Source organism: Rhododendron vialii, chromosome 9a (assembly GCF_030253575.1).
Source record: "Rhododendron vialii isolate Sample 1 chromosome 9a, ASM3025357v1".
In the NCBI taxonomy this organism is placed as follows: domain Eukaryota; kingdom Viridiplantae; phylum Streptophyta; class Magnoliopsida; order Ericales; family Ericaceae; genus Rhododendron; species Rhododendron vialii.
The window spans coordinates 38,632,445-38,773,371 of NC_080565.1; the positions used below are offsets into that span (position 1 = coordinate 38,632,445).

General features: G+C 38.2%; 14 protein-coding genes and 1 pseudogene across 20 annotated transcripts; 7 read left to right on the forward strand and 8 right to left on the reverse strand.

Annotated features, from left to right (window-relative positions):
- Positions 1-3,939: 3,939 nt before the first annotated feature.
- LOC131300083 (protein DETOXIFICATION 49-like) lies at positions 3,940-5,843 on the forward strand. The gene has a single exon (XM_058325752.1). The coding sequence runs from the start codon at positions 3,977-3,979 to the stop codon at positions 5,576-5,578; it is 1,602 nt and encodes a 533-aa protein (XP_058181735.1). The 5' UTR covers positions 3,940-3,976; the 3' UTR covers positions 5,579-5,843.
- An 18,336-nt stretch (positions 5,844-24,179) lies between these two features.
- LOC131300996 (BAG family molecular chaperone regulator 2-like) lies at positions 24,180-27,190 on the reverse strand. Its single transcript, XM_058327086.1, has 4 exons — positions 26,317-27,190; positions 25,434-25,690; positions 25,200-25,349; positions 24,180-24,730 (listed from the first exon to the last, which is right to left on the reverse strand). The coding sequence occupies exons 1-4, from the start codon at positions 26,537-26,539 to the stop codon at positions 24,347-24,349; spliced, it is 1,014 nt and encodes a 337-aa protein (XP_058183069.1). The 5' UTR covers positions 26,540-27,190; the 3' UTR covers positions 24,180-24,346.
- An 18,024-nt stretch (positions 27,191-45,214) lies between these two features.
- LOC131300213 (probable transcriptional regulator SLK2) lies at positions 45,215-53,173 on the forward strand. 2 transcript variants are annotated; one of them, XM_058325927.1, is made up of 10 exons: positions 45,215-45,368; positions 45,883-47,071; positions 47,264-47,395; positions 47,897-47,945; positions 48,437-48,651; positions 48,736-48,804; positions 49,481-49,581; positions 50,140-50,233; positions 50,431-50,500; positions 51,960-53,173. In XM_058325927.1, exons 2-10 carry the CDS (start codon positions 46,118-46,120, stop codon positions 52,808-52,810), a joined length of 2,535 nt encoding a protein of 844 aa, XP_058181910.1. In that variant the 5' UTR covers positions 45,215-45,368; positions 45,883-46,117; the 3' UTR covers positions 52,811-53,173. The 2 variants fall into 2 exon arrangements, with proteins under 2 accessions (XP_058181910.1, XP_058181911.1); XM_058325928.1 differs by having other exon boundaries at positions 45,326-47,071.
- Positions 53,174-54,720: 1,547 nt separating this feature from the next.
- Positions 54,721-61,759, reverse strand: LOC131300215 (F-box protein At4g00755-like). The gene is made up of 6 exons (XM_058325931.1): positions 61,676-61,759; positions 61,307-61,441; positions 60,085-60,498; positions 59,805-59,983; positions 58,668-58,786; positions 54,721-55,197 (listed from the first exon to the last, which is right to left on the reverse strand). The coding sequence occupies exons 2-6, from the start codon at positions 61,431-61,433 to the stop codon at positions 54,897-54,899; spliced, it is 1,140 nt and encodes a 379-aa protein (XP_058181914.1). The 5' UTR covers positions 61,434-61,441; positions 61,676-61,759; the 3' UTR covers positions 54,721-54,896.
- LOC131300217 (NADH-ubiquinone oxidoreductase chain 1-like) lies at positions 55,196-58,194 on the forward strand (annotated as a pseudogene).
- A 4,003-nt stretch (positions 61,760-65,762) lies between the features above and the next one.
- LOC131300216 (F-box protein PP2-A13-like) lies at positions 65,763-82,759 on the reverse strand. 2 transcript variants are annotated; one of them, XM_058325933.1, is made up of 3 exons: positions 82,129-82,759; positions 81,801-81,919; positions 65,763-66,236 (listed from the first exon to the last, which is right to left on the reverse strand). In XM_058325933.1, the coding sequence occupies exons 1-3, from the start codon at positions 82,444-82,446 to the stop codon at positions 65,837-65,839; spliced, it is 837 nt and encodes a 278-aa protein (XP_058181916.1). In that variant the 5' UTR covers positions 82,447-82,759; the 3' UTR covers positions 65,763-65,836. The 2 variants fall into 2 exon arrangements, with proteins under 2 accessions (XP_058181916.1, XP_058181915.1); XM_058325932.1 differs by lacking the exon at positions 65,763-66,236 and adding an exon at positions 78,698-79,273 and having other exon boundaries at positions 82,129-82,756.
- LOC131300214 (F-box protein At4g00755-like) lies at positions 69,135-74,942 on the reverse strand. Of its 2 annotated transcripts, XM_058325929.1 has the most exons (6): positions 74,720-74,942; positions 74,348-74,480; positions 73,135-73,548; positions 72,855-73,033; positions 72,053-72,171; positions 69,135-69,650 (listed from the first exon to the last, which is right to left on the reverse strand). In XM_058325929.1, exons 2-6 carry the CDS (start codon positions 74,472-74,474, stop codon positions 69,350-69,352), a joined length of 1,140 nt encoding a protein of 379 aa, XP_058181912.1. In that variant the 5' UTR covers positions 74,475-74,480; positions 74,720-74,942; the 3' UTR covers positions 69,135-69,349. The 2 variants fall into 2 exon arrangements, with proteins under 2 accessions (XP_058181912.1, XP_058181913.1); XM_058325930.1 differs by lacking the exon at positions 74,348-74,480 and having other exon boundaries at positions 74,720-74,861.
- On the forward strand, positions 70,855-71,569 carry LOC131300219 (NADH-ubiquinone oxidoreductase chain 1-like). Its single transcript, XM_058325934.1, has one exon. It carries the CDS (start codon positions 71,060-71,062, stop codon positions 71,528-71,530), a length of 471 nt encoding a protein of 156 aa, XP_058181917.1. The 5' UTR covers positions 70,855-71,059; the 3' UTR covers positions 71,531-71,569.
- Positions 82,760-87,484: 4,725 nt separating the features above from the next.
- Positions 87,485-89,772, reverse strand: LOC131299879 (DNA-directed RNA polymerases II and V subunit 6B-like). The gene is made up of 4 exons (XM_058325452.1): positions 89,714-89,772; positions 89,549-89,582; positions 88,853-89,031; positions 87,485-88,757 (listed from the first exon to the last, which is right to left on the reverse strand). The coding sequence occupies exons 1-4, from the start codon at positions 89,770-89,772 to the stop codon at positions 88,571-88,573; spliced, it is 459 nt and encodes a 152-aa protein (XP_058181435.1). The 3' UTR covers positions 87,485-88,570.
- A 3,100-nt stretch (positions 89,773-92,872) lies between these two features.
- On the forward strand, positions 92,873-100,772 carry LOC131300220 (probable methyltransferase PMT16). The gene is made up of 6 exons (XM_058325935.1): positions 92,873-93,880; positions 96,271-96,481; positions 98,637-98,934; positions 99,389-99,781; positions 100,052-100,129; positions 100,362-100,772. The coding sequence occupies exons 1-6, from the start codon at positions 93,221-93,223 to the stop codon at positions 100,603-100,605; spliced, it is 1,884 nt and encodes a 627-aa protein (XP_058181918.1). The 5' UTR covers positions 92,873-93,220; the 3' UTR covers positions 100,606-100,772.
- Positions 100,773-105,378: 4,606 nt separating this feature from the next.
- On the forward strand, positions 105,379-110,256 carry LOC131300221 (protein FAR1-RELATED SEQUENCE 7-like). 2 transcript variants are annotated; one of them, XM_058325936.1, is made up of 5 exons: positions 105,379-105,655; positions 106,899-109,278; positions 109,572-109,724; positions 109,802-109,858; positions 109,966-110,256. In XM_058325936.1, the coding sequence occupies exons 2-5, from the start codon at positions 106,903-106,905 to the stop codon at positions 110,062-110,064; spliced, it is 2,685 nt and encodes an 894-aa protein (XP_058181919.1). In that variant the 5' UTR covers positions 105,379-105,655; positions 106,899-106,902; the 3' UTR covers positions 110,065-110,256. The 2 variants fall into 2 exon arrangements, with proteins under 2 accessions (XP_058181919.1, XP_058181920.1); XM_058325937.1 differs by having other exon boundaries at positions 105,379-105,650.
- Positions 110,257-111,306: 1,050 nt separating this feature from the next.
- LOC131300222 (RHOMBOID-like protein 2) lies at positions 111,307-114,933 on the reverse strand. The gene is made up of 5 exons (XM_058325939.1): positions 114,426-114,933; positions 113,085-113,248; positions 112,644-112,807; positions 112,235-112,485; positions 111,307-111,663 (listed from the first exon to the last, which is right to left on the reverse strand). Exons 1-5 carry the CDS (start codon positions 114,680-114,682, stop codon positions 111,549-111,551), a joined length of 951 nt encoding a protein of 316 aa, XP_058181922.1. The 5' UTR covers positions 114,683-114,933; the 3' UTR covers positions 111,307-111,548.
- A 3,737-nt stretch (positions 114,934-118,670) lies between these two features.
- On the reverse strand, positions 118,671-121,232 carry LOC131300223 (large ribosomal subunit protein eL24). Its single transcript, XM_058325940.1, has 5 exons — positions 121,150-121,232; positions 119,600-119,675; positions 119,364-119,465; positions 119,105-119,253; positions 118,671-119,011 (listed from the first exon to the last, which is right to left on the reverse strand). Exons 1-5 carry the CDS (start codon positions 121,158-121,160, stop codon positions 118,855-118,857), a joined length of 495 nt encoding a protein of 164 aa, XP_058181923.1. The 5' UTR covers positions 121,161-121,232; the 3' UTR covers positions 118,671-118,854.
- A 1,877-nt stretch (positions 121,233-123,109) lies between these two features.
- On the forward strand, positions 123,110-130,050 carry LOC131300224 (homeobox-leucine zipper protein ANTHOCYANINLESS 2-like). Of its 3 annotated transcripts, XM_058325942.1 has the most exons (10): positions 123,110-123,329; positions 123,533-123,648; positions 124,517-124,734; positions 124,835-124,955; positions 125,058-125,750; positions 126,025-126,123; positions 126,214-126,426; positions 127,842-128,016; positions 128,268-128,632; positions 129,427-130,050. In XM_058325942.1, the coding sequence occupies exons 2-10, from the start codon at positions 123,646-123,648 to the stop codon at positions 129,805-129,807; spliced, it is 2,268 nt and encodes a 755-aa protein (XP_058181925.1). In that variant the 5' UTR covers positions 123,110-123,329; positions 123,533-123,645; the 3' UTR covers positions 129,808-130,050. The 3 variants fall into 3 exon arrangements, with proteins under 3 accessions (XP_058181925.1, XP_058181924.1, XP_058181926.1); XM_058325941.1 differs by lacking the exons at positions 123,110-123,329; positions 123,533-123,648 and adding an exon at positions 123,856-124,240; XM_058325943.1 differs by lacking the exons at positions 123,110-123,329; positions 123,533-123,648 and adding an exon at positions 123,857-124,287.
- A 1,748-nt stretch (positions 130,051-131,798) lies between these two features.
- Positions 131,799-134,850, reverse strand: LOC131300225 (CEN-like protein 1). Its single transcript, XM_058325944.1, has 4 exons — positions 134,564-134,850; positions 134,385-134,446; positions 132,487-132,527; positions 131,799-132,379 (listed from the first exon to the last, which is right to left on the reverse strand). Exons 1-4 carry the CDS (start codon positions 134,762-134,764, stop codon positions 132,159-132,161), a joined length of 525 nt encoding a protein of 174 aa, XP_058181927.1. The 5' UTR covers positions 134,765-134,850; the 3' UTR covers positions 131,799-132,158.
- Positions 134,851-140,927: the final 6,077 nt, after the last annotated feature.

Below are 140,927 nucleotides of genomic sequence, written 5' to 3' on the forward strand. Positions count from 1 at the left end.
CCATTTTCCCATGAATGAATTAAGTACATAAAACCTTATTCTCTTGAGTGAGAGCATGACAAAAACGCAAAAGGCTTATTCTCTCGAATTCCCATGTTTGGCTCTCACCGTCAGCAAAAAATCTTGGAGTCCCTAAAAGTTTGCATGGTAGTAGAGTTCAGGGTATTAGAATAATCGGTCAAGATGGTGCAAGTTGACACAAACGTTCAATATTTTAAAAGAGACTTGGCTCTATGCTAAAACATAGATTTAGAGAAGAGCGTAGACGTACAATAGAAATTAAGTGCTATGATGAAGAGCTTATTTTTGATGATGGGTTAAAACCAGAGATAGTTTAGGTTGAGAATAGAAGATCGATCTCTGTCGTTAATTTATGAAATTAGTGACTTAATTTCATTCTTTCTTTTTTTTCATCTGGAGAAGTAAAAGGATTATCGATGAGAATAGGAGAAATCTCTATGGTGATGATAATCGTACCTATACCCTATGTCACCCGATGGGTCTAGCAGTACATACCATATTTGCTTCAGAAAGACTGAAGGGGTTCAGAAAGACTGAAGGGGTCCCTTTCTGTGGGCTCATAAACAGAAAGTTTATACACATATACAATCTGTACATAGATTGTGCACAAATTTTATTGTAGGGTCCATCATGGGTCCCACACAAATCATCCGAGCCGTTTATTAAATGTAAAACATTTTTTCAAGGGTTCCCGTAAAAAATAATCTCAATCCGATACCTCTAGGTGCTCGATCCAATCATATAACTTTTCATTATCCGAAAATCTGAATGAAAAGTTAGATGGTTAGATGAAGTACCTATAGGTATTGGATTGAGCTTATTTTTTACGGGGACACTTGAAAAAATATTTTACATTTAATGAACGGCTCGGATGATTTATGTGGGACCCGTGGTGGACCCCACAATAAAATCTGTGCACAATCTGTGCACAGATTGTTGTGTGTAGTAGCAGCACTGGCTCATAAAAGGGAGATTGGATCCGTTCAATTTGGCTACCGACTAGTTTGGTGCATTCGGAGTTTTCGGATCATCCAAAACTGTTTTGGACGACCCAAATTTAAAGGTGGAGAAAATGACGGCTTCGATAATTAATACTCGTCAAAGATATTTTCAGCATTAACAAATATTCTTAGCTTGTCATTGGTAAGTATTAATTATCAAAACACGTCTTGAACCGTTATTTTCCCAAGAAGGTGTCCGGTCAATTTGGCACTTTTGGATGGTCCGAATGCATCAAATGGATTGAAGTGGTTGGTAGCCAAATTGACCGGATCCGCGGCATAATGATATTGCCCTAATGATAAAAAACAGGGCTGAGTCTAGACTCTGGACTTTTTGACGTGCTGTACAAAAGAGGATGGAGACCAAACCACTGGCCGACGACTTGTCACTGTACCACCGCTGAATTTGGAATGTTCTTCATTCATCTTCTTCTGGTGTAAAATTAGGACTTCTAATGAAATGCCCTAAGCCACAAACTAGTACAATACTTATCCAAATTTAGAGCAACAGCGTCCAATTCCATGTAAGGACTAAAACAGATTCGATAGTTTGAGCAACATATGGTCCCGCCCTCATCCAGAAGTTTATTTTCAGAATCATAGCACCCGTTACAAGTGCAAACAGGTCGATCTGAGTTTTACAGTGTTTGAGCTTTCAGTTCGTTAACATTCGGTAAGCTCAAGTTTGTCTCAAGCTCGAATCGAGCGCAAATATTCGAGCTCGAGTTTGATTACTATTTGAGAACTCTTGCTCGATCGGTTCGAATTCTAAACGAGCCAATAAAAAGAACCGAACTTGTACATACGAGCCAATCTTATTAGCAAGAGCTGAGCTATAGCCAACTCAAGCTTGGCCTATTTACAAAACGAACCAAAATAATTGTTCGCCAAATTCTTAACGAGTTGAGCCTTCTTTTTTTTTACTAACTGAAAGTTAGTAATGTTAGTTGTAGGCAGTGAGGTTTGAATCTCACACGGGGCTACTACTCCACTTGCAACGAGTCGACCCATACGTTAAATTGTTCTTTACGACAATCACACTTTTTTAATAACAAGGTGTCCGAGTCAGCTTACGACAATCATACTTCGGTCATGTCCTTAGTCACAAATTTTTTCAAAATATCATGCGTGTTACGATTCTAATGTCCCACATCGATTAAGCATGGGCTTTACCAAATGCATATAATTAGCTCTTGGGCACCCTCTCCTTATAAGCCGGTTTTCAATGGTGAGTTCTACCCCAAGATTTGTATCAATGCGCTCCCGTTCTCAATCTTTACGCCGGACGAGTCAAGCTAATCTTGTTCAAGCTTAAAAAATCGATTAAGGTCATGTGAATATTCAGCCGAAAGCCACTCTACGAAATTTGGGTTTATCCGATGAGATCCTCCAATCATCTTTAAAGGGTGTCTACACCGCCCAATTAACTGCTTTTTACTAAAGAGGTTTGAATACATTCTTTTACCATCCACGAGGGAAATATACAAAAGAAGGCACCTAATTATGACGGCCCTTTTTTTCCAACCGACCATGATTTTCTCACAAAACCAAAAAATAAAAATAAAAATAAAATTGGCTGTCAAAACGTTAATCCCCAATTAACTAACAGAAATACTACTGGAAAACAGAGTGAATTTGTTGGATCCCTTCCCGGTGGCATACGCGTTAATCTTCCAAAGCTGTGTTTTTTTTTACTTTTCGGAAAGTCTGTTAGACACATGTGTGGGGCCCATTCCAGATCCTACACAAACGATCCGAGCCGTTCATTAAATGCAAAATATTATTTTAAGGGCTTTTCCGAAAAAAATCAGCTCAATCTGGTACATGTAGATGCTCGATCCAATAATCTAGCTTTTCATTATCCTGAAATCTGTGTAAAAAATTAGATGATTGGATTAAATACCTATAAGCATCGGATTGAGCTAATTATTTGCAAAGGCTCTTGAAAAAAATGTTCTACACTTAATGAACGGCTCAGATTGTTTGTGTGTGACCCGGAGTGAGTGAACTCAACACCTTAATCTATGCACAAATTACTGTTTGCTTTTAGGACCAAACTAGACTATTAAAAACTAAACCAAACTACACCGGCTGATTTAGAACAGATATCAAGATTAACAGTTTTCTCATCCCTAATACCATTCGGACACCTGTGTTATTCGAAGAAAAAAAAAAAAAAAAACCCCTCTCTAGTTCTAGGTTTGTCCAAAAAACGAATTTACTAATAAGTTGGTCATATGTTAACGCAAACATAATATACTACTTCCTCCGTCCCTAAATGTTTGACACTTTCATGCTTTTTATTGTCCCATATAATTTGTCCATTTTGAAAAGTCAAAAGCAAAATATGGTAAACTTTACATGTTACCTTTTTCTTTTGGGCACAAAATTTCAAATTCAAATTTTCAAGTACTTTTCAAAGTACACTAGAAAGGTAAAATTGGACACTTAGTTTTTGTACAACACAATAATATTTCTTCTTTAAAAGTTAGAACTCCCAAAAGTGCCAAACATTTAGCGACGGAGGGAGTATCACTTGTTACATCACGCGGTTCACTTCATATCGATTTAATTAGTGTTTTGTTACTGGTTGATTATGAATTTATGATGTTGTATAAGCATTTTGCTGAACAATTAGTCCGTATGGTCAAGCAGTATTTATTTTAGTAATAGAACTGTAGGAATGCTGGACTCACAGAACCTTCGTTTCATCAAAATACTACCATACAGCTGACGATAACTAATGTGTGGCCACAACGGTGTGGCCCTCTTTCAAAAAAAAAACAAATAACCCAATGTCCTAATAGAGGGAACATGCCTGACAAATCCTACACCAAGCTGGCAAGCTGCCTCAAAACAGCCCTATATAAACCATTACCATCACCCTATTGCTAAACCCCCCCCCCTCCCCCCCCCCCCCCCGCTCTCTCTCTCTCTCTCTACAAAACACAACAATGTGCCAGCGACCTGCCTCTCCTATCGGCTCCAGAGGCGACCTCGCGAATGACCCAGAATCTCACGTGTCTTCACGTTTGATCTCCAAAAGCCCACCACCACCACCGCAACAACTAAAACAAGCCCAATACGTCGAAAAAACTCACCTCCGCCTCTTCATCGAAGAAGCCCGGTCCATAGCCAAAATATCATTCCCCATGATGCTAACGGGGCTACTACTCTACTCCCGGTCCATGATCTCCGTGCTCTTCCTCGGCCGCCTCGGCGAGCTCCCCCTGGCAGGCGGGGCCCTCGCCGTTGGCTTTGCTAACATCACCGGGTACTCGATCTTATCGGGCCTGGCTATGGGCATGGAGCCCATTTGTGGCCAGGCCTTTGGCGCCAAAAAGCTCACCCTCCTTGGCATTTCGTTGCAGAGGACAATCCTTTTGCTTATTTTCACTTCGTTTCCGATAGCTGTTCTCTGGCTTAACATGAGGAGGATTCTACTATTCTGTGGACAAAACGAATCCATAGCCGAACAAGCCCAATTGTACCTCATTTATTCAATTCCTGACCTTTTAGCCCAATCTTTCCTACATCCATTACGGAGTTACCTTAGAACTCAATCAATAACTCTGCCCCTAACACTCTGTGCCGCTCTAACCACAATTCTTCACATACCCATCAATTGTTTCCTTGTTTTTCACCTTCATCTTGAGATCAAAGGGGTTGCCCTTGGTGGGGTTTTGTTCAATTTCAATCTAGTAGCTTCATTGATCATCTACATAGTAATCTCTGGAATTTACAAGGACACCTGGGGAGGCTTATCCTTGGAGTGCATCAGAGGCTGGAAATCTCTGTTGAGTTTGGCAATTCCAAGTTGCATTTCTGTGTGCCTCGAGTGGTGGTGGTACGAGATCATGATTTTTCTATGTGGGTCGTTAACAAACCCCACAGCCTCAGTTGCTTCAATGGCGATTTTGATCCAAATCACTTCCCTTATCTACATATTCCCATCTTCTTTGAGCTTCAGCGTATCGACACGTGTCGGAAACGAACTCGGGGCTGGTCATTCCAAGAAGGCGAAGTGGGCTGCCAAGGTTGGACTCTGTTTTAGCTTCATTTTGGGATTTTCAGCTTTGGTTTTCACACTAGTGGTGAGGAAAATGTGGGCTAAAATGTTCACAAATGATAGAGACATTATTGCTCTAACCTCACTTGTGTTGCCAATAATTGGGTTATGTGAGCTTGGGAATTGCCCACAAACAACTGGGTGTGGGGCTTTGAGGGGGACAGCTAGGCCAAAGGCCGGTGCACATATCAACTTGGGTTGCTTCTACTTGGTTGGGATGCCGGTTGCGATCGGGTTGGGGTTCTGGGCCCGCCTTGACTTTTTGGGATTGTGGCTGGGTCTGCTGGCGGCCCAGGGCTCGTGTGCGGCGACGATGATGGTGGTTTTGGGTCGAACGGACTGGGAGGTTCAGGCACAGAGAGCTAAGATGCTAACCGGAGATGCCGGACTCGTAGATGGTAGGGAAGAAAATGAGAAAGATAATACGGCAGTTGAAGGAGATATCAAGGAGAACTTTTCTTCTTGTCCATATGGAAATTGTGTTTAGGATGATAAACAATTCCGGGGCGAAGTTAAGGAAAATGAAACATGTTTTCTTTTATCCGTTCATTTTTTATATGTTTATATAAGAAAGTCGAATATTAGTACTCGGTAATATATTGTTAACTAATTATGTAGAGACTAGTATAGAAATAAGATCCCCGTTAGATCTTATTTTGTCAGGCAAGTTTTGAGAAAAAACTATCCTTATCATAGTTGAAAAGTTAGAGATAGCGGTCCTACAATTTTCGTATTCACCGAAGACATTAAACATGAGGAAAAATTTGAACATTTTTATTATTTTTCCTTCTTTTCTTGCAACTGAATGGTGGTGTACTTTTGCTACTTATGGAATTCCTCTTTTTCTTTCTTTCTATAATTGGTTTGTGGGATAGAATAACCTCGCACGGATACGTGTGGATGGGGAGATTTTGGTTACTGATCCACCAAACATGGATGTTCAAAAAAAGATCAAACAAAAACCACCAAACATGGTGCAATTTGCACCGTAAAATTGCAGATATTCCGTTTACGCAAGTCAACTAAGGCTGTGGTTCTCGAGAATAAACAAAAAGTAGTACCATAGTTCTGAATACAATTTTGGACAGGGTACCGATTTTTCTACTGGTACGGTACGTACCGGTACCGGTCAAGTACCGGGTACCGTTTCGGATTTACCGCAACTACAATATATATAATAATTATATATAATTATAATTCAAAAAAATCCCCCATATCATACAATTCATCATAAAATATCTCTACTAGAGATTCTCTAGTTCCACATTAGTTAGTTACAAAATTTTTTTTCATTTTAAATGACTTTGCACACTAGTGAACTTGTGAATGAGAACCTAATAAGAGGTCTCGCGCGCTTGGAAAAATGTGCCGTGGCCGAAGGCAATTTGGAAAAACTGATTCGGAAACCAATTAATCGGGTGCGCGTCACATGTTATTCGTGCGCAGGTGGGGGTGCAAATCCGGGATCTCTAAGCCTCGCGCACGTACTATGGTTTTAAGCCCTTGTTTTGCTAAAATTTTTTAAAACGTTTTTTTAGTTTTTTTTGCCTGAAACGTTTTTTTTTTTTTTGGACCAGAAAAAGTAAAAAAAAAAAAAAAACTCTGCAAAATTTCGGCCGGAATTTCCGGTATCCCGATACTGGCCGGTATTTCCCGAAAAGTCCGGTACCGACCGGTATTGAGACCGGAACGAAATTGGGGGGTTAGGGTACCGGTTCTTCGTCAAAACGGTACGTACTGGCCGGTACGGAACGGTATCGATAACTATGAGTAGTACTGTATTATTCTTGTTCCTATTCCTATTCCTATTCCCATTCCTATTCTTATTCTTATTCCTGTCTTTCTTGACAAGCTCTTCTTCGGCTTTTCGTTTGTTAGGTCAATGTTAATCCTGTTAACTCTCTCAAATCGAACTCGAACATATCCACTGAAATGTAGCACAAAATTCTTTCGTATTTTTATACTAGTAATAATTAGTATCAACTTTGAGAAAAGACGAACAAGATATTCATTATTTGAGCAATCACAATTTCTTGAAGACATGCATGAGCCTCCCAAAATAGATATGTATCCAATAAATAATCCTAAACAAGTTATTAGTAGTAGTTAAAGAGAAAGAATAAATCCAGAGCACTCAACCCGGTAAAATAACAGAGTTTCCAAATTTGAAAAAAGGGTTAAAAGGACATAACCTAAAAAACATGAATGACGCTTGAGGTGAACATAAACGATTTATGCGGCGCCTAATAAAACATTGTATATTCAAATCTTTTTTTTTTTGTGTGTCAAAATGGAGAACTATATTCAAATCATCAAGTACTTCTTTTTTTTTTAATAAAACACTTGCGTGAGCTTACTCAAGCCATTATTTTTATAATTTGGGGGCAGTAGTAGGTTTTCAATGGTAATATATAAGCGATAAATTTCTTTTTTTCCTCCTTCAATTTTCTTTTATTTCGGGATTATTCTAAGTTGTTGGTTCTTAGGCGTAACCTTATCAAATTCAATTGTGATTTGGCATTTTGTCAAAATTGAAATAGCTGAGAATGCATTTTAAGTGGAGTATAGCTGCGGAACTTCAAACTGTAGTATTAACTTTCATTTTTCATATATGGCTAAACGAAAAATTCATATTCCATGATATTAAAAAAAAGCTTCTAAAGTTCTAAACTATGATGTTTTTCTTTATTAAGATCATTTTTTCCCCTCAAGTTCGTTCCATTATGTTTCGCGCGTGGACCATATTCATCGATCTTCAGTTTTGACCGATGATTATATTATTAGTTGATCGAGCACGGTTCTGACGTATAATTTGACAAATCAAAGTCGAGGGTACAAATCAATAAGATTTCTATACGTTGATTATTTTCATGATCTAGTAACCTAAAATAAACAAGAAACATTAGCCGTGGAAATTTGATGTAATATGCATGGCTCACCTACTACGACGACTACTAGCTAGTATATGCATATATATGCGGCGCCTACTAAGAAATGCTACTCAAATAAGTAATACATTTACTTGTTTATATATAATTCTGGTTTACGTACGTACGTTTATGAATCAAGCTAGGGCTGTCCTCATTGGTGATTTTAACAAACAATCATGTCTTCGGAAAAATTAAATACGGAGTATATAGCAAATCAAGTTGACGACTTCGTGTAAATGCTACTTATTGAAAAACATTTTGATATTTTTTTAATTAGGAGTACTATTTCATATGTCACCTAGACTTTTAGAGAGATCTAGAGAGAGAGACGATCGAGCTAGGATTTTCCATGAGACTATAGTACTGTAACGTTTTTAAGGAAAATAGATGCGGCCGTCTGAAGCAGTCCGAGTGCGTCATGAATATTGCCGGGATATCGCCAGCAAATACTTTGAAAGTTTGCATTGAAATTGAACCTTTTGTTTTCTCACAATAAAATTGGAAGAGTGATTTCGTGTCACACACGCCAATAATAGACTCTACGAATTTCATTGTCTCACGATCTTGTCTTTCTTTTTCTTTTTTTGTGATAACTCATGTATATATTCTGATTAGCTTACGCACACCTCGATCTTCTCTTTTTGTTCTAGTACATATTTATTTTAAACATAATTTTAAAAATATTTCCTTTATACGTAGCGATTGCATTTTTGGTTTTAAACTCTTGTGGCCAATTTTTTTTTGAAATCTGTCGATTTTATTGAAATATTTGATAACCTCACCCTTAAGATTTTAGGTACCTTCAAAGAATCTAATTAACCCAAGTATCTATATGTTCTTTGATTAATTCTATAGGTTATTCGATATTATCTACGCCATAAAATTTTTTCCTTTGTAATAGTTTCTAGCTTACATCAACATAAATCAATAGTGTGTCTTATACTATGTTGTAGGGAGTAGAATTATAAGCTTCTTTTTAATGTTTACCCATCCAACTTTAAAAAAAAAAAAAAAAATAGCGACTTCAAGGCCAAAAAGAGTTAACATTTATTTATTTATTTGTTTGTTGCCAAAATGGTTCTTCAAGTAATGGTACTAGTGAGTAGTGACAATACCATGCCCATTTCGTGAAAAAAGTGGTTTCTCATCCCTTTTAGGATTTATGAACAAAAAATATGGTGGGCCCTCCTCATAGAATTAAGGATACTTTTATGACATTTTATCAAAACTAAAATTGTAGTCGGCCGAATCAACAAGTTCAAATGGCCCAGCAAATCAAGCCAAAGTGCACTAACACTTCAATAAAATCTGACATGGCGTGGAAAAATTGGCATGCGAAATAAAGTCTAACTTAAGTGTCAAATGTTTCGGATAAAAAAAAAAAAGTGTCAAATGTTTAGGTGTCATTTGATATCTCCTCTCTTATGTTAAATTTGACATGTGTGATGTCAAATTTGGTTGGGATGGACAATGTAGAGATGTCAAATTGCAACGAAAGCCTCCAAATAAATTTGGCATCCTCACTCTTGAAGCCAAGGTTGAAGATGCTCTTAGGCTGGCTGTTTGAGCCAATCACGCGTGATTGCACCTGTTACGCACGACCTGTGTGCCTAATCCCAACCGAACCAAGTATAATGCATACATGCATGAGAGTATATGACGCCTACCAACCAGCTACTACTCCAACTGCAACACAAGGGATCAGCAAGTGCACTCCTTTTGTCTTCATTAAAAACTTAAAATAATGGAAAATGACTTAAAAATTAGTAGTTCTAGCCTTCTTCTTTTTTTTCAAAACGGTAACAGGTGATATTATAAATCCAAGAACCAATACATTAAGAGAAACTCCATCCCTAAATCAGAGATCAAGAAATCAAATAGGAGGGGACTATGTCCAAAGACTACACCCAACTCCAACTAAACCCATTGCTCCAAACAGACGGAGCACTGCAGAAAACATCCAAAAACACTCACACAGGGGTGATATAAGTCCCACAAATGGAAAGAAATCTCACACAGGAGACACCAAAGAAGAAAACCAAAAAAAAAGAAGAAAAACCGGTAATGGAACCGAAGCAGACTTCATCCAGGGGTGATATAAGTCCCACAAATGGAAAGAAATCTCACACAGGAGACACCAAAGAAGAAAACCAAAAAAAAAGAAGAAAAACCGGTAATGGAACCGAAGCAGACTTCATCCACCTATCTAGATCTCCCACTCTGGCGGGGGAGGATGCCTCTGGAGACCACGATCTGCAAGGCACTACCTCCAAAAGCTGTCGGACTATACGGAGGAAGAGGCGGAGGAGGGGTGGGAGATGGTGATTTGGAGAGGAGGAGGATGGGGGTGAAAGGGGAATGAGAGAAAATCTTCGAGATCTAAAATTGGGAGATGAAAAAACCCCACGAGAGGGAGAAATCCCTCCCCTCTCGTCACCCACTGGGGCGTAAAGCCCCGGGGAGAGGGGAGGGAAAGGAGGGAGATGGGGCGGCAGTTTCTTTAAGGTTAGAGAGGGAGAGAGCAGAGAAAAATAAGACCAATAAAATCAGGGTACGAACGTCATGGAACCCCACAATTTAGAACAAGAGACCTTATGAGCACCTACAAGAAGATGGTATTATTATATACAATGCTTGAAATTAATTTTATTCATATACTAAATGGTAACAGAAATGCTAGGGGTACAACAAATTCCGTAAAGCAGTCGCGCACAGATTCATTTTGCGCCCGTCTCAGGTCTTATAAAGATGATCGGAGCCACTCATTTTGTTCAAAATATATTATTTAGGATCCCTATAAAAAATCATCTCAATCCGATATCGGTAAGGGCATTTACAAATCATATAATTTTGCTTCAGAATTTGGCTGCTCCGATCATCTTTATGGGACCCAAGATGAACGCAAAATGAATCTGTATGCAGCTGCTGTACGTGAGTTGCTGTACATGTGACACAACTGAAATGGTAATTGGGATTGATACGAACTAGCATCATTGTCACAACTGTAATCTTCGGAAGAAGGGAATTACGCAAGAAAATGCGTGTTTGTTTAGCTAAGATCGGAATATGCCGATATCAAATGGGATCTACGGATTACGAATGCTGCATAATTGCACTCCAAAAAATGCTATGAACAAAGAAAATTTACCCCGAAACTACCCCGAAAAGATCAACTAATGGTTGAGATTCACTTTGATGTGTGTGATACACACATCAAAGTGAATCTCAACCATTAGTTGATCTTTTCGGGGTAGTTTCGGGGTAAATTTTCTTTGTACCTAGCATTCCCCTTGTACTACAGTAATCAAAGCCTGCGTCCACAGTTCAACGACCATTTCAACACACACACATATAAGGAGATCGAAATTGCTGCAATACACACCCCGATTCATGTGTGCGAAATATTCAGATTATGTTATAGCTACGATGTACTAGTAACAATCCTCGCTGCGTAATCCTTACTCTCGCAAATTTTAACAGGTTGGGATATGTTTGAAAGAAAGGTTTTTGCGCTCTCGCACCCGCTCGCACATCATCTTAAATACTAGTAGTACTTTCGTATAATCTTCTACTACTAGTTTGAAACAATATTCTTGAAAGCATCACATATCTACTTTTCATAAAGTAATTTTTGATATGGTCTTGCAAATAGAATCTAAGATGTAAAGTCAAATTTGGCCCTGATTGATCAGAACGGGATGGAACCCTTGAGAGGAGACAGGAAGGCTTACGTAATAAAAGCCGCAGTTTTCATACAAGTGTAATTATTAATAAAACAAAAAAGTGTTCAAACTTAAATTTCTATGGTTCGATGCGAAGTATGACTGCATAACCTTTCCTCCAATTAAATGCTAATATAATCAGATGACTTTTCTTTAATTTTTAACAATAGCCATCGTGCGTACGTCATGGGTATCTCATCAGAAAATTCTCTGGTCAAAAATTTATTTTGGAGTGGAATTGAATTTGTGAAATTGAATTTTATTCGTCTTTGGTAAATAGCCGAAGTTTTTTTTGAGAGTAGGCCCAAGCCCAGTTGATCAAATTTGAAAAGCTAAAAAAATGAGAGAAAAAGGTGCACATTTAACAGAAGGTGCATTGTACAATGACTTGTACTGTTCCATTTCAAGGTCAAGGAAAAGATGTTTGAGTCCAAGCCAAACTCAACAAATTTGAGCACCCACTGAAATAATAATAATGAAGAAAAAACCTTGTTTGGCTAGCTTTCACTACTAATAATTGATAAAAATAAAATAAAATATTTCGGGATAGCATGTCGTTTTCAATTACATATATCTTTCAACGTGAATGTTAAAAAATAGTAGTATGCTTTTTGGATCTTGTTTAATAGATTTTAATTAGTTCTATTTTAAAAAGTTTTCACAATCACATAGAAAATCTTATAAATCGAAAAATATAAAGAATCTAAAATGACAGGCAACCCCTAGAAGGACAAACATTGTCGGAACTGAGGGAGTATCAAACTAGGTGTTCCAAAAGGTTTGATTTAACAATTAATTTATAACCACACACACAAACTCTTCTCACATGACGAGTGGGCCATAACTTAATTAAATTAACAACTCTTCTACAGCCCATTACTCTTGTGAGAGGAGTTGGTGTGTGTAAGTGTGTGTGGTTATAAATTAATTGTTAAATCAAACCTTTCGAAATTCCTAGTTTGATACTCCTTTAGTTCCCAAAATGTTTGTCCTTCTTGGAATTGCGTGCCATTTTAAATTTTTTATATTTTTCGACTACGGCCCATTACTCATGTGAGAGGAGTTGGTGTGTAAAAGTGTATGGTTATAAAAAAGTTATTGATTTAATTAAGTTGTTCGACCACGTGGACCGCGTTGATTAAAATAATACAGCAAAAATCTATATTGGTTCAAGGTAATATGTGCGTGTGTAATATAGTTCACATCAATTTGAAACTGAAAGAAGGGATGGTAGGAACATTGATAGTAAATCGCTTAACGGGATCCAACTCTTAGCCTATTAGAGCATTCACAGTGGAATAAGTAAAATAAAAATTTGTTAAAATTAATAATGTTGGATCAAAAAAGTGCTCACATTGAAATAACCAAACCTAACAATCTCTTAACAATTCATCAAATTTTGGCTCTTCAATAATCAAAGTTAGCAATATTTTGTCAATAACCAATTTTATCTCTCAATCAAATACATCAACATTACACAAAAACCTTCTCTCTCTCTCTCTCTCTCTCTCAACAATATTTTCAAAAAATAATTTTAAAAAACTGTAACTTTCAAATTTTTTTCTGTTTTTTTCAGAAACTTTTTTTTTACAAAAAACAATTTTTCCAAAATTTTTAAAAACTGTAAGTAAATAAAATGTGTTTTTCAAAAAATTGTTTTTGAAATTTCAAAACTCTTTTATAGAAATTCTTTTTTACACAAAATTTGTTTTTAAAAACCTGTATTTATACTGTAGTTTTTAAAATTTCAAAACTATTTGTGTAAATACAATTATTTCAAAATTGTATTTACAGTTTTTAAGTGAACAAAGTGTGTGTTTTTTGTTTTGAAAAACTGTTTTTTTTAACTATTTCTAACATAAACTGTTTTTTTTTCCTTCAAAAAACGCTTTTTAAAAAAATATGCGTGAAATGAAGGGAAAAAGTTTGGAAGGCCCATTAGTTTTGATTATGAGCAAAAAATAACCAATGTGGGATTTGACATTGCTAATTTTAGCAACCTCTAAATGGATAATCATGATTTGATGTTGCATGTTTTGATTATTCACATTTACTTATTCCACTGCTAATGCTCTTACAGTGTTCTTGTTCGGTCTTCGCGCTCAGAGCCTCCAGTGTCAGCGAGGACTCGCTTCGGGATTTTCTCTTGTGAGAACCCACCTTTGGGAATAAGTCCCACATCGGGAATTTCTGAAAAAATAAAATGATGTATAAAGATTAGCGAGCAACTACTGTATAATTTGAAATTAACCTTTTGAGCCACGTGCTTATTAGACAGTGGTCAAAGCGGGTGGGCTCGCTTCCTTGTCGGATTTCCCTGGCGCTTGTTGATGCCTCTGATAGGGACAATCCGCCATCCTAAGGTGACTCAATGTTTGGCCACCTAAACTCATTTACGTCGGTCTTTGGTCGGTCTGTCTCGGCAATAACGTGTTGGGAGCTTTGTGCTTGCGATTAAGACTTATGACATTAGTTTGCCTCTTTGTATTTATTGTTTATCCTTAGTTTTCCGGATTGACGCGTTTTTCCTTATCTCTGTATTTGAATGGAAATCATTTAAGCTTTTATCGAATGAAGTGTTTCTGCTTCGGATCAACAAAAAAAAAAATTACGCCCAAGGACACCTGAGTTATAAAAAAAAATATTCATAGTTATCTATTTTCTAATAAATTTAACATGAATTTACTCGATCGACTTCAACCTACCCTTTGCTCCCGTTTCCATTTTCATTGGCCAAAAGACTCAAAGTCTTAGCCTTAGGATTTGGACCAAGTTTTACCGCGGTAAAATTCGGTGGCGGCGGTTTCGAATTCTAATTGACTTTTTTCACAGAAACTAAGATGGAGTTATGCTTATCCCTTTTTCTTTTCTTTTTTTCGTTAATCTTTTGTTGGTCATTTTTTGGGTTCTCAAGTTGCATGCATTCAAAAAACGTTAAGCAATAAAGGATTGTCACTTGTCCTCACGTCAAGCAATCTCTCCAATCCACTCATTTGTTTAATATGTAGTATAGATCGTGAATTTGCTTTAATAAAAACGAAATAGCACCATAGTCGTGGTGGAGGTCGTCATTGTTCGGAAGAGATAAGACCGAGAAAGATAAGAGTGAGATATCGAATCATCGATCCTGATCTGATAAAAAAGAAGAAGATATGAAATCATCCCAGAAATAATCAGAGAACGATAGTACGTTGCACCGCAACAAGTCTACAAACACAATCAAAAAATACACACAAATGCACAAAAAAGAACAATGTTAAAGAGAGAGAGAGAGAGAGAGAGCAGGATAATACTATGGGCCATCGGGGAATAAAGGAAACAAGAGATCGATCGTGTGCTGGAATAAGTCCAAAGGAGATCGAGGTAAATTGGTGGTATATATTGAAGCATTGCTTCATACCATTCACAACGTGCCACGTGTAATGTTATTCGTAATCCGATCAAGTTTGATAGCATTAACCAATCACATAACATTTAGAGTAGAGTAGCCGCATAACATTTAGAGTATTATATGACACCAACCCACGGGCACATATTTTTTTCATAATATTTTAGAATACTACGTGACACCACCCCACGAGCACTAAATATTTTTCTCCATAAAGTGACATCCTCTTACCAAACTAGATAGTGGAAGGGTTAATTTTGAGCGACAGTAATTATTTGAAGAGAGAAATTTTGAGACGTTTTTTTTTGTCTAAATGGATTATTCATAACAACAATTGGGTATTTCTTTTGTATTTGGAGGATTTTTCTGAAAATTCTTTTGTCAAAATAATTGGAATTAATCATTCCTCTAACAACAAAAAAAGTACGAAGACATGAAGTAAAGAATCCTTTTTTTGTCTTTACTGCAACATGAATTAATGGTTAAGATAAAGATTATTTACCCCAAAAAAAAAAAAGATTAAGATAAAGATTATTGAGTCTATCTTAAAAAATTCGAGAAAAATCAAGGAACCTTGATTTGACTATAACCATGAATTTAGAATGTAGAAAATTACTAGCTCTCAAACATCGATCTCTGATCACCAAACTCCTGAAATCTCGTCCATTTTTATTTTTGTTTTCCGGGAATTTGCATCTCGTCCCTTGCTGAGAAACAGCAAACACAAGTGGAGTAATGAAGATAAGAACAAGGTGTTGGAATAAGGGAGACAGACAAACGTGTCCTGGACGAAAACCTCAATCGTATCCGCAACTCGACTCTGACACAGTAGTCAAAGCATATCCCCGGAATCCTCGTTGCGTTTATACTGGAAAATAAGGGCTCGGAATTCGAGTGCGCGAACAGGTGCGGGAGCGTACGTAACAGCGTCTTAGATACGCATTTCACTAAAAATTCTTTAAAAGAAAGTATTGGGAAACGATAGCATAGCGCAGTGCGAAAGAGAGGAGAATCCATCGCGGGACATTTTAAAAAATTACGTGACTTGGGGCTCGGGAGCCCATGTATTTTTCACTTATGGCAAGTTACCACTTATGGCAAGTTACTAAACACTCGAGGACCTTCTCGCGATCCCATGCACGAGTAGAGTAGGCAACCCACAGAGGGAACAGAAATGGAATCAAACAAAAGATAAAGATACACTTGTTCTAAAATATTACTACCACTTCACCCAAGCAGATCGTATAAGATCAAGCAAATGATTTTGGTGTATATATAGACTATCTGGAACGGAGTAAATACTCCATCCATCCCAATTTTTTTCTTGTTACGTAAAGTTGTGTTGATCTTACAAAATATCCTTCCGAGAATGGACGTGGGGGCTCTGCTGCCCACCATGGGCAGCAGCCCCTACCCACACTCACACACGGCACCGTTTTATCAAAGAAAAAAAAAACAACTCTTCCGCTTGCAATCTTATGGAGCAGAAACGTGATTATGAGAGCTTTAGAGTTAAAATTTAATTATGTCTCTTTAGAATAATATGATCAGAATAATAAAATCTTCACGTCAATTCAAACGGATTGAAAATTGGAGCACTTAATTTTTTGATCATATTTTTTTAATATATAAACGGTCTAAAAAATTAAGTGTACCACTTTTTAATTCGTTTGAACAAGTACGAATATCTTATTATTCTAATCATATTCTAAAGAGATATAATTAACTTTTGTCTATAGGACTCTCATAATCACGTTTGTGATCTACAGGATCCTAAATAAAGAGCAGATACTTAATTATGAGAGTTCTAGAGATAAAAATTAATTATGATGCTTTAGAATAATATGATTAGAATAATAAGATATTCGTACTTGTTCAAACGAATTAAAAAGTGGCACACTTAATTTTTTAGACCATTTATATATTAAAAAATATGATTAAAAAATTAAGTGTTCCAATTTTTAATCCGTTTGAATTGACGTGAAGATCTTATTATTCTGATCATATTATTCTAAAGAGATATAATTAAATTTTAACTCTAAGGCTCTCATAATTACGTTTCTACTTCATAAGATTGCAAGCGAAAGAGTTGTTTTTTTTTTCTTTGATAAAACGGTGTCGTGTGTGAGTGTGGGTAGGGGCTGCTGCCCATGGTGGGCAGCAGAGCCCCCGCGTCCTCCGAGAATATTTTTTCCGAAACGCCGTTGAAAAGTACTCGTTAAGATCTTTTGAATGGTGCAAAAAATTACTTCGGGAAGTAGTTTATTAATTTAAGTCGAACAAAACCCCAACGGATTCTCGGTCTTACAAAATATCCTCCCGAGAATATCCTTCCGAGAATATTTTTTTCGAAACGCCGTTGAAAAGTACTCGTTAAGATCTTTTAAATGGTGCAAAAAATTACTTCGGGAAGTAGTTTATTAATTTAAGTCAAACAAAACCCCAACGGATCGATTCTCGGTTTTGCGGTGAATGTGTCTGATTTAGAGGTTTGCTTCTTCATAGGGGCGTAAGTTCAACTTCATTTTTCAACAACTCTTGAGCTCATCTCACGTGTGAAATGGCTGTGGGAGGAATTGTAGGTAATTTAGAGCAAGATGCACGTGAGTTGATCCAAGACACCATACATTACCCAATGGAAATGTTAGACTTGTACCACATCGCTTATCTAAGCCATCTAAACTTGGTTAATATATTCTAGAGGCTACGCGACCTATAGCCAATTGGTTTTAGGTTGGAACCCTCCAAGAAATCTAACAGGAAAACGCAAATGATTTGTTTTTATTTTGAATTATTTTCTTAATATGTTTAGGGTGAAAAGTGTCAATTGTCTCGCGCACGAGAAAGTATCCAATTAAAGGACTTATCCCCAAGAGGTTGTAAGGTCGAATCTCATAAAGGCTAAATGTTCTAAACCTTGGGGTCATTGGATGTTTACTTGGTCTTTAACTTAGATCTCAAAATTAATTGAAATGCGCAGTATCTTGAAATTAATCGAGATGCGCACAAATAGGCCAGGACACCCGTTGTCAATGAAAAAAACTCCTTGGGGTCACTTGACCACACTTTATGCCACCTCCTCCCTGCACCCATTGGAGACGGTTAAGTATATGTGAACGAAAATGGATTGCCTTCTGTCTCACACCGTGAACCCGATGAGTTGATCTGGTAAACACATTCTGGAAGATTAACGTTAAAGAATGTCAAAAACTAATCCAACAATTGAAGTCCCGTGATTTCATCAAACTAGTTCAAAAAGTGGAAGTCAATACTTTGATTTTGCAGAGATAGATAATATTTAATGGCGAAAAACATCAGGCTTCAAATATTAAAGTTTACAAGATTAATCTGTTCATCGGAACATGACATAAGATTCATGGTTGCAAAGATAGTAAGTACACAATTTCGAGCACACTGCACTAATTGCATGGAAAACAAATCACAATACATTTTACATACAAACTCTTATAGGTTTTACCCTCTTCTGTGTTTCTCTCCTCCAAGTCACATAAACTGTATTTGCATGCGGGAGCCCAAGCGCGAAAGCGTCTTAGAAACACATCCCAAACTACTAAAATTCGCAAGAGCGAGAAGTGAGAGCACGAGTGTAGTGTAAGAATTAAGAACAAGAGTGCATGACATTTTAAAGAATTATGTGACTAATTCTCTCCCACACATCACTCAGTACATAAGAACACAAAATACTACATGTAACAATGATGCAGCAATCCCACTCGTTATCTTTGGGCTACCAGCCCATGGCACTTTGAAAATGGCCCATGGCCTTAGTTCATTTATGCCATGACCATTAGCTTCATTTATAACACATTAACAGGGTTCATGGAACCTGACCCTGAAAGCCCAAAGCCGATGATCACCTATCTCCCTTCTTGTGCTTTAGGCGTTGGATTTTGCTCCATTTGTTTGGACCGGGCCCTTTTGCAGGTGTTTGTTGGTATCTTACCGGCATTTGGATATTTTTTTCTTTGGTTTCAAAAAAAAAAAGTGAGGTGAGATGTAGTGATAGGTGAGATATTATCGTCTGTGCATGATACTCCATGTTGTATCACTACAGGATATCTATTTTGTATCAATTTTTAATGGTATAGAAACCTTTCTTTGCTAATAAAAAAACAGCTTGCTTCTCGTATCAAGTGGCTTGAATGATACCACAAGCCGTTGAGCAGTAGATTGTTGAAACTTAGATTTACAAGTTCAACGAGTTTCAAAAAATATTGAAGCTCGAGTTATTAAGAATAGAAAAATCTCAAACGAGCTTTTAGCGGGTCGAGCACAAGCTCGAACTCGACTAACTCGATTCATTTATCAGGTGTCATTATCTCATTCTCAGCATGTTCTTGACGGGTATTAATTATCAAAGCACATCATTGACTGTCATTTTCCCCAGTAAAAACCAAATAGACCACTGGGCTCAGCTTAGGACTAATAACGAGATATATTGTCCACGTGGGCCGCCCACTGGATATGGATTTGCCTCACACTCTCCTTATAGCTTCCTGCGAAAATAAGAGGCCCCCACGATTTCGCATATTTACAGTTTCTGTTAAATTTCAAAACTGAAAATCCCAAATTCTCTCAAAAATCAAAATCAGTAGCGCGTAGCGATGTGGAGAGATCAAATTATATGCGCATTCGCTCCGTCACTTCGAAGTTAGGGTTTCCTGAATCCGCTGTCTCAACCAGCCCTTCAACAACTCAATAAAAAAACCAGGTAATCTATTTTCGAACTGTTCTTCGGTTTGTGGTTGTTCGTTACGATTCCTTGTGTGATTGTACTTTCAATTATTTGAGACTGTTGATAAAATTTTATGGTAATTAGAATTTGCTGTGATCCGTTGAATGACCTGTTTCTGTTGGGATTAAGCCCGGTAATCCCACCCGCAACGGAAGCACAACAAATTAACAAAAACGAAATCACACACAACCAAAAATACGTGGTTCCCCAAACTCGGGTACGTCCACGGGAGAAAGAGAAATCTTCCACTATAAGAAAAATAGAGATTACAATGTGAGATGTAAAACCCTCCTCGAGCTCCTAACACACGGCTCTATACAATGTTTTACACTCACCCCACAACTCTATTTTTCCCTCACATCTTTTCTCTCTCTCACACAAAACCTCACGGTGGGGGAGACCCCCCAAAAGGGTTCCCGGACTGACTCTCCTCTCCGCTCAGTCTCTCTTTCTTTCTCCCCACTCTCTCTCACTCACTCACTTAGCCCACATGCACCACTTCACTTAAATAGGGCCAGGAGAAACATCTACACACTTGACTCTTCATATTTCAAGCATCACAAATGCTCTTTGAGATCCAAAACATCACAGCCGCCATTCGGATTGGGAGATGCTGCCAAGCAGAGGTGCTTGGCAGCGGTGCCGAACGCATCTCGGCCGTCCAAAAGTGTTTTGGATGGCCCGGATGTAAAGGTACCGAACGGATTTAAAAAAAAAAAAAAGAAAAGGAAAAAGATGTTTCGATTCGGGCCGTTGATTCCGAGATGAACGGCCGGATTGGCTGCTCGGCACCCGCTCGGCAGGGGTGCCGCTCGGCAGGGTCCCCGGGTCCGCCGGCATTCACTTCCAAAGAGCACAATAACTTAAGCCAATAAATGCACCAGCCAACCAACTCTAATTATTTTCTTTTCTTTTTCTTTTTCACATGGGCAAAATCCAATAGTTTCTGCCTTAACTCGTACGACTTTTGTCTTGCAAGTGCTCTTCAAATTAAGGACTTCGACATTATTATTCGATGAGAATAGGTCAAGTAGATTGGTATAGATTGATTTTGGGAGCTTTATAGGAAGGATTTGAATCAACTATTTTTCCTCATGACTAGTTTGTTTTATGCATTGTGGCCACGTACTAATATTGCAGTCCTCTTGCAAACCATGCGGCCATGTGTTAAAACATTGCGGCCACACATCCAAACATTATATCCACGTACACAGAAACTTCGGCGGCTTCGGCCATGCTCTTCAACCTCGTGGCCGCAAACTCAGTGCAAAATCAGCGATCGTAAATTGGTTTCTACTGTGTCTCGAATCTTGACAGATTACCACATAGGATACTCTTGTAATTGTAACGCTACAGTCCTAATGCATGAAAGTACAGCTGCCGCGGATGCCGATCTTCTGTTGCCGAAGCTTCTGTAGCCCAAACTCTGTACTCACGTATCCAACTACGAATGTAATCGAATGTAACGAAATCGAACGCAATTGTAGGTCGGGTAAATGCGGAGGTTGAGTGTGGGCATGGTTGTCCGTCTAAAGTTTTGAACATAAATTGGCAAATTATTGAAATAACAAGTAATAAGGGTAGAAAGAAAGGATACGAGAGGCTTATATTATACGTCAAGTGACTCAAGTGCCTGAATCTTAACATTGTAATAACTCAACAACATGAAGTCTATGTCATGGGTACCTTAATATGCAATGGGTGAGGATCGCTCGAATCAAGGGGGGGGGGGGGGGGGGGGGGGGGGGGGGAAACATCACTTGACATTTCCTGAGACAACAAACCAGTTGGGGCTGCGGTGGCCATAGGTAATCAGGGAACCACCTCAAATTCCCATATATATAGCACTGTGGCTTCTTCTGTAATGAGGGAATGTTTAAGAAGATGGTGACTCTACATTTCTGATTGGCTATAGAACAAGTATGCTTCATTTCTCCAATAGTTGTATTTTGATCGGACAATATATAGTTTGTTGCCTACTGATTTTGATGACAATCATCAGAGAATCAGCTCCCCTAATGTGTTTGATCCTAGAGAAAAAATGAAAACAACAGATAAAAAGCTCGAGTTTGGTTTCAATTGTTTATTCTTTTCACAGGCAGCCATCAAAGTAAGTTAACGCAGGAGCTTGTGATGGCTCATTTTTTCACGAATTCTATATATTGAGCAAGAGTTGAGATGTGGCATATCTGTGCAAAGATGTTATACTGCAACAACCTTTTTGTTGGTAGATCCTTCAAACTTCACGTAACTTTACTCCCATAAATTGCTCTCGGATTCCGATGAAGCGAGAATAATTCTGTTAAAATGAAGTCGTTGTGGCTATTTTTTGAAATTTATCGTGCTTTTTATCTTGGTATAATAAATTCTCTTTCTGTGGTAGACTGATAGTCCTGTTGACCTCTGAATAGTATCAAACATTGTTACATACTTTCATACTCCTATAGTAGTCTTTGGCATTCCACCCTGATAGTCGTAATACAAACCAATACCCAAGATACAGTTGCTGTATTTTGAAGAGAGATTGCCGAATGAAACATGTGCTTTTATGCATCCTAAGCAACATTTTTCTACGTAAAAATTGCATTGGTGATATTTTTCTCTACATGTATTGAATAGTTTAATCATTGGTCGTACCCAATTATTGCTGTTTTTGTTCCTTGATTGTAATGATGATACTCGCACAGTATTCTTTCTAGGAACTTTTTTCCCCTTGTTTCCATTGGGAAAAAAAGCTTGTCACAATTAACCTTTCCAGGAGTGGGCCTTCCACAATAAATAAATTTCCTATTTCCCAAAGTACTTTGGAATAATTGGTATTTACCTTACGATCTAGTACATCTTCAAAGATGAGGAAATAGATCTTCGCTCCCAAATGCCAACCCTCCCTTCAAACTTTCAAGAGAATAATACCACTTTCTCTTTTCTTAATTACAGTTTAGCAAAAGCTGATCAATTTGGTGTCCGTGCTTTCCAGTAATAAAGTCAAATTAATATCCTCTCACTCATATGCACAAAGCTATCATTAACTTAATAACTGGACTACAAGAAGATTTATTACATCAAAAGCAAGAAAAGAGAGAAGGCGATCGACTTTATTCTTCTTTTTCTTTCCTGGATTACACCTCATTATACCTGCTTTATTAACATAGAGTACGCAGTGAATTTTAACTAATAACATCACATCCCTATCAGAATTGACCCATTATTATGATCCCAATTTTTATCTCTTAAAGAACTAGACGGAATATTGTTGAGAATGCCTTGCAACAGAAGAATAGCTCACTCTTAGATTTGTTGAGAATGACAAATATATGAACTTGAACGATCGAGTATCGTTTTGCCGTCAATGGGAGGTTGCATGAATGCAGCATATTCCTTTCCTCGTTCCTTCTTTTATATGGACTCGACTCGAGTATGGCCTTGGATGTACGCATGTTGTTTCTATATGCATTCTTTTGTTCTCTACGTCAAGGACATGAAGACATTGAAAATTATTCGTTTTCCTTTATAAACTCGAGCGACTACACAAATTTTGTAGGATGTTTCCTCTAAACTTTTTTTTGCACAACTGTGGTCAAAAGTTAAGTTGTTTCTACTAAACTAAAATACCTAACACATTTTCTTCCACTAAACTGAAACACCCAACACATTTTCTACATATTTTTTAGTTTAGTGAAAACAACTTGACTCCAAATAGTTACAAGAAGTTTATTGGAAACACCAACTGTTGGACACATTGCACACCCTTAAATGAGTTTTGTATTATGCAATCAAAGGAGTCAATGTACCATAACTTCATTCTCACTATAATAGCATTAGCTACTCAACTTCTCTAGGAAGAAAACAAGATGCAGGCGTCTGTTTTCCACATAAGGAGGAGTGTTTGTCAAGAATTCATATATCCAAAAGCAATCTTGTTTTAAATGTTTAAATCATCTGTTATCGTCATTTCCTGCATAACACTTCAATCGAACTCGCCATTCTGTCAGTCGGGTGAGTTATTTCTCTGAGTACAAGATCTCCTTCAATCATATTCCCTTCTTTGCCATCTTATAATCCTCCAAAGGAAGCCAAGTGCAAAAGATCACTCATTTTACGTGGATCGCTACTGTTTTGCCCAGACCTAGAGAATGCACTACACCCTTGCGGACACAATTGAAGTATTTTCAATATGAACACCAGATCGAGTCCATAATGCACAGACAATGATTGTCAACATCACCGATTTCGGAAACATAATGTCAATAGACTTAAAGCTGGATAACAAAGTAACGTAAAAATCAAAGAAATTTGGATCCCTATAGAAGTTATTTCATTTATTTCTGAACTGAATGACACATAAGCGGCACTAGCAAAATCTAAATACACAAAAGAATGGAGAGGATACATATCAAACCAACTTGAGACAAATCCAAAACACTCATCCAAACACTAGAACAGATATTTAGTTCACTACTTAAAGCAAATCCCAATTAAATTTAGGATGTACTGAATTTACAGTGGTTGATGCAGTTGAAGATGTTGAAGGGGAGGCTTGCAAAATAGCCGGCCCGTTATCAAACGTCTCCCATTGTGTGGTTATGACGACTGCACCAGAACTAGAATGCCTTGATGGCTGCTGCTGCTGTTGTGGCTGCGTGTCTGTTGGCAAATGCCCAACAGAATGCCTTGCTTGCTGCTGTTGATTGGGTGAGGGTGTCTGCCCATTAGAATACCTCGGCTGTTGATGCTGGTGGATTGGCGATTGCTCCTTTGGAATTTGACTCCCATTGCTTGCAGGTATTGAGTTTTTTATCTTCATCACATCTAACGTCTCGACATACTTCTGCACTCTTCTCACCTTTAACATAATAATGAATGTCAAACTGATGCTCAAATTCTAAGAATGCACGGACATATAACCATGTTTGACATGTACAGATGTACTAGACACGGAGGCATTCAAACACACCCAAATATCCAAATGTTATGGACTTTTTTGTTAATTTTTCTCATTGGACACGTTATAAGGTTAGAATGCGATTATATAAAGCTGGGCAGCGATCAAAATTTCTATCTATTTAGTAACTAAGTTGTTTTTAAATTATCCAGGTCACTATTTCTGTTTGTTAGATCTAACTTATGTAGGAATGATAATTGCCCTTTTAGAAGAATTTGTAATACGCAATTTCTAGCCTCAATGTGTCCCAAGCGTGCCCGTGTTCTAATTTTGTAAAATTATGTGCCCATGTGGTGTTTGTGACATTGTGTCCGGTTCTCACGCTTTCTTATCTGAATTGAAAACTAAAATTCACGAAATAAAACACTACCTGCATTTTCCTCTGCAATTTCACATCCCCGTCAGTTGTTATTATCGCATCCAATTTAAGCAGTTCATTCATCAACAGCTCAATCAGATTCAACACATCCTTCTCGGCAACCTTCCCACCTTTAGAGATTACTGATTCAAGAGCCGACACCTACCCAATTCCAACAAACACTCAAAAATATTATTTACACAAACACAAACTCATCTAAGTTTGCTTAAGATAGTGACTTTTTACCCGCCCTGCGAGCCTATCAATTTCCAAGCTGATTTCTGATATCGATTTCGAAGCCTTCTCCATCTTAGCATTCTTTCTCATCTCAAGGTACCTTTTCTCCTGGCTAATCGGGTCCTCAAGTAGCACAATCTTTGATCTGTCCTTGACTCCAGAAATGTCGAGGAAGGCTTTTGAATCCCTTTCCTTTTTACGGAACAGCAGCTTCTGATCCTCGTGGTGTAGTCCCGTCGGCCCTGAAAGCATTTTCTTCAACTCCCCTGAAATCCCAAATGAATCAAACTTTGGTCAAACAATGATGTGCTCTATGAATAAAAGACTACACACAGTTGAGCATAGGAAGATAAAATCAAGAAATACGCCGGCGAAATTGTTTGTAGAAGATTATGCAAGTATAGCCTACTTCAGAAAATGAACTTGGGGACCATGTTGTCCCAACATAGATGTTGTTCCCATCCGGACCGTCCATATTCGGCAATACACAGTATGAATAGGAGTGATAGGGGGTAAACTTCTCCTCCCTATTAATACCGAACTACGAAGCTTCTTTTTTTGCCGGTACAGGATACAGAGTTGAACAGATTAAATAAAAATTGTTTGTAAAATATCCGACTTTTTTCCCCAACTAGGATAGTCTATTTTGCAACATTTGTAGAATCCGAATCCAAATGATAGGGTGAAAACTTGTCTAGCCAATACCCATCCATCATAGAGCTGAACAAGCAAATAAAAACAGAAAGATTTTCGTTCAAGATTTTATGAAGATACTCGCATTATTTAGGGTCAGTCTAGCCTGATTAGGCAACATTTACAGCGTCCGAAATTGAGAAGACTTCTCTTTGAAGAGCAACAATTAACTGCAAAATGAAAGGAGTCGTTTTCATACCGAAGGAGGATTGAGAGCTGATATTGACTTCGTGGTAGTTCGACCCGTACTTGACCCGAACTCGAATGGTGGGCGGTGGAACCCGGTTCTGATCCGAGTCCGTTCGCTTCTGGACCAGCATTCCTCCGGGCCTCAGCTCCCACTCCCCTTCTCCTCCGCCGCCGCCGCCTGAGCTCCCGTTCATCGGTGACAGCTCCGTAGTTTTAGTCTTCATCTGCATCATCTTTAATTTCTAGTTAGAGTCCGAATCTCCACTGGTCTAGTTCAGATCAAAGGTTTGACTTTTCTCTTCTTCTTCTTTGGAGAAACCAAAGATGCCCATTTCAGACAAACCCAGTTAGACCCATCTCCCCAGACCCCAGTTGTTCACTACACGAGTCAAATCCCAACAGCCACGCGTGTAGAGAGAGAAACTTGCTCTCCTCTCTGTCTCTCTCTCTCTCTCTCTCTCTCTCTCTCTCTCTCTCTGTGAACCAATGGGGTTCAAGTGGAAAAGGAAAAACAAAAACCCAACTGTGAGTCTTGGAAATCTTAATCCTTGTAGAACCGGCGAGGAGATGGCCGGACCGGAGTCGCCGACAGTCTGGAATTCCCGCGATAGAAAGCAGACTTTCTTGGGATGTTTCCTTTGTCAAATGGTAGATCTCTTTTCCAACGGTTAACCCCCCCCAATGTAGCAAATCAATTACTATACACTCCAAACGTAGGCCTATTTCTCCCCTATATCGCTCTTCTGGATGAAGAGAGAGAGAGAGAGAGAGAGAGAGAGAGAATATAAAAACAAATGGGAGGACAGCGAGCAGAGCAAATGAGTAACGAGCAGGGAAAACTAGATATAGATTTTCGTGATGTGGAGTTAATTTCTAATGGAATAAAAGGAAGCTACAAAAGCCACCAAGGCTTGGGGTTGAAGGTGTAAAACAGATACTCTAAGCTGAGAAAAAGTAAAATTAGGGAACTTTACAAATGGAAGACAGTAGCGTGGTGGACTAGCGAAGGGACCACGTACGCCTGTTGGTTGTCCCTTTTGTCTTTCTGGTGCGTTTTTTTTTGGAGAGTATAACTTTAGTTTCTTCGCAATTTAGCTTTTTATTCGTTGGAAACTAAATTCACTAAAGATGGAAAAACACTAACGGCCTGTTTGGAATTTGAGAGGAAAAAAAAAACTTTCAGAAAATTATGTGGGAAAATTAACTGTGTTTGATTCTTTGTTTTATTTTTATTTTTGTATTTTCTCTCAAACAAAATAAAAGAAAATATTTTTCCATCCCTTTTTTTTCCATTCCTACGGTTATGTTCATTTTCTTTCTTGTTTGAAACTTAATAAAAGAGGAGAATTTGAAAAGAAATTATGAATTTTCGCTTTCTCTTCTCTCCTACTTACATTTTCTTTCTTCCCTTTTCCTTTCCTCGACATTTGAAAAGAGCGTAATTCTTTGAGGAATTTCTTTCTACTTTTCTGAGTTTCGATATCAGCAATCAAATATTACAAGCTCGATATCGATAATTGAAATCTTTAGAAGTAAATGAGAATCAACATTTAATCACTGTTATTTTCTTACATTTTGAATGAACTTAGATAAAAATATAGCTTTTGATCATACATCTTATTCGCAATCATGGTATATTGATTGCAAGCTCAATTCTTAAAAATATATTTCTCTTGACACTCACAGAGAAGAGTATGTTTTTACTGACATTTTTCGAACTTACCTCAACATTGAAATCAAATTACCTAAAGTGTTGTGGCGGTAAGGGTGCGTTGGTAATTTCAGTGCCAGGTTGACCCAATCATTACACAGGAGTATAGTTATAAGTTTAATTCTGAAAGTCGGTCGTGGTGGAAAGTGGTTAGAGGGAGATTAGGGTCGATTTCCGGGCCAGCCCACCAGAAGGGGCTGGTGACGGAATATGCAGTCGGGGGGTCGGGTCGGGTCACATGATTGTGTCGCTAATGGTGACACGTCGTTTAAGTAGTTCAATGTACTATTATTGATTGGGTGGTCTACGGCACGAGAAGTTATTCCGTGGTCCTGCGCCACTGCGTATGATACAGTTTGCTCAGATTTCATCCTTTATAGTTTCTGATGCCAGACTCCTGCACTGTTCCATTATTACACCGTACAGTTAAAATTAGAGAAATATTTCACACAACCCAATTTGGCGAATTTTCTAGTTCAGTATTGAGTCTGTCTTTGACCAGATTGGGAAGGAGGTTAGTCGAGATGCGCGTAATCTGATATACTATGACCGTTTTACCTAAAAAATGTGAAAATGCACTCTCTTTTTTGATTTTTCTACGTGGCGTCCTAGTGAATCATTCTGATTACCGGCGTGGTGTGTCTTTGGTAGCGCACTAACGGCTAAAACTCTATGAATCAGGCGGTTGGCTACTGGACAAGAGCTCAATAGAGTGAGTTTTATGGGTTGTGTTTGTCATCTCTATTTAGATACCGAGGAAAAAAAATACTATTTAGAACAAGTCCGCTCATTTGCTATTTAGAATGTCAAAGCGATAATTTGACAAATTTTTGGCGTGATTCAAATCTACTCATTGTCGTTATTGATGGCATTTCTTTCCCAAATTTGCATCAACGACGACAGTTGTTTTAACACCAAGGGGAATTGCTCATTTGGGATTCTAAAGAGTTATTCGCGTCGTGATTAAAAAAATAAAATGAAAGGAAAAGAACAGAGACCGATGTTGCTTTTAATTATAATTTTATGCATCATAAGGTGTTTTTTTTTTTTGGCCACCGTAATAACGTTAATGAATTACTAATAATTAGTACGTTACAACAGCACGATGTTGCTCCATCAACTCCAACAAATATGAGATCTCTCCCATGGGGCAGTACTACTAAAAAATCCCCCTCCTGACCACTTGGGCTAGAGCCTCATAAAGGTTCCAGATTCCTTACGCGGGAAACAGTAATCCCAATCTTTTCACATCCACAAGTTTTGTCTTTTTGGGAATCCCAAAAAGAAATTCATGAATTTTGTTTTTATGGCCTAAAATTTCGTAAATATTTACTCCTAAATTTATTGATATCATACTCTTCTAATTTACCATGAGATAATCAATAATTTGAATTTGTTCAAAAATATTTTCCGGTAGGCGGTAGATGACAAAAGGAATTTCTAAATAAATTCAAATCATTTATTGCAATAATTGATTATCTAGATTAGACTATCTCTTCGGGTAACTGAGGATCCAATTCCTTTACAATTGTCGTAAGATTCTACCGCCAAAACTATTGGTCTCTCTCTCTCTCCTCATGTGTCGTTGTCTAGCACTTTCTCTCTCCTAGTAAACAAGTACAAATCCTCACTCTGAGCTAAAGCCAAGCCACCGACACTTTTAAAAGGCACGATTAACGCACAAATTGCACGTACTAGTCGTCATGCCAGGCGTACGAGATAAGCAAAACGCAAAGCATTGGACCGGCAGGGCGTTTACACTAATGATTAATTTACGTATAATAATTTTTTTGGTTTTGTCTTTGTTTAATTATTTTTTTACATTTATTAGTTTTACATCAAACTTTTATGTGATATGGGTGAGTAAAGGCGAAAAAAATAGAAAAATTATAAAAATTTAACTTTTAAGCAAGTATTTTAGAAAATATCCAAAGAAAAGCTCAAAATGTCAACATTTGAACTTTTTTATTGAATATTTTCTCAAAATACTTGTGTAAAAGTTAAAACATTTTACTTTTTCGATTCATCTCGTCATTACTCACCTGCATCACATAAAAGTTTGACGTAAAACTATCAAAAACAAAAACAAAAAATTTAAATAAAGACAAAATCAAAAAAATTGTGATGCATAAGTTAATAATTGGCGTGAACGGGGATAATCTGTTCAATTATTGGAAAAAAAATCAATTTGCCACATAAAAAATCATCTCAATGAGATAAGTGTAGGTGTTTGATCAAATTTTTAATTCAAAATATAGGATCCTATATTTTAAATAAAAAATTAAAAAATTAGATCAAACACTATACTTGTCCGATTGAGCTGATTTATTACTTAGATACTCCAAAAAATATTTTATAATCATTAAACGGTTCAAATGATCCTTGTGACCGATATAGTCGGATTGCAAGATTAGTGATTTCATTGGTTTTATGTGGTAATTTGACTTCCACCAAAAAATATTTTTCAAGTTAAAGTGTCATATTTAAAATTTATTATTTTAAGTTCAAATATTATAATTTGTTGACCTCTTTAGTTGCAACTTTTAGGGATTTTAAAGCATTCTTACTATTGCAAAAGGAAGGTTGGACATTTTAAAGAACCAAAACGAAGTCTGTCATTTTAGGTGATTGAACTGTGCCACGTTGGATTTGAAACCAAGCATATCCCCTTAGATTTACAAAAGTCTAGAATAACATTCAAAATTGAAAAAACACACACACATAAATGGGCGAGTTCACACATATTAATGTGTAAGTTTATGCGTTAGAGCGTGTACTTTGAATGTAATTGTTGATTTCTTGTCAGATTTTATGGCCAAATTAAGTGGCCATTGTGGGACATTGAAAAGTCTCTCTCTCTCTCGTGTGTTTTTCATATGGTGGAAAGTCGCCTCGTTAGAAATATTTTGCTTAAGTTTGGACTCTGAAAACGAAGACACAACCACCAAGATAGACACATCATGACAACGAAAATCCAACAGCAAAAGGGCTTTTCAATTACTATATACCGGCCCTTCTAGAGGTGGACTGTGGTGCCCCTTGGACCTTTCCTTCTAATCTACCCAAAGGATCTCTGCTCCGTATCATGTGGTACAGTGGAAGAAAGCCGGGTTCTCAAAGCTAAGCGTGAGACTCAGAATCCATCACATTTTGTCCACCATATAATGGAATTAATCATTCCCACTACCCGGCCATCACCATGCAGATCCGCAGATCGAGTAACTATTCACTAGTCTTTGAGGCACCGTCGTGCCACAACATTTCTCTTCACCATGTATACTTGAGGGGTCTATACAAGTAGTACGCAACGCAACCCTTGAGGCACCGTCTATGCAACCTCATAGAAATGTACGTTAACGAAAAAGCATTGCGGCACCGTGCCCCGAGAACAATGAATAATTATTCATGCAAGATGTAAATGCAAAGCGTCTAAATCAATTCGAGCCTCGCCTACTCGTACTTTCCTTTTCATTTTGTAGGTCCCATCCTTTAGATGCAGCTTCTTTTTCCCTTGCCGACCTGAAAATGAGAAAAAAAAAGTGCAGAGCAGTGCACAAAGGCACAAACCCATCAGGTAGCCTACTATAACTAATTTGACACTTGACCTATGAGAAATACTATGCACGTATCCTGAGTGAGGTTAAAGCATTCGCATCAAATTCTTTAAATTTTGGATCAACTTACACCTTAAAAATTCACTTTATTATTTTAGCTACCCATTTTTAAAATGTCTATTGTATCAAATTCTTTATTCTCACTCTCTACTCAATTAAATATTCATACTTTTATATTTCCTTTATTTATTCCCACATTGCTCTACTCAATTAATAGTTAAAAAGGTAAATAATGACTCTTTAAAATAAAAGAGTCACTGTAGCAAAGTTATTTATTTTGCAAAGTAAAGAAGAAGGAAGAGAGGCTGGTGCAGGGCATTTTTTGTCTATTTTCTCATTTTTGTTCTTTACTTTAGTTTAGAGAGTTGTTTAAAAAGTCACGTGCGGATGCTATTATCCCTGAGAAGTGAGTCTAAAGTGACCTCTAGTCATGACAAGGTTCACCATTTAAAACATGAAAAAATAAACTCGTTGCATTTTCGGCTTAATAATGGCATATATGCATATTTATTTATACGTTCGCCAAGCAAAAAAAATCTTTAATTCATACGTTCGTTGAAAGTTATAAATGACTAGATATTTGTCTTGTGTAGAACCCAATTAAGACTGAGTGAAATAGTCTAAGATGATCCAGTGCATGAAATTGCCGCTAGAATATTGTTGGCTTCTAGAGAGAGAATAATGTCGGGTGGAATCAATTTAACCCATTTTCTTGAACAACTCTTTCTGTGATTCGAACCCTCACCACCAAGAGCTGGACCAAGGTCACCAATTAGGTCATGGCAAGAGGTTGGGCAATATTCTACTAGTACACAATTAATTTGGTTTAGAACTACTACCAATTAAGAGGGTTGTTGAGACATACTCCACCTACCTAGCTACCTACCTACCTACTAGAGAATTAATCTGCTAAGTCAACAAATTAATTACCCCTCAATTAGTCCTAATTGCTAATGTCCAATGGTTTTCTTATCCTAAAAAAAGAACTGAGTCAATCCTCAAAGATTACTATAGACATAATCATACTGTGGCTGATGATCTGTCACGTATATGATTGCCTTTTTGTTTTACTAATCCAATGAGAACATTTACGATGTGAAGGCCCTCCATCCATAATGGATGGTGCTCTTAGCTCTAGTGTCCATTAAAATTTGGTTGGATGAAAGGTTGATGTTGATTATTCAGAAGGCTTGAATGGCTCCAGAATGGCAGGGGGTCCAAATCTAGCAATAATCTTTGGTCCATCAAACTCGACCTGTTCTTGACCCCCAAAAAAAAATAAACTTTGTTCTTTTGTTGGAGGGCCAGCATTTTCTTTTCCTTTTTCTTTCTTTCTCAGTGTGTGTGTTGGTTTAGTTTATCTTTTTTCGGCTTTGCTGGTCAGCAATTTTTTAGGGGTTTAGAGGTTTTCGGCAAAGATTTGAGTGCACTTAGCTTTAGAAAGCACAAAAAAGAAAATTAAAGTACTTCCAAAGGCTATTGAAGTTGTTTCCTGGTGTAACTGTTAGTTTGATTGAAGAATACAAATGTCCTATGATCGACAGGCATTCCATGTTCTTTAAACGCTTTAAAATGACAAAAACTAAAACTAAAATTGTCTGTTGGTCCGGATACTGCTTACTCTTGTCGCTGGTGCCAACCTGGCATTTGTTTTCCAAATCCAAAAACGAAGCATCAATGCTGTTACTTGGTAAGAAATTAAGCTGGACTATTGGGTGCTTAGATCCATAGAAACCTTGATCGAGCAGCCAATTTCACTGTGCATAAATGCCAGAGGGATGGAAGTGGTGGTTTGTTCAGTAGATACTTTGTGGGAGAAGACATAGGAATTGTTTTTGATTGTTTCCTTTTTCTATCTTTTCTTTCACTAGCTTCTGATAGCTATAACATGAAGCATAGAGTTCTATTCCCTCTACTTTATGTACTTCTAAAATGGTCTGTAACAACTCAGTTAATGTGTTGATAATTGATATTCATATTACTCTTCACTCTTCAGCTCAAAATCATTCTTTTTAGTTCTTGTTGGGTTCACTGGTCCAGCTGGATGTCTAATACAAGATCTGCCTTTCAAAAAACAAAAAAGGTGCCACAATTACTCTTCACCTCAAAATTATTTTTAGTTCTTTACGGGTTCATTTGTTTCGTGATTCTTAACCGAACTGGTAATTAGAATCCGTTGCAGGCAAAAGCAACAACAGTATCAACAAAATAAAATGTTATAAATGACCGGTCCTACAAGTAATTTTTTATGAGGTGACATAATATGAACTACACAATAGGTGCATATGGTACTATTTACTTGAGTTAATTGACTTAACTCAACTAAATTATTGTTACTAAATTTTCTGGTTTTTGTCCAATCGACAGAGAAATGCTTTGTGATTGTTGGAATGTGGTGAATGGTGAGGTGATGTTTGATTCCTTGTTGTATTTCAGAACTTATTTGGAAACAAACGTAGTAAAAATGGAGTGAATAGGGATGGAAATTGAAGACTAATAAAAGGGACTTTTATTGATTTCCAAGTAGAAGTACGGTTCTCTCTCTAGAATGGGAGCCTCTCTCTCTAGAATGGGAGTTTCTGCCCTAACAGTGGTCCGTTTTCTTTTTTCGCCATAGTCCACCTCCTTACCCTCTTCTCGCCGCCCCTTTCCCTCCTCTCCACCCTCACCTCTCCTTCTCCTCTCACCCCCCTCCACCCCTTCCTCTCATCTTATCTCTTCCCCCTCTCTTTCTTCTCCTTTCAGTTACCTCTGTTCTTTCCCTTCTTTCTCTATTTTCTGGTTCTATGGCTGAGTTTGATATCTTGGACCTCGAAGAGGGGTCCGATGATTCAGGAGTTCCAAATAATCTGTGCTTGGTTGGCAAAGTATTACAGGCAAAAACCCTAAATGCCTCTGTCATCACCAACATTCTCACGGCGGCTTGGAAAACCAGAGCTCCATTTCATGTAAGCGACTGGAACAACAACATCTTTCTTTTCCAGTTCGAGGATCCTGAGGATAAGCGCTTGGTCGCGCAAGATGGGCCGTGGTCCGTGATGAATAGTCTCCTGGTGCTCCGACCACTGGAAAAAGATATGGTGGTCTCAGAAATCCAGTTCCAGCTCTGTTCCTTTTGGGTACAGATTCATGGGTTACCAGTGGAAAAAATGCGTAGGGCCAACGCTGAGATCATTGGTAGGAGATTTGGGAAGCTGATAGCCATTGAAGCAGCCCCGAATACTATGCTTTTGTCTCGCAGCTTCCTTCGTGTGAAGGTTGAAGTCAATATCTCTCAACCGTTACCAAAGGGTTTCTGGCTTAAGGGAAAATCGGGGAAAGATTTATGGATTTCCTATATTTATGAAAGGCTTCCAGATTTCTGCTATGCGTGTGGCCGAATTGGACATGATAATAGGGGCTGTCGTTTTACCCCAAGAGGTGCCGAGGGCCAGTCTGGGTATGGCCCTGAGCTGAGAACTGGAAGAGCTAGGAAAATAGCTGTTCCGATCGAAGAAATCGTCTCCCCGGAGGAGGAAACTGAGGATAGGGCTAGAAATCCCCGCGCACGGCGGTCGGAGTTACAGCTGGAGGATGATTCCGGTGTGAGCGGGAATGGTACGATGGTAGAGCGCGTGGTAACCAACAGTGATGTCCTTCTTGGGACAAATGTCAACATTCCAAGGGATCCAGGTACTAAATTCCACAATAGCCCATCTAATAGTGCCCAAGGTATATCTGATTTTGTCTCGTCTGACTTTGGCGTTTCCTTATCTGGTAACGGGTCGGATCATCTCATTAAGCCCAGTCCTTCTACCACCCTGTGGAAGCCCGGACTAAATGCTTACCCAATCATAAACACCCCAATTAGCCCAACTGATAGCCCTGTTAACCCTGAGAGCCCAACCTACTTTGTAACCGAACCACCCGATAGCCCAAAAAACCTTTATCCCAATTCTGAACTTAACCCCACCCCTTTCAACCTATCTCAACCTTTACCCATGGCCAAAACCTTTACTTTGAACTCCCCCAAAATCAATCTCAAACCAGATAAACCAACATCCCCCAAAAACCTTGACGTTACCCTAGCCACTGTTTTCAAAACCCTAAACCTCAAAAGGAAAGCCCATGATGATTTGCAGGAGATAAGGAACTCAAAAATTCTTCGTCTTTGCTCACCTAATCCCCTTACCCTCTCGGATTCTGCCCCTAAATCACCTATCCGCCCAATCCGAAAACCTTCCAAATCTACCCGTTACCTTAAATCTGCTAAAAAGGGGAATGGTTTCCGTAATGATAATTCTTTGCTTGATGATGGTTTGGTGGAGATACCAATCCAGCAAGATCAGGATAGCTATGGTGATGCTGAATCATTGTCTCCCGTGGTTCCTTCGGAAAAAGTTGAGAATATTATTCAGTTAAACGGAAAGGGGCTTGTGGCTGGCCCGAAACAGCCACCTCCTCAATGCTGATCCTAACCTGGAACTGTCAAGGAATTGGGCGTACCGTGACAAGCCAGGCTTTGGGTGATCTAGTGCACAGAAATCGCCCCTCCATCGTGTTTCTGATGGAGACAAAAAATAATAAGGTCAAGCTTGAGACCATCCGCCGTAAATTAGGTTTTACTAATAGTAGTTATGTTGATCCTGAGGGCTTGGCTGGAGGCTTAGCTTTGTGGTGGAATGTGGAGGTTGAGATTACAGTAGAGGAGGCAAATAAGAATTTCATGCACGTGATTGTTTCTGATAAAGCTGTCCCTTCGTGTTGGGCGTCAACCTTTGTTTATGGTTGCCCATCAAGGGGGGGTAGACAGGAGGTTTGGGATAGTATCAAGTTTTTTGCCCGTTCGGAAGTGCTACCGCGTTTATGTATGGGAGATTTCAATCAAGTTCTGAGTGTGGGTGACAAGATTGGGGGCCATCTGCCCAGTCAGAATGCTTTACAGTCCTTTCATGAGATGATCAGTGATTGTGGTCTAGTAGACTTGGAATTCAAGGGCCCAAAGTTTACCTGGAGGAATAATCGTGAGGAGGATAGTTTCATTATGGAGAGGATCGACATGGCGTTCGCCGATTCTAAGTGGAGAGAACTCCATGAACATGCTATGGTTTTTGTTGAAGCTGCTGTGGGTTCAGATCACAACCCCCTTATTTTGAATACTGAAGTTCCTTTGACTAAAGTGGGCAAACCCTTTAGGTTTGAGTCCTTTTGGGTGACAGATGCTGAATGTTTGTCAGTAGTTACAGATGCTTGGAACAAGCAACAGGTTGGCCCTCCTATGCAAAAAGTTTGCAAAAAATTGAGAGCGTGTAAAGAGGGCCTTAAGGATTGGAGTCGAAGGAAATTTGGGGTGCTTAAGCTCAGGATTGAGGCCACTAAAGAACAGCTACTAGTAGTACAGAAGAAGCTTGAACAGGGTTTCAACCATGAATTGGTAGCTGAGGAAAGAGGTCTTGCTTGTTGCTTAAAGGACTTGTGGCAAAAAGAGGCCATGTATTGGCACCAGCGCTCCAGGATTAAGTGGCTTCAAATGGGGGATAGAAACTCTCGTTTTTTTCACCTCTCAACGATCCAAAGACGTCAACGTAACCAAATTCTGAAGCTTAAGGATAAAGAGGGCAATTGGAAATCAGAGCCTAAAGAAGTCGCTGGAATCATAAAGCTGCACTTTCAAGAGTTATATGAAGGCCCTAGGGATAGGGAGTATGAGGATCTTATCAGCCTTATTGACCCCATTATATCTCCAGAATGTAATGCCAGCCTTGTGAGGAATGTTACTAAGGAGGAGGTGAAAATGGCAGTGTTCCAAATGGGGCCGCTTAAGGCCCCTGGATCAGATGGTTTTCCAGGCCTTTTTTATCAAAATTACTGGGAAACAGTGGGGGATGAAGTGTTCCAAGCTGTTCAACGTTTCTTCCAAGAGGGTGTTCTTTTGAAAGAGGTTAGCCAAACTAATGTCACTCTCATCCCTAAGGTCCCAAATCCTGAGTCTATGAACCAGCTCCGACCTATCAGCTTATGCCGCTTCATTTATAAGGTTGTTTCTAAGGTGTTAACGAACAGACTTCAGCCTTTTATCTCTGGAATTATTTCGGAGCAGCAATCGGCTTTCATACATGGGAGACAGATTCAAGACAACATTATAGTGGCTCATGAAGTTTTTCATTTCCTAAAACATAAGAAGAGTGGTAAAAAGGCCTCGGTGGCAGTGAAGTTGGACCTTAATAAGGCTTATGATAGGGTGTGTTGGGACTTTCTATTCAGAGTAATGGAAAAGATGGGTTTCGATGGGAGATGGATTGAATGGGTAAAACAGTGTGTATGCTCAGTAAAATACTCTATCACAGTGAATGGAGGTCAGGTTTGTAGTGTTTCTCCTTGTAGGGGGCTTCGCCAAGGTGATCCGTTGTCACCTTATTTGTTTCTGATAGTTGCTGACGTGTTCTCAATCCTTATGCAAAAAGCGGTGGCGAACAAATCCATTGGTGGGATTCGTATGAAAAAAAGAGGCCTAGTGGTGTCCCATCTTTTATTTGCAGATGACTCACTTGTCTTCCTTGATGCAGCCCCTCAATCTTGTTTAAATTTCATGGACCTTGTCGCTTGCTTTAGTGAGGCTTCTGGCTTGTCTTTGAATATTCAGAAATCAAGCCTTTTTTTCTCTCCAAATACTGAAGTCAGCCTCAAAGAAGAGATTAAGGGGATTTTGGGCATGGAAGAGATGAAGGAGGCAGTGCAATATTTGGGGCTCCCAGCGTTTTGGGGAAGGTCAAAGAAGAAGGCTTTGGGTTACCTCAGAGATAAAATCATGCGTAAAGCACAAGGATGGGGAAATGATCAGCTCAACCATGCTGGAAAAGAAGTGATTATCAAGTCAGTCTTTCAGCCTATTCCTATGTATACTTTTATGTGTTTCAAAGTGCCTAGCTCCCTCTGTGCTTGCTTGGATTCTATGACTTGTAATTTCTGGTGGGGCAAAGGGGTAAGTGGAAGGAAAATCCATTGGGGAGCATGGCATAAGCTTTCTTCTCCAAAATATATGGGAGGGATGGGCTTTAAGGATTTTGAGTCATTTAATATAGCCCTTCTCGCTAAACAATTCTGGCGTATGATGAACAACCCAAATGCCCTATGGGTTAAGGTGCTTAAGAGCTTGTATTTCCCCAAGAATTCTTGTATGGAGGCTGAAAGGGGGTCACGGCCTTCGTGGATTTGGAGTAGCCTGCTTGAAGGGAGGAAACTTATTCAGGAAGGGACCCAGTGGAATGTGGGAAATGGGGAATTGATTCGGTTCTGGGAAGACAAATGGATTCCAGATATTCTTGGAGGAGTAGTTACTAAACCGGTTGGCATTCTTGTTGATGAGGTGAAGGTATTAGAGTTCATTAATCCTACAACAAAAGTTTGGGATAGGGGAAAGCTTGAAGCTTGCATCCCTATGGAGGAAGTGCAGAAAATTTGTAACATTCCTATCAGTTTAGTCGGGGCCCAAGACAAGCTTATTTGGCGGCACACTAGCTCCGGGAAGTACACGGTGAAGTCAGGCTATACTCAGAAGGTTTCCAAATCTATGAAATGTAATCCAGCCACTCCTTCTTGCTCTTTTACTCCCTCAAAGTCTATGTGGAATCGTTTGTGGAAGGTGAAAGCTATGCCCAAAGTTCGTATGTTTGTTTGGAAAGCGGTGAAAAATTGGGTCTCTTGTCGGGCAAACCTCTTTCGTAGAAAATGCGCTTCATCCCCTCAGTGCCCAATTTGTAAAAGTGCAAGCGAGACTATCGAGCATGTGCTGTTTCATTGTCAGTGGAGTAGGGCAGTGTGGTTTGGCAGCGGTAAGTCGTTTTGGTCCCATTACCAGGAGGTTGTGTCGGTGGATAAATGGTTAGAAGATCTGTTATGTGGAAACCTCGCTAAGGAAACTACAGACGAGAATGTGGGTGCCATCTTTCAGTTGTGCTGGGAAATTTGGAAGGCTAGAAACAACTTTGTCTTTAATGGAAAATTCCCAAAACCTGAAGACGTAATCGAGCAAGCTAGAAGAACCAACTCAGATTATCTACAAGCAGTTTTTGAAGGATCTGTTCATGGCGTTCCTACACCTGTTCGAGAGTCTCGGTGGAAATCTCCCCCTCCGGGAGTGGTAAAATTCAATATAGATGGAGCGTTTAAATCCTCTTGCAGCTTGGCTGCCTTTGGCATTATTGCTAGAGTTAATGGTGGATCAGCTCTTCTGTGGCGGTGTGGTCGTGTGTCGGTTTCTTCTGCTTTGGCTATCGAAGCGTGGGCCTTAAGGATTGCTTGTATTGTGGCCATGGAACAGGATTTCACAGAGGTCATCTTTGAATCTGATTGTCAGAACTTAATTAACTCGATTTGCGACTCCGGGATGCAGTGTTCATGGGAGATCGAGGCAATTGTTAATGATATTAGGGAGTGGGCTATTTCTAAAAAGTGGTCCTTTGTTTGGTGTGGTAGGAAGTGTAACAGTGTTGCGCACTGGATTGCTTCTCATTGTAGGGAGAGGAATCTTTTGAGTCCTTCGGGTTGTATTCCGCCCTCTTTAGTTTCTGTTTTGTCCAAGGATGTCTCTTGAGCTGGGTTTTTTGGAATACAATGACATTTTCAAAAAAAAAAAAAAAAAAAAAGTAGAAGTACAAAATCGACAAGGTATAACCTAATCGACGTAGTACAATTTGCTAAAAGTTATTCCTACTCCTAGAAAAGAAAAGATATTAGCTTGTTGGCGATTTGAGTGTGTGATTAAAACTGCCTCTATCTCTTGCTTAAATAGGCATTCCTTAATTTTGAATTTAAATCTTTCCCTCCATTTCAAAGTGGCGATTTTCCTTCTCTTTATTCCTTTGCGAATAACTTCCACGAAGGAACATGCAAATAACTTCCACATACACGTTGCGTTGCATAACTGCTCCTTTGATCATGGGACAACTAGAAATACCATCTTCTGCCACCTGTAACTCGATCGACAAAGGAAAACATGCTAATTAATCAATTGACAGAGGAGACAAGTTTCATGTTAGTCATTGACAGTTAAATAATTTCGAAAAGTCTTATTATGGCTTTCTCATAATTAATTGGATTATTATCCAAAAGTATCTTGTATTTTCCAATAATACCCTTTTATTGTACCACGTGTCACTCAATCGACAGGAGCAAACGGGTACACACCATTATATTGGGGCATTGAAATTATGGTTTCTACTTTTTCTCCTGGCCTACCCACCAGCATTGGAGGACCATGGGGCCAAAAACGCTGCACACCAAGTGGTTCTAGCACGGTGCCGTATTGGCCATTCGCATCTTTAAATGCTGATAGATATAATCTTGTCCCTGTGCTGAAGTTGGTTTCATTGGACCCATTCCAAAGCTGGATCCAGTCTGGAAGATTTGGTAGAGTCTGAACTGAACCGAGTCTGAACTTGGGTTCGGAAATCGACTGCACTTTCGCCTGATTTCTCTTCCTCTCTATGCATCAGCAACCATGTTCTAGTGGTCCTCCCATAGGCTATAAGCCCCCTTGTATTTGCTCTACATTTTCAGGGGAAAATAAGAGAGCATAGAATATGGAAAGATCCAGCTTTTCTCTGCAGGATATGAAGAAATCTTTAAGCCTTGGAATTTAGTATTTTGTTAGACTATTTCGATGCGCAGCCCATTTTTTCAAAACCATTTCTGTTGAAAGATGAATCAGATATAAAGATGACTTTTTGTTACTCTGTTATGTAAAATAGGACTAAGATGTGGTGGAGAAGGTCCCTGGAGCAACACGTGACAATACTCCATGAACAATTAACAATCTTCATGTCTGAACACCTTCAATAGTGCCCACTCGACTATGTGGGGCTAATCCCTAAATATAGGAGACAGCATGATCATGTGGCTTTTAAGAGAGTTGAACAATGCATATGATATAAGGGTTTGCTTTCTTCTAATGTTTCAAGTTCGAAACCTTCTAGGTGCTATCAACTCTTATGTAGTCAGTCCATGTTTTAATCGGACTCCTCATTAGTAAACGGTGGGATTGGTCTTCCAATATTAGTCGAGATATGCGTAAACTAACCTGGACGCCTAAGTATCATTAAAAAAAAAAAAAGTGGTAGAGCAAATATTAAGGTTTTAGGAAAAGATCGATAGAGTAACATTTCCAGAGCTTTGTTCATGCAGCCTCTCATCCATTATACTTTTCTGGCCTGGAAGAGGTGGGTTTGTTGGGCCTATAAATCCTTCCAGGCCCTAGATTAGTAGAGAGCCCAAGAAGCCCATTTTGAAAGCTGTAAGCTGCAATGCTTTTCCGAGATTTAGGTGGTTTGGGCCTTCGGAAAATAAAATGCAAAAAAATTCTAAGTTTTTTCTTTTGGGAAAGAGGAAAAGACTGAGTGCTTATATCTCCATATTTCATGGTCCTATTTTGCAAGGAAAATAAAAAAAAACACAATCAAGAGAACTCAAATAATTGTTATTCCCTTCACAGACGGCTCTAATTTCTTTAATTTCTGCTCCCTTTTTTTTTTTTTTGAACAACAGACAATCTCATGCTCATATTAAACAAAAAACTGCCAGAGGCTACAAATGCCCAAATCCCTGAGCTCTCCATTGGGTACCAAAACCACAATATTCAGGGTTATCTATGTGGGTTGGGTAGGTACTCACCAAGTACACGAAAAGAATTGGCTATTTCCGTATGCGATTCATGGTCCCAATGGCCCATACATATGGACATAATGCACCGCAGCCCAGTCGTTTAACCCATGCATTGCCAGTATGAACATTCATAAACATCAAGAAACAGTTGTAGAAGGTTCCTCCTAATTTAATAATGGCTAAATGGCTATCATTGATGTTGCCAACTTCACTTTAATAATTCTGGTATTACCTTTTTCAATCTGCGGATCAAAAAAAAAAAACAAAAACCTTTTTAAATCAATACTTAAAGATTAAGGTTTTAAGCACCCACAGAAATGAAAATGAAAATGTCATTTTCTTTCAATCATGCTGAGAATTGTGAATTTCTTTAGTTATTCCCTTCGTGTTAAATTGCTTTACGGAAAATTCAACTTTTTAGAGGGACATTTAATTTTTTGCATTTTTCTTTCAAAAGTTTGATCAACTATATAACCTTACCAATTTAGTTCTGTTTTTAATTATAATGAAGGGTAGTTTGGAGAAATGTACACTTTCTAACTTTTAAAAGAGAATAAAGCATTTCGAACATCCCAATATAGATAGCTGAAGAAACAATATTGGACCCGATGTAATAGAATATATATTCAACTCAACCAGTTGATTCTAATTAAAATAAAATGAATATAAATGGGCAAAACCACATTGGGGCCAGCTAGGACCAACCCAAGTTTTAACATATTCTATAAGTATTTGATGTACTTTTGACTGTTGTTGATATATATAACTAATACAGTATATTGGTTGCTAATTTAATTAGTCACAAAATTAAGTAATTGTACATTGTCATTTAGAAGTTTTTTTTTTTCAACTTTTTACAGAAAACAAATAAGAACATGGGTGTTTTATTACTAGACTAGAGAAAGAACCATATGATTTATTGCTGCATTGGATCAAAGTAATCTCAGTATAAAATACATTATAATACCAAAGTTGTGTGTGTGTGTGTGTTTGTTAGATCTGTCCTCTTTTCATACTAGATCTTGTTTCTGCCCTTGAGAATATTATCTTTCAGCACAAGCTTTTAGTATTCGCTTTTTATCTTAGAGTGTGAAGCCGTGATTCGCCGAGAATAAATATTTTGATCAAGAAACGAGAATTATTATCATCATTTTGGACCCTTTCATACTGATCCCGCAAATGGGTCGCCTTTTTGTTTCATTTAAGCACCGTAACAGGAAAAACAAAAATAGATAAGGAAGTGGGTAATGAAGGCGAATGACTTGTATTCATTAGAAGGAGAGAAAAAAACAAAAAAAATAAATAGCAGTCCTCTATTAGTTTATGATTATGAAGGACAGGCTTAATTTATTCATTTTTACAAAGTTAATGATCCCCATTGCTTCGGCAGTTCGGCTGCACTCTCTCTCTCTCTCTCTCTCTCTCTCTCTCTCTCTTTCTCTCTCTCTCTCTCTCTCTCTCTCTCTCTCTCTCTCTATATATATATATATATATATATATATATATATATATATGTGTGTGTGTGTGTGTACCATTGATCAGAAGGGCCTTTTGTTTTGAAGAGTATGGATAATGGAATGGCATGTAGCTTTGATCCAAAAGGAAAAAAAAAATTGTAGCTCTTGTTAAATATTCCCTCCATCCCCACAATTTAGTCATTCGTTCCATCATAATCGGATAGAAAATTGGTTATATTTTTCAATTGGTAATACCTTTTATATGCAATATAAATCTTGTTTGATAAATTTCAATTAGTACTATTAAACAAAATTTTCAAAAGGGATGTGATTTTGGCACTCCACTTTTAGTTTTATTTTCTCACATGATCAAGACACAAAGTGGAGTGCCAGTGGTTAAAACTGGAGTGCCAAAATCAATTTCCAAACACCTAATACATTATAAAATAAGAGATATAATCAATTGAAAAGTAACACAAACTCTCAAAAAGACTAAAGAATTGGGATGGAGAAAGTATTTATGAGAATGTAAAATGCAATGTCAATAGTTGTATATGTGCTATTTCCTCTGCAATTTAACACCACTTAGACAACTTTTTCTAGTGTACAATTAAATTCACCCGTCTAGAAAGTGGGTAAACATTTCATGTTCTATGTGGAGGGCTCAACGAGCTCTGCTTAGACGATCGGACTTGTTCAATTTTGTAATTTTTAGTTTTGTAACTATGTTTGTTAAGAATTAACTTAATTAGAAATGAGTAATTCTTTTATCCAAGCATTTAATTCTCAGTCTAGATCTCTAAAATCAAAACAAGTGTTCAACCAAATGTTATAATGTGAGATTTAGATTGGCTGCTGATTTTGCCACTCCCTTTTTTGTTAACGTCACTCCCTTGCAAGTGTATTTTTGCACCAAAAATACACTTGCATGGGAGTGGCGTTAACAAAAAAAAAGGAATTACAAAATCATTTCCCTTTAGATTTTGTGCATAGTAAAACAAGGTGTGGTTAATAGAGAGGATGAGATTGTTATTAAGGGCCTCTTCCAAAAATACACTTGCAAGGGAGTGACGTTAACAAAAAAAAAAGAATTACAAAATCATTTCCCTTTAGATTTTGTGCATAGTAAAACAAGGTGTGGTAAATAGAGAGGGAGAGATTGTTGTTAAGGGCCTCTTCCGCCTATTTTTTTTAGAGATTTTTCGGCAAGATCTTTTTTGTTATTTCCTCTTAAACTTTACAATATTCGGCTTAAAGTTACATAATTTTTTTCGTCTCGATGAAAGGAATCAAAAAAGTATCAAGACATAGAACAAAGTTGATACAAGACAAAGAAAAACATGATGTAAAAATTTGACCAAAATCTACTAAAAATTAAGAAAAAATAATTTAAAAAGACTTTTATCAAAAAGTATGGGAAAAGTTTGGCCGGAGTGCCGGAGGGGCCCTAAATTAGAAGTCAAACTGAAAAAAGCACAATTATGGGGAGTAATTCATGACTCGGATCAAGTTATAGGGGTTTTGTTCGTAATTTTTGCAATTTTGTCCGCAAAAAGAATGTATGTAATGTGTATCCAAATTCTACGCAATCTAGGGTTTTCTTTGTAATAATCAGCAACTGCCCAAGTCGTAAATCGAACAGGTATTCTCTCTCTCTCTCTCTCTCTCTCCCCGTCTCTCTCTCTCTGTCTGCTGCTTTTAATTGTGCAATTTAGATGCTTAACACACATCGGCAATTAAAGATCTTATTTTGATCGCTCTCTAGATTGTCAACTTTGGATCATGATGTGGTTAATTGGTGAATTGTTCGAATTTGAGTTGGTTTTGTAGCTATTACGATTCGTGAATGCAGATCAATCATGCTTCTTGCACAGTGCTAAAAATCTTATCTTTATTTGCTAGTTAAATTAGGGTTTTTGAAAACAGAATTGAGGGAATTTATTGATGTTGACAAGTATATGCTGATTTTGCTTTTCTACTTTATTCTTAGTTGATTTATGGTTCTGATCTGGCGTTTAATTTATGGGTTTTAGCTGATAAGGTTTTCCAGTTTGTTTTAAGTTGCTGTAAATTTCCAGCAGATGACTTGAAAGTTATACAGACAATGTATGATCCTTAAAGAACTTCTGATTTTATTGGTTTATTGTGATAATCAGATATTATTTTCTCCCACGACAAGTTGACTCTTTAATTGGTTGGAAGAGGAGGGTAATGATAGGGTATTGCATGGTTGGGGATTTGGCAGCTGTATTTTGGGGGGATTCCTCTTTGACGTTAAATTGCTCTCTGCATAGAGAAATTTTGATCCTTTTATATTAGAATAATAGAGAGCTGTAAGGGCTGGCTTTGGAGAGCTATTTAGAACCCGGTCGCCAGGCGGCGGTGCCACCTATGGCGCCTTCCCGGGTGGCCGGAGGGTTATCGCATTCTTCTTCTAGTTCGGGAATCTTCTTCCAAGGAGATGGAAATTCTCAGACTCTGGGAAATTCTCACTTGGGGTCATCTTTTGGGAACTCATCGAATTCGATTCCAGGAGCTGGACGTTCTAATCTGGTGCCCGTTTCTGGAGATGCGAGCAATACTATCTTAAACAGTGTGGCAAGCTCGGGGCCAAGTGTTGGGGCGAGTTCATTGGTTACTGACGCCAACTCAGGGCTTTCAGGTGGTCCTCACCTACAGAGAAGTGCCAGCATAAATGGAGAATCTTACATGCGCCTTCCAGCATCACCCCTGTCATTCTCATCCAATAATATAACTTCAGGGTCATCGGTTATGGACGGCTCTTCTGTAGTGCAGCAGAGCTCCAACCATGATCCGAACTCCCAACAGATTCCACAAATGCAGCAAGGGAATCCCAGTGCTACGTCCTTGCCCACATCACGAATGGGCCAGGTTTCACTTCCCAGTGGCCCGCGGGTCCACCCTGGGTCTTTCACTCAGGATCCTAATAGCATATCCCAGCTGCAGAAAAAACCACGATTGGATATCAAGCAGGAAGATATTATGCAACAGCACGTTATGCAACATCTGCTGCAGAGACAGGACTCCATGCAGTTGCAGAACCACAATCCTCAGTTGCAAAACCACAATCAGTTGCAAGCTTTTATTCAGCAGCAGAGGCTGCGGCAACAGCAGCAACAGCAACAACAGTTTCTGCAGTCTATGCCCCCAGTGCAGCGAGCCCACCTACTGCAACAGCAGCAGCAGCAACAACAGCTGCAGTTGAGACAACAGCTTCAACAACAGGGAATGCAGCCTATGTCTTCCATGAAGCGGCCCTATGACAATGGCGTTTGTTCACGTCGGCTCATGCAGTACTTGTATCACCAGCGGCAACGCCCTCCTGTGAGTTGATTTCTTGTTGACTCCATCTAGCAGATCTCAATTTCTTCTTGTTTTGTTTTCACACTTTGGACCAGTTCATGATTGTCTTGTCTTTGTCAATAATCATACTCAATCTTGGATAGTTACATTCAGATTTTGTCTCTCGCTGAAGTGGGTTTGTTGTGACTCTTCTTTGGCATGTTTAACTTACAGGCCAATGCTATTGCCTATTGGAGGAAGTTTGTTACAGAGTACTACTCTCCGCGTGCAAAGAAAAGATGGTGCCTGTCACGTTATGATAATGTTGGGCATCATTCCCTAGGTGTTTTTCCCCAGGCAACCATGGTCGGTTTCTTTTTTTCCAATTTGTGATTTGGATGCATAATGAATTAGACTTCACATGGATAACTAACAATATGCATATTTCTTTATAATTGCATTTATAATAACGAGACCCTAGACAATTTTCCCACAGTTTAATCATCATATATGTGTAGGGCTCTGCTACACTAGCATTTAAGTTTCATCAATCCTAAAACAAAACGATTTGCAACAGTTATAGAAAATGCTCAAATGCATTCAATTTTCAAATGCCTGGAGTCATGTTTTCAACAAGGCAATGCTCGCCCCTTTATGTTCACTAGACATTCGGAAACCTATTCATTGAAAAAAAAAAGGTATTGATATTATATGCATGTTAAAGACATTGAAGAATAAAAATGGTAATAGAAGGATCAATGGATCTTACTGTGTTTGCGGTGTATCTCCCTTGTGTGAATTCTTCCCCTTCCATTCTTTTTTGGCATTTCTCACGGGCTAATTGGTGTTTATCCTTTTTCTGTTCAGGATGCTTGGCAGTGTGACATTTGTGGTTCAAAATCTGGACGGGGATTTGGTAAGTCCATCAAGAGTTTTTTTGCTGGTGAATTATTATCTCGAAACAGCTGTTCTGATGATTCATGATTGTGCTGCATGTTTTGCATCTTTCAAGCCATATGTTTTTGGGTGTTTTTTTACTGCATCTCAATTGTAAGTTCATGCAGTAATCATACATGACAAATAATTACATTGAAACTTTGGAGTTATTTGGACCAACTTGGACAATAATGTGTGTTTTAGTCCACTTGTATTGTCGTTGAAAACTTTAATCTGGCACAAACACATAATCCAACTAAGAGTTAGTGACGTTGCCCAAATGTTAGCACGTGGCATCTATTGTGCTTAGGGTTTTGATCTAATGTCATCTTTCGCGGTATAACTTACAACTAATTATTAATTAATTATCGCTTTTATTGATCAGAAGAAATATATCTGCACTAACTCATTTTACTGGTTTTTTTAAGTTTATATTTGACTTATTTTGTGGTGGATCATGGATGTTTACAGAGGCAACTTATGAAGTGCTCCCTAGACTCAATGAAATCAAATTCGGGAGCGGTGTCATTGATGAACTTTTGTTTCTGGACTTGCCAAGTGAATCTAGGTTTCCTTCTGGAATAATGATGTTGGATTATGGGAAAGCAGTTCAAGAGAGTGTGTATGAGCAACTTCGTGTTATTCGTGAGGGTCAGCTTCGTATTATATTCACCGCTGATTTGAAGGTTAATGAAATACTCTCTGGTGTGATTAGTGTTATTCTATTCTCCACAATAACCTGTTAGCACCTTCCAACGTTCCTATTTCAGATATTGTCTTGGGAATTTTGTGCACGTCATCATGAAGAACTGCTTCCTCGTAGGTTGGTCGCACCACAGGTACGAAACGAATCTCTTGCCAAAGCTTGCTTGTTCTTTGATATTTAAAAAAGATGTGAATTTATGGTAAAGTTTAGATATTTTGATATTTAAATCCAGTCAAGTGTTTGCATTTGGGCCTCTTTCATGGAATGGGTGTGACTGTGGAGTAATTGGGAAAGTAGAAACATGTCCAAGTAATTTGATCGATGTCAAGCAATGAACTCATGATCTCTAACACCGAATCGAGGCAGTCCTTAGTTGGCAAGCATGGGGTGGGTGGAGTTTGACACATCACTTGACAGAAGTATAATAGATCATCGTTTAGCCCTTTTGGGCTGGATGCCACCATTTTCTAAGTGGGCTAAATATCTTTTACTGTGGACCAATCATTTCTAGATGTGTCGCGGAGTATTCACAGGAGAACCTGTTTTTCGATGAAATTATGCAGATAATATGTTGGAGATAATGAAGTCCTCCCACTTTGGTTGGAATTTGTGGATTCGTTTAACTTACTTTAAACCAATTGTAGAGGTCTTGAACTGGAGTAGTGGAAAGTGCTATCTGCTCCCTTCGTCAATCTGATTCATGTGAATCAGACCCTTCCCTAAGCAGGATCCTTGTGCAACAGCGTCACATACGACCAAACTAATCGACAGAATAAAGCATGAGCTTTAAAATTCTGTGAACTTTGCAGGTGAATCAGTTGCTGCAGGTTGCACAGAAATGCCAAAATACAATTTCTGAAAGTGGATCTGATGGTGTTTCTCAACAGGATTTGCAATCAAACAGCAATATGTGAGTTAATCAACAAAATGCCCACTATTTCTTTTTATTTTATTTATGCAATTTATCATCTTGTGGTCCAGCCCCTTTGGTTCAGTTCTTCACTTCTTCTGATTGCCAGTACAGTTATCTTATAACATGACCCCAGTGTATTGATTTCCATTTACGGAGCTTGTGTCTGAATCTTCTGATGACTTGTGAACTGATTTTGGCAAAGCCTAGGTGTTCTTCCACTAGTTCTCATTGTAATATTTGCCTTCAGTGGTTTTGTTGAAACTGGAGTAGTGCGCTATAAGAATTTTGCTCCACTAGATTTAGTTTGGATCATTCGATACCAACATTGTCTGGTGTAGGGTATTTGCTATCAATGCTTTGGGCAGAAGAATGTTTTGAGAATGGGAGAACTATCGGCTTTGATAATATTGATTACTTCCATTTGTTCATAATCTATCTGTTGTCCCTGCTAGTTGCATCCAATCTTGTAGGAAAATGAGCACTTAAGCATTAGCATGTATGAAATGTTCCATATGATGGTGTTATGCCAAGAGTTTGAAATGCTTCCTCCCTCAGGGTTGTGACTGCTGGGCGTCAGCTGGCAAGGACATTGGAGTTGCAGTCACTAAATGATTTGGGATTTTCCAAAAGATATGTAAGGTGCTTGCAGGTCAGTATCTTTCTGTTGCCCAACCTATATTTTCAAGTGATTTTTTTTTGGCCTTTCTTCGAGTTCTTTTTAAGCAGGACAGAGTACAGAAGCTTTTCTGGGTCTGGGGTATTTAAATGTATAAGTTGCGGAGTTTCAACTCTTTTTTGTTTTCCTTTTTTCTTCCTTTTTAATGTTGATGCACCAACTTGTCACAGATATCTGAGGTCGTCAATAGTATGAAAGACTTGATGGATTACTGCAGAGACCAGAAAATTGGACCAATTGGTGAGTGCATTTTATTTTTTATTCTGGCATCTTTTGGAATAAAAAGATTATTGTCCGTACTATCCCAAAGAATGAAACTTTTAGTTTCCAAAACTATCCCAAACATAATGCTACAAAAATATTCAATAATCGGAGACTAAAAAATGAACGCCTTGTCGCCTTTACTTCAAAGTTGAATGAATTTATTCATGTCTTCCTAAACAGTCCTAAAAGGGACCTCATGGGCGGAAGGGGCATCTCTACCCAATTGTGAGGTGGTTGGTCTTTGTTTGTTTCTGTATTCTGGGTTCAACATTTTATCCTCAAAAGGTGCAGTTTGGAAGGGTTAGTGAGGGCAAAAAAGGACCATAGAAATCAGATTGGAGGTTTATAGTGCTTCCTTTGGAATGGTGTTTTCATTTACCTATCCATTTTCTTCTCCTTTTTGTACCTGCGTTCATGTTAAACTCTTTATACTCCAGTTCTGTTGTATTGTCATCAAGCAGTTGCCCAATTTTGGATGGCAGGAATGAACAAGAGATAGGAATAGTCAATGCTTTGGGCCCGTTGGGTTTAGTTCTTTGTAAGGAAATAATCTTGTTTCCTTGCTCCCTCCAAAATATCCAAACAAGTTGTAGGGGTTCGATTTAGGAGGAGGGACCTTGGCCTGAACTAGTTCTTCTCTTCCGCTCCTCCGTTCCTCCGCCGCTAATCCTGCAACAAGTCACTAAGGCTGGAATAGCCTAGTGACCCTCCGACGATCAAGTTAGATGTAAGGAGAGATGCTTTTAGGTCTAGGGTTAGGGTAAGATGGCATACCTCTCAAAGATGAGTATCCCTTTGTATTTATAGACCTAGGTTAACTTGGGCTCCAAGCTAGTGCGTGGAGGTCACGCTTAGGTAACCGCCTCGGGTGACGTCATAGATGACGCACCGGATAAGACGGTTACGAAGCACATGGCCAGACTTGGCCCCTCTGATCCTTTCCGCCACGCGTCGCTCTTGGTCCCCTCCTGCTATGCAACATTCTTCCAAGAGGCTTTAACGGAATGCACACTTCGGTATTTATCCGAAGAGTGAATAGGAGACTCGATATCAACCGGGTAAACAGAAGGATATACACAGGCCCGTGTTAATATGAGGCCTCGGTTAATGGTGGTCCGGTTAGATTACCGAGACCATGACCGAAGCCTCCACACAAGTAATTAGCAATAACCACAAAAACTCCGCTAAGTAAGAAATTGATGGCCAAACGATTTTGCGCTTACTCTTTATTTTGCATTATTTTCTATCAAGAAATAAGCAATTAAGGAATGTGAACCTAGCAAGCCTTATTCCGGCATTGTGAGCACGTAGGGTTTGTATATGGAAGAAATGAAAAAATGTTGGATATTGCAAGTCACCCATCCTTTTTCAAATCAGCTATTGCAAGTCCCTGTATATCTTTGTATTGATCTAAAATGCTCACTCAACTTTGCAGAGGGATTGAAAAGCTATCCTCGACATGCTACTGCCACCAAACTACAGATGCAAAAGATGCAAGATATGGAGCAAATAGCAACTATACAGGGTCTTCCAACCGATCGGAACACTCTCAATAAGTTACTATCATTGAATCCTGGTCTAAACAGTCAGATGAGGAATAACCCACATGTGGGGGGCCAAGGAGCAGCTTTAAGTGGTTCTGCACAAGCTGCCTTGGCACTGACTAGCTACCAGAATATGTTGATGAGACAAAACTCGATGAATTCAAACTCCAATTCAGTTCAACAGGAGGCTTCATCTTCCTTCAACAATCCTAACCAGAATCCATCTCCTTCAACTTTTCAAACTATGCAGAATTCACCAGTCAGTGGCATTTCAAATACCCAGGTCCCAGAGCAGCAGCGGCCAATGAATGGCAATGGGTTACTCCAACAGAGCCTCCCACAGACGCCACAAGGGAACCAAAATATACCACAGCACATGATTCAGCAACTACTGCAGGGTATGAGCAATAACAACAGCGGGGGCGCAAATGCTAATGGAAATGTAACAAGAGAGGGATTAGGGTTTGGAAGCAATGCTTCAGCAGGAGGTACTGCAGCGACTGTAAATGCGGTGAAAAGCAGTGCCGGTCCCACACCAAGCAGAAGCAACAGCTTTAAAGCTGCTTCCAACAGTGATTCATCTGCGGCTGGTGGAAACAATGGGTTCAACCAGAAAACAACTAATTTGCCACAGAATCTTCACTTGTCAGAAGAAATGGTTCCGGATATAGGCCACGAGTTCCCAGAAAATGGGTTTTTTAGTACTGATCTTGATGATTATGGGTTTAACTGGAAGGGGTGATATCTGTGTTTGGTGCTGTTTTTTATTTTTATTTAGGTGAGAGCCATGCCACATCCTCCTCCTTGTACAGGCATCTGATCCGATTTCCCCCCACCCCCCCTTTTTTTTTACCCTTCTTTTTCAATTGTGGAGTTTGTTGTGATGTTTATGCACTTGGTACTCCAGTAGGTATTTAGATTTCCTCCCCTTTTTTTTAAATTGTTTCCCGCCCCCCCTCTTTTTCTGTGGGTTTTTAGCTGCCAAAATGGCTTGCAAGTGTAATCTAATGGATACAGAAACTTACGAACAGCTTCAGGTTCGCCGTAGTATGGGATTCATATATTTAATTCCCTTGTGTAGGGGATATCTTCAACCCTATTCAAATGCTGGATGTGCTTTCAACACCTGGGAATCTTGGACAATGGGAGAGGGGGTTGTCCGCGGATTCCATTATCAAGAAGTGTATCCATGGCTTCTTGTACCAATTTCTCCTGGCACATTATGAGCTCTACTGGCGTATATTTATTTGTTAATAGAGTCGTAAGATAGTTGTTACGAAAGATGCTGCTGATACAGGTTCCTCCACCCTGTTCCGGACCTGTAACTGCTGAAACCATTGCTATTGATAAAGGAGCTGGTGCCAATGGTCCTCATTATTGTGTAAAACTCCTGGGTAGGCTGATTGTCTCGATGTGCAGTAGAGAGCTCCTGGAACACCGGATAAGCAACGGCGGCAAGGCTAGTCTTCTTAGAATTGAGATTCAATATAAATTATAAAGAAGAACACAAATCATTTCCCAGGAGCTGATTCGTCCTTGCACTGGTTATTGCCAAAGATGGAGACTCAGCAGGACAGTGGAACTACTTTTGTTTCGAGCTGATTGCACCTCTCAGATTTGTCCACGGGAGGGCTAATTCTTTTGGAACTTCCTATTTTTCTGGAGTCTCATTGATTGGCTATTGACCTTAGAGGGTAATTTAAACCAAAGAAAAAAATGTTAGATTGATTATCAATACTTTTAGGATGAATCACAAATGGTGCAAATCATGTGCGGCGCATGTATGTCTCAGGTTACACAATGAATGGTTTGAATCACATCAATGAGCCTACTGTGCCTACCCAACACCATCGCACATAGGGCTGTAAATGAACTGAGCCATTCGCGAACTGTTCGAGGCTCGGTTCGGTAAAAGCTCGTTCGAGTTCGATTCGTCTGCTAAACGAACTGAACTTGAACCTCAATTCTAGGCTCGTTCCGTAAATGAGCCAAACCTGAGCCTAACGGTATTCGGCTCGGTTAGGTTTGCGAACCTATACTTAAATTTAATTAATAATTCAATAGGGGTCTATTTGTAAATGTAAAAAATTTTAAGATTATATATATCATTCAATACTTATTTTTCTTCCAAATTCTATACGATCAATGAGAGAGTTTGGGTTCGCTTGAGTTTAATAAGCTGAGCCGAATCAAACCTGAGTTTTGACGAGCTCAATTCGAGCTTAGGTTCGGCTCAGCTCGATTCATTTGAGTTTAACGAGCCAAACTCGAGCCAAAATGTTCAAGTTCGAATCGAACCCAAGCCGAATCCGAGCCGAACTCGAGCCAAACTAGTATCTTAACGAACCCAACCAAGCCGAACCCGAGCCTTGAAAAATTTTAACGAGCCGAACTCGAGCCAAGTTGTTCAGGCTCGAATCGAACTCGAGCCGAACTCATACCTTAACGAACCCGAGCCGAACTTAATAGGGTTCGGCTCGATTCGGTTCGTTTACAGCCCTAATTGCACAAGTGCAAAACGCGCACCCCAAACTCTTTTTCCCGGTAGCTTACCGATCAAATAAAAAACTATTTTTCCCGGTGGAGGCCCCATGGATACACACGGTAGTCTTAATACCTAAGAAGAAGGCTGGAGTAAATTAGAGAACACCATTCAAAACAGTCTTATGGGGTTAGGATCAGATTTCAGATCATAAGTTCTACTCTAATCAACATTCCCAGAAAAGAGAGAATATCTCAACTAAAGAAGAGAGACATCCAATTACATGACAGAAGGCTAAATAAGCTGACAAACAACAAAAAAACAACATAAAAATGAAAAAGAAAATTCAAGCAACAAGCTCGTTGTTTGAATCATTGCCTGAATCATCACCTGAATAATGACCATCTATAACCACTCCACCCCCAAGTAATGTGTTAAGAATCATATGTTCCCAAACCCTCACACTTGCCGCCAAAGTCCGGAATCTAGAGGGCTCACTTGCCTCCCCCTCCTCAGGGGCTCTGGTAGGAGAAGAGCAAAGCTCAGCCTTGGGGCAGTACCTCAAGGAGCATCTTCCTGATGGATCAAGAATTTCAACGTCAAACGGCAGGGATAGCGGCCGTCCCTCAACTTGAACATGGGAGATGCTGCAAAAGGCCAACAAGGTTGATATAATTCAGAAACAAATACAGTATATCTGACACTACCAATTCCGGAAACAGTTCATGGATCAGACAATACTAAAATATCTGACCTTTGCTTTCATTCATGGTTTGCTTTCATTCATGGTTATACTGAATCTTGACAGAAACTTAAATGGAAGTTAGCACATCAAATCCTTCCAGAAACTTAATAGGAAATTCTTTTAACATCGCAGGATCGGGACACCTAGTCTTTCGAAATAATATCTAAGGTCCACTTCTTTGAGTAACTGCTGCGTATATGATACTCTAAACACGTAAAAGTTACTTTGTTCCTTTAACAGTAACCTTATGTCTCTCCAAGAAGAACTACAACAAGATCGAGTTACGCATTGATGAACCTTAATACAGGATCTACGGAATGCGAACAAAGAAGATAAATAAATCAAAAGCACAAACAGGCATGACGCAACACCACCCAATGGCTCGGATGTCTGTTGTCTGCCAAGTGTGGGTTACAGTCGTTGCAGTTATTTTCACTCTGATGAACAAAAATACAAGGATGCCTTGTCCCAACTATACCAGAAACAAGCTTCTATGGATGCATACGTGACATGAATGGAATATGGATGATGTACAGTACCATAAGGCTCCGACTATCCATAACAGATTTATCATCATACTGTTAATTCTTCGGAATTATACTTGAATTCAGATTGTTTCCAGCAAAAGAATGAAAAATTCACAATTTAACAAGGGGTATCGTCTATGAAGCATGGATACTCTATTTTGGCCTTCGTATCACGTACCGTACGCATATCGGATACGGATACGCTCCGGATATGTATCCGATACATTTTTTAGAGTATCCTGTTTTTGAAATTATTTTTTGGCATCCGGATACGTTTTGGATACGCGCGGGGGTAAAAATGTTATTAAGTAAAATATATGGGTCAAACTATAATTAGGACAATATATACTCTTTTTTCCTGCTGGTTAAGACGAAAGGGAGAAACGAAGGCAAAAACAGAGAAGACTCAGAAGACATCGATCTCTCACTCGTCTCTCATCTCTCACAACGGCTGTAAGTGTCTCTCTTCTCTCTCATCTCTTTCTCTCTCTCATCTTCTTCTTCCCTCTCGTCTCTCATCTGTGTGTGTGTATAAGTGTACATATCTATACATATACAGGTATATATAAGCGTATATGCAAATATATATCTCTCTCGTCTCCCTCTTCTCTTTCGTCTCTCTCTATCGTCTTCTTCTCTCTCGTCTCTCGTCTCTCTGTGTATGTATCAGTGTATATCTATATATACACAGTATAATATGATTTTAGGGGTTTTTATCTCTCTCTCTCTCTTTATATCTACAGTATATACAGTGTCTCTCATCTATCAGGGTTTTTTTTTAACAGGATAATCAGATTTTATTATTTTTATCAAGATTTTATTGTTATTTTTATTTTTATTTATTTTAATATTCAACGTATCCCCAACGTATCGTATCTTACTTTTTGGAAAAATCACTTATCCACGTATCCGTATCGTATCTCATATCCGTATCCGTGCTTCTTAGGGTTTCGTTAGTCTTCTTTCCTTATGTTACGAACGTCTCGAATAAAAAAATCCTATTCAAAAGCCACTGGCATGCTGGATAAATCGAGTCTTTTCAAATCTCATACTGTGTTTGGTTTGCAGTTTTGAGATTTATGTTTGAGATAAAAAGTTTTCTAGGTTTGCATATTTTTTCGTCTTTAGTAAAAAAAATTAAAATTTTAACAAGCTCTTTTACTTTTTGAATAGAGGTACGCTACGTACATCCAAAAAGTAAAAAATAAGTAAAAAATTTGACAAAAAATCACTAAAGACGAAAAAACACGGATGACAAAACAGTCAAATTTTGGAGAAATTATTTTTGAGAGGAGAACCAAACAAAGGTTTTTTTTTTTTTTTTATCCTCAAAAAAAATTTCCCGGTCAAAAGGGTCTCCTGCTGCAGATATGTGATTGGCTACCTTGAATCAAACAGTAATCACCAAACTCAAAGACCTAAGACTTGATCATTGTCATATGTTGCAGTTCACAACTCATGATGGAAGGCAAAGGTTCATTGGGCAAACCAAGGAGATTTCAACAGTCGGTGCAAAAAGCCAAAGACATGATCATGTCTTTTCCTGCCACAAGCTATATATTCGGAGGAAGATGACATGTTGGTAAGAAACAAGTAAGATGCACAAGAAGCACATGTGCAACATGAACAAACAAGAAATTTGAAAAACTGAATGAGTAGATGAATTTTCATTGAACAGTAAGACGACAATGAGGTAAACTTCTGGAGCCCCTAGAGTAAGGGATGACCCTTGTGTAAAAGCTCTTGTCCTACCAGCCTGATGTAGAGTTAACTCCTCTCAGAGGCCTCGTCTTATTGTTTCATGTCTCACACTGGTAATACCTACTCGAGTCTAGCCTTGGTCTGTGTCACAAAGGCTTTCATGTGGCCTCACATAAGCAGGGCCCCAGCGGAAATACTTGGACTAATTCTACCACTTCTACTAGGAGTAGCTCTTTTAGTGTTAGCGGAACGTAATGTAATGGCTTTTGTGCAACGTCGAAAGGGTCCTGAAGTAGTGGGATTGTTTGGATTGTTACAACCTACAGCAGATGGTTTGAAATTGATTCTAAAAGAACCTATTTCACCAAGTAGTGCTAATTTCTCCCTTTTCAGAATGGGTCCAGTGGCTACATTTATGTTAAGTCTGGTCGCTCGGGCTGTTGTACCTTTTGATTATGGAATTTCAGATCCGACAAGGTCTATTTTATTTGATTGCCATATCTTCGATAGATGATTATTATAGCAGGTTGGTCTAGTAATCAGGGGGCAGCCGTTTGGTTGGCGGTTGCCTATGATGCTAGGACCAATAGGTAAAAAATAGGTTTGTTCCGCAGGTGTTGAACGATCTACTCTACACAAGTGTGTGCTTACAGGGCTAGGGCTCATTGTTTAGTAATGTTCTAAAAGCCGCTAGGTGCTAGTCAAGCGGCCATCTTCGAGCAATTAATCGGATTAATCGGTGCATATTAATTAGGAATCGGCGATTGATCGTTAGTCGGACCTAATCGGATAGGCCCCGCAAGCGATTAATCGCCGATTAATAATTTAATACCTTGTTTTAGAACACTGTTGTTTAGGCATAAGACGCAACTAGTACTTTATAAGTCATACCAGCCCTGGTCTTATATTCATACAGGTCACACATTATGTAGTTTCCTTGAGTTTCTTCTTTAGATGAACCCAAAGGCCAAGCCCCAGCTTGAAAACTAAAATTTACTTAAATTAACACAGCACTGTCATGCACTTGGGATTAATCTAGAATGGTCGTGCAATTAGGAATGTTGCCACTAGCATATAGCACAAGTCATTCCACAAAAAGAACGAGTGACAATTATATAAAGAATCTAAGATTTGACAAACTAACCATATGTAGTATAAATTGTCCGTTTCTTGTGTCTGCACCCTACCCAACAGCTCTACTTGCACAATTCCACCTATGCAAAGAACAGGTTCTGGAAGCTTGAACTTTTGCAGTTGATTCTCCTAATATCCATGAGAAAGCCATCTCAAGCTAATTAGTTTTGAAATAAGGCACTAAATAATAGTAACAGGCACTAGGAATATAGAGGAATAGAACTAAATAACACTGCAGCTCATTCCAAACATAGCATCTTCATGATATTATTTTAAGTTAGCTTGAAGCTAACATATCATCAGTTTCCCAGTGTGATAACATATATTCACCTTTTTAGAATGGTAAGACATGTTAACTTATGCTGCAACAAAGACCACGCCATACAGAATGTACATTAGTGAAGAATATTTATACACGAAGGGAGAAGATAACCATCCAAACCTGCACGCAGATGGCGAAGAAGCCTTTCCTCTACTAATAAGGTTGAGCATAAAGGAGTTAATTCAGTTTTAACATTATCCTTTTCAATAATTGCATGTGGGTATTGTTAAAAGATGAGAAAGTTGAAGGAAAAATAAAAGATAAATCACTTCAAATTTTCCCCAGAGATTTAACACTAATTTTTTCCTTTCTCCTCCTTAGCTTTCCTCAACAGAAAGTCTGTGGACACACAGCAAATCTGTGCACAGATTGCTATGTGGGGCCTACTACGGATCCCACACAAGTGACCCGGGCCGTTCACTATGTTTAAAACATTTTTTCAAGGGCCCCATGTAAAATCAGCTCTATCCGACATCTATAAGTACTTGATCTAATAGTCTAACTCTTCATTTTATTAGAACCTGAATGAAAAGTTAGATGATCAGATTAAGCACTTATAGGTATCGGATTGAGCTAATTTTTCGCGGAGGCCCTTGAAATAAAGTTTTAAACATAATTAACAAATCGGATTATTTGTCTTAGAGGGCCCCACAACGCAATCTGTGCACACAATCTGTGCACAGACTTGCTGTGTCAGTAGCAAGACTCTTTCCTCAAAGAACACCAAGGTGACCTTTCCCTCTTTCTTCTCCCTTTGACTTCCTCCCGGTCTTTTGTCTTACCAAAAGAAATGTAAGCCACTTTGATATGAATTGTTAAACTCACCTGAGCCATTGGGAATTCTGGTGAAGTATATGTCCATATGAAAGCGCTGTCAGTGGACTCATTACCAGCATCAAATTCATCTCCTGAATCACTTCCTATTCCAATAGGAGACCTGGGATGTCCCATTCGAAATCGCACGGCCTTTGCGGAATATATAGGATTTTCATTCTGAAAAAATGCTGATATGGAAACACAGTTCTGTCAGTACAAGAGGAAATTGAAATTCAGAATCCAATACAAGAACAAGAAAACACGAGGATAAAAGGCGTTCCAAACAAACCTTGGAATGGTTGTACATGAATTTCAGTGATCACACATAACTCTGCTATCAACTTATAGACTAATGTCTCAGGAACTGTAGGGTCATCATCACCTTCGCTTGACCAGTAAGAAGCTCTTTGTGCAAACCTGTCTCTTGCTTCCAAAGTGTTTTCAATGCTTTCAAAAGGGTAATTATCAGTGCTGGATGCACTAATGGCCTCCAAAATGCAATCTTTTCTGGTGAAAGAGGTAAGACGTCGTGCTAAAAAGGCATAGACCCTATGAACCCTCTTCATGCACTCCCATTCCGTAGAATTTTCAGGGCAGGCTTCTACAGGTTCTATCATGTTTTTCACTTCAATAGCATGAGCAATACTTGATACTTCAGGAAACATACGTATAAAAAGCTGCCTCCAGAGGCCATTTGCAATCACTACATAAGATTTAAAACCCATATCAGAACTAATCGAAAAAACATATTCAACAACTTCCTTTGATTTTCTATTTTATCAATCAACAATTAAAGCCGTTTTTTTTTTTTCCGGGAACCGGCCCTGGGCTGGATTACATACAAGTTTCTTTATCACTTTTCTGTACATTCATAGCCAGTGCAAGGATAGTATTGAAAAACAACCCCAACCACAACAACAAAAACCTCCGAATGAAAAGATGGACTAGTAATCTGAGACGGGAGGAGTAGAAAAAACCTCCAATTTAGTCTAGGACCATCCGAAGACTGTTTACCTAGAAAGATCCCTCACTGCAAACTTACTATAGAACTGTCTTAAAAATGCCAACAAGATCTTGGACATCACATTGACTACAATTCAGAAATGCCTCAAATAACATAACTCGAGCATGGAGACCAAAATTGTCCAGATTGATGAGATTACAAACAAGGATCCAACTTCTCTAAAATTGGATTGTAGAGAAGAAGCCTCTACAATCTCATCTCGTCCGTTCATCTCAGCAATCAATAATTCAGATTTTAAAAAGACTCTTCGTGGGAAGAAACTATTCTTCTCGCGAAGAGTCTTTCAACAAAATATAACCATTGAAAAAGCTTTCGGACGACTGAGATTACCCGACAGTCTGCAGTCCAAACACAGACTGACTGCAGAGAAGCCATTTCCTACAAACAAAAGCTACGATGTGCACGTTGACTGGCAAAAACTCGGTGGTGTGAGAACTTAACATGATGCTTATCAAGGTAAAGTTGATAACTTTGAAAGCGAGCTTACCAAACTGGCGCCAAGAACTTGAAACTGAACAAACATGGACGAGATCAGACGGATCCTCCAAACACATTAGGATCTTCATAGACATGTCCGGTCCGAGCCGTTGTATGAAATCCCAACATACCTCCATTTAAACCTAATTTTATTTACAATTTCACACAAATTGTTAATTACCACAGCAATCTACCTCCTTTGCAAGTGACAAAACGAACCAACCAATCCTTCAACGATAACACAAAATTGCAATAGCACAACAAAATTGAGTAAAAACTTGGCAGTAAAAAATGAGATTTATGTAATTGGTCAATCGTGTACGATTAGGATCGGATGTAAAGGGGAGAGAGAGAGAGAGAGAGAGAGAGAGAGAGTACCTGATGAGAGAGGAAACGGATCTATCGCGATTGCCGTAGAGAGAGAGAGAGAGGTGATCGGAACCGACAGCCACAGCTTTTTGAGGAGGAAATTTTTGGTATAACGGGTATATAACCCATTTGGTGTCCCTTCTTCGTAAAAACTTGACACGTGGCAAACAAAGTCTAAAACAAAATTTGAGGACTTCAATTGTAATTCCTGTACAAACTACTCCTCTTCCCATATAAAGGCTCGGTTATCTTTAACTTAATTTTTTTTTATTTTGTATGTTTTGTTTGTCTTTTTGAATTATTGTTAGATTCACGTGTTATTTTTGAAATTAATCATCCGTCCAAACGAGAGGGGTCTAAGAAGTACAAAGTTATGACCAAAAAAAATCAATAAAGATAAAAAAAAAGTATCAACAACTATTTTTTAGAGCTTAAGTGTCGTTTTATTTGAAATTTTTCATTGATCCATATTTTTATAGATTGGGTATTTTCTCATTTTTATATCTTTCAATCCATATATAAGGTATTTTTAGCATTATAAATTGAAAGATATAAAAATTTCTTAAAATGTTCGGAATAGTAATATGGACACTCAATATGGAACGAAGGGAGTATTTGTTCAAAACTTATTTTGGTATTTTTTACATTTCGCAACTTTTCGTTTAGCTTTTTGTCGTAATTTTTAGGGTTAATCATTCATCTTAATGAAACGAATCGGTAAAGTATAAAAATATGAACCGATGAAAAATTTCAAATAAAAGGACACTTAAGCTCTAAAAGACAGTTGTTTGATACTCCCTTCGTCCCTTATTTAGAGTCCAATATTCTATTTTGGGCTGTCCCTTAATAAGTGTCCATTTTATAAAGTTAGTAGGTAAAAGTTGGTGTATTGTCTATTTTGTCCCTAAAAGTAGATTCCATTTTAAAAAGTTAATGAGTAAAAGTGTAATGATTATGGGTAAGTAGGAAAAGTAGAGGAAAAAGTTGATGTGAAAGATATAATGATGATGTTTTTTTAATAAGTTGAAGTTACGAAGCAAGACACTTAAAAAGAGACGGAGGGATTACTTTTTTTCATCTTTGTTGATTTTTTTGTTGGTCATAATTTTATATTTCTTAGACTCCTCTCGTCTAGACGAATGATTAATTTTAAAAATATCACGTGAATCTAACAAAAATTTTAAAAAGACGAACAAAGCATACAAAATAAAAAAAACAATTAAGTTAAAGATAACCAAGCCTTTGCACGGGAAGAAGAGTCGTTTGTACGGGAATTACAATTGAAGCCCTCAAATTTTGTTTTAGATTTTGTTTGCCACGTGTCAAGTTTTTTGAGAAGAAGGGATACCAAGTGCGTTATATACCCGTTGTACCAAAAAGCTTATCCTTTTTGAGATGGTTATTGGAGACGATAAAGATGAGAACGACAGTGATGAAGCGAAAAATGAAAAGGGGGGAATTACAGGACAGTGGTAAGTTGGCAAATAATGCACAAGGATCACTTTTTTCTAAATTCATCTAGATATGAAAAGGAAAAAAGAATTGTCAAAACATGAAAACAGCCACCTGAAATGATTTTTACGCCCTTAAGTTTTTGTGGAATTACCCATACATGAAACAGAGAAAACGAAATTTCCCATACATGAAACGGAGAAAAAGAAATTCCCAATACATGGAATCAATTTGTAGTTGATTCTGGGTTTGGACCTAAGTTGTCATTTCTATGAAATTAAGTTGCCCGTTCTATAAACCTATGTTGCCTTTTCTATGGACCTAAGTTGCATCTTGTATGAGATCATGAGTCGATTTGTAGTTGAATTTAGGTTTGGACCTACGTTGCCCCTTCTATAAACCTGTGTTGCCCCTTCTATGGACCTAAGTTGCAACTTGTATAAGATCATGAATCGATTTGTAGTTGAATCTAGGTTTGGTCCTAAGTTGCCACTTCTATGAATCTAAGTTGCCCAATGCCAACCTAAATTGAATCTGGGTTTGGATTTTTTTTTTTTTTGAAACATTTAGTTTTATCCTTCTCTTAGGGCTCTTCAACGATAGCCCTAGAGTTAAAAATTAATTATGATCATTTTTAATAAAATGATCAAAAAAATAAGATCTTTGTATATGTTCAAACGGATTGAAAATTTGAATACTTAATTTTTTCATTTGGTTTTATGATTCTCTTAGAGCTTTTCAACGAGAACCCTGAAGATAAAAATTAATTACGACCATTTAAGAAAAAATTGGATTTATTTTTCTAATAATTTTATCTTAAAGGATTATAATTAATTTTTAACCCTAAGGCTCTCGTTGAAGAGTCCTAAGAGAATCATAAAACCAAATGAAAAAAATTAAGTTTTCCAATTTTTCAATCATTTTGAATTGGTGTAAAATATCTTATTTTTCTTATCATTTTATCTTAAAGAATCATAATTAATTTTTAACTCTAGGGTTTTCATTGAAAAGCCCTAAGAGAACCATAAAACCAAATGAAAAAATTAAGTGTTCGAATTTTCAATCCGTTTAAACCGGTGCAAAGATCTTATTTTTCTGATCATTTTATTCTAAATGATCATAATTAATTTTTAGTTCTAGGGCTCTCGTTGAAGAGTCCTAAGAGAAGAATAAAACCAAATGTTTCAGCACCAAAAAAAAAAAAAAACCAAAACGGTGTCCTGTATAAGGTATCGATGGAAGTTCACAGCTCCTTTAATCACATAATATTGCACCTTCAATTAAATTATATTGCTCTTTCAATCATATAATATTTGCTTCCGGAATGTGTGTACATTGCTCCCTTAGTATGTGTTATAATAGAGAGGGGTATTTTTGCCTTCAACACCATGTATTGGGACTTATTCTTTTCCTTCCCACGTCTGGACAATTCCAAAAAAGTGTCTCATGAATTAGGAATAAAATGCCCCAACCCCACTGAACAGCAATTCCCCCCGAAGAATTTGAATAAGGACAAAACTCAAGAGCCAAAAAAGAGAGAGAGAGCGCTCTTAAACTCCACCTGATTATGCTGCCATAACTTCTATCCTATTAACCACTAAGGCTCCGTTCCGGAACAAAAATAAGTTTACTTTTTAATAAGGCAATTTCAAGCTCAAAAATTATGGGCTTATTGAAATTTAAAAATATGCAATATGGATCTTGTTTGGAAAATTTCGATGAGATCTTTTATATGATGCAAAAAAAATTTAAAAATTATTTTTCATTTACTTTATTTTTGAGTTTGAAAATGTGAAATAAGCTATTTATTTTTTAAGAAAATTTCTGGAACAGAGCCTAAGAATGCAAGAGGAGTGTTTTTTTTTAAATGATTAATTTGAATTCTTATAATAATCACAACCTTCAAGGATTTTGTGTACCGAGTGTATCTTAAATGTTTTGTTAGATTTTTTTTTGAACTGTAATGTTTTGTTAGATTGGTTTAACGTTTTTCCCCTCGTAAAAGTACATAAAAGGTCCTAATTTTGAAGTTCGATTCGAACCTCGACCTCAAAAAATCAGGAATGGCTCTGTATACAGCAGGTGTATCTCTTTTGTGCTAGTAATTTTAAATTGCCGAGTACTATACAAGTGCCAATTAGGTGTGGGTGACACGGGGTGAATTTTTAGACGCGTTAATTAGGAGGGAAAAAGGTTTGAGATTGGTCTTCGAAATCCATTTGGGCTTGTGAGTAGGCATGTAAATGGACCATATGTCCAGATCCAATTCGAATAAGATTCCACACAAGTCGTGTCAGTTCTGCGCTAAAATTCAAGGTGCCGCTTGTTTAGGCCTTTCTAAAATTTAAAATTTTTAGGGGCCTCTTCCATATTGGTATCCATTATAAAAGTTCAAAAAAAACTTGACAACAAATAGCTACTAGCTTATCGAAAACGCCAAGTAATTAAGCCAAAAAAAGTCTTGTAAAGACCAGGGACGGAGCTATATAGAGGGGCGGAGCGGGGCGGGGCGGAACGGAGATCGAGTTAACTAATAATATGTAACAAAATAAGTGGCCTCACATGAAACAACGGCACCTTCCAATCCAAATCGTGGCTGATGAAGATGAAGATGTACAAGTGATGAGAAAGACAAAAACACATTCTCGCTTCGGAACTAGCCCATAACGGTTAACTGCACACAAAAAAAAACTGTCTTCACCTTCGTCTACATAACTTCTCATCCCTTGGGCAATATCAGCATAGCGTCTAAGCACAAACCACCTTTTGTGTGTGTGCAATCATTCTGCATCATTGGAAACTGGATCTTTGTCGGCTCAATCGAGCTCTCAACAGAAAAATCACCAACATGGTGGTTCACCCATTTCCCCGGCCCGCTCAAGTAGCACTGGGAGAGGGCATTTTGGTTGTTTGACGTCGCGACCTGGAACCTGACCGGTTTGACGTTCCATCCATGGACTTGTTCGTGGTCGCGGAGCCTCCGGCTTCCAGGGCTCTTCGTGGGGTTTCTGAGGCGGAGGCGAAAGTAGAGGCTGTAAGTACCCCTGGGGAACTGGAATTCTACGTGTCCATCGACTTCTAGCCACCATATTTGTTGTAGGTATGCAATTTGGTGGAATCTGCACATCAAAGGGAGGCAAATCCCAGATCAGTTGTCGCTCTTCTGCTGCAAACATATTGTGAAATGATTATATGATTTTGTTTCGGATCCATCAAGCATGCTTTAGCCTTTGGATGTTGATCGATCCCTACCATTTTTGTATGGGTTAAGATTACTTGTGTAGAAAATCAAGTTGGTTGGTTCCACGCGTCAAGTTCTATATATAAAAAATTGGTCTATGGTCCATTATAGCATGTTTCTAACCCACTAAATTCACTGATTAAATTTCTAACCCACTAAGTCCACTAATATGTATTTGGTAAGGCATAAAGTCCATTTAAAAAGAGAATTAGTGCCTGACAGAATTACCCTTCCATTCAAATTCCATTCATTTAGCCCATTATCCCTTCTAGTTTTGAAATCACGCCAATCACGGTTATCTCTCTCTCTCTCTCTCTCTCTGAAATCACGCCAATCACGTTGTTGTACTTATATAACGGTATATAACAGTCGAAGATTCTCATTTTCTGATACACTATATCTAACGTTATTGTACATATATAACGTTATATATACTCCTTTTTAAGAGTTAAGCCGCTGCGCGAACCAATTCATATAAGGTTGTGTATGGTTATATATATGGTTATACGTTTATGCATATATATGATCAAGTTTTAACAAGTAACAACTATTGAAACCACTCACCCGCTTTGTTGCTGCACATATAACATTATATGTTTAGGTCTGTTAAGTCGTTACGTGGACCAATTCATATAAGGCTGTTTATGGTTATATATATGGTTATATGTTTGTGCATATATATGTTCAAGTTTTAACAAGTATCAATCATTGAAACCCTTACATCCGCCAATCAAAACATCTGTGTTCAAAATAAATAAAAAATGGATTCAGAGTCTGCTATTGTTTAACTACGTAGTTATAAATTTGATCGATAGATCTACAAAACGGATTCAGAGTCTTCTGAATAGCAATATGAAAACAAGACAAAGAAATTACACCAAAAGACTTTAACCAAATTAAAATTCTAAATCTAATGTTCTTGGCTGTCTTGTCAGGATCAACGTTCCTAATGTGGCTCTTCAACGTCATGAGGTACCTTTGTTAGAAGGATTTGATGTGGAGGGCTCTTCTGAGGTTGGAGCTCATCCTAAATTCCATTATCACGGTGTCATTGTGGTAATACTCCAATTTGCAATAAATTGGATTAGGCACTTCATGAAACCATACTCCTATTTTTTGTGAATTTGTCATTTCTGCACATATAAAAAAAAAGTTAAACAGATGGAAATATATAGTTTTATATGTTAATAAAAGGATTCAAGAATTCGTATATTACCATATATGTTTCATGATATCAGCTGTTAAACAAAAACCTAAACATTATATATCTCATGATATATGGTTATATGTACAAAATAAATTAACATATATTTATACACAAAAACTAATACACTGCTAAATTTATATTATTGAATAGGTCCACGCAGCGGCTTATAGACCTGAATATATAACCATATATGCTTCTCAACAGCAGCAAAAAAAAAGTACAAAAAACATTCCAAAGCCAGCAAAAAAACAGTTTCAGTGCAATTGGACTACCGTTTATAGACCTGAATATATAACTATATATAACCATAAACATCCTTATATGAATTGGTCCACGTAGCGGCCTAACAAATCTGAACATATAACCATATATGTTACCCAACAGCAGCTAATCAAAAGTGCAAAAAACAAAACCCTAATATATCTGAACATATAACCATATATGGTACCCAATAGCAGCTAAACAAACGTATAAAAAACAAAACCTTAACAGATCTGAATATATAACCCTTTACAAAGAAGGATAAAGAAAGGAAAAGAAGGATTCTTATGCTTTTACTGGTGTATAAACCCGTCAAATGCAAAGAACCATTCCGAGGGACACAAGGCGACGAAGATCGAGTTATTTGTTACGATTTGGAAGGGCACCTGATGTTTTGAACAGATATATGATGATGAAAGTGTCGGCGACAGTGGTAGAAGTGATGGAGGGCGGGAACTCGGCCACGGTGGTAATGCCCATGGATGGTGACGAAGGGCAGCGAGGAGGAGGAGGAGTGCACCGCGGCAAGCAGGCGAGGAGGAGGAAGAGTGAACCGAGGGCAGTGAGTAATCGGCAGGGACGGAAAGTGACGGCGACGGGTGGTGGGTGGCGACGGCGACGGCGACAGGAGGCTGCAATGAGATCTCTCTCTCTCTCTCTCTCTCTCCGTTTGAAGAAAATGGAAAAGAAACTACGTATAGTGGGGTATATATAGTGCTACATATAGTGATTAAGGCTACATATATTGGGGTATATTGGTATTTTTGTAAGCTAGTGGTCTTAAGGGGTTATGAAACTTAGAAGTGGACTAGATGAGTTTAGAAATTGCTATAGTGGACTTATGCAAAATTCTCCCCTCTATATACTACGTAGCGAAACGGTTCATATCACAATTTGAGGCTCGGGATGCCCGATTTTTGGGCACAGCCACCGTGCTCTGCCTAAGGCCCCAAGTCCAAAGATACCTAGCCCAAATGAATTGGCTCCAACTAATTCGGGCCAATAGTTTTGACCGGGCTAATTGGATCGTGCTTCAAGCTCTATGGACTTCATATCCATTTAAAATGGCAAAATAAGAGTAATAGTAATTGAAAAGAAAATTTATTAGGATCGTGCTTAGAGAGATGAGTTTGTTTTTTAGAGGCCCGAACCGAACACGGCCTTCGAAGATTTGGTTTTTGGTTCTGTACCCGCCAATCAGCCATCAAGCGTTGGATAGACGTCAGGCAATTAACCGCAAACTCGACGCAGTAACAAAACGTAAATAAATAGCCATACTTTGCGGTTGAGTAAGGGAAAGCTGGGACAGGGACTAAAATAATCTTTTCAAAACAGGGGATTCCATCTACTAGAACAGTCTTACGGGGTTAGGATCAGATTTCAGATCATAAGTTCTACTCTAATCAACATTCCCAGAAAAGAGAGAATATCTCAACTAGAGAAGGGAGACATCCAATTACATGACAGAAGGCTAAATAAGCTGACAAACAACAAAAAAACAACATAAAAATGAAAAAGAAAATTCAAGCAACAAGCTCGTCGTCTGAATCATTGCCTGAATCATCACCTGAATAATGACCATCTATAACCACTCCACCCCCAAGTAATGTGTTAAGAATCATATGTTCCCAACCCCTCACACTTGCCGCCAAAGTCCGGAATCTAGAGGGCTCACTTGCCTCCCCCTCCTCGGGAGCTCTGGTAGGAGAAGAGCAAAGCTCAGCCATGGGGCAGTACCTCAAGGAGCATCTTCCTGATGGATCAAGAATTTCAACGTCAAACGGCAGGGATAGCGGCCGCCCCTCAACTTGAACATGGGAGATGCTGCAAAAGGCCAACAAGGTTGATATAATTCAGAAACAAATACAGTATATCTGACACTACCAATTCCGGAAACAGTTCATGGATCAGACAATACTAAAATATCTGACCTTTGCTTTCATTCATGGTTTGCTTTCATTCATGGTTATACTGAATCTTGACAGAAACTTAAATGGAAGTTAGCACATCAAATCCTTCCAGAAACTTAATAGGAAATTCTTTTAACATCGCAGGATCGGGACACCTAGTCTTTCGAAATAATATCTAAGGTCCACTTCTTTGAGTAACTGCTGCGTATATGATACTCTAAACACCTAAAAGTTACTTTGTTCCTTCAACAGTAACCTTATGCCTCTCCAAGAAGAACTACAAGAAGATCGAGTTAGGCATTGATGAACCTTAATACAGGATCTACAGAATGCAAACACAGAAGATAAATAAATCAAAAGCACAAACAGGCATGACGCACGACCCGATGGCTCGGATGTCTGTTATCTGCCAAGTGTGGGTTACGGACGTTGCAGTTATTTTCACTCTGATGAACAAAAATACAATACAAGGATGCCTTGTCCCAACTATACCAGAAACAAGCATATATGGATGCATACATAACATGAATGCAATATGGATGATGCACAGTACCATAAGGCTCCCACTATCCATAACATATTTATCATCATACTGTTAATTCTTCAGAATTATAATTGAATTCAGATTGTTTCCAGCAAAAGAATGAAAAATTCACAACTTAGCAAGGGGTTTTGTTAGTCTTCTTTCCTTATGTTACGGACGTCTGGAATAAAAAAAATCCTCTGCAAAAGCCACTGGCATATTGGATAAATCGAGTCTTTTCAAATCTCATTGTTGTTGTTGTATCCTCAAAAAAATCTTCCCATTCAAAAGGGTCTCCTGCTGCAGATATGTGATTGGCTACCTTGAATCAAACAGTAATCACCAAACTCATAGACCTAAGACTTGATCATTGTCATGTGTTGCAGTTCACAACTCATGATGGAAGGCAAAGGTTCATTGGGCAACCTAAGGAGATTTCAACAGTCAGTGCAAAAAGCCAAAGACATGATCATGTCTTTTCCTGCTACAAGCTTATAAATTCGGAGGAAGATGACATGTTGGTAAGAAACAAGTAAGATGCACAAGAAGCACATGTGCAACATGAACAAACAAGAAATTTGAAAAACTGAATGAGTTGATGAATTTTCATTGAACAGTAATAAGACAATGAGGAAAACTCCTGGAGCCCCAGAGTGAGGGATGACCCTTGTGTTAAAGATCTCTTGTCCTGCCAGCCTGATGTAGGGTTAACTCCTCTCAGAGGCCTCGTCATATTGTTTTATGTCTCACACTGGAAATACCTACTTGAGTCTAGCCTTGGTCTGTGTCACAAGGCTTTCATGTGGCCTTACATAAGCAGGGCCCCAGTGGAAATACTTGGACTAATTCTACCACTTCTACTAGGAGTAGCTCTTTCAGTGCTAGCGGAACGTAATGTAATGGCTTTTGTGCAACGTCGAAAGGGTCCAGATGTAGTGGGATTGTTTGGATTGTTACAACCTACAGCAGATGGTTTGAAATTGATTCTAAAAGAACCTATTTCACCAAGTAGTGCTAATTTCTCCCTTTTCAGAATGGCTCCAGTGGCTACATTTATGGTAAGTCTGGTCGCTTGGGCCGTTGTACCTTTTGATTATGGTATTGTCAGATCCGAACAAGGTCTAGTTTATTTGTTTGCGATATCTTCGATAGATGTTAATGTAATTATTATAGCAGGTTGGTCTAGTAATCAGGGGGCAGCCTTTTGGTTGGCGGTCGCCCATGATGCTAGGACCAATAGGTCAAAAATAGGTTTGTGCCGCAGGTGTTGAACAATCTACTCTACACAAGTGTGCGCTTACAGGGCTAGGGCTCATTGTTTAGCAATGCTCTAAAAGTCGCTACATGCTAGTCGGGCAGCCACCTTCGAGCAATTAATCGGACTAATTGGTGCATAGTAATTAGGAATCGGTGAATGATCGTTAGTCGGACCTAATCGGATAGGCCCTGCTAGCGATTAATCGCCGATTAATAATTTAATACCTTGTTTTAGAACACTGTTGTTTAGGCGTAAGACGCAACTAGTGCTTTATAAGTCATACCAGCCCTGGTATTATATTCATACAGGTCACACATTATGTAGTTTCCTTGAGTTTCTTCTTTAGATGAACCCAAAGGCCAAGCCCCAGCTTGAAAACTAAAAATTTACTTAAATTAACACAACACTGTCATGCACTTGGGATTAATCTAGCATGGTCGTGCAATTAGGAATGTTGCCACCAGCATAGCACAAGTCATTCCACAAAAAGAACGAGTGACCATTATATAAAGAATCTAAGATTTGACAAACTAACCATATGTAGTATAAATTGTCCATTTCTTGTTTCTGCACCCTACCCAACAGCTCTACTTGCACAATTCCACCTATGCAAAGAACAGGTTCTGGAAGCTTGAACTTTTGCAGTCGATTCTCCTAATATCCATGAGAAAGCCATCTCAAGCTAATTAGTTTTGAAATAAGGCACTAAATAGTAGTAACAGGCACTAGGAATATGGAGGAATAGAACTAAATAACACTGCAGCTCATTCCAAATATAGATCTTCATGATATTATTTTAAGTTTGCTTGAAGCTAACATATCATCAGTTTCCCAACGTGATCACGTATAATCACCTTTTAGAATGGTAAGACATGCTAACTTCTTTTTTTTTTTTCCGGTCAAACGGAAATTCGACATGTTAACTAATGCTGCAACAAAGACCACGCAATACAGAATGTACATTAGTGAAGAATATTTATACACGAGGAGAGAAGATAACTGTCCAAACCTTCACGCAGATGGCGAAGAAGCCTTTCCTCTACTATTAAGGTTGAGCATAAATGAGTTACTTCAGTTTTAACATTATCCTTTTCAATAATTGCATGTGGGTATTGTTTAAAGATGAGAAAGTTGAAGGAAAAATAAAACATAAATCACTTCAATTTTGCCCCAGAGATTTAACCCTAATCTTTTCCTTTCTCCTCCTTTGCTTTCCCCAAAGAACACCAAGGTGAAGCTGTCTTAACTTCCCTCTTTCTTCTCCCTTTGACTTTCTCCCAGTCTTTTGTCTTACCAAAAGAAATGTAAGCCACTCTGATATGAATTGTTAAACTCACCTGAGCCATTGGGAATTCTGGTGACGTATATGTCCATATGAAAGCACTGTCAGTGGACTCATTACCAGTGTCAAATTCATCTCCTGAATCACTTCCTACTCCAATAGGAGACCTGGGATGTCCCATTCGAAATCGCACGGCCTTTGCGGAATATATAGGAAATCCATACTGAAAAAATGCTGATATGGAAACATAGTTCTGTCAGTACAAGAGAAAATTGAAATTCAGAATCCAATACAAGAACAAGAAAACAGGAGGATAAAAGGTGTTCCAAACAAACCTTGGAATGGTTGTACATGGATTTCAGTGATCACACATAACTTTGCAATCAACTTATAGACTAATGTCTCAGGAACTGTAGGGTCATCTTCACCTTCGCTTGACCAGTAAGAAGCTCTTTGTTCAATCCTGTCTCTTGCTTCCAAAGTGTTTTCAATGCTTTCATCAGGGTAATTATCAGTGCTGGATGCACTAATGGCCTCCAAAATGCAATCTTTTCTAGTGAAAGAGGTAAGACCTCGTGCTAAAAAGGCATAGACCCTATGATCCCTTTTCATGCACTCCCATTCCGTAGAATTTTCAGGGCAGGCTTCTACAGGTTCTATCGTGTTTTTCACTTCAATAGCATGAGCAATACTTGATACTTCAGGAAACATACATATAAAAAGCTCCTTCGAGAGGCCATTTGCAATCACTGCATAAGATTTAAAACCCATATAAGAACTAATCGAAAAAACATATTCAACAACTTCCTTTGATTTTCTATTTTATCAATCAACAATTAAAGCCTCTCTTTCTTTTCCGGAACCAGCCCTGGGCTGGATTACATACAAGTTTCTTTATCACTTTTCTGTACATTCATAGCCAGTACAAGGATAGTATTGAAAAACAACCACAACCACAACAACAAAAACCTCTGAATGAAAAGATGGACAAGCAATCTGAGATGGGAGGAGTACAAAAAACCTCCAATTTAGTCTAGGACCATCCGAAGACTGTTTACCTAGAAAGATCCCTCACTGCAAACTTACTATAGAACTGTCTTAAAAATGCCAACAAGATCTTGGAGATCACATCGACTAGGATTCAGAATTGCCTCAAATAATATAACTCGAGCATGGAGACCAAAATTGTCCAGATTGATGAGATTACAAACAAGGATCCAATTCTCTAAAATTGGACCGTAGAGAAGAAGCCTCTACAGTCTCATCTTGTCCGTTCATCTTTGCAATCAATAATTCAGATTTTAAAAAGACTCTTCGCGAGAAGAATATCTCGCGAAGAGTCTTTCAACAAAATATAACCATTGAAAAAGCTTTCGGACGGCTGAGATTACCCGACTGTCTGCAGTCCAAACACAGACTGACTGCAGAGAAGCCATTTCCTACAAACAAAAGCCACGATGTGCAAGTTGACTTGCAAAAACTCGGTGGTGTGAGAACTTAACATGATGATTATCAAGGTAAAGTTGATAACTTTGAAAGCGAGCTCACCAAACTGGCGCCAAGAACTTGAAACTGAACAAACACGGACGAGATCAGACGGGTCCTCCAAACACATTAGGATCTTTATAGCCATGTCCGGTCCGAGCCGTTGTATGAAATCCCAACAAACCTCCATTTAACCCTAATTTTATTTACAATTTCACGAAACAAATTGTTAATTACCCCAGCAATCTACCTCCTTTGCAAGTGACAAAACGAAACCAACCAATCCTTCAACTATAACACAAAATTGCAATAGCACAACAAAATTGAGTAAAAACTTGGCAGCAAAAGATGAGATTTATGTAATAGGTCAATCGTGCACGATTAGAATCGGATGTAAAGGAGAGAGAGAGAGAGAGAGAGAGAGAGAGAGAGTACCTTGATGAGAGAGGAAACGGATCTATCGAGATTGCCGGAGAGAGAGAGAGAGAGAGAGAGAGAGAGAGAGAGAGAGAGAGAGAGGTGATCGGAACCGACAGCCACAGCTTTTTTGAGATGGTTATTGGAGAACCCGACAACGACGAGAAGGACGGTGATGAAGCGAAAATGAAAAATGCTTTCTGTTTTTTTATTTTTGGTTTAATTTCACACGTCGAGACGAAACTCAATTATGATGATTACTGGAGTAGTATAAAACTCATTACAGAAGACCCCACAACAGAAAAAGACATTTTATTATAGTAGTACTACTTCCTGCGGGGCCGCATTATTTTACTCCACGTTTTTACGTAATGAAAATTTGTGAATATTTACGTCATTTTCGAGCTTTCTTTGAACGCCTCTGCTTCATCGCACATTGGAATCCACATACTTTGTCGTATGTCTCGCCTCAACGGGTGGTGAAGAAGGGAGCTTGAAGCACCATACGGCGGTGCCTCAGGAGCATTAATTTTTTTTCCTTTTCGTGAGCTTTTTATAACCGTTGTTGTCTAACAAATGCTTTCGGTTAATGATACATGATTTACGGAATATTCATGTGAGACAAACGATCAAACTTTGGTAGGATTTTATCAACCTTATGTCATGTTTGAAACTTAAGGAAAATGAGAAGGAAAAAGAAAAGAAAAGAAAAAGGAAAATAAACTGGGAGGAAGATGAATTTTTGTAAGTTTTCTTTCTTTTCTTTTTCGTAAGTTCCATAAGGTTTTCTATTTTGACAGTAGAAGGAAAAGGAAAAATTAAAAACTCCAAAATTAATTAAGGAAGTTGGATTACGGAGAAATACGAAGGACTAAAATTAATTTTTCTAAGAAACGGAAAAGAAGAATTGCTTCTTTTTTTTTAATTAAAACAGAAACATAGCATATACAGTATATAAATAAAAAATAAAAGGACACTTGTTTATGAAAGAGTTTGATGCCCTTTTTTGGTGAACAGAAGTTAGATCAGATCGGATAAAGGAGTACTAGAAAAGGATAAAGCAGTAACTAGAAAAGGCATGCGAATTGTTTGACCTTGACTTTGTACTACTAGCACTTTTGGGAAAATTTCTAGCCATAGAAATGTTTGGCAGTTTAAAAGGTTGGAAGTCTAATTGAAATTTAAAGTAAAGATTGAAATGTATTTTGAAATTTTTCCAGTGATTTTGGTTATAGAGTCAGGTCCGCCTCGCAAAGCTTTTAGAGCATCTCTAACTTATCTTTATTTGAGCACCAAAACTCTATTTTGGATAATTCATGCCCTCCAACACATCTCTATTTGGGGTCTCCATTCTGGAAACTCAATTCTCATTCTCCATATTTGGAGAATCATCTCCCAAATGGAGACCCATCTCCATTTCTCTCATTCACTAATATTCTATTTACTTTACTGTTAGAATTTCGTCAATTGCATATAACTTTTACATTACGCATCCATTTTCCAGAAATTTGGTATTATTGGAAAGACAATAATAATACCTTCAAAATGAGTCTAATATTAAGTACATGTAAATACATTTTGAAATAACATCAAATGTAAATTCAAACAATTTGAACTCATAATATTATTTTTTTCATTTACATGCATCTAATGAAAGGAGGGGGAAAAAATAATACTCCATAGTCCATATCAAACAATAAATGGAGGAAGAATTGGGGGGAGTTCTGGAGTTGAAAAATGGAGATTTGGGTTGGAGTTAAATTCTTCAAAATTACCTTTTGAATAGACTATATTCTGGAAATTGAATTCTACACTTCCGTTTTTGACATTTACACTACTTTTTTTGTCTTCTAGTAAAACAATTACATACACTTTCAGCACTAAAATCTAAAAAAGAGAGTGTAAATGTCAAAAAAAAAAGAGTGTAGAATTCATTTTCCTAAAAATAAACCTATTAGGAGTAGGTTTATAGAGTCGCAGGGAATATTGAGGTTGAGTTCCGCTTAAGTTTTAGGTAAAATTTTTGTTCTTATTCAAAAAAAAATTCACGTTCTTTAGTGTTGCGCCGAACTTTTGTGGCATTTTCTAGCTTAAAAGTGGATATTTACCAAAATATTTGGGTATAAGTAAAAAAAATTACTTTTCCAATTCTTTTTATCGAGACGAATCCAATAATCAACAAAATTTTGGCGCAAAACTAACAAACGCGAAAAGAATTTAAATAAGGACAAAACTCAAAAACCCAAAAAGAAAGAGAGAGAGCGCTTAAACTCCACCTGATTATGCTGCCATAACTACAGTCATACTATTAACCACTAAGAATGCAAGAGGAGTGTTTTTTTAAGTGATAAATTTGAGTTCTTATAATAATCACTACCTTCAAGGATTCTGTGTACCGAGTGTATCATAAATGTTTTGTTAGATTTATATATTTTTTTGAACTGTAAATGTTTTGTTAGATTGGTTTAACGTTTTTTTCCTTCGTATAAAAGTACATAAAAGGTCCTAATTTTGAAGTTCGATTCGGAACTCAAAAAATCAGGAATGGCTATGTATACAGCAGGTGCATCTCTTTTGTGCTAGTAATTTTTAAGTTGCCTAGTACTCCGTACTATACAAGTGCCAATTAGGTGTGGGCGACAAGGAGGGAGCGGGGCTGCTGCACCCCATTTTGGGGTCTATTCCTGTCTCGTTCCGATGATTTGAATCGTTCACTTTGTAGAGCTCGTCGAGTAAAACAACTATGCAAAAAATCAGATTAATTGGATATCATTAAGTACCTGATCGGAACCTTTTTATCTTAAAAAGAATGGATCCGAAACACTGGATCAAATCCACTATAACCCATGGAATGAGAGTTATATGGGCTCCGATCAGGTACTTAATGATATCCAATTAAACTGATTTTTTGCATTGTAGTTCTACTCGACGAGCTCTACAAAGTGAACGATTCAGATCATCGGAGTGAGACCGGGGTGGGCCCCAAAATTGGGACAGCAGCCCTTGGGGACAGCAGCCCCCGCGTCCGGGCGACAAGGGCGAATTTTTAGACGCGTTAATTAGGACGGAAAAAGGTTTGAGATTGGTCTTTGAAATCCATTTGGGCTTGTGAGTAGGCTCGTAACTGGACCATATATCCGGATCCAATTCGAATAAGATCCCACACAAGCCGTGTTAGTTTTGCGCTAAAGTTTACGGTGCGGCTTGTTTAGGCCTTTCTAAAATTTGAAAATTTTAGGGGCCTCTTCCTCGAGAGAAACTTGATAACAAATAGCTACAAACGCTCAGTAAGCCAAAAGAAGTCTTGTGAAGGTCAGGAACAGAGCTGTATAGAGGGGCGGAGGGGCCCATGCCGCCTGGTTTTAAGAATATATATTTTTACACTAATGAAAGTCGATTAGGCTCTCATCGATGACCAAACAATTGGATTTTTAATACAAATGGTGAAAAATAGTAGCAATTTAACAAATGAAAGATTCAGATTACAAAAATAATACTATCTCAATGGCTTCAATTTAAAGACCATAACAAAAGTTGAATCAAGCTGTTATTATTTGTTCAACTAATGGTGTGTTTTACTAACTAAAAATAAGTACTCCCTCAATCCCTAAATGTTTGGTACTTTCATACTTTTTGTTGTCCCATATAATTTGTCCATTTTCAAAAGTCAAAAGCAAAATATGGTAAACTTTCCATGTTACCCTTTTCTTTTGGGCACAAAATTTTAAATTCAAATTTTCAAATACTATTCAAAGTACACTAGAAGGGTAAGATTGAACACTTGATTTTTGCACAATACAATAATATTTCTTCCTTAAAAATTAGAACTCCCAAAAGTGTTAAATATTTAGGGATGGAGGGAGCACTACTTATTTTTTGAATTAAAAGTGATGTATTGTGATTTAATGACCTGTTTCGTAAAATAAAAAATAAATATTTCAAAAATAAAAGCCTTAACGGAACGGAGCTTTAAACAAAGTCCCACGTGAAGTTTGATTTTAACTTAACATTTCTCTTCATATATTATTACTAACAATATGTAACAAAATAAGTGGCCTCGCATGAAAGAACGGCACCTCCCAATCCAAATAGTGGCTGGCGAAGATGTACAAGTGATGAGAAAGACAAAAACACATTCTCGCTTCTCAGTTCACCTTCGTCTACATAACTTCTCATCCCTTGGGCAATATCAGCACAGAGTCTAAGCACAAACCACCTTTTGTGTGTGTGCAATCAATCTGCATCATTGAAAACTTGATCTTTGTCGGCTCGATCGAGCTCTCAACAGAAAAATCACCAACATGGTGGTTCACCCATTTCCCAGGCCCGCTCAAGTAGCACTGGGAGAGGGCATTTTGGTTGTTTGAAGTTGCAAACTGGAACCGGACGGGTTTGACGTTCCATCCATGGACTTGTTTGTGGTCGTGGACCCTCCGGCGTTCGGGGCTCTTCGTGGGGTTTCCGAGGCGGAGGCGGAAGTAGAGGCTGTAAGTACCCCTGGGGAACTGGAATTCTACGCGTCCATCGACTTCTAGCCACCATATTTGTTGTAGGAATGCAATTTGGTGGAATCTGCACATCAAAGGGAGGCAAATCCCAGATCAGTTGCTCTTCTGCTGCAAACATATTGTGAAATGATTTATGTGATCTTGTTTCGGATCCATCGAGCATGCTTAGCCGATGGATGTTGATCGACCCCTACCATTTTTGTAGGCGTAAGTTACTTATGTAGAAAATCGAGTCGATTGAATATCGATAGTTCAATGAACAAAACACATGAACAAATTGGTTTTACACGTCAAGATCTATATACTACGTAGTGAACAGTTCATATCACAATTTTGGGCTCGGGATGATGTCCGATTTTTGGGGCACAGCCACCGTGTTGTGCATTAGGCCCCAGGTCTAAAGATGGCCCAAGTAAATTGGCTCCAACTATTCGAGCCAACAGTTTTGACCGGGCTAATTGGATCGTGCTTCAAGCTCTGTGGACTTCATATCCATTTAAAATAGCAATTTATACTGTAGAAAAATATCAAAAGAGACACTTCACCCACTATCATGATTCAAGTTTGTTTGGTTTGAGTTTTCAGAGAGATATTTGGGGTTTTGAGCAAAGAGAGATAGATAGAGAAATAAGAGTAATAATTAAAAAGAAAATCTATTGGGAAAATGACGGCCCAGGACGTGTTTTAATAATTAACACCTGCTTAGGACATGTTAAGAACATTTGTTAATGCCGTCCTTAACGGATATTAATTATCAAAATACGTTATTGGCTTTCATTTTTCCAAATTTATTAGGATTGTGCTAAAAAGAGGGGTTAGTTTTAGAGGCCCGAACCGAACACGGTCTTCGAAAATTTGGATCTGTCCTCGCCAATCAGCCATCAAGCGGTGGATAGACGTAAGGTCAGGCAATAAACAGCAAACTCGATGCAGTAACAAAACGTAAATAAACAGCCATACTTCGCGGTTGAGTAAGGGAAAGCTGGGACGGGGGACTAAAATAATCTTTTCAAAACCGGGGATTCCATCTACTAGAAAATACAGTAGGAATCAGCATCGATTCCAAACGCAATAATTAAAGAGTGAAAAGGCCAATGACATTTTCATGGTAGCAAAAGGAAGGCAAGTTGCGGATCAAAAAAAAAAAAAGGAAGGCAAGTTGATGCCATCATTATTAAACGATAAAAATATCTGGGCAAGTTGATTTGGTTGCTCTAAATCAATCTTTGTTCTTCCTTCTATGGTGATACCGGTCCGGTTTCGACTAGTTTGGGTGTATTTTTCGATCGAAACCGGATATCCGGTTTGAGATTTTTAGAAACCGGAACCGGTTGAGATAAAACCGGTCCAGTTTCGACCGGTTCAACCGGTTTCGGTCCGGTTTATCTGGTTTTCATTCATGGGCCATATTTTTTGCTCAACATATCAAAAAATTCACAATTCAACTCATAAAAAAATCAACCAAAAATCTATAATTCAACCCTTTTTTTTGGGCTCAACAAAAAAGGATCAATTTTGAGCTCAATACATTAAAAAAACCCCATAAAAACATAACTAAGCCCATAAAAATAGTTTTTATATAATAAATATATTTATTAGACCAATATACACCACAAAATATCAACCAAAAACCCATAATTCAAACCCTCCCCTATGTTTATATATATATATATATATATGTATGTATAACCGGTCCGATTTCAACAGATTTTTAAAACACATAAACCAGATCGAAATTATTTTTTCGGTTTATAAAATTTTATAAACCGGAACCGGATTAAAATTATTTAACCGGTTTTAAAAATCAGGTCCGGTCCGATTTTTTCAGTTTCGATCGATTTTCCGATTTCGAGTAATAGCCCTACTTCCTCCGCAAGAAGTTGGTACTTTTTTCCCATATTAAATGGCTATACTTGACATCAACAGGCAACATTGTCATCATGAAAAAGAAATAATAGTGGAAAGGTGAAAAAGAGGGCAATCAATTTTTATTTGACCGCGTGATGCTGATGTGTGACACCGTCTGTGCACATTCTGCTGTCCGTTCTATAATTTAACGGTCCAAATCCATCTTTATTATTATCGTAATTGGGAGATGAAAATGTCCAAAAGATTTCACCTGTTCAAGGAAATTATGAGGGGGGAAATGTTCCCTGTTTCCTTCAATGAATAGATTTTTCATCAACGAAGAAAGGTCTTCTATGTTTATTACTATTTTGTAAGATTTTGTTTTAAGCCTAGCATCTCTATTACTGAATTATTCAAGACAATGAAAGAAATCCCTCCCACTTCGATTTTACCTTGGATGACCAACATGGTCCTTAATATTGTCATCATCCCAACTGATATTACTCATTTTTAATGGACTGGACCAAAAATTGTTTCTTAAATCTTGAAAATACAGGATTCCAATATTGCTGGATGTGGCTTCTGGAAACAAGTTCCCACCAGGCCACCACCAAAATCAAAACCGAAACCATGAAGTATCGATAAATGGCAGAAAATGTTCCTGATTATGTAAGGATAAACTGAAAAGTAGAACACAAAGCAAAAAAGGAAAAAGAAAGAAGGTCCTTGTTATGAGGTCTAACCTGGATTCATCAGATGGGATATGAGTCCAGTATCTCCGATCATCTATTCCGGTTATTTTCATCGCTTTCCAAGAAACCGAAACACAAATCTGTCCTCTACCCTGCTCCATCCACACTTCCTGCCAACATTTGGTTCAAAAACAAACAAACTAACCCAAATCAACAATAATCGATAAACAGAGTAAAACAGAGGCCAAAACTAACCCAAAAAAACAGAGGAAAACAGAGACCAAAACTAGGACCAAGACGGAGGGAAAACAGAGGAGTACAGAAAAAGACCAACCATTATTAAGATAGGTATAAGCAAACAAGAGGGAGAGAGAATTACCTTGTTACCCCCATCGAACCGGTTGGGACGACACAATCTGGCGTAGATCTCTTTCTTGGCCAAATTCCGTGGACATTCACTAAACAGTTTCTTCATAAGAATTTGGTAATTTTCAGGCAATTTCGATTCCCACACCAAATCAGCCGACGAAGCTTCACGGAAAACCCGGTTCAACCGAGCCAACTTACAGATTTCCAGAGGGTCCAGATGAGTCAGGATCACAGCCACACAGCTCTCGGGTATGTCCCCGAGACCCGGGTTCGACGGAGTCGGAGCTCCGATACAATCTGCTACAAGACCAGAAAAACCAGACCCCATATACAGGAGAGGAAGTTGGAAACAAGCCAAGAAACTGAAATCAAGAAGAGAGAGGGCCACAACTCACAAGAAGGAGATGGCAATGGCCATTTTGTTGAGAGAGAGAGAGAGAGAGAGAGAGAGAGAGTGGGCTTCTTGCTTTGTGGTATTCAAAGTGGAAAGGCTAATGGGAATGGGATTTAACTATTGTGAAGGCTTTACACGATTGGATTGGAAAAACGAGCCAAAAAGGAAAACAGTTGAGTGTTTAACCAACTGTATTGTGAGTCATGAATGAGTAGATTTTACGCCGGCCACCTTTGAAGGGAAGGTGCAATGCGCGTATCACGCTATGTGGTGGGTGCTAGTGGAGAATTTGGATATCGCGTCAAATGACTAAGATACCCTTGGTCGTTACATAGGATCGTTTTTGAGATATCCGTCAAACCAACACCGACAAACATATAAAGTAGGATTTAAAAAACAAAAAAAATCATAAAAAGCGCAAAGGAAAAACAAAAAGCAAGGCAGAAAAATTTTAGGTGGTTTTTCAACTGTGTAGTTGAATACATTTACAAATCATACTAATTTTTACTATTTATCGAATGAAGAATGAAGTACCAGTTATATCGGCTACATATAGTATCTATTTGTAAGTTAGGATTTACATCACAAATTATGGTGCCCGAATATTAAACAAAGCGCAACCCTAGTAGAATCAGACTTTAGAAATCCAATAAGCTAGTCAATAGTTTACAAGTGGGTGTCATCTTATTGCTGGAAGCTTACTAACTTAAGAGTTATGTTACGAACATAGATGTCGAGACATAGATTGGTACGAAGTCATCCAATGATTGTGAATTTTGCACGATGCTCACAAAATCCATCCGCATTGATTCTAGTTATATATGTGCTTAGATTTCTCTGTCCGAAGCATTTTTCTTCAACCCAATGAACACTTTCACGTTGAGATAACGTACAACATACCAAAGGTGCCATATATCTGGAAACATAAGTGGCAGTACTATTTGGTTAGTTGAGAAAAAGGGGACAGAGCGGTCTCATTTGCGCTTTATTTAGAAATTTAAATGTTCCTTTTTCATATATTCCCAGTGGATCATTTTTTATTCAATACCAAGAAATTATTAGGGAGATTATAGAAACCATGGGGTGGACATGGCTCTGAGTCACAGAAATGCGCGGTCCACACGTTGCAGCTCATAGACATCCCGAGTACGTGTAATACAGTCATCACACACACAGACAGAGGATTTGTTTTTTCAATCAGAGAGAGAGAGAGAGAGAGAGAAAGAGGGTAGGCATTACAGAAAGTCTAGTAGGGCCAGGGAGATGATACAAGTGGATTTGCCACACGGAATGAATTTTTGAAGTCTTGTTTGTAACTCAACTTGTTTGGATCCGCTTTCTTGTATATCGATTACTTCCTAAGGATCAATTCCATCGCCAGGACTCCAAAGTTAAATGTCAATTCTATCTTTAGAACTCCGAAGTTAAGAGTGAATGGTGTTTATTATAAAGAATTACCTGTAATGTGAGCTTCAATTAGAAAATTTATATTGTGATAGATACGAAAAAGACGGGCAATGATTCGAGTAAATTAGTACGTGACGATCGTCAGGATAAGATGGGAAAGAGTCCTTATAGGTTGGAGAGCTGATCAAGAGATCCAATTCCTATCGTGTGAAGATTCCACGTATAAATTGTAATCAACCACGATAGTTCAGTTTAATGATTCAGGTATATAAGCCATCTACATAAGCACTTGATATATAGGTAGTTTACTAGACAAACTAAAACTAGATATTAGTTTAAACCTACGTGAAAGCATTATTTAAGCCTATACTAATCAAACAATATGCTATCCACTCAGTTTTTTAGAGGGGTTTTCTCGTAATTGCCATCAACAATCTCTGCAAACATGGATTATTAGAATTGATTCTTTTGTTATTGAAGTCCAGAATATGATTCCATTTTGCTTCTCATATCTTTAATGGGGCCTACTAAGATCTCTCTGATGCTTTGATCATTTAACTGTTGGATATAGAACAAGATCAAGAATTGAGAAAGACAGTAAAGAATAAACCGAAAACTAGTTGGCAAATTGCCAATTCGTGTGGAATTGTGGATCAATATTTGTTTAAAGGGTAGTTCTATGGTACACACCCCTTATTAGGGAGTGTACCGTACACAACGTGATTTTAAACCTTTGGATTTCAAAGGGAATAATCAGGACCACCCATTTATTAAATCAATTAATAAATAAAAAAAGGGTTTAGCAGGTGACAGGTTGTCCTCTCCTTCTTGACTTTCTCTCTCTCTCTCTCTCCCTCATATGTAAAGTACTACAAATTATATAATATAACCATAATTGTTATGACAACACAAAAAATTAGCACTTTCTTTCCACAATGTGCCGTACCAAAAGAAATCGATCAAAAGATACTACATATAAGACCAAAATATGTCGTAGCACAATCAATAATTATTATTCCCAAGCAAGATACAAGTCTAAAATATCACAAATTAAATATCATATAGCTTGACATCCTAACAGCCCTGATCGATCGTTCTAAAAATACACTCACTAACGACATTTAGATTGTACATTCAATTTATATATGATATGAAACCTGGTCCTCTATTGTAGTTGAATGTAAGGTAGTCATGCAACCATGACACAATAATGACAATTAAATCCGTTGAATTTTTTTTATGTTTGTTGATTAAGTCATCTACATAAATTTTTTCCTTGATCAGGTTTAGGAAGCTCCATTATCAGCACGCAGATTGAATAATAGAATGATATTTTCCATTCAAGTAAATGTATAGCTATAAGCCATCAACTTCATTCTTGGTACGAATGACCTAATTGATATTATGTAAATTGTAAAAGATAGAAGATTTCGATATAAAAAAAACCTTACGTGGGGCTCAGATGGTGCATTATTAAATTTTGATGTTGTATTGAAATTGAACGACGAGATTTGTTGAAGTATAAAATTTCAATGACTAACTATGTAATTTATCCTAAAAAATAACAACATTCTTTTAAAAAAAAAAAGAAATGAAGGGTGCAAAACTTGAACCCCAAATATTTTAGATTTTAGATAAATGTCCAAACTCCAACACTTTATCACTATGGTACACAATTGACAATTTGTAATTCTAAAAGCTATTAATTATATAATACTTTCTTGTTCGTAGGGGTCCTATTTCCCGATTGAAAATTTGAGAAGACAGTGACCTCAAATGCCTCCGTCTTAGTGTTGGGCTTGCACTTGTAGATTATATTATAGCCTATGTCATTGGTGTAAATCAATATGTTGACTATAATAAATTTTTTTGAAAGAAAATACAATGACAATAAATTTACAAAATTATTTAGATTGTACTTCCACGAGCTAGTTCCAGGGACCACCATTAAATTTGGATTGGTATGCATAGGGTGAAGGTTTGGCATCTATCCACGTGTCAAATATATAGTGCCAATTATTAAGTGCACCGCCCTGAATATTGATAAGATTGGATAGTAATATAATTAATTTCACCAATTACAAAAAGGGGAGTAATTTTCACACTCTATTTTTTTGATATTCACACTTATTTTTTTGTACTCCATTTTAGTGTCGAAAGTGTATGTATTTGAGACAGTTGGATAATTATTATTTTTAGTGACATCTCATTTTTCACGAAGGAATTTTGATTTTTTGAATTAAATTTTGTAGAGAAAAAATCTAATTTAGACTAATATTTTGAGACGAAATTGTAGCTATATTCGAAAATTTGGATATAGTACTTATTTTTTGGTGAATTTCTTGAATGAAAATTTTGTGTGAGACTTTATTTTTAGTTTAAATTATTGAGGTATTGTGTGGGAAAAATTAAAATTTGAAAAAATAGTGTGGAGGGAATTGAAAATTAAGATAATATGGTGGAAATTTTTAAATTTTGAAAAAATTATGTGGTGGGAATTGAAAAAAAATTAGGTTAAGTTTCGTACAACACATTGTGCTAAGGTAACGACAATCTATAGTATTGTTATAATATTTGTGATTATTTTATTCAATATTTGGTATTTAATTTACGTATATATTTTGCTTCGGTATAACTATTGTGGATTTTTTACGACATATTTTTATTTTGTTATGGAATATATCATCACAAAAAAAAAATATACGACAGGTTGTGGTAAGGTAACGCCACTTTATGATTTTATTATAACAATTGTGGTTATATTATTTAATTATGGTATGCTATTTTGCCGATTATAACCATCGTTAACTGAACAAGCTAATTGAATTTTTTTTATACGACACGTTGTGGGTATAAAAACATCAATTTATGGTGTTGTCATAACAAATTTGGTTATATTACTGAATCTGTGGTATTTTAGACATGTCTTATTATATTTAATCGATTTCCTTTGGTACGACACATTGTAGTAAGAAAACGTCAATTTATGGTATTGTCATAACAATTGTGGTTTGTTACATAATTTGTGGTATTTACATATATTTTCTTTTGATACGACACGTTATGGTAAGAAAATGACAATATTAGGTGTTGTCATAACAATTGTGGTTATTTTACAAAATTTGGGGTATTTTACAAATATTTTTGGCTTGGGTGTAACAATTGTTGATTCAGGTATGACAATTTTTGATTTTGTTACGGAATATCATACGAGTCAAAAAAAATTTGGTACGACTCATTGTGGTAAGATAATGCCAATTTATGGTGTTATTATAACATTTATGGGTAGTATTATTTAATTTTTGATATTGTACGCATATATTTGGTTGGGATACAAATATTATGAATTTTGGTACGAATAATTATGGTTACATAATAACAATATTTTTTAATTATGGATAACCTGCTAATGACCTATTCAACAGGTAAATTTTAAAGTACAAGTCATAACTAGCACCATAAATATGCATTAGAAAACCAAAAATCGGCATAATAAAAATCACAAATTGTCGTAATTTAGACATACGGTATACCCTGTGTACCATAGCTTTCTCCCTGTTTAAAAGGCCACACATGGATCACATACCTATCCTTAAAGTTGAAACCATGATTTTTGAAAGTTATTAGGCTGGTGGTTTGTTAGCGATTCCGTCGTCGATGGCGGGGATTACAGAAGAAACTCAAATCTGGTTTCAAAATACTATTTTCTGTGGATAGGAATCAATTTGGCTAAGAAGAACCCCATCACATCAAACAAGCATATGCAGATTAATCACCTCCCAAATGCCTCTTCCAGGATCAGTTCATCGACTCCCCAATCCTCGTAACTGAAAACGCAACGCAACCAAAGTCATTCGCTAGTTAGAGAAGAGGTAGGGGAAGCAGATATCTAGATTTCGAGTTAAGCTCGTTGTCAATCTAGTGACGAGGCAGGCAATGTTCAAGATAAACCAAGAACTTAAGTCCCATCTGGTAGGCAACGGCGAATGGTGAGGGGAATCTTCCGCTCTCGAAGCTCGTTCATTGCAATCTGTAACAAATATTATGAACGAAATGATCGACGTAAAGCTAACGAAGAGAGACGCACCAAAAGAAATGAAACTCGCTGAGCATTACTTTTCCACGGCTGAATAACATACACCAAAGCAATTTTCACTTTTCTCAAAAGAAATTACGTGCCCAAGGCTGGTCAGACCCATGCACAAACTTATAAGAATGATTCAGATTCTTGACTGCTTCAGAAATGGAGAAATACACTGACCTTTCATAATTGGTTTGAAAGATCTAGGGTTGGCTGGGGAGTAGTTTAGAGATGGTAGAGTTAGGTAGAACCGTAAAAGACGACTTGCCCTAAATTTCGTACCACAACACCAAGTGATAATATCCTGTGACAGCATGTTAAAAGTAATAGTAAGGAACCGGAGTCTGTAACTCCGTTCAAACAAAAAAGAGCCCTCTATTCATAGTTCTTCGCTCTACCAGGAAGGCCTACATGGAAAACGCAGACAACCGAGCTTGGGCACAATAGCATGAAAAACATCAAGGTATGCCAGCTACAACACCTTACATAGTACTATAGCCGATCATAATCAGGACGCAATTGTTGTATACATCCAGTGACATACTTAAAGTTCCAATTACATAGAATCCTTTATGACACGAAACAATTGAAGAAGGCCTGCAATAGATTGAAGTTCAATCTCAAAAGTACCAAATCATAAGCAACAAGGAAAGACGGAGAACAAAACAAATTGCGTAATTCACCAATGCTCATAAATAAGCTAAACTCAAGTGGGTCAGTTTCACCTTCCAACGCAACCATCACAGGTGCATCCATGCTGCACAAGTCACAACCAAAGCCAGAGTTAAATCATGAAATCAACTCAGCTATTTCCATTATAACACGGTTACTTATTTGTAAAACTAAAATAACCTGATTTGCAGGGCCTGAATATCCAAAATTCTTGCACGTTCATACTTCGTCATATATTTTGATGTGTTTCGAGCTTGTTCTCCCGGTCCCTGCTCATGCTTTTCATCAGTATCACCAAAAGGAGGGCCAGGAGTGTCCTCCTTCTTGTTATCATTATCCGCTTTCTCTTCTGCCCCTTCCTGTCAATTACCCCCACAAAAGCATAGCAATTCAATTATACACACACAAGCAAAAAACAGTCCATTAAGTCAATACAGGCAGGGACGGAGGGAAGTGTAAGGGTGGAGAGGCCACCCTCAACCTTGCTAGAATCACCTTATATGTAGTGTAAAATACACAATAAATATGCATAATGTACTATATCGTCCCCTCAAAACTTAAAAAAATAAAATAAAAAGTGTTTGTGTAGTGGAAAATAATTACTTTCTTTCATGTGTAGATGTATGTTTTTGCCAAGTATATATAGAAAGTGGCTATATTTTTCTTGTAGAATATTATTCCTTAGATTTCATGCTTGAATTTCAAACGATATGTGAGAATAACTTAAAAATTCAACAACCATGTGGATATGGGGAATTCCAGGTTCTAAGTTTAAGCGTAGATCATAAAAAAAAAAATTCTAAGTTTCAGCCTCCCCTCTATGGAAATCCTAGCTCAGTCCCTGATTACAAGCATATCAAAGGAAGAACTTCTTACATCGGGTTCAGGCTCCGATGGTTCATCTTCGTATCTGGACAAATGAAAATACCATTAACTTTGAATAGTAAGGAAAACAAAAGATCAAGGACATAGAGTTTCATCACCACCAATGAGATTAGCAAAACTACAGTGAAGCATGCCAAGAGACAAACACACAATTACTGCATAGGGTAGCTTTCAGAAATGTTCACGGCATCTATGTGCCAATCAGAATCTCGCATGTTTTAGTGGTGCAAGCATAAGTTCAACTACGACTGCGCCTGCAAATGAGCTGAGCTTTAAAGTGTTCGAGCTCGGCTCGTTCAAAATAGTCTAGCTCGAGCTTGGCTTGTTTAGTATTGAGGTGTTCGAGCTCAGTTAATTTACTAAACGAGCCAGGCTTCTACAAAAGAGCCAAGTTACAACTAACTCATGTACTAAACAACCTTAAAACACGAGCTGGACTCATTCAAATGAGTCGGGCCCATAACGAACCAAGTCTCAAGCTGCTCGAGAACATCAGTTGAATCATTTGCAGCCCAATTCACGACTTAATTATCATCCCAGGAAACCGACATTATCCATAAATCCCACAACTCAGATGCAAACAATAGAACTAAACAATAACGACCCGTGATATTATCTGCATATTGTTTGAAGAATGAGATGTGCATAGGTCACTGGCCACTATTCGTCTAGGAAGCACAGGTTCTGACAAGGGACACAAACACGTCATATTTTAAAAAATTTGGACACGGACATCTTGGGGATACACTGAATTAAAAAAAAATTGTCACAAGCTAAGTCACATAATTCGCATAACCGTGCACATGTAGAGGCGCGAACACATTTTTTTCTTTTGATCCAAAAAGAGAAAATTTTTATTCATAGCTCGAAAGGATACATCGAAAAAAAAGTTGACGCGGAAACATTATTTTAAAACCATCACGAGCTACTAAAATTGGTGACTGCAAGAAGGATTGATGGCGCAAGCGCAGAGTGAAGATTGAGAGCTGGAGCCAAGCCTAATGAAGGATTATCACTAAGATCATAAGTTTCCCGGAAACCCTAAACGATAGTATAAATAAAACCCAGCAAAAGATATAAAAAGTGGTCCAGTTAAGATAGGACATGAAGTAGTACGAATCCTCCGTCCACGTCGTAGTAGTCCTCTCCCGCCATTTTTGGGGGGAACTGAAGTCTGCTGTCTGCCTGGCTCTCTCTCTCTCTCTTCTGACCTTTCCCTCGCTTATACATGGGGCTGGACTTTGGTCTGGCTGTGTAATTGTAGAGACCCGAAATATTGAGGGCCCAGACTAGTCTTCTTCTCTTATGGGCCGCCCAACCCACCAACAATATCTTTCTAATAACCCAATACCCAATGACCACCACGTGTCGTCACGTCGTATTCTCGTATCACACGTTATTTTATATCTGCAAAAAAATCATTCATCGCAAAGATAAAATAAAATAAAATTAGAACAATAAGAAAAGAAAGTAAAACGTCATAGTATTACGTTTTGCTCACATGATAAATTGTATGCAGTAATTCAGCATAATTTATCACCGAAAAAAATTGATAAAACAAAAAATCAAGAACTGAAATGGTGAAATGTAACCCAAAAAAAGGGAACGTAATTTTTTAGAGTTCATAAAACAAAAACGAATCAAGTTAAAGGATGAGAAAAGTCATTTATAAGTTGCATAACAAAGTTGGGAAGCTACCTAGTAACACATAAAAGAGTATTTGTTTACGGCTTAGATCGCGATAAAAATTTATTCTGCTAAAAGCATCCAACTAAAAGTGTGGAATTACCAGTTCTTTTCAACCTTTTAAAGTTATCGGACTCGTGGGATGCTCGAGTGTTTGTTTGCACCTTAAATCATGATAATATTTAATTTTGCTAAAGATATTAAACTACTCGACTATATAAATTATCAATCCTTTGGGTTTTTTTTTGAGAACTGCTATTGGTACCGACGGTACCGTAGGGAAAATGTACCGACAGCCACCGGACGGCCGATCCGAGCCGTCCAAAAATTTTAAAAAACAAAACCGAGTGGGCTCCCATGAGAATCAATGGCATCCGAGGTGTGTAGGGTACTTAATCCGAGCACCCCTTTTTCGTCTATATATGTATATACGTGTATATACACGAAAAAGGGGTGCTCAGATCAAGTATCCTACACACCTCGGATGCCATTGATTCCCGCGTAAGCCCACTCGGTTTTATTTTTTAAAATTTTTGGACGGCTCGGATCGGCCGTCCGGTGGCCGTCGGTACATTTTCCCTATGGTACCGTCGGTACCAATAGGATTTCTGCTTTTTTTTAAAAAGCTTTCTCCCGATAAATATAAGCTCCAACAAACAAGTTGTAAAAGATTAAGATGAGAAAAGACAAGTGTAGGAGTTCGTTTTAAAAAAAAAAAAGCAGTAGCGAACACCATTTTATCTCCTTGGAATAATGATGTTGCTTTCCATTCCATCTTCCTTCCACCAGTCCTCTCACTTTGCCTTTCACCCCGTCCGAAAAACAAAAAATGCTACGCGCACAATTATTGTGTTGGTTATGCACCTAATTTAAACGGTCTAGATTTTACAAAAACTTTTTCAGGAACAAAATTGAACTTTTCCGGAAAAGAGTTTGAGCGAATTTTGACAATATATTATAACAATTAATGGACGAATAGAGATGAATTGTGTGTAGCACTTTTCGTTGGAACGAAAACAAACAACCTTTGCACGCACGAATCGCACCGCCTCTTCGTTCATCCGCTTCCGACATCCAATGAAACAGTTATAGGCAATATGGTAGTATCATTATTGATGTCGAAAAAATATTAAGAAACGAGACTTTCATGAGACACCCGTGATTCTCATCAACAGAAGTGGCACTCATAATTTTTTTTTTTTTGTTATAACTTGGGTGTTTGGAACAATTTACGAGCACATCGATTAATCTTGAGAGATGAATCCTAATGCTTACTTAGAGAGTCCCAAAAAAAACTCTACTATGAAGTAATATGAACTAGCTCCAAAAAAAATTGATAGCATCAGAAATTTTTTAAACTTGAGAACTTAACCCCGGAGAAGTTTTTAAGTGCAAATTGCGTACCATGTGATGGTATTTAGCGTGCATCCGATCCATACAAAATACATTTGGACAGCTTTGAATGCGTGTTTTGTACAGTTTGAATGCGCGCTCAAATACCACGGGAATGATACCTCATTTGCACTAAAAAAAACTTATCTCAACTCGGAACAAACCACTCTAAGCCAACCATTGGGCTGAAGTGACACTCTTTGTACCCACTGTTTAGTCCCACTGGACAAATATTCTAATTTTAATTGCCTCGTCTCTACAACATCCTTCAACGCATCCCCTCTGTCATTTCTCCCTTCTCCCTCTCTCTCTCTCTCTCTCTCTCTCTCTGCACTTTAAAACCCACCCTCACTTCCCCACTTGCCTTTCTGTATAGTAAAACAATCTTCTCGACCTCTGCGAAAGTAATACTACTATTCATTAAACTCACCCCTCACATGACCAACTTGACTCAAAGGTCTCCAAACATCTCTTAAAAAAACCCACATAAAAACACTTCACTCAAACCTCCTCTCCCTTCAACCCCCTTTAACACAAGCCTGTCGCACACTGTCAGCGGCAAACGATCGGATTCTGGTCGGAGCCATGGTGGGTCCCTCCAAACCCACACCGCAAGCCTCTTTCTTGAAACGAGCCACTGTCATCCCCTTACTCCTCATCGCTCTCCTTTGCTCTCTCTCTTACTCCCTCGGCCTCTGGCAGAACCGCCGCGCAGCCGCCGATGCAGGCGGTGGCGCCACCACCAACCTCCAATGCACCCATTACACCCCCACCCAAAAAAACACCACCGCACTGGACTTCTCCTCCCACCACTCCGCCGCCGCCGCCGTCTCCGACGGCGTCAGAACCTACCCACCGTGCGCCGCGAAGTACATGGAGTACACGCCGTGCGAGGACGCGAGGAGGTCGTTGAAGTTCAAGAGGGACAGGCTGATTTACAGGGAGAGGCACTGTCCCGGGAAGGGGGACCTACTGAAGTGCCGTGTGCCCGCGCCGCACGGGTACAAAACCCCGTTGAAGTGGCCCGCGAGCAGGGATCTGGTGTGGTACGCGAATGTTCCCCACAAGGAGCTGACGGTGGAGAAGGCGGAGCAGAACTGGATCAGGTACGAGGGAGACCGGTTTAGATTCCCTGGTGGCGGGACCATGTTCCCCAACGGTGCGGATGCGTATATTGATGATATTGGGAAGTTGATCAATCTGGCAGATGGGTCTATTAGAACTGCCATTGATACTGGGTGTGGGGTAAGCTTTTATTTCTTCCAATTATCACTGCCTTTATATTATATTACTGCATGCATCATTTGCTTTTGGCTGAGACAGAGAGTGGTCTGGTGAAATGGAATCTTTTGCTTCTTTTCTTGGTTATTGATGAATGGACTTCGGTTGCTTTTGGTTTAAGGATTGGATTTTTAAGTTTATGAGTGTTTTGGATTTTGGTTGTTTGTGTTTGGGAGCTGATTAAGCAATGAACACATATGAGCTAAATACTTTAACGGGTTCGCAAACAAAAAGTTGTAGTCTAGTAATACGACTTTAAAACACAGCTCTGTCCTGAGTTGTTGGATGTATGGGGCTTGTAGGCATCCAACCGCTCTGAACCCAGTCCAGTTGTGTCCTGTGTCCGGAGTTGTGTTTAAAGTTGTGTCATGCTCATTTGCAACCCTCTTCAGTTTCATCTCATCCGTCTATATTGACAACCAATGATCCATATTGATTGATTGCCAGATTTTAATAGGATTCTTTCCAAACTCTTCTTGGAACGAATCTTGTAACAAATCTAAACTATTGAAAATATATTTTTTGGACGGATGAGATTACACTGACTGCTTTTCGCAGTCCAACTTCACGCTGCAAATAAACCTGATTTTTTTGTTATAATTAAAAATTCTATGATAATCCATAATTCAAAATTTAAAAATTAATTGGCTCCCCAACAAACCACAGTTATGGTGCATCATATCGTTGTAAATTTTTACACCTTTCTTGGAATTTTGGCTAAAATCTTTGTCAATTTATGACAATTTAGTTTTTGCCTTATTTCTACAAAACGTTTAGTACAAGCTATGTGTGAAATAACTTCATTTTTTAATCCAAAGATTCCAAATGAAAGGAATTTTTGTTACGTTCTCAAAATGAATAAAGTTTTCAAAAAGGATTTTGTTTCATTTCTAGTTAGAAAACGTGGATCTAGCTATTTTTTGGGTAAGTTTTTATGAGGACTTTTGGGTGAGCGTTAGATTGCAGCGATTTTCGGGGAAAGATAGTCTGAATTTTGACCAACAGAGATTATTAGATGGGACAGACTTTCCCAAATAGGTGGTGGTCTAGTCCGAAACAGGACAATTGAGCATCTCCAGACTAGCCCATTTTGTAATGCTAAAACCATTTGGGTATGCTTTCTTTAATGCCAAACCCTTATTTTCATCCAAATCTATTACGTATAATTTTTTAGTATGTTTTTCCTCCAAAATTTGTGCTATAACACATTGGTAAAGAAAGTGAAAAAAGGGTGTTAAAAAGGGGTTTGGATTTGGATCTCCCCTCACCCGGGTCAAAGAATGGGTAAAAATGGAGGGTAATGATTTTCACACTTCATTTTTTCGATAAATGCACTTCATTTTTTGTCTTTCAGTGAAACTTTTGTGCGTAATTTTTTCACTTAAAGACAAGAAGTGTAGGGCATTTACAAAAAAATGGAGTGCGAAAATAATTTCCCAACTGAAATACGGTAGACGAAAAGGCATGCCGTCGGAGATGAACTTTAAGTGTTTTTACTCGAATTTTAAGTTTGGGTGAAGATGCCCTTTTATAATTCTAATCTGGACCAGAATCCTTCCGGATGGGAGCACCAAAAGAGAGTCCCAGACACTCTTTTCTTGGGTAAAGTCGCTTGGATTTTTATGACTTGTCAGCTAGTTTGATGGGTACCCCATTGCGTTGTCATTGTCCAAAATTTAGCCGAGCAGATCACCCTGTTGCACAAGATGCTGTTCTGGATTCCGAGCAGTTTCGTCTAGATAACATATTCTAACGTATGGGGCTGGAAAGTGACAGGAAAGAGACAGGACGAGAAAGTGAGGTGAAAAAGAAAGGGACTTTTTTTTATCTCTTGTTTTATCTGTCTAGAAACTCAGAAGAAAACAATATGGATATTTTGAGGGGACGGTAGAACTGAGGGTTTTAGATCAGCTCACCCAATCAAATTGTGAAAAATGTGTGCAGACATCCATATTTACTGGGTGTGGATATCTGCTAGTTGAATGAAAAGGTTACAGAAAAAAGTAGAAGTTCGGTTTTCTACCCAGTGAGGCTGGGTTTCCCCATTTGTCTAAACGGGCTAAACAGGCTAGAGCCTAAAAAAGCGGATTTCGAGACAGGTCATTCATATGGATTGACTAAAAGTTCATTTAGCGGAAACAACTTGTCTAAGATCCTTAAGTTATAGGCATACTGTTTGGGGAAAACCCAGCCTAATTCGTATTTGCAGAGTGACAGTTTGACACAATTCAATCTGGGTAAGTTCTAAATGGCAAAACTGACAAACTTCCTGGAGCTGCCACTTGGTATTTTTGTCAAAGCAAAGGATGAGACTTTTGTCATTTCTTTCTAAGGTTAACAGTCTAATCATGCAGGTTGCAAGTTGGGGAGCTTATCTTCTGTCTCGAGATATCCTTACAGTGTCATTTGCACCGAGGGACACCCATGAAGCACAGGTGCAATTTGCTCTGGAGCGAGGAGTTCCAGCTCTGATTGGAGTACTCGCCTCCAAGAGGCTTCCTTACCCATCAAGAGCTTTTGACATGGCTCACTGTTCTCGTTGTCTCATTCCATGGGACCAGTATGGTAATCCCACTTACAAACCACACTTCATCTTTCCGATTACGTTAAATGAGTTACATGATGCGGTGTTAGGAATATTGCAGCACACAATATTCTTTCTAACTACATGATTTATTGTCGAAAGCATTTCATAGGTTAGTATATGTCTGGCAGAAGCTTTCACAACAAATTGTCCAATGTATCATTATGTAACCATGTGAGTCATTTGTGGCATCCAATGAGAAGTTAAGAACATAATATGAACATAGACTGGAGAAAGGATGGTCTTCCAAATCTAAAATTGGTCAGGATCAAAAGTAAATTTGGATGACCAAATCTCTAAAAAAATGATGGGTCCCCTCTAAGATTTTTTCAAAAAATACAAAAAATGAAGAAAAGAGGGAGTAAATTATAAAATCTCATGTGTCCCATCCATCCTCCATTTTGGTGGAATAGAGATGAGTTGGTGATGCTCCCAAGAGAACCATCAATGGCTAGCAAGAGCCAATCTGGCATGCACTTTCTCTGCAATGGAAGGACGATCTTTTCCGGTACTTTGCCATAATTGATTGCTCATCTACTTGATTTGATTTAAGCTGTGGAACCAGGTTGTTTGAAATAGAGAGAGCCAGATTGAGGTCCCATTTCGTTTACATTGCTTATTTGTTTAATTTTTATCTTATATTGACTATGTTATTGACACCAATAGGTGTCAGTAACGCAAGAAGAAAATGAAAAATGTAATTTCCAATACACTTTTAACACTTTTTAAGACAGTAGCGAACTTTCTATCTCGATTGGAATTTCCTTTTGAATTTTGATAGTGGCTCAAAACACTAATTGATTCATTAGTGTGTAGTATGTGATCCACTTCTTTGTGGCACAAAAGAGAATTACTTGAGAGAATTACCCATGCCTAAGGGCTAAGGCACTCCCCCGACTAAATTTTTTAGGTAGTTACAAATTGGTTATGGAATATGATCAACAAAAGGTATCAATTTGCTTATGAAATCCAAGTAAATACCAAGTAAAAAATTAATCGGGTACAAAGAACTCAGCTATCAAAACCATCTTTTCCAATTTCAATGGAGAAGACACTAGCAAAGTACAAAACCACCAAATACAACCAGAGAACTCAACTTCAATATTCTAAATTCGTCACTTCCCGCTTTATAGTACTATAATATTTGTTACAAAGCTAACCTGACATTAAACACAATTACATAATTATACTCCAACACCCTTCAACATGAAGAAAAAAAATACCAATCTCCAGGTGAAATCAGAAAATGGAGACCAATGTGGAAAAAGCTACCCTAGACCTACACTAAACCGGTGCCACGGTGTGGTGTTTAGCATTTGCCATAGTAATTTGGAAAGTTATTAAGTACTTTTATTTCTGCATAATTACTCTAATACTCCACTTATTATTTTACGGTTGTATTACTCACGATTCATTGCACGGTGAATAATGCACGTATAATATAAAAAAAAGAGAGAGTAGAATTTCAATGCAATTTTAACAAATATCTATGCATCTTTCACCATTATTGATACTAGTCTTTTTATTTTTCTTTACTTTGGCGGATTGGGCGGATGAAATGGGACCTCAATCTGGCTCTCTATTTCAAACGATGTGGTTCAATTTCAACCAATTGGTTCCACAGCTTAAAACAAATCAAGTAGATGAGCAATCAATTATGGCAAAGTACTGGAAATGATCGTCCTTCCATTGCAGGGAAACTACATGCCAGATTGGCTCTTGCAAGCCATTGATGGTTCTCTTGAGAGCATCACCAACTCATCTCTATTCCTCCAAAATGAAGGATGGATGTGACACATGAAATTTTACAATTTACTCCCTCTTTTCTTCATTTTTTGAAAAATCTTATAGGGACCCATCTTTTTTGTTAGAGATTTGGTCCTCCAAATTCCTGACCAAATTTAGATTTGGAAGACAGCCTTTTATTTTTGTGTTTATTGTTAAATTCGATGTGTTTTTGATGATAGTAATACATTAACCTTAAATACTTGTGGGCTACATTAACCAGAATGTATCATTGCCGACAGTGCATTATCTGTCAGTTGAATATCACAACAGACAACAGTGAAATATTTGATGTTACTCGTTAATATCCGAATTGCCTAATCAATGTTGATATCATTTCCATGGTACTAGATGGGGTTTACTTGATGGAAGTTGACAGAGTTCTCCGGCCCGGTGGATACTGGATCCTTTCTGGTCCTCCAATTCGCTGGAAGAAATATTGGAAAGGATGGCAGAGAACAAGGGAGGATTTGAATGGTGAACAGACTGGAATAGAAAATGTAGGCAAAAGCCTCTGCTGGAAGAAACTGGTGGAGCAAGGGGACATTGCTATATGGCAAAAACCCACCAACCATTTAGAGTGTAAAGCTCATCGCAAAATCACCCAAAACCCGCCATTCTGCCCAGCCCAAGATCCCGACAAAGCCTGGTTTGTGCTCCTCATTCCTGTACAAGTATTCCTTAATTTTCTTTCAAGAAACATAGATAGCACTTAGTTATGTTAGTTAAAATAAAACGCACATTTTTTTCCCATCATTTACAAATGTTATCTTTACATTTATGTCAGAAAGCAGCTTCAAAAAAAATATAAAGAAATTGTTTTGGTGTTTTGTGAGAAGTGGGTTGTTTTTTCGATTCTTTTCCCAAAACAGTTCTTGCAATCCAGCCACTAGGTCATAAAGAATAGATACAGGAGCCATGGTAGTGAATTTTATCAGAGTGAGAAGAGAAATTTCTAGTTTTATCTGTTTATTGAGATCAGAAAACAACGACACAGATAGACCACAAAACCTAGCGTTTGTACTGTATTACTTGGCCTATAGATTTATAATATCGCAATTACAACATCTTTATGCTCAAAGATGAAAATGACCATATTTCAGGTACACAAATATCGAGACTTGTTTAACTCCCTTGCCAGAAGTCTCTGACAATCAAGAAATTGCTGGTGGAAAATTGGCAAAATGGCCACAGAGACTGAATTCAATCCCGCCTAGAATCAGCAGGGGAACTGTGGAAGGAGTCACGGATGAGATTTTCCAGCAAGACAGCCAACTATGGAAGAGGAGAGTGTCTTACTACAGAACTGTAAACAATCAACTTGGCAAAGCTGGAAGATATAGAAACCTTCTCGACATGAATGCGTACCTGGGCGGATTTGCTGCTGCTCTGGTTAAAGACCCTGTTTGGGTGATGAATGTGGTTCCAGCCGAGGCGAAGATCAACACCCTTGGAGCTATTTATGAACGTGGATTGATCGGAACATATCAGAACTGGTAATTAAACTAATCCTCAATCTATGTTTTTGCGTAGATATTTTCCAGTTGGAAAATGATTCACAAACAGAAATTTTAAACCGAAAAGTCTACCAGAATGAGGTGGAAGTCGTATCTTTGAAATAATCAGCTGCGCGATGGGTATTTACTTTGAAATGGAAGCACTACAAAATGTCACATCATTCTGTATCGTAATTTTGGTACATAATTTTTTGTTTATATCATAACCCGTTAAGATTGTGGCTTATATAAAGTTGTTTTGATTTGCAGGTGTGAGGCAATGTCTACTTATCCTAGAACTTATGACCTCATCCATTCCGATTCAGTGTTCACGCTCTACAATTACAGGTACTAAATTTGAAAATTTCAGGGTTAATGGCTCATTAAGAGAAGAGTTCATGTTTCGAGATTCGTTCATTTTGTATTCTCATCATATTTCGCCACTGATATATGGGTTGCAGTTTTTTGGAAACAGGATCCATGACTATCAAAACTAACGCCAACGGTTTTCTACGCCGTAAATTGTGATTAACAGTAGACATGCAGCATCTGATATTTTGTTTTGCATCTTATGTGACAGATGTGAAATGGAAGATATTCTGCTAGAAATGGATAGAATTCTAAGGCCTGAAGGAAGTATAATCATAAGAGATGATGTTGATATTTTGGTTAAAGTTAAGAGGATCACAGATGGGTTGAACTGGGACAGTCAGATTGTTGACCATGAAGATGGACCCCTAAATAGGGAAAAGCTTCTGTTTGCAGTGAAGTTGTACTGGACAGCCCCTGCTTCCTCTGATCAAGGAGGATCCACAACTTTTTAGACCATTTCTCCTTCTTTTACTTCTGTTTTCTTGTTAATTTTCTTGGTTTGTTTTCTTCTTTTACCCCCTTTTTTGTTTTGCTAATTTTTTTTTAATTTTTTTGGTAATTTCCCAACTACTAAGCTAAATGCAGATTCATTCATCAATAGAAATAGAAATTGGAAAAATGGTACCACTGGCAAAATGCGTCATGCAACTTTCAAGTTGAAACAACACAAAAGCTATGAGCTCCAATCTTGGATTAGGTTACTCATGGAATTCTTCTTCATTTACCATCCACTCACCCCTATAAATGAAGCAAAAAACCCAATTCAGTCACGCACAAAAGAAAAAAAAAAAAAAACAAGGTTCAGGTTAGGAAATATTAAGTCATGGCAGCCACCAAATCACTTGTTTCCCTCTCCTCCGGAGCCACATTGGTATTCGCGCTCATTGCACTGGTGGTTCAAACCCAGGTGGCTCAGCCCCAGGCCCAAACCTACTCAGCCCAAACCTGCTCAGCCCAGCTCGGTAACCTCAATGTGTGCGCGCCGTTTGTTTTCCCCGGTGCGACCAACACTAACCCCAGCCCCGACTGCTGCACCGCGCTCCAAGCCGTGGAACAGGACTGCCTTTGCAGCACCATAAGGATTTCCGCTCGTATTCCCACTCAGTGCAACCTCCCTCCTCTCTCTTGTGGTGGTTAGTTACTTACTCTCTTTCTAACTAAGGTTTTTGGTTTGAAAGAAAGGAATCATTACCCAGAAATCCAATCAGTTGTGCAGAAACTGATTCACTGTACAGCATTACTCTATACTAAGTGGGTGACTTTCTATATTTATTTTGCAGTTAATTGAGGCGGACACTTGATCGATGGATCGGATCGATGAATAATGCGCGAGCTTTATCGTTTTTCTCGCTTGTTTTGTATCTTCAAGAAGCCTTTTGATCTACAGCAGAGCAGTGTTTGGGGTCATTTGAAAAGATTGGTGTAATAAAACAAAGAAAAAGATGTTTCTTTTTACGATGGTATCAAAGCACGAGCAGTACTATCATCAAACTATCAATTTTTAAGACATTATCCAAGTGCCTTGGATCTAAACAATAATCTCCATTGGCAGCATCACCAGCATAATCTGAATAGTTAATCAGGAAATCGTTTGACCCCATGAAAAAGTTGGACTAAAAGTTTGCCTAAGGTTTGTCTATCATCAGTAGAGCACATCATTTTTTAGTGTGTGTGTGTGTGAGAGAGAGAGAGAGAGAGAGAGAGAGCATTGTATTGCGGGGCATTCACATGCTACTGCTGACAATAAAAGTAAAATTAGATTATGAAGATCGTTTTTATAAACTAGAGTGAAAAACACCATCGGTAGGATCTTTTACTTTGCTTTTGAGTTGGAAATGGAAAAAACAGAGAGGAGCACTCTATTCGTTTTGCTTTTTAATTCACCAAAAGTGAAAAACTGAGTGGTGGAATTGCTGAAAGGTGGAGGATCCAAGCAGAACCAAAAATAACAGATGGATCCAAGCAGAACCAGAGTGGTGGAATTGCTGAAAGATATGGATCCAAGCACAACCAAAACCTTATTTGATCTGTATTCTCGAATTTCAAAGTTAAAACATGGACTGGAAGTGGATATGGCGCGCCTCCCCTCGACGCCACCTATTCAACACTTCATATGGCTCGCCATTCAACGACGTCTTGGTAACACCTTGGACAATCTTGTCGACCGCGGAATTACGACTATTAATATTTGTCCTGTTTGTAAAACACAAGAGGAATCTACTATATATTCACTGTCTCCGTGATTGCACCGTAGCACAAAATTTCTGGAATCTCCTGCACAGTCCACACTCTCTTAATTCGTCCTTCAACGGAAACATCACCCACTAGCTCAAAAGCAAACTCTTTCCACGTTGTTTACCCACGACTCGGGGGGCACGTTTGAGTGTCATTTTCCTCCTCTCAAACTGGCATATTTGGCTACACAAAAACTCCGTTATTCACTAAACAAACTGTGGGGCTGAAAAAATCCTTCAACCAGTGGCGGATCCAGAAATTGTATATAGATGGGTCACCTCTCAATCATAGCCTTGATCAAACAATAGATAGTGCAGGACATTAAGAAAAAATAAACAGAATACACTCTCCGTCCCAATTTAAATGCTTCCTACAGAAATTCTTGCAATTTTGAACTAAAAAAAACAACACATTTCTGCATATTATTATTTTTATTTTCTTACACTAAATTAAAGTATTCAATAAGTACTTTAATTTGGTGTAATAAAAATAAAAAAAATAATATGTGAATATATATTTTTTGGATTCGAAACTGCAAGGGTTTTTTGTTTTTCAGCCATTTGAGCATCATCAATAAAAAGAAAAGTTGGAGGAAGCTGCCAAGGTTCGAACCAGTGACCCATGACATAAAAGCCAACATTCTTGCCGCTGGTGCAAGGCGCCCGTTTTGCTATAATTTGGGTAATTTTATATATATTACTTATTTTCTCGGTTAAAAAAACATAATTCTAACAATTCTAGGTGGATCACTGTGCTTTACTTAAATCCGCCTCTGCCTTCAACCTCTTCCTCTTTATTGTCGTACGGTGCAAGGATAGAATGTTGAACTAGGTACCTGAAAACCGAAGGAGGATGTACCTCCGAGAAGACGTTTCGACAAGCAAGTTAGTAAAAATCGGAGAGGTAGAGGAAAATATGCTTTTAGTGAAGTTTGTAGGAATGAGAGAGATTAGATCCTTTTACCTTGTGGTATCACCTTTTATTTATAGGCAAGGCTTTTAGTTTTGGATAAATAGATGATGTCACTTTTAGCTATAAGTGGAAAGTTTCTAAATTCGGTCATAAGTAAAAAGCTTCTAGATGACTCTTTAATTCTCACTTGCAAGCACTATTCTTAAGATTTTTTCCCGAATGATAACGTACTTTCCGAACAAAAGTTTTATACTGCCGAACATGCTAAGGTCTTACCAAACGATCATGCGGTAAAACTGAAACATGCCAGAAAGGGAATAAGCTCAGGAGAGCCTCTGGGGGTCGGCACACACTCAGCAAACTGCAAACTGCAGAGTGCCCTATTGGTTCTGGCTACGAAAGAACCCTCTGAACCTTCCGAATCATGGATATTTCAGCCCCTTGCACAAACCACCCTCCGTTGAATGAGCAAACCTTTTCGATCCACCATCCTTTCTGAAGCCCTGGAGTGGGAATTCCTCATCCAACTAACCTTACCCATCACCCGTCCCCTACCCCGAACGACTCGAAATTGGATGGACACCCCCGGTACGTACTAGGAACCCTTAAACTTAACGTCGATGGCAGCATGGGCAGGAGATTTAGTGCGAGATTCCAATGGAAATTGGATTACCGGTTTCTCTTGCAAACTTGATTTTCTAGTATCTAGTTTTTTGAAGTGGAACTTTGGGCTGCCTTCGACGGCCTCAAACAACTTATTAAACGGCAAACAACTCAAAGGAGTGAAAGTTGAAATAGACTACGCCACAACCGTCGTTGAACTCTTAAACATAGCTACTGACCATGAACACCATCTTCTTCATTACTTGGTTGACAATTGCAGGTGCCTCCTGCAAGAGCGACAAATGCGCGGATTTGCTTTGTCACGACGCCAAGTCGCAGTTATTTCCGTTTTTTAGTTTATCTTTCGTCTCCGTAATTGTATTAAGTTCCAACTATTGGATGACAAGAAGGGTACCCGTTACCCTAAAACTTTGTATTCGTAATTTTATCCATGTTTATTTCCCGTTTAACCGAAAAACAAAAATGGATTACAATATGTGTCCGGTTTTGTGTCGTTCTCTCTGTCTAAATCCTTAACAGAAGCACATGCAATTTAACGGTTCGCAATTGTTTGAAGTGGAACTTAAGTCGCACAACGTGCAAGCATGAGCGAGAGTTCGCTCAAAACGCCCTTCAAAAGAATCACAGATTGTTAAACTTTGCAAAAGTGAGAAATGAGAGCAAAAACGCAAAATTAAAATGGAGAGTGGAGGTTGGACACCGGTAGATAATGTGAGGGGGAACCGGATATCATTTCATTGACCAAATCAAATTATGTTTGTTCTTGATTAGTACTAATTATAATAATAGCCCTAAAGTTTTCTTCCATTTTCCCTAAATTCATAATTTTTTGTTTAGCTTTTTGTCATAATTTTTTATATTAATCATTGATCTTGACGAGAGAAAATATAAAAATATAAAATTGTAGACTGAAGTTAAAAAAAAAAGTTTATATAGACAACACTATTTTGATACTTATTTTCTTTGTCTTCTTTGATATTTAAATTTTTAATATTTTTTTATTTTTAAACTCATTCGTCAAGTTGAAATATCATAAAAAAAAGGGCGCCGCTATTCGCAGCCCTTTTATTTTCTCTCATAGCCCACTGCATTTCGGTAAATGGTTGTTGAAAATCATAAATAACATTTCGGTAAATTTCTGTTGAAAACAAGATTATATTTCGGTAACTACATGTCGAAAATATATTTAATTTTCTGTAAATAACTGCCGAACATACATTTTCGGTAAAATATCTGTTGAAAAAAATATTATATTTCGGTAATTGGATGCTGAAAATATATCTCAATTTCGGTAACTAACTGTCGAGTATAATTGAAAATTTTTAACGAACTATGAAAGAAAATAGAGGGCTGCGAATAGCGGCGCCCTAAAAAAATATAACCCGAATAAGAACGGGAATTAAAAACTGTTTCCTAATCATCACCAAATTATGCTCACAGGCACCAATCTTTCTGAAATTTACACTTACCACCCCTTTGAAGTCCCTTCGCCGCTTCACCGGAGTTGGAACATAATTTTGCCAAACAGAGAATCTCTCACTCTAACTCCCGGGTCGGGTGTTAGATTCGTGACGAACCCAAACGTACCGTACAACCCTCTCTCTCTCTCTCTCTCTCTCTCTCTCTCTCTCTCTCTCTCTCCAGCTGACTCGAAACGCTGCTTGAAGAAGAATAGAAGCTTCATTACTGGGAGTTCTCAACTGAAACCCTAGTTTTCTCAGTCGCTGTCAGGTTCTCTCACTCTTGGCTTGTTTTGATTGTGTTACTTGTAAAATTAGGGCAATTTTAAGTGGAGGTTTGAAATTGTGATAAGCTTATAATAACTACACGAGCACTTGTTTGCTTGTCATGAAGCGATTTAAAGAATATCAAGACTGCGATTTAAAATGGCGCAGAAAGTTTGTGAATATGGATGATTAACATCAATTTTTAACTACGGAATTAAACTGCTTATCAATAGCTGGTTGAATTTCTCAAGTTGTTTTCTTTTTCTTTACTGCTGTGTGATACAAAGTAGACAAAGTGATGATAAAAAACAGCATAGGACTTGACTTATTGAGCCGGTATTTACAAAGTTTGAAAAGCGAGCCTTCATTTGTTTCAATGGAAGTCGAAGTAATTGCCATGGTTGTACTGTTGGTAATCTATGTTTGAATAACGAGCCTTCATGGGCTGGTTAAATCAAACTAAAACGTGAGAAGGCGGAAAAAGACGAACTTTTATGTTTGTGAATTGAAACTTGTTGCGGATAGTGTACTACTATAGTGCAACTTATACTATAAGAGAAAGCAAGATAAACCTAACAAGGAGTGTTTGAATCAGCAATTTTTGGGTAATATAATTGATGTAGCTACTAATGTGGCGAAAAAAGAAAGGTTCCTCGAAAGTACCAGGTGAAATCCTTATGTACGGAGTGTTGGTATATAAAGAGCGAGCTTGTTCTGGTTGAGGAAGTTTTATAATTTCCATGATGTAACAAAGAAGTGATTGAGGAGTTTCTATTTTGGTCTCATAGTTATTTGCTTTTGTTATGGAAAAGAATGAACACCTATTAGTAACAAAGAAAGTTGTTGTTGGTGTGGCAATGGTGGGTTCATTGTCCCAAGTGCATTACCCAATAGCCTTTCTTTCCCCTATGCTCATCTAACCATTGGTTTATGTTTTCATTTCTTCATGCGTAAGGCAGAAACAGAATTGATTTGTGATAGTAGTAGTTGGAAATCATTTTCTACCAGTTTTATGTGTTCTTAGTGTCATCTCTTCAATTGAAAATCTTTTTCCTTTAGATATGAAATCTTTTTCGTTATTAGTCTAACGGTTATCCATATTTTTGCAATCCTAGTATCTAGCATATTACTTTGATGCACAGACTGAATGTTCAAGTATTCCATTTAGGATCAATGTGTCAAATTATCTTCTTTGTTCTGCTGTTTATTTTTTGATGTTTCATTCATTTCTTCCCCTTCTATTAAAGGGTAATGGATAGGAACAATGATGACGTCCTGAGTTCTCACAAGGATGACATAGATTTCAGTCTCCAAACACCTAATAACTTGGACTTGAATATTGAGCAAGAATGCCGTAGCCCAAATGTGGCCCATGTTTCCTCAGTGCAATCCAATCTTTCCTCAAAACATGAATCTAATTCAGATGGGGCACTTAAAATTGGTATGGAGTTTGAATCAGACGAGCAAGCGTACAGATTTTACAACAAATATGCTGGATTGGTAGGTTTCAGTGTTCGAAAGGACTGGGTGAATAGGAGTAAGGTACACGGCCGTGTTGTATCCAGAAAATTTACCTGTTCCAGAGAAGGCTACCGGCGGAAAGACAAAAGAGATGTTAATGTGAAGAAACACCGGAAAGAAACAAGAACTGGTTGCTTGGCCCATATGATAGTTACTCGTCAACCTGATGGAAGATATCGAATCACTCACTTTGAAGCAAATCATAATCATGACAATATAAACACTCTGAATGGTCAGAACTTGGTAGAAATGCCATCAATGGGGGCAATGGATGATACTGGAGTAACTGAAGCTGACTCATCAAATGATCTTGGTAAGCAATCAGAAATAGCCTTTCAGTTGTTGGGTAGACGGTTTGGCGCTAGAGAAAACTTTGATTGCCCAGTAATAGATTTTGACAATTTTCTTAAAACTGGACGGGGAAGAGATTGGAAGGAGGGAGAGGCAGGACGTTTGTTGTACTATTTTCAAAGGCAACACTTTGAGAATCCTTCGTTCTTTTACTCCATACAGCTTGATGTTGACGATAAGATAAGCAACATTTTTTGGGCTGATGATAATATGGTTACGGACTACGATCACTTCGGCGATGTGGTTTGTTTGGACACAACATACAGAACAAACAACGAATTTCGACCATTCGTTCAGTTCTTAGGTCTGAATCATCATAGACAAGTGGTGATCTTTGGTGCTGCACTAATGTATGATGAAACTATTGATTCTTTCAAGTGGCTTTTCCGAACATTCATTGAGGCTATGTCTGGGAAGAAGCCAAAAACTATTCTGACCTTTCAAGATGCAGCAATAATTCAAGCAATCGAGTCTGTACTTCCAGAAACTAACCATCGTGTTTGTGCATGGCAAATGTACCGAAATTCTCTTGAACACCTTACCGATGTTACAAAAGATGCAGACTCATTTGCCAAAGATTTGAGGAGTTGTATTTTCGATCATGAGGATGAAGAGGATTTCATCCGTGCCTGGGATGCCATGATTGAAAAGTTCTCCCTTCAAAAAAATGAGTGGTTGCGATGGATGTTTAGGGAAAAAGAGAAGTGGGCTACAGTGTACAGCCAAAATACCTTTTTTGTTGACATGGAAAAAACACATCTAGGGGAGATTTTGTCAAATAATTTGAGCAATTATCTAAACCCAGACATGGATGTCCTACAGTTTTTCATGCATTTTGGAAGCGTGGTAAATGAGCAAAGATACAAAGAATTGGAAGCTAATTATGATATGAGTAGATGTACACCAAGATTGATGGCTAATGTGGTATTGCTAAAGCATGCCAATAGTCTTTATACACCAAGGGCATTTGAAGTATTTCAGAGAGAATATGAGAAGTGTTTAAATGTTGTTGTTAACCTGTGTGGTGAGAATGGTTCGTTGTTTGATTACAAAGCCAACACATATGGGAAATCTGGAGAGTATACAGTTGTATTTAACTCCTCAGATGATGCAGTCAGTTGCAGTTGTATGAAGTTTGAGTTTGTTGGATTTCTTTGTTGCCATGCCCTAAAAGTGCTCGATCATCGGAATATAAAGGTGGTCCCAGCCCATTATATTTTGAAGAGATGGACGAGGGATGCAACTATCGAAGATTTGAAAGAAAGTTGCGGGACCTCCTCCGTAGAAGAAAACCCGAAGTTAATTGCAGCTAGCCGTTACAGAGAATTGTGCCAGCGAATTCTTAAAATCTCTGCTAGGGCTTCTGATTCTGACAAAGCTTTTGTATTTGCTTCGAAACAACTTGATGAAGTGATGCAAGGAGTGGAAAAGATCTTAACGTTAAAACCATCTGATGAAACTCAAGCAGTCACCTCTAGTAGCACGGGGGCATATGCGTCTGAAAGTGACCAAGTGGAGATTTTTCAGGATAGGAATGTGATGGAGGGTCAAGATGACAGCAATACATTTAGGCGAACGAATGAAAGGGAGATCACTGTTTCTATTGAAGACCCACTAAATAATCTCATCGAGAAGATCTCCAATTCCCAAGCGTCTCAGAACGTACAAACACCCCCACCCGACAATGTCACCTCCATTTCATATCAACCAGCTTATGTTTCTTCTGCATCCTCATCTCTAAATCCTGTATCACAGGTACTTTGCTTCGGTTACCATTAAAGTAGTTATCCCATACAACCAAGGATTAAAATTTGATTTTGGTATGTTGTTTCGGCTAACCTAGGAAAGGAAACATTAGAAACATTTCCGAAACATTGGAACTTCATGATTCCCCTAATGTTCGATTCAGTCTCCTACGAAACAGACACAGTTCAGTCATTGTTTCAATGGAAACAAATTGAAGTTTTGTTCCTTGCATATAGTTTACGTTTTTCTTGTCTTAGCTTAGGTCATGTTAGAAAGCTTAGTGATTTTTTTTAAAACGACAGGGCTTCTTCAATTTTGAAGCAACTCAGGTGGTTGAATGCCTATACCAACCTCCTAATCTATCTATGGACCAGCAGTCCAATCCTCACACATATCAACAGCCAAGCCTCTTCTCTAACCAACACGACTCTCCTAACCAAGCTCAGTTGCTTCAGGTATTTAACCCGTACATTGTGACAATGTTTTGACGTTTATGATGCACCATGATTTAACTGTATTGTATGTTTTACAGGATTCTTTGTTTCGTAGTCCATTCCAGGAGTCCACACAGAGAAATCAATGGAGGCAGGTAAGTATTACCTCCATTATTGTCAATAAATTTGGCATTTTTTTTAGACTTCGATAATGACTTCTTGCACTTCGATAATGGATTACTTTGTGGTTTTGGACTTGTAGGCAATGGATCTCGATGTGCAACATCCACATTCGGCTTCGTTCATCCGTTATGATCAAAGATACAGACCACCGAATGGCGAACATTTTGTGTCCAAATAGTGACGGAAAAGATACTCGTTATCATTCTTCACTTCTCACCAAAGTAATTTAGGAATTGTACATTATCTTCCAATGCAATTTTTTTTAATCATAGCAGGGGGAACGATAATGGTTTAACTTGCCCTGGTGTATGTATGTACCACAAGCAATAGTCAATTATAATGATATACGGAGTAATTTATAAACTTCAAATTGTTGTTTTCCGTTGCAAATCCTCTCAAGTTTTTGTTTGGTATTCTGGGAAATCTAGCAGGAAAGGATTCCCATGTAAAATTACCAGTTGCAGTGAGCATTTTGAGAAGCATTTATCTTGTTGAGAGAAATCTATAGTACGTAACCCTGTATCACAATAGACGTTGTGAGGCTTTGTGGTGGTTGTTTCGAACTATTATGGTGTACTAGAATCGGCTATGAAGCTCGTAAGTTTGATGTTTGGTATGAACAATGTGGTTTTTTGTTGCTAGTTTCTGGTGAGCTAAGTTACGAGACTCTGAGGTTCTTGACGCGTCCACGGTTACATCAAGCGCCTTTAGATTGATTTTGCGCTCATGCCTGTAAAGGCAAAAAAGTATCCAATCTAGTTCAAGATGTAATTTCCATCTTTTCCTCTTTCCTATCTGTTGCTTCATGAAACAAACCTTCCTTTCTTTAAATTGTGGTTGTAGAGTTACAAATCTAGAGCACTATCATTCAACTTATCAGCAGCAACAGAGATATTGTGTTCTTTTTCTGGGGTTCTTCCTAGCCGGCCCCCCCTTTTTTATAACTAATGTATTTGGCCCAGCTTATGCTCAAGGGGCCCATCAACTATCCACTTGCGGGAAACCTAATTAAAGCCGGAGTAAAGCTCCATATGGATTGGACCCAAAGGAGTTGATAACACTTAGGAGGTTTTAAATCTGCGACCTTAGGTTTTAAACCTGAGACTTTAGGAAAGAGCAAACCCTAAGTCTCAAACCTTGACAACCAATCAACCCGGGTTTAGAGATAATGAATGCGGAGCCATGATTTCGTCGTTGGGGACCACACCAAAACATGGATGCAAATTTTCACCAATTTAACTTTGTAGCTTGCACCAAAAATACAGTTGACAACTTGCTGCCAGTCTGCTTTGCTGTCATGCTGGCAAAAGCAGGGATTCGATCGGTTTTACCTACTATTGGATTTGAAATGGAAAAATAGCCTCTTAACTTAACCTTTCACATTCTTGTTTACAAAGGAGAAATGAGCAAGGCAACCAGGAACAGAAACGCGATTTTATTAAATTAAAAATAAAGAAACAAAGATGGTAGATATATCAACTGCTAAATTTCTGTTTGATATACAAGAATATACCAATCGTATTACGTGAACTCGTAAAAAGCGATGCTAGAAAACCCGACTCTAATCATTTACACAAACACCAGTTGGAAATCCACAGACCAAATTCTGGAATCGTATGGCCGTTGACCCCAAATGAGAGGGAGGGAGAAGCTCATCGGATCCTATGTTCGGTTGCACTTCCACTTATCGGTGGGGACACAGTCCAGGTAGTGACACCAGTGGCAGTGATTGCTCGCGTTAACTCCTCGGAATAGCATCACCAATCCTACAGTAAATCTGCAATTTTTTTTTTTGCAGAAACAAAGCAATGCAGAGTCAGTGTTTAGGTCAAAGACACAAAATAGTTATATGCAACATTTTGCCCCTAATAATTTTTATCCTCCTTATTTGTTGAGTTGCCTTTCATATTTTTGTTAGGCAGTAGTGTGTTTCTGTAGGTGTATTAGGTGAGTGGAGGTTGCTTCCAGGGGCTAAATGTCTACTTGTTTTCTGCCTTGTGTTGAGGTGGTTCGGTTGCTTTGTTTTGTTTTGTTGTATCTTCCTTCAGTAGGGTAGGTTGTCAGTAATGTCTGGTTTTGTATCTCTTGTTGGCTTGGTTGGCCCTAAGTTGACATGATGTACTTGTTCATGTGAGTTAGGTGCTATAAATTTTAACTTACCCAAAAGCAAACATTTTCATGTAATAAGTTGTAATGCTCTAATATCTAATCTAGACGTATATTTCAGGTTTTCCTATGTCGACAGACACAAACCTTAATTCCACGGCTCACGTTGAAAGAACGTATATCTCGAACATGTAATATGAACACCATATGGATAAGATTCATCTTTGAACAAGGAGACTTACCCAGCAACAAGAAGAGCCAGAGAAACCAACCACAACGCATACTGGTAAGGCTTGTATTTGGATCTGACGCGAACATCAGCCGGAAGGTTCCGACGCTCCATCCACCCATACTGAGGGCGAGGCAGCAAAACAAAGCCAAGGAGGAAACCCGTCAAGTATCCTCCAATATGGGCATAATTATCAACACCTGGCAGAATTCCAAGGCCTAGGTTGAGAGCTACGATTACAAGTAGTGTTACAAGCGCTGCAGCCTGAAAGAGGGGCAAGAAAGAAAAGTTAAAATGCTGAACACACCAAGCAAGCCAAATATCATCTTAAAGCACGACATCATTGTAAAGCAATGCTATAAACTACAATAGGAACTGAATTATAAGCAACACACAAAATCTGCACCAGATAGTAAGCTTGCCTTGTTGGAATAAATAGACCAGTTGGAAATAAGCTCTGAAAGCATTGCACCAAGAAGCCCAAAAAGAGCACCGGAAGCACCAACAGAAATGCTATTTTGGATAAATAGAGTAGAAAGTACGCTCCCACCGAAGCCTGATAACAGGTAGATGATCCCAATACGGACTGCAAAGGAGAGACGGCAATCAGATATCATTTAAGATGAAAAATAAATGAATGCTGAACAAAATTGGTGTAAACCAAGCAACTAAGTGAGAGGATAAGGAACATTCATTTCAGTGAAAATAAATTCTGAACTGTCTAACACAGCCTCAAGAAATCAAAGAAGGGGACAGCAGGAAAATCAAGATAATTGATCTTCAATAATTGGATACAGACATTAAACAACACATACGCTCATTTTTTCGGGATAAATACAATAGCAAGAAAGAGATCAACATACCAAAACCAAACTGTTGTTCGAGGCGAATGCCGATGAAGACCAGGCTCAACATGTTTACAACCAGATGAATAATACCAGCATGTAACCAGATACAAGAGATAAGCCTCCATGATTGATGCTTGTGCACCACTTTTTCCCACTTGAGAGCCCCCATCTTCTCCAATCTTCCAAAATTAAGAAAAGCCAAATGTGAGTACAACCATCTTTCTAACTTTGGTAGTTTTACGAACAAATTGGTTATAAATATGTAAAATGATCTTGAATTCTCCATTTTGCCCGTGGAAAAAGGCAGCTTACTATGACAGACTTAATACCCCTTACCCAGGTCATAAGTATTTCCATGTTTTAAATCATAAGATCGAGTCATCCTCAGAATACACAAACCTAAGAGATGAAATGTACGCAAAATAAAGTACTAAGGAAAACAAAATAAGAAGTTCAACAAGAAATTACATGGAGAAAGCAGGAAGACACAACCACGTAATGATATTTCAAATTCGAAGCTCATAGAAATTACTACATCGTCAGCAAAGTAACTTCAGCAGCACATACTATTATCATATATGCTCAGAGTAGCAATAAAAGGACATATAAGAATGTTATATGCAACCTCTGAGTAATCCCAGTGAGAAAAACGTTGAGCAGATCGATACTACATCGGCCTTAGGGTATTAGGTACATTGCAGGTTTTGTTGAGATTATCAAAGTAAACCAAACTCTTACTTCATAAAATCTAAGTGACAAAAGAAACCTCAAAGGCAGCACACACCAAGAACCCGATTTTCATACACCAAACTCAAAATCCCATCCCCAATTGCTGGTTCCTTGCGAAAAGTTTTGCATTTTTTGAGTAAAAAAGTAAAATACTTTTGAGCATAACTTTGGAAAACTTTCCCACTAAATTAAAGTACTTTAATTTGGTGTAAAGAAGTTTAAAAAAAAAATTACGCAAGAAAATATTGTGATTCTTTCTTTATCTAAAAATACACGACCTTTTTAGTGACAAACAAGGACGGTGGAGTAATATTTAACGAAAGAGCCCACGTGATTATGGCACCAAAGTGCCCAATTTTCACGCCCCAGCACCACCAATTCACGATTTACCCCAACAGAACTCGAAAATTGAGATATGGGTATTGAAGAAGAGATAATTAAGTTGAAGAAACCAGACAAACTCCAAAACTAAGATATGGGTATGGAAAAGAAAAAGACAATTACGTTGAAGAAACCTGACAAAACTTGAAAATTGACATATGGGTACTGAAGAAAACGATCATTACGTTGAAGAAACCTGACAAAGATCGAAAATTGAGATATGGGTATTGAAGAAAAGATCATTACGTTGAATATGAAGGGCCGAGCAAAGGATTTTCATTCCAGGGTTCAAAAGAAAACCGCCCAAGAAAACTCGCCAAGCACTTTCCGTCGATGTGTTTCGGACAGTTGTTGACGTACATCACGACCACGAAAACGGCGATGTTCGCCACGACAAACATGGGGATCAACCATGACGTCCATTGGGTGTCCCTTTCCTCAACCACATACGACGGATTCTCTCTCTTCTTCTCTCCCCTGCTCTCCAAATCTTCCCTCGCCATGATTCCTCTCTCTCTCTCTAGAAAAAAGGATTGTATGAAGGGTTTAAAAGGGTGGATGGAATTGGTTTTGGTGAGAGAGAACTATAATGGAGAGGGTAACTGAAAGTGTGTGTTTTTTAGAGGGAGAAACAGAGGAGTTGTTGCGGTTGTGAAAGAGCAGAGAAGGGACACGAAACGCGTGTGGATTTCGTGCAAGAATATGCGAGAAACGTTAGGAAACAAAAGCCGAACCGTGTTTCACTATCCTTGTTCCTGGCTACTTAACCGTGTTTTAATTGTACGAGGAAATTGGCTTTTGGGCGGTTGTTGTAAACCGACAATCTGGGATTGGAATGTGTTTTTTTTTTACCACAAAGATTCTACACTAGAAACTACAAATGCATACACCGACGAGTGTGTAGGATCCACGTAACATGTTGTGTTGTGTATCTGTTTGTGATTGTAGCAATACAAAGAGCTCGATCCTCCCCGTGTGGATTCGACTGCATCGGGACGGTTCAAAAATTTCGATGAATCTTTTATAAGTACTTCTGGGATGCTTGTTTATAGTTGTTGATGATGTATTGATGTTGTGCCATTTGTCTATTTAGTCGTTGTAATTCCATTTTGAAAGATTAACAAAATCGTTTTACTGATGAAAACAATGTGATCAATAGTTAGTAGTCTCTCAGCGGCCGAAATTTAGACTTTTTGAACCAATTAAAAATAGGAAAAATGACGGCCAATGACGCGTTTTGATAATTAATATCCGCTAAGGACATTTTTAGTATTAACAAATGTTCTTAGCATATTCTTGACGGGTATTAATTATCAAAACACGTCCCGGGCCGTCATTTTCCCTTAAAAATACAACCGGAGACAATCCGAATCCTATTTTATTACCCTCAAATTATGTGACGACTTGCCGCTTGTCTTAAAATAAAGCATCCATCAAAATCTAATATTGTCCTAATCAAAACCCCAAATTTTGCATCCGATTTACTATAACATGAATTAACATTAGAGCAAAATAGTAAAATTATTCAAACTTACGGGAGGGTTTGTGATGCAAAATGAAATGAAAAGATTATATATTATTTAAAAAAAAGAATATAAAGTTCCTTATTTTTGTTTTTATTTATTTTGTTAGGAATCTTGCAATTATAGAAATAAGTGTTTACATTATTTAGTTTTTCAATTTAGTTTATTTAGTTTCCTTTTAAGAGTTATTTGATTAAGAAGACTTGATTCTAACTTTGGTAGTTTCCTTTTTCTTTATTTCCTAGTGTGTAGGGTTTCTCCTACTATAAATTAAGTTGTAAGCCTTAGGGCTATTCAGTTTTTGATGATTAATGAAATTAAAAAGAGTGTTCTCTTTTATGCCAAATTCTTTGGTATTCTACGGAATCAACAAAGTGTTTGATGCCTTTATTCCTGAGTATTCTTTGACTAAACAGGTTTAGAGAAGGATTTCGATCTCCGGGTATTCGTTACGAATCAACGGATTTCGAACTCAATTTAGTAGTTTTGTGTTTCATTAGCTTCCGCTGCATCAGTTGGTATCAAAGCCTGCACTCGATTCCGGATCATGGCGCGACAAGGAGTTTGTGATGGTTGTTATGCTGTTGCCGAAGATGTGAACGAAGGTGATACGGCTGCACGGGGTGCACAACTAAGGGTATGGATTCAACGGCACGAGGATACGCATGAAGCGTTGGTCAAGAAGGCTGCCTTGATCATTGATAATCAACCTCACTACAACCCATTGAGTTCGTGCTTCATGGAGGAGGCTACAGTTCGATGGCCTTTCACATCCAAAGTTATTCCAGATCCAGTTGTGGATTGGAGTAAACTGCCTATTTTTGATGAGGAACCATTCAATGATGTGGAGTATGAGATTGTTTTGCGTAAAGATGATCATCTGCATTTTGTATTGAATACTACAATTTCAGCGCCGTTTCAATTGGAATTTATGGGATTCACTGATATTCCACCTTTTGCGTTTGAAGACTTCTTGTTAATATTCAAGTTCGAGAAGATCAACTTAAAGTATAAAATTGATGCAGACCAGTTTCGACGAGCAAGATTATTTGAAGCAACTGAAACTCGAGGACGAGTTTTCTCAAGCCCAGGAGAATGATGCAAAATGAAATGAAAAGATTATATATTATTTAAAAAAAAGAATATAAAGTTCCTTATTTTTGTTTTTATTTATTTTGTTAGGAATCTTGCAATTATAGAAATAAGTGTTTACATTATTTAGTTTTTCAATTTAGTTTATTTAGTTTCCTTTTAAGAGTTATTTGATTAAGAAGACTTGATTCTAACTTTGGTAGTTTCCTTTTTCTTTATTTCCTAGTGTGTAGGGTTTCTCCTACTATAAATTAAGTTGTAAGCCTTAGGGCTATTCAGTTTTTGATGATTAATGAAATTAAAAAGAGTGTTCTCTTTTATGCCAAATTCTTTGGTATTCTACGGAATCAACAAAGTGTTTGATGCCTTTATTCCTGGGTATTCTTTGACTAAACAGGTTTAGAGAAGGATTTCGATCTCCGGGTATTCGTTACGAATCAACGGATTTCGAACTCAATTTAGTAGTTTTGTGTTTCATTAGCTTCCGCTGCATCAGTTTGCCCTCAACTGCTAGTTGGAATAACTGAAGATTTTGTTCACCACCTACTTGCCCGTCGGAATAACCGAGGAAGTGATTTTCACTCTGTAAACTACTCCTAGTTTACTTTATTCCCCATTAAATAAAGCATTAAGCAATATATGAAGTGGAAGTCTTTACCTATGATACTCTATTGCGTGATTGAATAATTAATGCCATCATTTTCTTTGGAATAGGACTACTAACCTATATGGAGTGGCAATTAGCTTAAAAAAGTAATTAAATTATTGTTGCCCACGAGTAGATGCCTAGAATTTAGTACAATTGGTGGGAGGAAGGAATAATTGATGGGATGGAGTTAGATAGTGTAAATTGGTTAAACCACATTTGAAGAATCAATTCGGGATGGAAAATCCTGTAGGGCCCTCTGCCCTTAACCACATTTGAAGAATCAATTCGAAATGAGAAATCCTGTAGGACGCACCACCCTCCTTCACGGACTGTAGTTGTTGGTTGAATTTTATGTTAAAAATCAACAATCTTGAACAAACTTAACCACACAGATCACAATGCAATCTTCACAGCTCAGCAGTGAATAATATTCATTGACTAGTTACAAAGTGCACGTAAACTGATTTAAAAATTTTAAATTATTAGAGAATTAATTTAAGTATAAAACGAAAACCAGGTTTTGATTGCGTGGCACTCTGCATTACACGTGGGAAGTAGTGAATACGGGGTTGATAGCAACACCTTCGTGGCTCAAGATTATCTGATTAGGACAGGTGGAGTGGTTCTATCAGCAGTTACTGCCCTCCACTTCCTTCCACATGGGTTGCTAAGGCTCCGTTCCAGAAATCTTCTTAAAAAATAAGCAGCTTATTTCACATTTTCAAATTCAAAATTAATATAAATAAAAAATATTTTTTCAATTTTTTTTACATCGTATAAAATATCTCAATGAGATCTTTCAAACAAAATCCATATTGCATATTTTTAGATTTTTCTAAGTCCATAATTTTTAAGTTTAAAATTGTCTTCTTAAAAAATAAGGGCTTATTTTGCGTTGCAGAACGGAGCCTAATTCCGTAAAAGCGACGTCCGAAAATATTTCAAATTATTAATAAATTTACGAGTGTGAAGATCGATAGGAAAATTATAAATCTGCGAGTGGGAAGATTGATAGGGAGGCGAGGAGCGAGGTTTGAATAGAAAACAAAAATTTCTATTAAAAAATTACGACGGTGGAACCAATGCCATGAACCATCCAAACACACGAAAAGGTTGAAATTTGAACGATGGCGGACTTTGTACTTGTCTTTTATTACGAAAATGCAACGCGTTTCCGCTTCCTAAAAAAAACTGCAGCACACAATCAAAATCCCAATAACACCCAAATTAAGATGATCTAGATCATATTGCCAGTACCAAATAAACCATAAACTACGAATCCAAGATAAAAGCCGTACATAACAATCTTTCATGCATGCAAGATATACTAAAAACAAGCACAGACAAAATTCTCAAACTTCTTTTAATAAACCTTTTTTACCGAATAGAAAAGCAGGAGACAAGGAGCTTTTCAACGCTTTCCACCACCACCTCCAAGCTTGGGGCCCTTTGGTGCAGCACCCTTAGACATGTTACCTTTGCCTTGGGCCTTCTGGGTCTTGGCCGTCACCTCAGCTTTCTTGGCCTTCTTTTCATCCTTGGTTTTCTTGATCCTCTCCTTAATTTCGCTGAAGATACAGAGAATAATACAATACAGTCGATGATCACCACAAAAAATTGTAAAACAAAACCACAATTTTTACAAAGGAGAGAGACCATACCGGAGAGCAGCCTCCCTGGCAGCATCACGAACTTCGGGCTTTTCAGTTCTTTTCTTCTGTATAACCTCTAAAGTAGCACCTACAATAGACCTTGAGTAGGGTTTCTTGGTAGTGCGACGCCTCTTCTTCACAGCCTCTTGAGCAATGTCCTGTGAATGACAAAGTGCAAAAGAGCCCCAATCATTCACAAGTTTATACATATAGATGAAAGGAACTAACTCTCAATGCAAAGGAAAAACATTTTCCGAAGTTTAATTACCTTCTTATGTTGCTTCCTGTACATGGCTGTCCAGGTAAGCTTTGAGGGTTTCAGCCGGTTGTGGAAGTACCTCTTGCATTTTGAATTGGCAAAGAGGAAGACCTTCATTGAACCACCAATAGTTAAACATTTATGACGTAGAAGTACGAAATAACCCTCAAAAGGGAGAGATCACAAGAAAACGGGACTGCATGTTATGGTGCCCAATGACAGAGTTGACAGAACCATCGGTTCACCTGAGAGTCTGATCGAACAAATCTGATACCCCTGCCAGGGTATATCTTGGCTCCACTGAAGCGGCAAAGTTCAGTCCTGAAAAGACCAAATTCAGTAAGAAGCAACTATACGAGTTTCTAGTAACGAACAATGCATATTAGAACCTAACCAAGGTTAGTAAGAAACCGACAGGAACATACCATGATTTAGCCAACTAAGCAGATGAATTACAGGACGTCGAGACAAATGAAGTATTGCAAGTTATTGCAGTGCATTGGTCTCATCACAGTTCACGATAGAAGAGTATGGTCTTTCAGAGAAGGGGAGCCATGCACCAGATAGCGAAACACATTATGGTAAAACCATGAAAATATGTTATTGTGGCAGGCTTACCATGGCGTATCGACAGACAAAGTCCACAGTAAAATAACATTGACGAGCAAATGAACATCAAACTTCAACGAGCAAAGCACTAATTCTACATTAGACAAAATTGGAGACGAAGTGTAGAAAATGGTTTGTTATGTAGGAAGGAAAGGGAGGTTTCCCCACTCTTGTTGAGTAGGCAACAACTAACCAAGAGGATGGGATGGTGTGCTCTCTTTTCACTTGTTTTGTTAGTCAAGAAGAGGTGCAGAAACTTCTTAGATGACAAACAAGTGGTATACCGGTATCAAGAAATGTTCTTATAGCAAGACCTCTAGTTCCCCTTTGTTCTCTTCTTTTTGGAGGGGAAGAAAGTAGAAAACTGATCACATCACGGTCCTCTTATCCCTCCAAACCATCCATCCACAAAAACCTTTCCCCATCTACCATTCACTTTCCCATAAATAAAAAAAAAAAAACCCCAAATCCATACATAGTGCAAAAGATGCTAAGGCTAGCTTAAGGATGGAAACGGGTATGACATAGAGGCTGGAGCCTTTTGCACCAGCTTGTAATACCACAAAGTCCATCTTAGCAAACCAATTTCACAAATTTAATCTCCACATCATTGCTACCATGCTACGTGATAAATCATTGTTTAGCCCCACAGAAAACAGAAGGATTCGCAGCTTGTGAACACAACACAACGTATGACATTCACAGCCTACACTAAATAGGTAATTAATCAACTTTTCACATCCATAAGACCCATAATCAAATTTTCACTTAAGTAGCAATATTAGTCCACTTACAGTAATTGTCCAATACGCTATATTCACAAAACAAGCAGTGTCAGCCAAATCACTACGCAGTTACCCCACTGTTAGGGACTAAGGAAGTGAAAAGGGAACCTTAATTCTTTTGGTTATCCTCCCTACAATTCTCATTTCTATTAACAACAAACCCGCGTGAATCCACAAACCAAACACAGCCCTGAGAAACCAAATTCTATAAATCTGTTCGCTTGCTAGGTAAAAGTGGGGGAGAAATAATATAGATGCAACTTTCAGATGCAAAAGCACGAAACTGTAAAGATTGCAAATTTCAGCTTTCCTTCTCCGATTTCTCGGAAACCAAACAGAAATTTCAAGATCATGATACATGGAAAGAAATCGGAGCGAAAAAAGAAAGGCGAGAACCGTACTTGAGAACCATGGCGGCAGCTGGTGCTCTCCTGATAGAAAGAAACCCTAGGATCGGGAAATGAGTATATGGTCGCAAGAGTAATGTTAAGGTCTAATGCGTAGTTATTACAGAATTTTCCCTAACCTTTTGGAAAGGTCAGTTTTCTTCCCTAATGTTTTTAAAAATTACGATTTGGTAATTTATAGCGGCCAAGTGTAATCCGTAGAGGCTAAGTGCAATTCGATGCGGCCAAAAGCAATTCGTAACGGCCAAGTGCAATTCAATGTGGCCAAGAGTAATTCGATACGATCAAGTGTAATTCGTAACGACCAAGTGCAATTCGATGCGGCCACGTGTAATTCGATGCGGCCAATGAAAAATGTGTCAAATTATAATGATTCAAAATATATCATATTTTATGATCGTTGAGAAAATGCATTTTTTTGTTTCATATTTTTTAAATCCGATAAATGAGAAATGAATCATTAAAAAATGAGGATGAGAAAGGACATTTTTTTTCATGAGATGTCGAGTGACAAAACATAGAGCTTAACCAAGAGAGACTTTTATAGAGGTTGTTATGATTATCAAAAAATAAAAAATAGAGGTTGTTATGTCTGGGCATATGGAAATCTAAGATTTATACATTGGTTACTTGGTCGCCTATAGGTTTAAGTTGTGTTTTTTTGTTAAAGGGAAAAATTACGAGCATTAATTGACGACATTACTTGTAATCTCTAATAATATCCTATTGGATGTGTGAATGATTACCGTCCATGACAATCTGTTGAATAATAATGGGACCGAATCATCAAGTTATTGTGTTTCATTAATTGACTTCTCCCATGCCATCTAATGAAATATTTTTGAGTAAATTCAAAGAACGTAGTTTGTCTTCAATTTTGCAAAACATAATGTATGTGGTGATCCCTTAATTAATTCAGTACGGGATCCTATTTAGCAATAAACTAGCATGGCCTAAGACATTCTTATACCACAACATTTTTAGCTTGTCCTCTATCATCTTCTCTTTATATTCTCACACTGGAACAACCCATAAATTGGAGTACCACAGAGGTGGCCAGCATTTGCATGAAGGCTATATGAAAGGTAATACCATGTCTCCTATCTCTATAAATTAAGGTTCCGTTTAGCTAATTAGTTATTTTCCGTTTTACGAGATATGTCATTCTCTCGCAATATATCATCTTTAATTCAAAAAATAGTACTTATTAATTATCGGAACGGAGCCTAAGTTGTTAGTTAAATTTAGGGTACTGTCTTTTAGGGTAGGGCTCTCTTGTCTTTGACGCCCCCAATCCCTTCAAGGCTACTACTAAGAATCTTTTCCATATTGTCAGCACCTCTTTCAGGATTTTCATGGTAGTTTATTCTCAACTTGCAATTCTGTATTCATGTGGCATCTTATGAGCCAATTTATTGTTGAATTAAACTATTTAAGATTAATGTTAATCACCACCTTCACAGATGATAATCTAGTCACATAATTATCCATAGAACCTTTCGTTCTAAATTTTCAATTCTCGCCATAGATTATAATATCTTAACATACTTTAAAAATATGTTTTCATGCTAATGTTTTTGTTAAGTAACACCCGCGAGAGAGCGCACGAGTCTGATAATTAGCATGGGGTATCTTAATCATAATTTCACAGTTATGGTAGTGTGCGTGAGTGGTCCCCTAAATCCGATCAATTATTGGATATTCTCGAAGTACCATGTGACATTGTTATGTGGTACTACCCGCAAATAAAAATCGTTACCACACAATATGAGTCACCCTTTGTTATCAATTCCGATGAAAGTGAATGATAATGTGTTCTTGAATAATTTGTCACCACATAATGGTTTGTCGTCATGCAAATGGTTGAGAGTATCAAGTAGGCATGGGCACGTGCTACTCTGGGAGCGCTGAATAATTACTCCCTAAACCCTCCTCATTTTGTACAAAACAGACCTATCCTCTCTCTCTCTCTCTCTCTCTCTCTAGCACACACACAAACTATATATACTCTTCTGAACGGAGAAGAGGTTGCAAATCGCGCATGCAAGCCATTGAAGCCCGGTTATTAATTTTCAGGGCTTCGATTACTTCAACTAACCGGGACCCGAAAAGGGTTATTCGGATAATCTACAGCGAGACCCCATTGATTAACCTGCGCCATTGGAGTCAATATTGTAAGTCAGCTCTAAAACCTGCAAAGCACCAATTTTTTCAATGCCTACAAATTATATTGCGTAGTCTCCTTTAAAAGAACAAGGAATTTGCATGTATATCCTCTGCCCCACCCTTGCCTTGCTAGCTTTTTTTCGATGGTTAGGGGTGTCTTGGCCAGTTACACGCATCTCGACTAATCTAGTCCTTGTCCGGTCAAATACAGGCGATTCATGACGAGAGGGGAATCAAAATTACTTTCTCACGAGAGTGAAATCAAACTCTGATCAATTGTGTAGGAAGCAAACAAACCAACAGACCGGACAAAGCCTCTCAAAAATGGTAAGTGAACAAAGGCTTTATCTTTTGTCCGTACAAGATGGAAAAGTTCACAACTTGTCTGTACATACGTGCATATGTGATATCGTGATATCATATGCAGGGGTTTCGCCTCCACCTTTTTTCAATGGTTTTCTTTTCCTCGCCTTTTTCTCCTCTATCAGAGAAAATCTAGTTTTTTTTTACAATGTTCTTGAGAGAGAGAGAGAGAGAGAGAGAGAGAGAGAGATGTGGGGTTTAGCAGCAATAAGGGTCTTGGTTTTACTGTACTGCACTAAACCATGTTTGGTGGTTATTAAAGTTTGTGGGTTCTGGTTACGTACTGATCTGTTAATTATCGGGGGCTGCTGTGACAATCTTTTATAATGTATTTGAAGTGACGGTGATTTCATAGCGGCCGTCGATAAACAAAATATAAGGATACATATTTCTGAGTGTTTGTGATCGCTTTAGGGAGAGGAGAGGAAGGGCTTAATTTTCCCACTCCTAATGATTCTTGGGGGTGTCATTGGCAGTACTGGTGGCAATGGTAGTGAGGGCACCATGTCCACTGCTGCAATGGGGCAGCCCCCATGTCACTGACCCTCAGCACAAGGTTAAGTGCATAGACTAGATTCAATTTGATTACTCTGCAGCACTAAGGTTGTATCTATATTCTGGCTTTTGTATTCAAGATGCTTTTTGGTAGTTTATTTCAAGTATCAAACTGAACCAAACTAAGCCTTGCTTCATATTCAATTTGGGGTCGGATACTCGCCACCATGTTTTGTCAGCAGATACATATTCAATGACATTGAATTCTGGGTAACAGACATTGTTCCTTGTTTCATTTAGCTAGTTTTTGGTTGTTATTTTCTGGATTGATATGCAGAACCCGAATATGGATGTTAGAGGCAAGACGTCTCTGATGGGGGAAGATTTAGACCCTGGACTTATGGGAATGATCAAAGAAAATGGATACGAGGGGCGGTGTGGGAGTGATCAATTTGAAGGTGCCTCAAGTGATGATGAGGACGGTAGAAGCGGTAAACAGAAAAGGAAGAAGAAATACCATCGGCATACTCCCTATCAAATTAAAGAGCTTGAAGAGTAAAATTTGCTTGAAATGTTTTTTTTGTCTTGACTTCATGAGTCACTAATATTGAGATATCTGCTAATGAATATTGTCTTCTATGCTTCACTTTTACAGTTATTTTAACAACGGTGGTTACCATCCTAATGAGAACCAAAGGTTTGAACTTGGTAAGAAGCTATCCTTGGACAGCAAGCAAGTTAAGTTTTGGTTTCAGAATCGGCGAACCCAGTTGAAGGTAATTTGTTGACGTCGTTTTCTTTTCGTTCTTGATTTGCTTTATTTTTGATGTAAACATTGACTCCTTTTTTAACTGGAACTGAAATTATGGTTGGATCAGACCCAAGTGGAGCGCTATCAAAACAGTATCCTTAAACGGCAAATGGAGCAACTCGTAATTGAGAATATTAGAATGAAGGAGGCTATTAGGAATCCAATTTGCAACAACTGTGGTGGTCCAGCCATTCTGGGCGACATCTCTATTGAAGAACGCCACTTTAGGGTCGAGAATGCTCGATTAAAGGATGAACTAACTCGGGTCAACACAGTGGCATACAAATTCTTAGGGAGGCCAATATCATCGATAGCCTTTCCCATCCCCTCTCCAGTGTCAAATTCTAGCTTGGAACTTGCGGTAGGACTACATGGCTTCAGCGATTTAAGTTCAGTCGACACCACATTTTCCATGGGAGTTGATTCTAACGATGGCTTCTTGAATGCGTTGCCTATGGTATCCATGCCTTCAACAACAACAGTTGGCATGGGCGGAGTTGACATACATTTGGAGAAACCGGTGTTTCTAGAGCTTGGATTGCATGCAATGGATGAGTTAATTAAGTTGGCCCAGATTGATAATCCTTTATGGGTGCAAAGCTTAGATGGAGGAAGGGAAGTTTTAAACCAAGAGGAGTACATGAGGATATGTCCTCCTTGTACTGGGATGAAACCCCGTGATTTTGTAACCGAGGCTACGCGGGCAACTGGTTCAGTGGTCATTAATAGCTTGGCTCTTGTGGAGACATTGATGGATGTGGTACGCTATTCAATCATTATACTGTGGTTCTTGATAATTTTTTGTTAGTAATTTGATAAACGCTGTAATCATTGTCATACTTTACCTTTATGATGTGGTGAGAGTTGATTTTTTTGTAAATTAGCTGTCTTAGAATTACCACTTTTCAATCTGGTTGCCATATTTTCTATATAATGGCGCTTATAAATGGCACTTGAATCAATTTTCCATTTTAGTGGATAAGCTTCTATTCACATGAATTCAAAATTGAGATGCTCCTTACCCTTTTTCGTAGAATCAATGGACAGAAATGTTTCCGTGCATGGTTGGTAGAGCATCTGTAGATGTGATTTTCAGTGGAATGGCTGGTTCCAGAGATTGTGCTCTGCAACTGGTACTGTACTGTTCTTCTTTGGTTTCAAATACTATTCTTTTCTGGTTTTTTCTTAGCTTCAAAGCCTCGACTTAAACTATCACTCTGTAGATGTATGCGGAGTTCCAAGCTCTCTCACCGTTGGTCCCCGTTCGACCTATAAAGTTTCTCCGTTTCTGCAAGCAGCCCACAGAGGGGGTGTGGGCCATAGTTGATGTGTCCGTTGAAGGCATCCTTGAACTTTCAGATGCACGCCCATTTGTGAATTGCAGGAGGCTTCCTTCTGGTTGCATTGTACAAGACTTGCCAAATGGTTCTTCCAAGGTAATCAGTACTACAGCTTATTATGCAACCCATTTGTCCTCTAGGATGTTTATAGATCGTGGATTTGTGGAGGCAGTTGAACGTTAAAATACGAAGTTAGGCTTTGTGGACAAAAAAGAAGAACGGAGGAAGAGAGAAAAGAATGTAGAAGGCTTAACTAGCATCTACACTCCACATGTCTTTATGTCATTCTTAACATAAACTGAGTTAAGAAGCAAATAAAGACACTTTTAACAGAGGCATTACCAAGGGAAAGGAAGATGATAGAGAAACAAAAGCAATAAACTTAGCTTCTTCACTTTTCCTTGTCTTCTTATCCTTTCCACAAAAATCCATGACGCTTAAATTTCCCATTTGACCTTAAAAAGGAATGCATCAAAATATTGTTGTGGACATTGGGTTCAAAGCTATCCTTTGAGTTGTGCTACTTAGAACCTGTTATGTCCGTGTAACTTAGAGGTAAACTTCAATATCTACAATGGGGTCGCTCTTGATTATTTATAATGGGACCATTCCTGAGAATCTGAACCTTCTATGATTATTTTACTGCTACAGATGTTTATATAGAAGAAAATTGTACAGGCTTCAAATTTGAAACTAGGGCTGTGTAGTTTACTTAAATGTTCTACTGCTGATGCAGAGACGAGCTAAACGAGGATATCAATATATCAGCATTATTGAACTAGATATTGAGACTTATATGAAGGTGGAAGCCTTGTGTTTTTCCTGTGCTGATAAGAGAATTCTTATGACGCTTGTATTCTGCTCTCTCTCTCTCTCTCTCTCTCACACACACACGCGCGCGCGCGATGTTCCTTGCCCATGAAGGTGTATTACCCCAAAACAGTCTTACGTTGCACTGTCTCGACTTTAGATAATTACCTGCATCTTGTTTTCTCCTAGAAAAAGTCATGAAAAAGGCTGTTGTCGAGTTTTCTGAATTCAAGCTGTTTTAGAACTAAGTAAAAAGAAAAGTTGTTCAATCACCCCCTTGATATTTTACTTCACAGTTTGTATTTCCAAGATCCTTTCTTGGGTATTCTTGATGAACTATAAGCTTGTTTTCGTGGAAATGACATTTTTGGTATGCGGTTTATTTAGAATCTCTCTATAGACGCGCGCGGGGACTTGCACCCATGTATGCACATGGTAGTGATCAACTGACCATTGCATATATTCCAAAAAATGGCATAGTGTTTCCGTCAGGAATGAGGCTAGGGGATGTTCGGCACATACGGATGTGATTCTTGCCTTGCTTGTATATTGATCAGACAGATTGAACTAATTATAGGCTTCATTAAATGGACCCATACTGAAATAGTGGATCATGGATGTATGCTTGACAGCATGTGAAGATTTTTATGTAGTACTAAGAAAATCCAGAACAGGCAGTAATTGTAGAAAGTAAATCGCAGGTTACTTGGGTTGAACATTCAGAATTCGATGAGAGTGTGGTCCATCATCTCTACCACCCATTTATCAGTTCTGGTATGGGCTTTGGGGCACATAGGTGGCTTTCCACCCTACAAAGGCAAAGCGAATGCTTGGCAGTCCTCGTGTCCTCTTCCATCTCTACTGAAGATCACTCAGGTCCACCTTCTCTGGAATTGTCCTTTACTTTTACAACGAAGGGGACTCACGAGTCGTCTGTTCCCAAAATTCTTGTCCATGTCCTAATACTCATTCAGCCACGCTATATAATGCTGATCTTGAAATGTCCAAGTTTCTAGGTACGATTGTATAGCTGAAAGGGCACTGGGATGGGCAGCAGGATGTTTTGGGAACAAGCGTACATGTGTCTTAAATAAGTGATTAAATTGCTACAAAACTCCGTGCAACAGGAATTACTCAGGTTGGAAGGAGCAGCATGGTTAAATTGGCACAACGCATGACTCGCAACTTCTCTGCTGGGGTTTGTGGTACTATGCACACATGGCAGCTGGTTCAAGTTGGAAGCGTAGGGGAACATTTGAGGTTGATGGTCCGGAATAGCATAGGTAACTCTGGTGAACCGCCTGGGATTGTCTTGAGTGCCACAACATCTGTTTCAATGCCTATATCACCACAAAGCCTGTTTGATTTCTTGCGAAATGAGCAGCTAAGGAGTGAGTGGGACGAGTTATCTCATGGTGGGCCGATGCAAGAGATGGTCCACATCCCCAAGGGCCAAGATCGTGCAAACTGCGTTTCTCTTCTTCGTCCTTCTGTAAGTAGTCATCTACTTAACTTGATCATGATTTGCTTACAAATACATTTAAGTGTGAAACCCTTGTGTGTGTAGTTTGGATGCAACACTAAGTGAAGAGATCGTAGGTCTGATTCTGTTTGAGCTTGCAAAAAACTAGCTTTTTAAGGCTTCAGCAAACCTTTTTGGCCTAGCAAAAAAGGTTATATTTAGCCCAAACAAGAGGCTAAATAGACGGAAAAAACAAAAAACAAAAACAAAACTAGCCCGCACAACTTGGTTGTTTAAGCCGAAAAAGCTTGGGTTTTTAGACTTCCCCAAACACAATATTACTGGGTGTGTGGCATCCATAATGCCAGGAGGTGGGGACTACTCATCGCCTCATCCTGTGTTAGTCCCAGGGGCTCGAACTCTTTTTTGGTTTTGCTTGTTGTTTTCTAATTTGTGACGGATTTAACGGTGTGCTGGGTGGACCATATTAGCAAGCATCATGGGCCGGACTGATGGGCGGCCCGTCGGGGGATCATTTGATTACGATGCGGCTCTTCTCTTATCGGCCCCCCAAACAGGCCAAACCCCCACTTCCTCTGCAGATAGGCCGCAAGATCATCTCTCTGCCTTGCAAAAACCACAATTAGAACCCAACCCAAGATCAGTCAGTTCCCCCTACTAAGTCTGCACCATCCAAGATCATTCTTGATGGACACTCTGAAAAACCAGCAGACGGCATCAGGGCTTTATGCTGTTCGTTACAGATTGAATTTACTTTTCCTTTCTATTGGACCTCAATAACCTTACGTTCACACAAATTTCAGGCTGCTAATACGAATCAGAATACAATGCTGATATTGCAAGAAATGCAGACTGATGCATCAGGCTCACTCATAGTGTACACAGCAGTTGACATCCCTGCGATGCAGGTGGTGATGAGTGGCGGAGATTCTGCCACCGTGGCTTTCCTGCCGTCAGGATTTGCCATAATTCCGGATTCTGCTGGGTCTAGCAACTGCAACGGCACTGTGGTCCAAGAAAGGGGCAGCGGCGGCAGTGGTGGCTCCCTGCTGACTGTGGGGTTCCAGATATTGGTCGATAACTCTCCTACAGCCAAGCTGACAATGGAGTCTGTCGATACCGTAAACAATCTCATTGGTCGCACGATTCAGAGGATCAAAGCTGCTCTTAATTGCGCTGTATAGCATGGTTAACTTGTTTTTTCTTGGGTAAGTCGGAATAATACCCAAGACAAATATACATAGGAGATGTTGAGATGGAAAATTCACACACGAAAAAGTTTAAATTATTGCTGGGTTTTGAGTCAAGAACGAGCCCTGTTGAACTCTTGCAAAAGGGTGGTTGTGGTTCGGGTATTGACTCACTTGACCCAAGAGATGAACGCAAACTATCAATTGGTTTTATACACACGTCTATATTGACCTGTCTTTGTTTTTTTGTAATTTTTTTTTTTTTGGTTGTGTTGCTACTTTAAGTTCTTGAGCAGCTTCTTTTTGTTTGTCTTGATTTTGGTTTGTGGTTTTTGGTTTTTGGTTTGAGGCTAATGTCTAATTGTGGTGAATGCAATGCAAGTCGGACCCCGGGATCCTATAATGCACACGGTGTACTTAAAGGGTGTAATGCGCGATTCGAGCCGTCTATTTCTATAATCAATAGTTCAAATTTCAAAAATTGTCCTATATGTAATATACTTATCTTATCTGTAGGATACTTTTAACGAATTTGGACCATTAAAAATGCTTTTGAACGAACAGATTCCCTAGTTCAATGTGTTTATGAAAGCTTTTTCTTTTCGCTAAAAGCATTTGGGTAGAATTTTACTAGCACGAGGTTTTGACATTCTAATTGATTGATAGTGAGATCTCTGCTTCTGGGATTGAGACATTTTGACGAGGTTTTGTAGTTATTTCGTGACAATTTTTAGGAAAGAGCTTGGCGGTTACCAATTTGTTGTAAGCTAATATACACATGTTCACATATGAACATAGTTATTTCATGTGCCAGATCGATCACATTCTACCAGATTGAATCCACATAGTGGCGGACGCAGAATTTGTACTCTGCGAGGGCCTGAATCAAATGTGTTTTTACACTTACAACAAAAAGTATAGTCTATAAGGCTCCGTTCCGGAACCGAAAATAAATTCTTATTTTTTAAGAAGGCAATTTTAAGCTCAAAAATTATGGGCTAATTGAAATTTAAAAATATGCAATATGGATCTTGTTTGGAAGATCTCGATGAGATCTTTTATACGATGCAAAAAAAATTAAAAAATTATTTTTTATTTACTTTATTTTTGAGTTTGAAAATGTGAAATAAGCTGTTTTTTTTTAAGAAGATTTCTGAAACGGGGCCTAATACTATAAATATTGCTGCTTGCTAGTTCTAAGAAGAAAACGAAATTGTGTAAATATACATAATCACGTTTAATTTTATAACCAGGACAAAAAAGTGGTCGATAACTTATTTTTTAAGGAATTTTTCCACACATATAGTGAAACTTTAATAAAAAAAACTCATTCAAAAGATTACGAGGGACCAATTCTATACAACTTTTACAAATTAACTTTAAAATATAATTTAATTAATGGAATAATTGTGGGGCGTGCAGGGGGCCGTACCCACTTGCACCCCCCTCGGTCCGCCACTAAATCTACAACCTCATTCTCGAAAACCAGCCTCGAGGAGACTAGACCACTTATACCAGGCCAGGTGGGTTTGAAATGAATTATGGGGTGGTCCATCAATCTTTCTGCATCATGTCAACGACCAAAATTACTCCTGAATTGACATCACACCAACCGGTGCATAGCATGCCTTGACCTAAAGTTATGAAACATTGATCTAAGACTATAAACAATATTCCCTCCGTCCCTAAATAAGTGTTCGGCGTGCAAAATTAAGCTTTACAAAATATGCATATTTTTTATTAAAAATTTTAATTTTTTTTCATAATATAATAGAACTCATTGCCATCTATTGATTTGTGAAAAAAAATTGATTTTTTTAACAAAACAAATGCTTCATTTTTAACGCCTAATTTTGCGCGTCGGACACTTATTTAAGGACGGAGGGAGTTGTATATGCGTGAATTTAAGACAACAAATGAGTTAAGAGTCGAGAAATTTTTCACGTTTTATAGTTCTATTAAGTATGAATTGTCAAATACAAACGTTTAAGAATCAAGGACATTTTATTTAATCATCGAAGCAATACATCTCCACCAATACTATAGGACTCCAGATTCAAAAAACCAAAACCAAAAAACAAAGGATCCATTGCAACGACCCCTACCGTACGTACCCAAGTACAGAAAGGGTCCCAGTCTACTAAAAACCTTTAAAAATAAAATAAAACCAAATTCAAGTGGGACCCATAAAATCCACAAAAGCCATGGAAAAACAACACACATAATAAAGCCAACTGGAAAACAGAGCAAAAGTAATACACTATATATAGTTCAATTCTTTGACACCCAATGCATGGACGATGTTGAATTCCAATTCTCTCTCTTCATCTCTCTCTCTCTCTCTCTCATCTCCTTCTTGCAGCAGTTTCTCTCTGTGCATTGAAATAAACAGCAGCAACTGGAAGTCCCAGGCCATTGTCTTCCGAGAAGCTCCTCGTGTTGAAATGGTCTCGAGAAGTCGGTGCCCACACCGATTGCCTTCCTCTATGCTGCTTGAACAAGATGAATACGTATCGGTGGATACCGATTACTGGCTTTGGAATCTCATAGCTCACAATTTCTCTTCCTGCATCAAAAACCCATTTCAAGTTTACGGATTATTAGCACTTTCAACCAAACATGACTTAAATTACGAAATTGTAGCGATTGGGAAATAAGGAATGGGGATCTCACCAAAGGAAACATCAGTGGTACCAGGAATATCTGTCACAATCCTGAAATGACAAAATGCCGAAATGGTTGGAGTTTTAGTATATACTACAAGGACGGTCGACATTGAATTTTAGTTTCAAGGTGGTGAATATGTGTTAAGACTAGTAAAATTTAGAAAATGATAACTTTCAGCCTTAGTATCTACTACGGAGTAATATTTAACTTCAAGAGACTCACAAAAGGGTGAACCTATATAATTTGAAAAGTAGTAATTAGAAGCACATTATTGAAATTTTTTTTGAAAGTTAGAGGTTCTATTGGTCTCACTACTCACCCCTTTGTTACTTTCGTGGATACAAAAAAAACAGTCTAAGAGCATCCTCAATGGGGATGTAAAACCATGTGCTATAGTTATAATAGCACCCAGATGTAAAAAAAATTGCTCCAATGGGGATGTAAAATAAGAATTTCGGAGATGGAAAATAGCACAAATGGAAAGGGAGATGTATATTTGCATCCCCTTTTGGCTGCAGCTATAAATTGACAGGTCATCACCAACTGATTGTACCAAAATTTTGGACAGCCGGAGATTACTTGATTTCGTCGGAAACTCGTCGGAAATTGGAAGAACACGCCGGAATCTCGTAAAACACGCCGGAATCCGAAGATGACCGTCTCCTACCCTGATTCTTGACGATCCATGGACGGTGCATATGCATGCTGTCGGCTGTGCCGTTCTGAAACTCTTGCCGGATATGCCCTTCCGCGTGTGATTTCCCTTCGGTTCAGAGAAAGGGAGACGAGGGCTGGGTTCTACGAACCAGAGAGAGGGAGAGAGAGGTTTGCTGCAGAGAGAGAGAGGTCGTCGTCTGGTTTGAGAGGAGGAGGGGGGGGGGGGGGGGGCGGGCTATGTTCGTAGAGAGAGAGAGAGAGAGAGAGAGAGAGAGAGAGAACGAACGAATGAGAAGGATGAGAAAGAGTAAAGTTGGGTTGGAATCTCAGCCAATAATCCGACTGTTGGTTTTTTTTTTTTTTTTTAATTAGCATCCGACCGTTGGTGACCCAACCCAATGGATGTTTTGGTGATGAAAAAAATCTGCAATGGTCATTTTTTTTTCCCAGCCTATAAATATGTGTTACCAGGATTTTTTAGACAACAAAAATTTTCTTCATTCTCCACAAACACCCTCCAAAAAAAATAGTGGATCAATTATGGTAGAAGGAAGTCGTAGTGAGAGAGGAAAATCGTTCAACTCCGATCAAGTAAATGATGTGGTTAAGAATTGATGGGAGTAAATAGATAAAGTAAATGGTGTAATTGAAGTGGATGAGAAGTCAAAAAAAAAATATGGGACAGAAGTAATTTTTTTTTTCGGAATAGATTTTTTTTTTGAAGTTCTCGATTATCAGATACCAAAATTATTTTTCAACGGAAGTAGTACTTGAATTAGGATTAAGAAAGTTAAGGAAAATTAAGGAGGAGAGAAAGTTAATTAATTATTCATCCTTTTTTTACATTTCACCATTGGATAGAGATGGGTTCTATTTTACATCCAACTAACTTTTAACTACTTTTTACATCTAAAATAACTATCCACCCCCTTCCAAAATACATCCCCATTGGGGATGCTCTAAGTGATCATATTTACGTACCATATTTGAATGCTATTTGATACGATTTGTTATGTGGTACTGGTCACATCATTTGATGAGCCCCATCCTTCTTACATAACACATGTGACGGGATCATACACAATATGTCATTTAATGTAGTAGTACTAATTAACAGTACGTATGGTTATTACCATCTCATTTGTCTAATTACAAAATGCATTATACTGCATGAGATACTGTGAAGTATATAAACGTGCATATATCCATATAGTTTGTGAGTTCGGAAGATGGCGAAAGTAACAAACCAGTGGAGATGTTCCCTTAGATATGGATCACTGGGGCCTGGAACATCTGGGTCTGTCATAACCTTCAAAGATACAAACAAAATATCCAAGTGAGAGAGAGAGAGAGAGAGAGAGAGAGAGAGAGAGAGAGAGAGAGAGAGAGTGCTACATGCAATTTAAGTCATATATAAAAAATATACCAGTGTGTAAGCAGTCCTCATGTCTTCACCACCAATTTCAACACGAGGCCTAGCAGTAATGTCAGAAGGCATGAGCTCGTGGCCATTGGAAACCTGCTTGTTGGAGTTGTACGTTACACTCATTCTCACACTCGGGCTGAAATAGTCCACCACCTCTCCCACCACTCTCCCCACCGTCAGCGGTTCCATGAGCCTCGACATGGCCACCAAAAAACGATCGAGATTGAAAGAGAGAGTGAGAGAGAAAGAGGTGATTAACTTATGTTTTGCAGAAGTGTGTGTTATGGAATTAATTTACAATCTACTTGAGCTTTTATAGACGTACAGAAAAGAAGGAATGGGATGTGGAGGGGTACAGGGTACTTTGGCTTGATTAAAGAGATTCGTCAACACTTCAGCTTTCCAAAATCTGATAAGTGTTCGATTAATGGCAAAAAGCCGTGTTTGAATAGTTTTCAAACTATAATTATGTTATTAATTCAAAAGTAATGCAGGCACTAAGAGAGTTGGGTTGTTGTTGCGTGATCCCTTGAGAAATACTCCCCTTATGGATTCCGCCCATTAGTCATCAAGAATATGTTGGCCACAGAATTTTCGCCGTACGACGAATTTTGATGAGAAGTCAATTCTCATCAAAATTCATCTGATCGAAATGACGAGGCAGTATGAATCTAAAATGTGTAAGCCATGAAGTGTTTTCGTGCGAAAGTAGTAATGAAATGACTACAACTTATAATTAATTGCGTTGTTCTATATTGGAATTTAATTCACGCAATATATATGTCTTTGGCTGATTGGGTTGATGAGAATGAAGAACAAACCTTTTTCCCAATTAAGTACAATATCTTTGGGCAAATGGGAATTCATCTTTTAAGGTGCTTCTCTCAATTTTCCATACACATACTTTTTCCACATGAAATAGACAACAAATTAAACATATCTTATCAACAAGCTTTGGAATGTGTACTAAACTCCATCAAGAGATCATCGAGGCAAATAGCTATGTTATCTTGTGCATTTTGTGCTCGACTTAAAATGCACTGATTGGGCCTAAAATAGAAAGTTCTCTAATGCGTACGTGCGTATGTTATTACAAAGCTCTGCATTGCTATTCATGTTGGGTTCGAAACTCAATATACTGACCCTACTGTCCTACGACTCCTACACGAACTTATAAGGTCTCGAGTTGGGACATCATGCCTCAAACATCACTCATGATAGGACTACTGATGCCCCCAAAAACAGCTGATCTCCCCTTAAAAAATTACTCGAATCCGAGGTTTAGTGCTAATGACAACTGATCTCGATCTCTCCCTCCCAAACACGCGCGGGCTCTCCCACTTAAAGAACTGGTTTTTTACTACTTGTTCATCAATTTCTTCTTGTTGGGAATCTTTTAGTACATCCAATTTTTTCCGTTACAATCACTCTTATAGATTTTCACGATCTCTAATTAATTGCTTTACGAGATGGTCCATTCAAACTAATCAATTTTCAGTTATGTTATGGAAGTGCACTATGCATGGCTTATTAATTGGTAATTAATATAGGATGTTTCGAACCAACTTGTACACACCTCTGATTAATCTCTATCCCTTCCAAAGCTGTTTGACACGTATTACTCATGCATGGGAGTGAGAAAAAGTCCCCAAAATCGCTTGTTTTTGGCATATATAGATGCTTGTCACTAACAATCTCAACTTAGTGGGAATCAAACCTTTCCCAAAACAGTATTCAAAACCACGTCCTTTTTTTTATTTTCTTGGACAAATGATAACAGAATTCGCATCATCCTTTTGGCGATGCATGGGAATTAAGCTAGGAGAGTGACAAGACACCATTTCCATATAAATCACAAAACAGCATATTAATAACATATATTGTTTTTTTTAATAAGTATTATAGTAGTAATAATTAACGTTTGCCAAGTCTGAAGTTCAAAAAAATGAAAAACATTTGCCAAGTGTACGTCTCAATGACGAGGAATATAAAAAGTAATGGAATCTCATGACAAGATGACAAAACCAAACCCATTTCTGGAGAGAATCACTTGCAGCCAACAATTTTGAAGATGCCTCTTCTTCTTAACCAATAAATAGATGTAGCAAATGCAATGCATGTGTAGGGTCCTCTCTCTCTCTCTCTCTCTCTCTCTCTCTCTCTCTCTCTCTCTCTCTCTCTCTCTCTCTCTCTCTCTCTCTCTCTCTCTCTCTCTCTCTCTCTCTCTCTCTCTCTCTCAAATGCAATGCATGTGTAGGGTCCTCTCTCTCTCTAGAGAGAGAGAGAGGGTTGAGACATCCAAATGTAAATGTAGGGTTACGAGGAGATTAGTGTTGGGGAAAATACAATATTAATGGCCAATGATCTAGCGAACAATTTCATTGATACATGAACTGGAAATACATCATACACAGAATTGAAACAAACTAACAAGCGAACCAAATCATCTTGTGTTTCAAACATTCTTCTTAAATTAAATTTGTCGCCTATCAAGGGTGTTGAGGTTGCACCGGCATTCTTTTAGGATAATTCGACTAGAACCGCAGTTCACAGAACTCTACTGTAAGCTGCCTTGACAAAATAAACCTAGCCTTTGTCTATCTTTCTCTCACACAAAGAATAAACTCAGAAATTTCAGTAGGAATTCTAAAAAAACATGAAGACATTGGAAACGGGATTGCCAACATATTATAAGTGAAATCTGTCAGCATATAAACAGGAGGGTGACCCCTAAGTTGCACTTCTGAAAATCAATTCTTGAAACTGCTGGAATAGATTGTACAATTCTCACATCATGGGGGGTTACCTGGTGCAACATTAATCGTATATATTGTGTTTAGATTTGATGAACCAGAAAGAGGGACCTTCCGTTTGCCTTGCAAAGACTGGCGATGAAAGCAAATTTGATATTTTCTCTTGTTTAGTTGAGCGAAGGGATGAGGAGAATAAAGAGCGGGACACACCACAATGGGGTCTGAATAGTCTTATCTAGGGGGTTTTAGGTAATAATTTAGGTGGATGATATACAATCACCCCTCACAAATTTAAGAGACCATATGCCTGATTTTACTGGACACCGTCCCGGCCCTTGTTGGCTTTTGTGGCTTAAGTGCAGCTGGGTTGGGGTTTGAGTGATTGTAATCTACTCTAGAATACGAATTTATTGTCCGTGGAACCAGTATAACCTAAAAAAAAACACCATTGTTTCGTTGTGCGTATGTGCTCTGAGTATCTAAAGTGCGTAACAAGATCTATCTTATGAACGTTACATACTCTCTTGATCAAACATGTCTTACCCACGAATTTTCAAGTTTTATAGGCCTTCATTAGTAGATTGATCCTCAAAATTCTTCTGAATGTGCACATAAACGGACCGAACACTGAGTTATCAGAAATAAAAATAAAAAGGAATTGCCAGGTAATACGTAAAGAACAACCTTTATGTTTGTGTGAAAGGAAGACATATAATGACAAAAAGAATATGAGAAAGTGAAGATGGGGATGTACATGAGTTTTTTTGAAAGTAAAATAATATATATAGTAAAACAATAGATATATATATACTACTACTACATGTCAAAAGAAAAGCTTTTCTCATATTCCCTCTGTGTCTCTCTCTCTCTCTCTCTCTCTCTCTCTCTCTCTCACTACCGACATTCTACAACTAGCAAGCTCTATCTCTCAATCATTCTGAGCATAAATTAAGGCTAATCGATCATGCTTTTCTTCTTTGGGAAATGTTTGACACATCTGCCTTTTCTTTTTTGGTCGGTTTAGCCATGTGCCCTCTTCCTTAACGCATGTTTACTCCAAAGCTACCTACTACTACTAGTAATAGCAAATTAGAATCTCCACCTTCAATTAATAAAGCCCTCTCAAGCTCTCTCTCCATTGATTCGTTTATTCCAATTTTAATATCAGGGTAATGACTAATGCTGGGATAAACGGTTGGCCTTGGGATGGCGGGGGGTAACGTCGGCCACCAGGGCCGGCCAGGGGATAAGCCCCGCAAGCCGGCCGGTTCGGGCAACCCCTGGCAAGGGGCAACAAAAAAAAAAAAATTTGTATGTATACAAAAAATAAATAAATAAATCCAGCAAAAAATATATTTATGGGCATCATCCAAAAAATTTTGTACAAATTTTAAAAAAAAGTAAATATGTATGGTTTCCACCTACTTTAAAAAATTATGATACTTAGAAAATTAGGAGGGTAAAAGAGAGGTTTTTACATACCTAGGGTAAATAACAGATAAAAAAATTAGGAGGACAAATTATTAAGAGAGAAAATTAGGAGGGCTATCAGATAAGAAGAAAAAAAGAAAAGGGACGCTATGGCCAAAACGAGAAGGGACAGATGATGTAATTCAAGCTAAATGGACAATATAATCTTGTTTTTGTCCTTTTTTTTGTTGCTTGTATGTCTTTTTTTATACTTAACACTAGTGGGAAACGAGCCCTATTATTCGCAATAAAGATTTGCAGACAACTACATAAGGAAAAACTCATTTGGGCCCATTCTAGGTCTCACAAAAATCTAGAAAAATATCCATAAATTTTTTAATATTATTTTATGGGGCCTTATAAAAAATCAGCTCCAATAGACATCAGTAAGTGTTACTTTTGAATTCATATAGGCGAATTGAGCAATTTCGCCCCAACGAATCCAAAAGTAATACTTACTGATCGATATCCCTTGGAGCCGATTTTTTACAGGGCCCCATAAAATAATATTCAAAAAAATTTGGATATTTTTCTAGATTTTTGTGAGACCTGGAATGAGCCCAAACGCATTTTTTCTTGCGTGATTCCCTACAAATCTTCTTTGCGATTAGAATTTTCGAGTGGGCAACCAAGCGGAAGGTCGGGCTTGGGCAACCCAAATGTTGGGGCTGGCACTGTCGGCCACCAAACTCTACCCGACCCCAATCGAGCTTTTCTAATTTTTCTCCGAACCCACCCCAGTACTTGAAAATTTAACGGAAACCCGCTTCGATCTGGGGCAGGGCCGTCTTTGGTGGACCTAGTGATCAGGACCAGCTGAGATTTATGTTTCATTGTTCCTTCCTAAAATCTCAGGTTCGAAATCTCTCAAGTACAATCAACTCTTTTGGATTCACTTTGTGTAAAACTTTTCTCTGACTTTAATTGAGACCTCCGCATGTGGATGGCGGAATTCACCTCTTTGGGAACAAACGACGTTCCAGACTGCGACATAACCCATGCCAAATTTTTAGGCCTGATTCTATGGGCCAGTACCAAATATATGGACTTAAGGGTTTCCCTAACTCCGTAGGCCCAGTTGAGAGTACCTAAACGAGAAGATAAATGAGGAAGTGGACCGGGTTTAATTAATGCTGTAAAAGGTGGCAAATTGAAACCCATTATCGAAAGAAATCAGCTCCTCTCCGGTCCATAAATGGGTTAGCCCATCCAATTGGGCAATTTGTGGGTTATTTCCATGCCCACTTTGATGATCAAAATCGTGTGTATTCTATACTTTGTCGAGAACAGTAGTCACACCAAAAAATCAGGTTGCATTATGAAATTATGGGTTAACAAGATCACAATACTCCCATTTAATCCTTTTACCAGAGGAATAATATGCATTCTGAAATCATATCTACCGGTATCTGCTCAACCTAATTTTCAACGCAGTTGATTTTATCGCAAGCTCTAAATGGTGAACGATTTGAAATGTCAAAACGGGCCAAGAAAGAGTCGAAAATTAGCTAACTAACAATCGATGTAGTGTTCCAGATTTATATTTTGTACTTCATATATGATCTAAACAATCTTTCCTATCGATCGACCCAAAAAAAAACTTTGAAGACAAACTTTTGATTATGTAAAATACGTAAGACAAGGACTTGAAATAGAAATCAATCGGGCTACAAGAATGCTCCTTCATTTCACAAAAGTGTGAGGGGTTCACACACACGCGTAGATATGGACCCACATATTTATCTAAGAAGAGGAGTATTGATTCTGGAGCATAAAATAATTTTTCCTTCCAGGCTTCCACCATGATTCCTCTTCTTTTTTTTTTAATAGGGAATTTCACTCCTTTTTCATAACGCCACTTCTTTTACAAAACAAATCACCTGATAGAAACACACACAAAAAAAGTGACGTTAGAGAGAAGGAGAGTGGCAAAATCACTTCTTTTTTTTTTTTATTCGGTCTTTTGCCAAATTCAAATTTTCAGTTTTCACGTGAACAGATTCGAAGTAAAGGACTAGGAAAGTACTAGGTAGTACTCCTGCTGCTTCTATTACTCATGAGGATTCGCCATGTAAACCAGTAGTCCAAACCCCCCCAATAAACAAATGGGATACGACCAAAAGCTATCCTCCTTTTTCTTT

Bases quoted from the DNA above. Each gene is read 5' to 3' on its own strand.
- LOC131300221 (XM_058325936.1), top strand. From the start codon at position 106,903: ATGGATAGGAACAATGATGACGTCCTGAGTTCTCACAAGGATGACATA. The intron at 109,725-109,801 runs GTATTTAACCCG...TATGTTTTACAG, and splicing joins ACCAAGCTCAGTTGCTTCAG to GATTCTTTGTTTCGTAGTCC. The intron at 109,859-109,965 runs GTAAGTATTACC...TTGGACTTGTAG, and splicing joins AGAGAAATCAATGGAGGCAG to GCAATGGATCTCGATGTGCA.
- LOC131300213 (XM_058325927.1), top strand. From the start codon at position 46,118: ATGGCGCCTTCCCGGGTGGCCGGAGGGTTATCGCATTCTTCTTCTAGT. The intron at 47,396-47,896 runs GTCGGTTTCTTT...TTTTCTGTTCAG, and splicing joins TTTTTCCCCAGGCAACCATG to GATGCTTGGCAGTGTGACAT. The intron at 49,582-50,139 runs GTGAGTTAATCA...TTCCTCCCTCAG, and splicing joins TTGCAATCAAACAGCAATAT to GGTTGTGACTGCTGGGCGTC.
- LOC131300223 (XM_058325940.1), bottom strand. The intron at 119,466-119,599 runs GTGAACCGATGG...GGTTCAATGAAG, and splicing joins TTGTTCGATCAGACTCTCAG to GTCTTCCTCTTTGCCAATTC. The intron at 119,254-119,363 runs GTAATTAAACTT...TGTCATTCACAG, and splicing joins ACAGGAAGCAACATAAGAAG to GACATTGCTCAAGAGGCTGT.
- LOC131300216 (XM_058325933.1), bottom strand. From the start codon at position 82,446: ATGGGGTCTGGTTTTTCTGGTCTTGTAGCAGATTGTATCGGAGCTCCG. The intron at 81,920-82,128 runs GTAATTCTCTCT...AAATGTTGGCAG, and splicing joins GGTTCGATGGGGGTAACAAG to GAAGTGTGGATGGAGCAGGG. The intron at 66,237-81,800 runs GTTAGACCTCAT...TTTGATGTGCAG, and splicing joins ATCCCATCTGATGAATCCAG to ATTCCACCAAATTGCATACC.
- LOC131300220 (XM_058325935.1), top strand. From the start codon at position 93,221: ATGGTGGGTCCCTCCAAACCCACACCGCAAGCCTCTTTCTTGAAACGA. The intron at 93,881-96,270 runs GTAAGCTTTTAT...CTAATCATGCAG, and splicing joins CCATTGATACTGGGTGTGGG to GTTGCAAGTTGGGGAGCTTA. The intron at 99,782-100,051 runs GTAATTAAACTA...TTTGATTTGCAG, and splicing joins ATCGGAACATATCAGAACTG to GTGTGAGGCAATGTCTACTT.
- LOC131300214 (XM_058325929.1), bottom strand. From the start codon at position 74,474: ATGGAGGTTTGTTGGGATTTCATACAACGGCTCGGACCGGACATGGCT. The intron at 73,549-74,347 runs GTGAGCTCGCTT...AATCTTATGCAG, and splicing joins AAGTTCTTGGCGCCAGTTTG to TGATTGCAAATGGCCTCTCG. The intron at 72,172-72,854 runs GTGAGTTTAACA...CATGGATATTAG, and splicing joins CAGAATTCCCAATGGCTCAG to GAGAATCGACTGCAAAAGTT.
- LOC131300225 (XM_058325944.1), bottom strand. From the start codon at position 134,764: ATGTCGAGGCTCATGGAACCGCTGACGGTGGGGAGAGTGGTGGGAGAG. The intron at 134,447-134,563 runs GTATATTTTTTA...GTATCTTTGAAG, and splicing joins TGAGGACTGCTTACACACTG to GTTATGACAGACCCAGATGT. The intron at 132,528-134,384 runs GTTTGTTACTTT...TTGTCATTTCAG, and splicing joins CTAAGGGAACATCTCCACTG to GATTGTGACAGATATTCCTG.
- LOC131300083 (XM_058325752.1), top strand. From the start codon at position 3,977: ATGTGCCAGCGACCTGCCTCTCCTATCGGCTCCAGAGGCGACCTCGCG.
- LOC131300215 (XM_058325931.1), bottom strand. From the start codon at position 61,433: ATGGAGGTATGTTGGGATTTCATACAACGGCTCGGACCGGACATGTCT. The intron at 60,499-61,306 runs GTAAGCTCGCTT...AATCTTATGTAG, and splicing joins AAGTTCTTGGCGCCAGTTTG to TGATTGCAAATGGCCTCTGG. The intron at 59,984-60,084 runs GTTTGTTTGGAA...TTTCCATATCAG, and splicing joins TCATGTACAACCATTCCAAG to CATTTTTTCAGAATGAAAAT.
- LOC131300222 (XM_058325939.1), bottom strand. From the start codon at position 114,682: ATGGCGAGGGAAGATTTGGAGAGCAGGGGAGAGAAGAAGAGAGAGAAT. The intron at 113,249-114,425 runs GTAATGATCTTT...TAATTTTGGAAG, and splicing joins CTCGGCCCTTCATATTCAAC to ATTGGAGAAGATGGGGGCTC. The intron at 112,486-112,643 runs GCAAGCTTACTA...CCCCTCTTTCAG, and splicing joins GGTCTATTTATTCCAACAAG to GCTGCAGCGCTTGTAACACT.
- LOC131299879 (XM_058325452.1), bottom strand. From the start codon at position 89,772: ATGCGAGATTCTGATTGGCACATAGATGCCGTGAACATTTCTGAAAGC. The intron at 89,583-89,713 runs GTAATTGTGTGT...TCATTTGTCCAG, and splicing joins TCTGAAAGCTACCCTATGCA to ATACGAAGATGAACCATCGG. The intron at 88,758-88,852 runs GTTATTTTAGTT...TGACTTGTGCAG, and splicing joins ATTCAGGCCCTGCAAATCAG to CATGGATGCACCTGTGATGG.
- LOC131300996 (XM_058327086.1), bottom strand. From the start codon at position 26,539: ATGATGCAGATGAAGACTAAAACTACGGAGCTGTCACCGATGAACGGG. The intron at 25,691-26,316 runs GTATGAAAACGA...TTGGGATTTCAG, and splicing joins CAGCTCTCAATCCTCCTTCG to GGGAGTTGAAGAAAATGCTT. The intron at 24,731-25,199 runs GTAGTGTTTTAT...ATTATGTTAAAG, and splicing joins AATTGCAGAGGAAAATGCAG to GTGAGAAGAGTGCAGAAGTA.
- LOC131300219 (XM_058325934.1), top strand. From the start codon at position 71,060: ATGTGGCCTTACATAAGCAGGGCCCCAGTGGAAATACTTGGACTAATT.
- LOC131300224 (XM_058325941.1), top strand. From the start codon at position 124,172: ATGGTAGTGAGGGCACCATGTCCACTGCTGCAATGGGGCAGCCCCCAT. The intron at 124,956-125,057 runs GTAATTTGTTGA...TGGTTGGATCAG, and splicing joins ATCGGCGAACCCAGTTGAAG to ACCCAAGTGGAGCGCTATCA. The intron at 128,633-129,426 runs GTAAGTAGTCAT...CACAAATTTCAG, and splicing joins TTTCTCTTCTTCGTCCTTCT to GCTGCTAATACGAATCAGAA.